Genomic DNA, 138813 nt, shown 5'->3' on the forward strand with positions numbered 1-138813 from the left:
TAGGCTACAGGCTTTATTTTAATTCATTCAGAAAATACTTATTGGGTACTACTCTGTGTCAGGCTGTGTTCCAGGCACTGGGGATTCAGCAGTGAACAAGGCACATAAATTTCCCACCCTTGGGAGCTAAGTTTTGACTTAGATCCTCTCTCAGCACAGGTGAGAGTTTATAGGTTGGGAGCACACATTGTTCAGGAGACAGACGGCTGGGGTCCAAATCAGGGCTTTCCCATTTCCTAGGTGTGGGGCCATGGACAAATTCTTATCTCTGATTCTTTTTGAGAGGAAGGGAGATGGAGAGACAGACTCCTGCATGTCCCCTGACCAGGATCTACCCAGCAACCCCTGTCTGGGGCCCATGCTCGAATCAACCAAGCTATCCTCAGTACCCAGGGCCAACCCTCGAACTAATCAAGCTGCTGGCTTTGAGAGAGAAAGAGAGAGAGAAGGGGGAGACGGAAGGGAAGAGAAGCAGATGATCACTTCTCACGTGTGCCCTGACCAGGGATCGAACCCAGGACATCCTGTGCTCTATCCACTGAGCAAACAGGCCAGGGCCCTAAGGTTTTGGCCTTGTTGGTTCACAAACTGGCTTCTGTACACAGAGAGCATGGAGAGACCAAGAAAGAGGCAGCCCATACCAGATTGGCAGGAGGCAGATTTAATAAATAGGGAATTTTTGAGGTTTCTCTTTAGCTGCTGCAAGATGAGTAGATCTCGATACCTGCACGCCACATTTCTTTTTTGGTGAGAGGAGAGGAGGTAGTGAGGCAGACTCCCGCATGTACCCTGACTGGGATCCACCCAGCAATGCCATCTGGGGCCAATGCTCAAGTACCAAGCTATTTTTAGTGCATGAGGCTGACACACTCCCTCCAATGAGCTATCCTCAGCTCCCAGGGCCACGCTTCAACCACTCAAGCCACTGGCTTCAGGACGGGAAGAGTGAGAGAATGAAGAGAGGGAGAAAGGAGAAGCAGATGATCACTTCTCCTATGTGTCCTGACTGGGAATCAAACTGAAACATCCATATGCCAGGCCCACAGTCTATCCACTGAGCCTCTGATATTAAAAGTTTAGAGAGTCCTTTTCTAGGCTCAGTCACGTGTACCATCCAGGTGATTTCAACATCACCGTTCTCTCTCAAGGCTCTGTCCTTTGAACAGCTCCCACTGTGGGAACAACGGGCAGAAGTACATTCCAAGGATAGGGGAGGGGATGAGGAGCGTCTGATTGCCCAGGTCCAGCTCAAGGGTCAACTAGCAGTCACGTCCTCTTTTTTTTTTTTTAATTTTATTTATTTATTTTTTACAGAGACAGAGAGTGAGTCAGAGAGAGGGATAGACAGGGACAGACAGACAGGAACGGAGAGAGATGAGAAGCATCAATCATTAGTTTTTCATTGCGCGTTGCAACACCTTAGTTGTTCATTGATTGCTTTCTCACATGTGCCTTGACTGCAGGCCTTAGCAGGCCAAGCAACCCCTTGCTGGAGCCAGCGACCTTGGGTCCAAGCTGGTGAGCCTCGCTCAAACCAGATGAGCCCGCACTCAAGCTGGCGACCTCGGGGTCTCGAGCCTGGGTCCTCCACATCCCAGTCCACTGCGCCACCACCAGGTCAGGCCAGTCATGTCCTCTTTTTTTTTTTTTTTTTTGTATTTTTCTAAAGCTGGAAACAGGGAGAGACAGTCAGACAGACTCCCGCATGCGCCCGACCGGGATCCACCCGGCACGCCCACCAGGGGCGAGGCTCTGCCCACCAGGGGGCGATGCTCTGCCCCTCCGGGGCGTTGCTCTGCTGCAACCAGAGCCACTCTAGCGCCTGGGGCAGAGGCCAAGGGAGCCATCCCCAGCACCCGGGCCATCTTTGCTCCAATGGAGCCTCGGCTGCGGGAGGGGAAGAGAGAGACAGAGAGGAAGGAGGGGGGCGGGGTGGAGAAGCAAATGGGCGCTTCTCCTGTGTGCCCTGGCCGGGAATCGAACCCGGGTCCCCCGCACGCCAGGCCGACGCTCTACCGCTGAGCCAACCGGCCAGGGCCCAGTCATGTCCTCTTAATGACCTCCTCAAACCGGCATGCAAGCCACTAATCATTAGCTAGTATCCACTAGGGGAGCCAGAGAATAAAGAGTGGCCCATAGTGTTTGAATTTGCATTTTCTAATGATTAGTGATGTTTAGTATCTTTTTATATGACTGTTAGCCATTTGTTTATCTTCTTTAGAGAGATCTCTATTTGCCCATTTTTTAAAAAGTAAATGAGAGGTGGGGAGGCAGAGAGACAGACTCCTGCATGCACCCCGACTGGAATCCACTTGGCAAGCCCCTGACCCTGTGGTGCTCTGCTCATCTGAGGCCGCTGCTCCATTGCTCAGCAACCAAGCCATCTTAGTACCTGAGGTGAGGCCACGGAGCCATCCTCAGCACACAGGGCCAACTTTGCTCCACCCATTCCAGCTTCTAGGAGAAGAAGAGCAAGAGAGAAGGAAGAGAGGGAGGGATGGAGAAGAAGATGGTCGCTTCTTCTGTGTGCCCTGAGTAGGAATCGAACCGATTCACATACAGGGCCCACGCTCTACCGCTGAGCCAACTGGCCAGGGCCTATTTGCCCATTTTTAAATGAGTTGTTGTTTTTTTTGTTGTTGCTGAGTTTTAGGAATTCTATATGTACTTTGGCCTTTTTTTTTTTTTTTTTTTTTTTTTTTTTACTTTTCCATTGATTTGAGGGAGAAAAGGAGAGAGAGAGAGGAAGGGGAGAGAGAGAAGTATCAATTTGTTGTTTCACTTAGTTGTTCCATTCAGCTGTATACTCATTGTTTCTTGTACGCCCTGACCTGGCACCTAACTGCAACCTTTGGTGCACCAAGACGACACTTTATCCGCTGAACAGCCCGGCCAGGGCTGTATTTTGACTCTCTCTTTTTTTTTTTTTTTTTTCTAAATTTTTTATTTATTCATTTTAGAGAGGAGAGGGAGAGACAGAGAGAGAGAGAGAAGAGACAGAGAGATAGAAGGGGGGAGGAGCTGGAAGCATCAACTCCCATATGTGCCTTGACCAGGCAAGCCCAGGGTTTTGAACCAGCGACCTCAGCATTTCCAGGTCGATGCTTTATCCACTGCGCCACCACAGGTCAAGCATTGACTCTCAATACCTTATGATTTGGAAACATTTTCTCCCATCCCGTGGATTGTTTTTGTTCTGTTGTTTCTTTTGATGCACAGAAGTTTTAAATTTTGATGTATCCTAATTAATTATTTTCATTTGTTTCTGCTCTTTGGGTGTCATATCCAAGAAGTCATTGCAAAATTCAACATCACGAAGCTTTTCTCTTATGTTTTCTTCTGAGAGTGTTATAGTTTTAGTTTTTAAAAAAATATTTATTTATTTATTTATTGGGGGAGGGAGAATGACATTGATTTGTTGTTGCACTTATTTATGCATTCATTGGTTAATTTAAAATATTTTTATTTATTTATTTCAGAGAGAGAGGAAGGGAGAGAGAGAGAGAGAAACATCAATCTGTTTCTGTATGTGCCCTGACTGGGGATCCAGCTGGCAACCTTCATATATTGGGACAATGCTCTAACCAACTGAGCTATTCGGCCAGGGACACTGTTGATTCTTGTATGTGCCTTGACTAAGGGATTGAACCTGAAACCTTGGGATATCAGGATGACAGTCTAACCAAATGAGCTGCATGGCCAGGGCGTATGGTTTTAGTTGTTTTTTTTTGTTTTTTTTTTTTTTTTAATTTTTTTTTTCATTTTTCTGAAGCTGGAAACGGGGAGAGACAGTCAGACAGACTCCCGCATGCGCCCGACCGGGATCCACCCGGCACGCCCACCATGGGGCGACGCTCTGCCCACCAGGGGGCGATGCTCTGCCCATCCTGGGCGTCGCCATGTTGCGAACAGAGCCACTCTAGCGCCTGAGGCAGAGGCCACAGAGCCATCCCCAGCGCCCGGGCCATCTTTGCTCCAATGGAGCCCTGGCTGCGGGAGGGGAAGAGAGAGACAGAGAGGAAAGCGCGGCGGAGGGGTGGAGAAGCAAATGGGCGCTTCTCCTGTGTGCCCTGGCCGGGAATCGAACCCGGGTCCTCCGCACGCTAGGCCGACGCTCTACCGCTGAGCCAACCGGCCAGGGCTGGTTTTAGTTTTTATGTTGAGATCTTTGATCCATTTTAGGTTAATTTTTGTACATGGTGTTAGATAAGGGTCCGTCCTCATTCTTTTTATTTATTTATTTATTCATTTTATTTATTTATTATTATTTTTTTTTGTATTTTTCTGAAGCTGGAAACAGGGAGAGACAGTCAGACAGACTCCCGCATGCGCCTGACCGGGATCCACCCGGCACGCCCACCAGGGGCAACGCTCTGCCCACCAGGGGGCGATGCTCTGCCCCTCTGGGGCGTCTCTCTGCGGCGACCAGAGCCACTCTAGCACCTGTAGACCAAGGAGCCATCCCCAGCGCCTGGGCCATCTTTGCTCCAATGGAGCCTTGGATGCGGGAAGGGAAGAGAGAGACAGAGAGGAAGGAGGGGGGGGTGGAGAAGCAAATGGGTGCTTCTCCTATGTGCCCCGGCCGGGAATCGAACCCGGGTCCCCCGCACACCAGGCCAACGCTCTACCGCTGAGCCAACCGGCCAGGGCTATCCTCATTCTTTTGCATGTGGATATCTATCCAGTTTTCCCAATACCATTTACTGAGAAGACTGTCCTTTCCCCAGTGAATGATCTGGGCACCTTTGTCAAAAATCATTTGACCACATATGCAAGGGTTTAACTATAGAATTTGCATTTTTAACAAGTTGCTGCTGAAAATCACTGATATATAGTATCAGATTAAAAATAAAACAGGAAGCCTGACCAGGTGGTAGCACAGTGGGTAGAGCATCAGACTGGGACAGAGTGTAGCAGATTTGAAATCCCAAGGTTGCTGGCTTGAGCGCGGCTCATCTGACTTGAGCATGGTGTCACTGGCTTGAGCATGGAATAACAGACATGACCCTATGGTCTCTAGCTTGAGCCCAAAGGTCACTGGCTTGAAGCCCAAGGTTGCTGGCTTGAGCCCAAGGTTGCTGGCTTGAGCAAGGGGTCACTAGCTCAGCTGGAGCCTCTGGGTCAAGGCACATATGAGAAAGCAATCAATGAACAACTAAGGCGCCACAACAAAGAATTGATGCTTCTCATCTCTCTCCCTTTCTGTTGTTCTGTCTTTATCACAAATAAATAAATAAATAAAAATAAAACAGGAAGGGAGAGTGTACTTTTCAAGAAGTCATAGAAAGGGTGACACTTGAGCAAAACCCTGTAAAAGGCAAGGGAGTCAGACATGCTCGCATCTTGGTAAGATGTTTCAGGCATAGCAAAGCTAGGCAAAGACCTGAGGTGGGGAACAATAAGTCCCCGAGGCTGGAGCAGGTGAGTGGAGAGCCAGTGGAAGGAGATGATAATCCAGTATTTCCTGCGGGGCCTTGTGGGTCTCAAAAGCCTGAGGAAGGCCTCAGGCTTTCACTGTGAGATGGGGCCATGCGACTTGTAGCCTGGGAGAAGAGTGAAATTTGGGATTAGAAGAGGCCTCAAGATCAGCAAAGTGAGTTTTCTCTAGATAACTTGGGTAAACAGGCCCTATGATAAACCAGGGGGTGATGATGTTAAAAGGATTAAATTTGGCCTTGGCCGGTTAGCTCAGTCAGTTAAGAGCATAGTCTAGAAATGACAAGATTGCGAGTTCGAACCTTGGTAGGGCACACATGGAAAGCAAGCAATAAATGCATAACTGAGTGGGACAACAAATGAATGCTTCCCTTCCCCTCCCCTCTCTCTCCCTTCCTCTCTCTGTCTCTCTGTAAATCAATCAATCAATCAATAAAACAAATTAAGCCTTGGCCAGATGGTTCAGCTGGAATGTTGTCCTAGAGCCCAGAGGTTGCCAGTTCGATTCCCTGATCAGGGCACATATGGGAGCAGCTTGCTCTTCCTGTGTCTCTCTCCTTGCCTCTCTCTCTAAAAAAAAAGGGGGGGGGGATTAAATTTTCTTCCCATGTTAAAATGTTCTCCCACCAGAGTGGACAAGAGCTTAACTTAGATAACAAAAATAAAAAATGAAATTGCATTTGCATTTCTTACAAACCTAAATTCTGGCCTGAGAGGTGGACCTATGATCTATTTCTAAAAATTTCCTTCTGACTGTCACGTGGGCAGTATTGGAGGGGATCCCCAGGACTGGGAGGCAAAAAGTAGGGTAGTGTGGGGAGGCTGGGCCAGATTCAGATCGGGGCCATGGAAAGGGAAGATAGGGTGAGCAGCAGGGGAGAGGGAGGGATTCAGGATGAGGCCCAGGGATCTGGCCTAAGGACTGGGGAATTGTGAGGGACCAAGATGGGACTAGAAGGAGAAGCAGGCCCTGGCTGGTTGGCTCAGTGGTAGAGCGTCGGCCTGGCGTGCAAGGGGTCCCGGGTTCGATTCCCGGCCAGGGCACACAGGAGAAGCGCCCATCTGCTTCTCCACCCCTCCCCCTCTCCTTCCTCTCTGTCTCTCTCTTCCCCTCCCGCAGCCAAAGCTCCATTGGAGCAAAGATGGCCCGGGCGCTGGGGATGGCTCCTTGGCCTCTGCCCCAGGCGCTAGAGTGGCTCTGGTCGCGACAGAGCGATGCCCCAGAGGGGCAGAGCATCGCCCCCTGGTGGGCGTGCCGGGTGGATCCCGGTCGGGCGCATGAGGGAGTCTTTCTGACTGTCTCGCCCGTTTCCAGCTTCGGAAAAATACAAAAAAAAAAAAAAAAAAGAAAGAATAGAAGGAGAAGCATGTTTCTGGGAGATGCTGCAGCCAATTTGGGGTGCCACTGGAGTGAGAGCCTTAGAAGAGGCACACAGCACAGAGCCCAGGGCTCCAGCGTGAACAAGAGACCAAGTGTAACCCTAACGCCCTAACACCTGAGACCCCAAACATCTGCCATTTAAGTTTCACTTTCCCATACTTGCCACATATCCATGCATCACCTGTACACTTTGCTACTTAATAGTTTTCTTTAAATCAACTCACTTTTTAATTTTATTTAAATATTTTTTATTGATTGATTTGGGGGGCCTCAATTTGTTGTTCCACTTATTTATGACTTCATTGGTTGATTCTTGTATGTGCCCTGACTAGGGATTGAACCCACAACCTTGGTGTGTTGGGATGATGCTCATCTAACCAACAACTATCTGGCCAGGGCCAACTCACTCATTTTTAAAATTCAACATATTTATTTAAACAGGAGATGTCATTTTATTTCAGAAAGTGGAAAACCAGTGTCAACTGCCATAAACAGAATATAATAGTACAAATCAATGATTCAGCGAGGATCAAGAAGAGTTGCTGAAAACACTAGATGAGATTGCTGGGGACAGGTTAGTCACAGGGTCTCAAAGTACCATCCACAGGTGACATAATTCAAAGAGGTAAAGACACCTTTATGGGGAAGAGATCTGGTAGTCACTTCAGTTATGGGCAGAATTGTGTCTCCTCCCTAAATTCATATGTTGAAGTCCTCAGAATGTGACTGTATTTGGAATAGGTCCTTTAAAGAGGTAATTGAGATAAAATGATGTTATAGAATTGTACCCTTGAAACCTGTATAATTTTATTAAACAATATCATCCCACTAAATCCAACGTGAGCCTGACCAGTGGTGGTGCAGGGGATAGAGCATTGACCTAGGATGCTGCAGTCCCAGGTTTGAAACCTTGAGGTCACCAGCTTGAGCACAGGCTCGTCTGGCTTGAGCACAGGCTCACCAGCTTGAGTGCAGGATCGCTGGCTTGAGCAGGATCATCAACATGATCCCTTGGTCATTGGCTTGAGCAAATGATCAAAGATCACTGGCTTGAGCAAGAGGTCAGTGGCTTGGCTTAGGCATCCCAGTCAAGGCACATATGAGGAGCAATGAATGAACAACTAAGGTGCCGCAACTACAGTTGATGCTTCTCATCTCTCTCCCTTTCTTTTTCTCTAAAACCAATAAAATAAACATTTTGAAAAAGGCTGATGTCAGTAGGATCTCAGCCCATCTCTTTGCAGATGCCCCAATAACTTGTTTTATCCCCCCTCAAAGTTAATTCCACTTGTTTCTTTCTATATTTTAGTGAGGGGTGTGAGGGGTGGAGGGAAAGAGAGAGAAAGATCCCATGGTTACTGGCTTGAGCCAGCAACTTTGGGTTTTTTAACCTGGTGTCCCAGGTTGATGCTCTATCCACTGCACCACCATGGGTCAGTCAGCTACTAAAATATTTAGAATTACATATGTAATGCCTGATCTGTGGTGGCGCAGTGGATAAAGCGTTGACCTGGAATGCTGAGGTCAGCAGTTTGAAACCTTGGACTTGCCTGGTCAAGGCACATATGGGAGTTGATGCTTCCCACTTCTCCCCACAGCCCTCTCAAAATCAATTAAAAAAAAAGAATTACATGTATATCTTGCATCGTATTCCTATTGAACAGTGCTATTCTAAGGGGATAGAGAAGACTGTGGACAATTAACACAGTAAGTAAGTATATAGTGTGTTAGGAAGTGATAACTTCTATGGAAAAAACTGATCAGGGTAGGGAGTGTCTTAATTTCGTGTTACTGTTGTAACAAATTACCATTAGTGGCTTAAAAAACCCTACCAATTTATTATCTTTCAAGTCTGAAGGTCAGAAATTCAAAATAGATATTTGGAGTCTATAATCAAAGGCTGAGTTTCCGCTGGAGGTTCCAGGGGAAAATCTATTCCTTGTCATTTTTTCTTTTTTTAACAGAGAGAGAGAGAGAAAGGACAGACAGATAGGAATGGAGATAGATGAGAAGCATCAACTCATAGTTGTATCACTTTAGTTGTTCATTGATTGCTGTCTTATATGTGGCTTGACCGGAGGGCTCCAGCTGAGTCAATGACCATTTGCTCAAGCTAGTGACCTTGGGCTTAAGCCAGCGACCTTGGGCTTCAAAGCCAGCGACTTTTGGTCTCCAGCCAGCGACCATGGGGTCATGTCTATGGTTCCATGCTCAAGTTGATGACCCTGCACTTAAGCCAGATGAGCTTATGCAAGCTAGCAACCTCAAGGTTTCAACCTGGGTCCTCAGCGACCCAGGACAATGCTCTATCCACTGCGCCACCACCTGGTCAGGCCATTCCTTGTCTTTTCCAGCTTCTAGCAGGTGCCTGTATTCTTTTGCTCCTGGCCCTCACTCCAGCCTCTACTTGCACCATTACATCACTTCCTCTGACTCTGACCCTCCTTCCTCCCTCTTATACTAACCCTTGTGATTACATTAGGCCTACCAGAAACCAGGATAACCTCCCCATCTTAAAACCCATAATTTAATCACACTGGAGCTAGGGTGTATTATTCTGCTTTCCACAGGAAGGGTCAAGAGAGAGGAGTTACAGTTTTATACAGTTGTGTCTGAAAGAGGCTCACTGAGACTGTGAAATCTGCCTAGAATTCTGAAGGAAAGAGCAGTGTGAATATTAGGAAAGGGCATTGCAGGAAGCAGGAGCAGCCAATGCAAAGGCCCGGAGGTGGGCTGTTCCCTTTTCCTAGGACCTCCTCCTTTTTGCTGTTCCTAAACAACAGGTGCCTCTCTGTATCTTGCTTGAAGAATAGAAAGGTTTGAAACCCCTATTCATCACTGGTCTCTTGGCACAGTCTCTATTCCCCATGGTTTCTCAAAGGGCAGGTCAGCCTGTGGGGACAGGCAGGAGCCTGGGTGAGAAAGGCAACAGGACCAGCCCTTCCCTCTACCCTCAGCCCAACCAGTGGTCACCTGGGCTCCAGCGCAGCCCTGTCCGTGCAGCGTCCGCCTGCGGTGCCACTGGCGCAGAGAGGCACTGGCCTCAGAGCTGAGCCCCTGGGGGGCGCGTCCGGCTTCAGGCTGGTAGTGGGCAATGTGGTGCAGCGCCCCAAACCACGTGGTCAGGTAGTACCCAACTAGGGGCAAGAAGGAGAGGTTGGCAGAGCTCTCCCGGCTTCCCTCATGGCCCGAAGGCCCCTGCAGTTTGCCAACCTTTCCTCCTACTGCAGGGTGAGGCTGTTTTGGGGCACGCCCCTGTTGGGTCCTGACATTCTGGGGGTTAAGGGCTTACCTTCTCCCAGTAGCTCTTCAGGATCTAAGAGCTCCATAAGAAACTCCACGTCCAGCTGTGTCTCCCCAATGTCCGGACTCCAGATAAGCTCCTCCGTCAGCGCTGGGAGAAAGGCGTCGGCACCCAAGGCCTCTAGGGGAGCCAACGACAGGCTTTGAGATGGGTGAGGACATGCAGGTCCCTTCCACCCCATTCCCAGGATGGAGAGCGCTGGCTTCCCTCACCTTGCTTGGCGTGCAAACGCCTCTTATTTTATCTCCAGGCCTAAGTAGATGCCTACCATAGAACATGCCACCCTCGCCCCTCCTGCGCACAGGTGCCTCCTACCTGGCTCCCACAACCCTCAAGGCCCACCCACATCCAGGTAGACGCAGAGTTCTCCTTTACCATGGTTCTCGCTCAAAGCCAGGCCCGCATAGACATCACTGCACACCGCCAGCAGCAATGCCACCTTCCGGCGTGGGGCGCAGGCGGCGTGGAGGTGCGCAAGGTGCGAGTGGATCTGGCCCCGCAGGGTGGGGGCGGGGCCTTGCCCCTCAGGTCCCGCCCCCTGAGCTCCCGCAGGCCCCGCCCCCGCCCGCAGGGCTATTTGTCGCCGCCGCAGTCGCCGCAGTTCTGGAGCGCGGAACGTGCGGAGTCGTGCCCACAGGGTCGGCTTCAGCGGCGCCAGTACAGCCTGGCACAAGGCCGTCTCCACTGCGAGGCCTGCGAGGGGACAGTGTGGGTAAAGGAGGTGTCGCTGGGCTGACCATGCCCACGCGCTAGCAGCACTGTCCCATCCTGGCCAACCACACCTCCCTAGCTTCTGACCACCCACAGGTGTAGACATGTAGGACACGTGTGGAAGAGGGATCCTGGGTGTGAACACCTGCATGGGAGAGGGAATCATGGCTGTCACACCTGTGTGAGATGGCGCAGTGGTGTACAGAATGGGTGGTGTATGTGTAGGAAAGGGCGTGTGAGCGGAAAAGGAAGCAGGTGTGCACAGGGATAGAGAGGAAGAATTTGAGTGTGAACACATATGTAGGGCCAAGTGGTGGCAAATGTGAACAGTGCGGGTTCAGGGAGTGGCCCTAATTCCCTCCCTGTCCTCCTCATTACCGAGATCCTCATTCTTCTGGGAGACCCCAGGACTTCTGCTCCCAAAGACAGCCCTGACACTGGGGTCCTTTGCTAAGTGGTCCTGGAGATCAGTAAGGAGGTGCCGCACATCCTGAAGAAGCTCTGTGGCCGGGTCCCCAGGCCTGTGGGGGCCTCCAGCATCTGCGGTGAGGCGCGCCTGAAGGGCTCGGAACTGCCCGGCCACATAGCTGCTCCGGGCCCTGGCTAGAGCCCGGATGTGACTGGTAAGCACTTCCTCTCCATCTTTGCAGTTGTCATCCTCTTCCTTGTCCAGGCTGGCCAGAGCTGGCCCAGGCTGGTGTACTTCTGGGTTGAGCGGGCCTTCCACCCAAGAGACCTGGTGAGGGGCAGGATTCCTGGGGGCTGGATGTGAGGAGAGGGTTGGTCTAATGGAACAGCAGCAGCAGCTCCCTCATGGGCCCAGGACCATGCCCAACTAACCTGGATCATTTTTCTTGGCAGTCTCTGGAGCTATCTTCGAGGAAGTCCGCTCCATCCCCTGCTCTCTGTGGGTTTCCAGGTAGAGCTTGTTCACCACAGAGAGTACCCTGCCTGAGGTGTTGAGTTGAACACTGCCAGTCTGCAGAGGACCTGAGGGCCAGAAGAAGTGAGGTGTTCCAGATGTCCAAGGGGCCAACTCTGGTTCCTTTAGGGCACCAAGAGACTTTGTTCCCAGCCTCATTACTGGAGGAACTATAGCTTGGCCCCTGGTTCATCCTTACTCAAGCCCAGGAGTCACCCCTGCCCCACCCAGCTCTCTTAGATCCCCTTCCTTACCCTCCTTCAAACCTCGTAGTCTGGCCCCCCAAGTGCCATCTTCCTGGACCAAGTAGGCAGAAAGCTGGTCTCTCCCTCCCTTAGAGAAATATGCCTTACCGAGGGTGGGAGGGGGCAAGAGCAGTGTTCTGGGCAAAATATCCCTGAGAAAAGACAAGTGGAGCCATAGTGTGGGTAAGGTATCTTAGGGAACAACCCCTCTTAGCCCTTTTGGTAGGTAGCCTGTACCTGCTGGCTGATAGGAAAGCTAGGAGATGGGGCAGGTCCAGCATGTAGAGGTTAGAGGATTCCAGAGCAACGCCTGGGGGAGGGGCAAGGAAGGACAAGTTAGAAAACATGGAGGGTGGCAGTCTCCTCTTTCCTGGGACTCTCTCTCCCCAAGTCCTATCCCAGGGGTCCCCAAACTTTTTACACAGGGGCCAGTTCACTGTCCCTCAGACCGTTGGAGGGCTGGACTATAAAAAAAACTATGAACAAATTCCTATGCACACTGCACATATCTTATTTTAAAGTAAAAAAACAAAACGGGAACAAATACAATATTTAAAATAAAGAACAAGTAAATTTAAATCAACAAACTGACCAATATTTCAATGGGAACTATGCTCCTCTCACTGACCACCAATGAAAGAGGTGCCCTTCCAGAAGTGCGGCGGGGGCGGATAAATGGCCTCAGGGGGCCTCATGTGGCCCGCGGGCTGTAGTTTGGGACCCCTGTCCTATCCCCTCCCCCAAGAACCTTCAAACCTTCTGAATAGGAAAATTTCTACTCCTTGGAAGTCCCCATCTTCTCCTGTGTCTTTATGTTTGCATCCCACTTATGCCACCAAATATTTGTTCATTAGACAAGTATTTATTTAGCTCCTTTTCATTCTGAGATATTGGGGATACAAATGTCAAAAGGCAGACAAAATTACTGCTTTCCTATAGCTTACCTTTTAGTGGAGTAGAAAAATAAAACTATATTGTATTGAGTACTATGAAAAAAAATGGAGTGATTAAAAATACCGAGGGAGCCTGACCAGGCGGTGGCGCAGTGGATAGAGCGTCGGACTGGGATGCGGAAGGACCCCGGTTTGAGACCCCAGGGTTGCCAGCTTAAGTGCAGGCTCATCTGGCTTGAGCAAAAGCTCACTAGCATGGACCCAAGGTCACTAACTCGAGCGGGGGATTACTCAGTCTGCTGTAGGCCCGCGGTCAAGGCACATATGAGAAAGCAATCAATGAACAACTAAGGTGTCACAACGAAAAACTGATGATTGATGCTTCTCATCTCTCTCCATTCCTGTCTGTCTGTCCCTATCTATCCCTCTATCTGACTCTCTCTGTGTCCCTGTAAAAACAAAAAAACAAACAAACAAACAAACAAAAAGAGGGATATCATTACTGTGGTAGTCAAGGAAGGTTACTTTTCCACAGAGGGCTGAAGGATAGAGACTAAACCAATCATTCAAGGAAGAGCATTAATTCGGGGTGAACAAATGCAAAAGCCCTGAGGCTGGGACTCATTTAGTGTGCTCGAGGAACAGCGAAGTGTTGCTGGTACAGACTGAATGAGGGGCAACAGGTGGAGAGGTGGGCGGGTTGACTACTGAAACACCTTATAAGCCATGATGAGTTTACATTTTTATCTAAGAATGTTGCATATCATTTGCAAGGTTTAATGCAGAAATGTTAACATCGGATTGAAAATACCACTCTGGCTACTGTGCTTAGAACAGATCGCAGGGAGGAAAGGCGGGAGCAGGGATACCAGAGAGGAGGCTACTGAGCTTGTTGGGAAAGAGGTGATGGTGGCTTGGACTAGGGAAATGGAAGCAGAGAGGGTGGGGAAGATTGGGGAGATACTTTGGAAATAAAGTAGACTGTTCTCTTTTTTTCTCTTATGGAACGTTTCACAAATTTGCATGTCATCCTTTGTATAGGGGTCATACTAATCTTCTCTGTATCATTCCGACTTTAGTATATGTGCTGTTGAAGTGAGCACAAGCTGACTTCTTAATGATAATTTCGTTGTTGACTGGAAAACTCAAAGGTAGGCTCCTCACCTCCAGGAAACTTGTGGATCTGGTAGGTGTTGACTTTCCCTGGTGAAGGTTCTGTCCTCAATACCAGGACCTGGCTGGTGTCATGTCCTATGACCAGGAAACTCTGTGGGTTGGACAAATGTCAGCATGAAGAGGATTTGCGCAGATGTGTTACTTTTGCCTGCCTAGCATCCATTTCCCTTATTTGGGGCTTCATACCCCAAATTTCCTTTAGAGTACCACACTCCTTCTCAGTCCCTGTGTCCACGAGTCTTGAAAGAGGGTCCATCACATGACCTAGCCAATAGGATGACAGTGCTCTCTGACCATTATGATTGGTTCAGAGATGGGCATGTGAACCAAGCTGAGCCAATGGGAATTTTCCTGGAGCTCTTTGGGAAGAGGCCTCTTTTTATACTGGGGCTGCTAAACTGGTGAGATCTCTGCCACCATAAGGAGAGACCGCCCCTGACACACACACACACACACAAGGAGGAAGCTATGGTAGACCCATTAATTGTCTGACCCAAATCTTTCCCCTGTTCCTTGCAGAACCCCAGGTTTGTGCAGGGTATTAATATGCACAGCCATAGAATATGAATAATAGTGCTTCACATCTCTGGCTGTATAACTCCTAAGTGAGCTTTTAAAAAATACTGCGGCCCTGTCTGGTGCCTCAGTGGATAGAGTGTCGTCCTGGAGCACTGAAGTCATGGGTTTGATCCTTGGTCAGGGCATGTATGAGAAACAATGAGTGCACAACTACATGGAACAAATAAGCAGAACAATGAGTTGATGCTTCTATCTCTCCCTCTCTCTCTCTCTTTCTCTCTCTCTCTCTTTTGTGAGAGAGACAGAGACAGGAAGGGAGAGAGATGAGAAGCATCAATTCATAGTTGCATCACTTTAGTTGTTCACTAATTGCTTCTCATATGTGCCTTGGCCGAGGGGCTCCAGCCAAGCCAGCGACCCCTTGCTCAAACCAGCACCCTTGGGCTCAAGCCAGCAACCTTTGGCTTCAAGCCAGTGACCTTTGGGCTCAAGCCAGTGACCATGGGATCATGTCTATGATCCCACACTCAAGACAGTGACCCTGCACTCAAGCCAGATGAGCTTGTGCAAGCTGGCAACCTCAGGGTTTCAAACATGGGTCGTCAGTGTCCCAGGCCGATGCTCTATCCACCGTGCCACCACCGGTCAGGCTGTGCTTCTCTCTCTCTTTCTCTCAAATCAATGGAAAAAATTAAAAAATATATTGCTACAGGGCCCTGGCTGGGTGCTCAGTTGTTTAGAGTGTCATCTCGATATGCCAAGGTTGTGGGTTCAATCCTCAGTCAGGACACATGCAAGAACTAACCAATGAATTCATAAATAAGTGGAACAACAAATCAATGTCTCTCTCTCACTTCTCTCAAAATGATTTAAAAAAATTAAAAATATTGCTGCTGGACCCAATACATATATTCCAAATCAAATGTAAAAGCCATTGCTTTTGCTGCTAAAATAAACAGGTACAACTGGTGCTTCCTTTCTTCCCTTCCTCCTGCCTGGAACACACACATGTGCTTGGACCTGGGGTAGCCACTGGGAAACCAGGAGGCAAGTCCGAGAGAAATGCAGAGACACTGCTCTTGATGTCACCCAACTGCTGACCTACAGCCAGCAGCTGCCTTTCTGGTTATGTTAGAAAGAAAATGCCTATTTGTTAAAACTACTATAGAGTGAGTGTTTGTTACTTACAGCCCAGAATGTTCAGAAGCAAAGCCAAGCCTGACCAGGCGGTGGCGCAGTGGATAGAGCATTGGACTGGGATGCGGAGGACCCAGGTTTGAGACCCCGAGGTCGCCAGCTTGAGCACGGGCTCATCTGGTTTGAGCAAAGCTAACCAGCTTGGACCCAAGGTCGCTGGCTCTAGCAAGGGGTTACTGGTCTGCTGAGGGCCCACGATCAAGGCACACATGAGAAAGCAATCAATGAACAACTAAGGTGTCACAACGAAAAACTGATGATTGATGCTTCTCATCTCTCTCCGTTCCTGTCTGTCCCTGTCTATCCCTCTCTCTGAATCTCTCTCTGGCTCTGTAAAAAATAAAAAATAAAAATAAAAATAAATAAAGCAAAGCCAAGAAATAGGACAAAGAGAAATTTGTAAGTAATCTGATGCTCAGGACCCAGGCATTCCCGAAATTACCGTGTTTCCCCATGTATAAGATGCTCCCATGTATAAGATGCACCTTAATTTTGGGGCCCCCCAATTTTTCTTTTTCTTCTTCTTTTTTTTTTGCACTTTTCTGAAGCTGGAAACCGGGAGGCAGTCAGACAGACTCCCGCATGCGCCCGAACGGGATCCACCCAGCATGCCCACCAGGGGGCGATGCTCTGCCCCTCTGGGGCGTCACTCTGTTGCATCCAGAGCCACTCTAGCGCCTGAGGCAGAGGCCACAGAGCCATCCTCAGTGCCCGGGCCATCCCCGCTCCAATGGAGCGTCGGCTGCGGGAGGGGAAGAGAGAGACAGAGAGGAAGGAGAGGGGGAGGGGTGGAGAAGCAGATGGGCGCTTCTCCTGTGTGCCCTGGCTGGGAATCGAACCCAGGACTCCTGCACGCCAGGCTGACGCTCTACCACTGAGCCAACAGACCAGGGCTGGGGCCCAAAATTTGAAAAAAAATATGTACTACATAAAGTTATTACAGTTGTTTTATTCATCATAAAATTCATACAACTTCTCATCACTCTCAAAACTCCCATCCATTAGCTTGTCCTCATTTGTGTCTGATGTTGAATAACTGTCTTCAACAATGAGCACAAAAACAAGCACAAAAAGGTGGGAAATGCAAGCAAAAGAATCTACAACCATTGTAGAAGATGCAGCCAGTTTTTAGACCCCAAACTTTTAGGAAAAGGGTGCGTCTTATACATGGGGAAATACGGTACTTCAGAGTTTTTCAGTCATTTGAATCAATAAGTAGCCTTTTTGGTTTGGCCTATTTGTGTTGTTTGTTACTAGCAACTGGGGAGTCCTGAGTGATCCAGGGTGTTGTGGGAGGGTCAGAAAGGGTCCCCAGCTGTGAGTACTCACCCCCGGTGGCCACAGCTCCAGAAGGGCTTCTGCACTCTGGACATCCAGTTCTGGGATCTGCCACACCCCCCATGTCCTCTGCAGCCGGAGAAGTGGCTCTGGGGCCCCAAGGTCCCCTAAGCAGTTCTCACCTGCTCCGTTCTGTGATGTGACCAGTCTGTGACATGCAGGGTCCAGGAAACCAAGGGTCAGAGGTGGACAGTTGGACAGTGAGGCGGGGTCAGAGGTACAGGAAGGGGAAGCCCAGGGGTGAAGGGTCAGAGACCGGGTTCAGAGTCCTATGGGGGGGGGGCATTGGATGGCAGGGGTTTCTGAATCCAGGGGCAGAAGATGGAGACACTAGCCCCAGCAGCCCTCACCTCTCCCCGTTGGTGGGGCCTGCCAAGGCCTGGTCCTCTGGCTGGGCCATCCTCAGGATGTATGAGGCCAGCAAGCCATGGTCTGGCCTTTGGCAGGGAGGAAGATAGGGCTCAAGGTTGCTCCAGTTCAGGGGAAATGTTCAACGTATTTACAGCCAATATGGCAGAGACCCTGCCAATCAGAATGGCTCTGAGGCTCCTTGCTGTGCCAGGCATTAATCCTTTCATCACCGGATGGTGGAGTGCTCTGGGGATCACAGGAGGGAGGCCAGTGTGTCTTGTGGTTGGGGGAGAGGGAGAGGACTCAAATAACAAGTATTTACCAAGTGGTAGGGAAGGAGTTTAGTTTTTAACACCGAGCGCAGCTGTGTGAATGTGGACCCGCTAAGTAACAAGCCTACCCAATACCAGCACCTGGAAAAGGGCTCCCCTAGTAGGCTCCATGAATGAGACAAATGTTACACAATATCCCCTCCTCCTCCTTTCCCACACCACGGAGGGGCCTCGCATATTTCCCTCTGACATTTTCTAATGAAAAATTCAAACATTCAGAAAAATGGGAAGAATTTTACAGGGAACATCCATACACCCACTTCCTAGATGCTACCATTATTTTACTATTTGCTTTCACACTCAGCCATCCCTTTACAGAGTCCTATAGAGGGTTACCAGTTGAGACCCATTTGTGAATATTTCCCCTGTAGCACTCCTAAGAGTAGGGAACCTGGGTCCCTGCATCCATGCATCCCACAAATATTTACTGCATACAGGCCCAGAATTAGGTACTAGAGTTCTGGGGATAGAATAGGCCTTGCTCTCAGGGGCATCCATTCTTTTTGCGGTGGGTAGAGAAGGTGGATAATAAACAGCTAAGCTAATCAACCAGCCTGCTGACCCAGGGTATTAGGAAGGGGGGACCGGCACAGGTGCACCGTGCAGGAAGGAGCAGACAGGAGGGGTGGAGGAGGGAGGCAGATACTCACCTGGGTCCCCTGAGAGGGGGAGGAGTAGGTGGGTAGTGCTGAGCAGGGTAGGGGAGCTGCCTAATACCAAGAGAGGCAGTGGGGGGTAATAACGCCAGCGGCTCGGTCCCTAGGGGCCCCTACCTGTTCTCGGAGGGGAGGCCTGGAGGAGCAGGAAGTGAAAGTGTGCCTCAGAGAGGAAGCTGAGCAGCCAGTGGGGGAAAGAGGCGGGGCTAGGGGTATCTGAAATTGACCTTCCTTCTGCTTTCTGGGGGCCAGGCCTCAGGTGACAGGGCTTTGGAGGAAGGGACCCTGGCAAACTGGAAGTGCAGGGTAAGAGCTATGAGGCTCCCACCTGCCCTGGAGTCCCATCTCAGCACCCCTCGCTCTGTTTCTTACAGAGCCTTTGGATGTCCTGGTTTCCTTAGTGGCCAGCGATCTCACCCCCTCCCTCCAGCTGCTTTCCTGTGTGCCCACGGAAAGGAACAGAAGGCCAGACAGCTGATTGTTAGTTTTTTGTTTTTAATGTGTCTCCAATAAGCAACATCATCTGCCCATCCCCACATGGGAAATGGGTCATGAGTGAAGGTGGCCAACAACCAGTTGGGAGTTGGAGGCAGAGAGGTGGGACGCCTGCAGGCTCAAACCCCCACATTGGATGTTATGTTTGGAGGGCCCCGCCCCCACCCAGGGTAGGTTAGATTTTGTCTACATGGCCACAGGCCCCTGAAAACAGTAGAGAGTATTGCGGCCCTGGGGCCCTGTCTTAGGACAGTTAGAAATTTGGAGGCTTGCCAGCCCCCGGGAGCAGTTAGAAATCAGGGGAGGTCGATCCTTGCCCCTGGTGGTTAGAAGCTCCAGGCTGTTAGAGGTGGGCTGCCTATGCCTCAGCCCCCAGATGTTAGAGATCTGCCAGGGTCAGGGGGACTGGAACCCCTGTTTGGAAGGAAGTAGTTATGAGATTGAGGGAATGCTCTGAGCTTCCCAGACAAGAACTGCAAGTTAGGGAGGACCAGGGCTGTTTGGGACTGTCCCAGAGGAGCTGGGTGTCCTGCCTGGGTGATGCCGCTGTCACTGCGGTTTCTCTGTCTTCGTAGTCCTGGCTTCCTCCTTGGCAGAAGGTGGGGACCTCTGGGGGGAAGCTGAAGTGGTGGGGTTGGGGCTCCTTGGCTCTGACTGAGCATCTATGCCGGCATGCTCCTTCTGGATGAGGTCCTCCAGCTCCTTCTGCGGGGACAATGTTTCCAGCAGTCAGAGGTCACCATGCCTCGGGGGTCAGAGCACCCAAGGGGCAGGGGTTCGGGAACTGGGTTCAGGGTGGGCGGGGGTGGCCCAGACTCCTCACCTTCCATCCGAGGAGGTCGGCTAAAGCCAGACAGCCCTGATCACAGTCACCCAGCCAGGCCACATCCCTGCGGGTGAGTGAGAGAGTCTGATGCCCCAGACTTGTCCCAGGCCCCTGCCAGCTCTACCTGTCCTTCATGCCTTCCCTCCTACCTTGGACCTGTCCCTTGTAGGCCCCACCCCCCAAAGAGGACTCAGGCCTCACCTGTAGGCCTTCTTGGAGTCAAAGTCCATGCCCCCTCCGAGGCCCATCATCATTCCCAGGAAGGGGTCAGTCTGTAGGGAAGAGGAGAGTGGGGGAGATGAGTGCCCAGACCCTTGAGCCAGGTGGCTAGGCCTGTATCCCAGCTCTGTGACTTGACTCAAGTGACCTCGCTCTCCCAATCTAAGTTTCCTTATCTGTAGAGCGGATGATCACTGAACCCACTCCCAGGGTTGTGCTGCCAGTGGGTTAACACAGGGAATATGCTTCCCACAGCATCTGGCTCCTGGTATGTTCTCGCCTGTCCGAGCAAACATTGCTCCCAGAAGGGAGCTCAGCACTGGTGACCTGATGGATGCCCTGCTGAAGGCCCTGGCTCCAGCCAGCCTGACTCTTCAGTCCCAGGAAGTACAATATCCCTATTTTGGCTTCAGGTGCTTAGAGTTCAGGTTACATCACTTATTTAAAAGGGTCCTGAATGACCCGGAGGCCTGTGGAATTTTAGAGTCAGGGTAGCCTAGGACTTGATCCTTCCAGATTCTGGAATCCCTGGTCCTGAGCTGAGGGGTCTGAACTACTGGGTTTTCCTAGAGACCCGTCCCCTCATTCCAAGGAAGCCAGCGAGAGGGAATGGGGCCCACGTGAGGAGCAGGCAGGGAAGAAGGAGGGGGTGTGAATAAAAACAGACTCACCTGGCCGGTTTTTTCCTTGTTGATGAGCAGGCGTGGTGTAGAGAGAGGTGCCCTGGGGGGGATGGGGAGCTGAGTGCTGAGGACCTGTCCTGGCTTCCCCAGCCCCCAGCCCTGACCAGAAACCTACTTGCCAATGAGGGATGCAAAGGGCTGCACCTGCAGGGAAGTGCCCATGATGATGAGCAGGTCCACCTTGAGGAAGTCCTGTGAAGGGGGAGTGGCCATGAGGCTCTGGGACCCTCAGCTGAGGCTGAGCCGCCATCCCCTGCCCCCAGCATAGGCCCACATACAGCTAGTAGGGAAGTGAACCTCCCCAGGGCAGGCTGTCCCCACAGGGGCTGAGCACAGGGTGGTGATGGAAATACTCACTGACTGAATGCAGGAGAAGAAACGTGCTGGGAGGTTCTCACCAAAGAATATGATATCTGAGGTGGAAACAGACAGACAGACAGACAACACAGAACAGAGACAGTGAACAGGGAGAGGCAGAGACAGGAAGAGAGATGAGAACGGGCAGGAGCAGAAGGCAGACCTGAGGGCTGGGTGAGAGGGCAGACTGACCAAGGTACGGAACCCTCTCCTTGGAGAGAGCGTATCCAGAGGTGGGGTAGATGGCAAACGTGGCCTTCTGGGGAAGGGGTTGGTGCGGGGGGTTCCCAGTCCAAATCTCCCTCGGTTGGTCCCCGCCCCAAGGCTCACCAGGCTTCACCACGCTCTGACACTTCTCACACTTGGGAGTCACCTCGGAGAAGATCTTCTCTGGGTATGGGGAAGGGGAGAAGGAGGTGAGAGGCTCTGGGCTGGGGGCTGCAGCCTGCCCTGCCCACTCCCCGTGGCCTTCCTTCACTGTCCACACACATACCTCAGTCACCGTGGAACCTCCTGGGGTATCTGCCCTGCTCAGAAAGGACCCCCCTTCTCGGAGAACTGCCCCCAGCTTCCCCCATGCCCCAGGAATTCAGGGGTGGCTACTGAATGAAAGAATAAACAAATGAGCAGCCAACCCCTGACCTGGGGAACCCTGAGCTGGGAGTGAAGGTCTGCCTGCGGGTCTCTGAGGACAGCCCTACTTCTCCCTGGACCAGGGAGATCTGGTGGTCTCAGGCCTGGTGGCAGAATAAGAGGGAAGGGGACGTGGATGACCCTGGGTGGGGAGAAGTCTTTAGGCACAGCTGCTTCCCACTCTTGGGTTCTGTGACTGACCCCCTGACCCCCACACACCATCCTATGATAATCATGCTCCTTATTGCTTATTAAGGAAACTTAAAAAGCCTTCTGTCACTTGCAACCCACAGAATCCTAGTTCATTCATTCAACCATTCATTTCTTCAACAAATATGTAAAACACTGTTTTCATGGCTGTCATTTACTTTAAAACATTTCTGCATTGACAGTATGCTATTCTGTGGGAGCTGCATGTGCTATTGCTGTAAGTGAACAGAGTGGGGTAATGTTAATTGTGTGCTGCCCACAGCTGCAGGTGCCTGGGCTTTGCAGGCCTCCTCACCCCTGGCATGGTCAGCTGGTGCTTGATCAGAAAGGCCACACTCCAGAGGCCCTACTACAAGTGCTGTCCTTATCTCCCATGGACACCAGAGGCTTTGTGAAGTCAGCATAAAGAATGTCAGAAATGGGTTTCTATGGGTGAAATAAGTGACTTCTTAATCAGCACAATAGATGTCAGAAATAGGCTCTTGCTGGCATTCAAGAAATGTGGATTGGCTGGAGTTTTCCCCTTTGTTTGGACACTCTTGCCCTTACATGAGTAGGGACAGTGACTTTAACAAGCCCTGCAGCCTGCACCCCTATGGGAAGCCCCAGCCTTCAGCCCTAACCAGGCCTGTGTCCGGCTTCACATGCCATAGATTCTGTTTGTCTGAATTGGCATGGGCGAATTGAGTCCTCTGCTTCTTGTACAAGTGCTGTCCAATGTGGTTGTCATAGCAGATATGGCTTTTTACGTTTAAATAATAAAATTGAACATTCAGTTCCTTGGTCCCACAGTGCTCACAAGCCACATGTAGCAAGCGGCTGCCACGTTGGACAGTGCAGGTATAACGGCTTTCCCTCATCTCAGAAAGTCCTGTTGGACAATTCTGCTCTTCTTAGAGTTCAGTTCCACTTGCCTTGATGAGCACTTCCTGTATGATAGGGTCAGAGACCTCAAAGGACAAAGAGCTAGGGTTTCATGACCTCATAGAACAGGCTGTGTGACCATTTGGGGCTTCTCTCTGCTAACGTGTGTCCGTGTATGTGTGTGGCTAAACTGGGTCTGCAGCTTGTATCATCAGAACCTGGCTGTGAGGTGGTGTTGGAAGCAATGGACCGCACTGTCACCTCAAATCTTTGGAGGCTGCTGTTATCTAATAAAAAGAGCCACAGCTGTGCAGGACAGAAGAGGTGTCCGCTGGGTGGAGGCCCCGCCCCTGGTGCTGAGGAGAGGACAGTGGGCGGGAAGCCTGCCCTGGGATGACCTCCAGCTCTCACCTTTCATCCAGCTGAGCGTGTACTCCTGCCGGCAGAGGGGGCTCATGCAGTGTGACGTGTGGAAGGTGCCATGGGCCTCCACTAGGTCCTCGGGCTCTAGCCCTGCCACTCGCTCGAGGGTGTCTATGTTCTGGAGGGCGAGATGGAGGGAAGTGGGTCAGGAGTGAACCACACCCCTCAGGGGCAGAAGGCAGAGCAGGGAGTTGTAGCCAAGAGAAACCAGTGGGACAGAAAGAGAAGGAAAGGAAAAGCAAGGGGCAGGTATATCTGAAAACTTCTGTTTATTCTGATGGTGCCACTAAAAGGGAAAAAGTCATGGATGCTTACAGATGAGTATGAGCCCAGGCCCACAGCCACCACCAGTCCATATGCCATTTTTCTGTAAATTCAGGCCACTTTGCTTCCATTTTTCGGATAATTTGCTTTGTCAGAACCATACACTTTTGTGCCACCTACCAGAATCTGTGGAAATAATGCATAAATCTGCAATGTCCCCATTGTAAATGAAGGCCCTCAGCGTCCTTGTGCAGTGCCCAGCCAGCACAGCTATATGTGGCAGCCCTGGCCAAGCATGAACAGAAATAAAAAGCTCAGGAGGGACTATTTGGTTTAATCACAGTTCTCCTATTTGGCAGTCAGGTTTCTGACTGATCTGTTTCATAGATGGCATCTTAACCTGTATCCCTCTAAGACAGAGATCCTTTCCTTACTGACCAAACAAGAATATTCTCTTCCACACAGACATTTGTGCTCTGTCACTTTTCTCTAAACACTCAGCCCCTCTGGAGCAGCTTTGGTTTGCCCAGGAGGCAGGTGCTGACAGAGGACACCAGCAGACGTTACAAAGATGGCCCATCACGTGCGGCCCACAGCTGAACTGAGAAGGTTTCCTGGAGATTCCACGAACAAGTAAAAGGTTCCCTTTCAAGGGTAGATGGCACCAACTGTCTTCTCTGCTCCCTGCCAGCAATCGGATTGCCCCCAAAACATGTAGACAAGAGTCACTGCTCCCAGACTCTCTGCTGCTTCCCTCCCCCTCTACTAGAAATCTTAGTTTTGCCTTTGTTACTTGATTCCGCCTACTCCTGACTCCCTTGTGTGTACGCAGTGTGCGTGCAAATAAGTCAACAGCATGTAGGACTGCCTAAATGCCTCTTCCTGCTTCTTTGACACCATGTGTAATCAAGAAACCACAAACAAAAACAAAGAATGAGGCCAACCTGTGTGTACTGATATGAAGTGATGTCGCCAAGACGTTAAAAGGCACAAAAGCACAAAGGCAGTGTGTACAGAATGTAAAAAAGAAAAAATTGAGTGTGTGTCTCTGCTTGCCTCTGTATAGAATATCTTCAAAGGAGACACATGAAGGAATCAACAGCAGTGACTGCAGGGAGCGAGGCTGAGGGCGGGGCGGGACGTTCAAGGAAGTTCTGCACTACAGGACAGGCGCTGAACTCGAGATGACCCACAGTGAATGCCAGGTGGCCCTGGTGCCTGGCAGGAAACAGGCATGGAGAGGAGGTGGGCCCTGGGCAAGGCTGGGCAGTTCCAGTGGCTACTCAACTGCAGCCAACCATTCTCTCTGGAAAAGCCACCCAGGGTGCAACTCTTCCCAATTTTCAGCCAAAGACTAAAGTCTGGATTTTCACCTGAAATCTCCTGATTTTTTTTTTTTTTTTTTTTTCATTTTTCTGAAGCTGGAAACAGGGAGAGACAGTCAGACAGACTCCCGCATGCGCCCGACCGGGATCCACCCGGCACGCCCACCATGGGGCGACGCTCTGCCCACCAGGGGGGCGATGCTCTGCCCATCCTGGGCGTCGCCATATTGCGACCAGAGCCACTCTAGCGCCTGAGGCAGAGGCCACAGAGCCATGCCCAGCGCCTGGGCCATCTTTGCTCCAATGGAGCCTTGGCTGCGGGAGGGGAAGAGAGAGACAGAGAGGAAAGCGCAGCGGAGGGGTGGAGAAGCAAATGGGCGCTTCTCCTATGTGCCCTGGCCGGGAATCGAACCCGGGTCCTCTGCACGCTAGGCCGACGCTCTACCGCTGAGCCAACCGGCCAGGGCTGAAATCTCCTGATTTTTAAGCCTTGGCTCCCTTTCTGTTTCAAAACATTGTGTCCCTGGTTGACACATCACCAATAACAGCTTCTTTATATATATATACATACACACACACACACACACACACACACACACACACACACACACGGGGAGGCAGTCAGACAGACTACCGCATGTGTCTGACCAGGATCCACTCGCACGCCCACCAGGGGGTGATGCTCTGCCCATCTGGGGCGTCGCTCTGTCGCAACCAGAGCCATTCCAGCGCCTGAGGCAGAGGCCACAGAGCCATCCTCAGCGCCTGGGCAAACTTTGCTCCAATGGAGCCTTGGCTGCGGGAGGGGTAGAGAGAGACAGAGAGGAAGGAGAGGGGGAGGGGTGGAGAAGCAGATGGGCGCTTCTCCATTTGCCCTGGCCGGGAATTGAACCCGGGACTCCTGCATGCCAGGCCGATGCTCTACCACTGAGCCAACCGGCCAGGGCCACCAATAACAGCTTTTAAAAAGCATGAAGTTGCCTGGCTTATGGTGGCGCAGTGGATAGAGTGTTGACTTGAAATGCTGAGGTCACCAGTGTGAAACCCTGGGCTTGCCTGGTCAGGGCACATACCAGAAGCAACTACCACAAGAAGCAACTACAATGAGTTGATGCTTCCTGCTCCTGCCCCCACCTCTCTCTCCCCTCTCTCTAAAATCAATTTCAAAATCTTAAAAAAAAAATCATGAAGTTATTATGTGGATGTGGATATGGAAGGGTCTTCCAGATAACGGGTCAGATGAAAGAAAGCCAAGTAAAGGAAGTATCTGAGATACTTCCTCAGCATATATCATCTAGTGATATTGCTCCTCAGCATATATCATCTAGTTTGGCTCAAATAAACACTTATAATTATAATAATAATAAATATGGCTGCATGTTACCAAAAGGCAAACTGAGGTTGGAAGACCAATGAATTTGCGGTAACAAAGGATTGCTTTCCATTAGCTGCCCAAGATTCAAGTGTAAGAGAAATAAAAAGAGGCAAACAAACTGTTAAAAAAAGAAAAAGAAAGGCAAGTCCAAACCCTATGTAGAGTGCAAATGCCATATATATTTAAAAGAATGTTTTGCTGTGGCAATCACAGTGACTTGAGTGAACAGGACAACTGTTCTCACCTTTGAGTGATACTTGTGCTTTGAGATAAAAATAGCATGACACACATTGCTTCAGAACTGCTGCGTCGTCACAATTCAGAAAGAAGACAACGTGTCCCAGAAAACTGGGTCAGTGACTCAAACAGTGGCTGAGGGTGTCAAGTTTGAAAAAAATGGTTTCATGAAATGTGAGGGTGGAAAGATTTTTTTCCCCACCTTTATGTATTTTAGGTAGCATGTCATTGTGAATATTATGTGGACTTAAATTTCATGCATGAACTGTTGCAACTGGAGAGGGGAATGCCTGCACTTTGACCCCAGAATGTATTCATGTTGGTTCTCATGTAAAAATAGCAGACAGATGGTGTGCTTTCATGGACAAGAGCAGGGGTTTTGGCCTCTGCAGAGCTGGGAAGTGAGCCCACAGAGCAGCCCTGATGGGTCACTTTGTCCTGGGTCTGGGCTTCTGATGCTGGAACCCTGTGATCTCATCTTGTCTGGTGAGTTTAAACATTGTGTATATGCTGCCCTTTGGCACAAGTCTAGACTCCTGTGTCCAACCATCTGTCCAAATCTCCATGTGAGCATTTCAACCTCAACAGGCCTCAAAACAAACTCCTCCTCTGCTCGCATTCCCCCAACCTCCCACCATCTCAGTAAAAACCAGTCATTCCTGTCTCCTCTCTTTCATGAATCATTTCACATCCAATTCATCAGCAAGTCCTGTTGGTTTCACCTTTATAATGAATTCATAACCCGCCCCTTCTCCTCCTCGATGGCCCCACCTCCAATCTCTCCTGCCCTATTTATCACAGCAGCCTCTTCCTTGGGCTCTGTAACCCCCTCCCCACTTGGTACACAGCTTAGCCTCTACAGGCAGCCAGCGGGACACGTGGTCTCATCCCTGCCCTGCTCAGAGCCCTTCTATGGCATCATCTCACTAAGGGTAAAGGACAAAGCCCTTCTGAGGCCCCACATGGTCTGCCCCTGTCATCACCCTGACCTTGTCTCCTCCATTCTTGTCTCCACTTACTGTCCTCCTTCCTTACTTGGATCCAGCTTCTTCAACACGCCAAATACAGTCTCTCTCAGGACCTCTGCATTGGCTGTTCCCTTTGCCTGGAACATACTTCCCGAAGAAAATCTCATAATTCCCTTCCTCCTCTCTTTCAGGTCTTTGTCTAAATGCCCCCTTCTCAGTGAGGTCTTCCTGATACCTTGTTCACAGCAACACTACCCGCCCCTCACCCCGAGCTTCAGACTCACCTTTCCTGTTTAATCCTACTCCACAGAACTCTCACCATCTGCCATACTAGATAAGCTACTTATGTATCTTGTCCACTGTGTCTCCCACATTAGAGTGTCAACTTCAGGAGGGCAGTGACATCTGTTCTGTTTGCTGCCAGCAGGGCCTGACTGAGTTGACACTCAGTAGACATTTGTGACAGAAGCTGACAGACAAGGATGCCATCAGGGCCCAGGTAAGGAGTCCATGAAATCATGCATGGAGGGCACCTGGCTTCAGGTGAGCTGTTTGTACCATATCTGAACCACATCCAGTGGATCAAGCTGACCCTCTGGGAAGAAAGGTCAGGTTTATCCCAAGCCTGGGCTCCTCCTAGGAGGTGACGGTCCCCTTCCCCAACACACCACCAGCTCTAGGGGGAGACACCTGCCCCCATTTGTGAAATCTGGACCTACAAAGAATTCATCCTCCCTCTGGTGGCAGCTTCTGTGGCTGCAGGCTCAAAACTGCAAGGTGCAGGAAGGAAGTAATAGAGCATCTGTTTATATTCATGTGTTCTCTCTCTAGGTTATAATTTTGGGTTCTAAGGTATAATTCATAGCATGCATGACATCATGTAATTTCAATACAGAATCATAAAGCAAAGGTAGAGGCACAAACCTTTTTTACTGTTAGGGGGGTGAGATTCCAGGAGTCAACAAGGTGAGCTATCCTAGCCTGAGTGCCACAGGGTGAGGCCCGTGGCTCAGCACCATGCACATCTGAGGCTTTTATGCACATTAGAGAAGATGTTCCTTTCCTTTTTTTTTTTTTTTTTTTTGTATTTTTTGTATTTTTCTGAAGCTGGAAACGGGGAGGCAGTCAGACAGACTCCCGCATCCGCCCGACCGGGATCCACCCGGCATGCCCACCAGGGGGCGATGCTCTGCCCCTCCGGGGCATTGCTCTGTTGAGACCAGAGCCACTCTAGCGCCTGAGGCAGAGGCCATGGAGCCATCCCCAGCGCCTGGGGCCATCTTTGCTCCAATGGAGCCTTGGCTGCGGGAGGGGAAGAGAGAGACAGAGAGGAAGGAGAGGGGGAGGGGTGGAGAAGCAAATGGGCGCTTCTCCTGTGTGCCCTGGTCGGGAATTGAACCCAGGACTTCCGCATGCCAGGCCGACGCTCTACCACTGAGCCAACCGGCCAGGGCCAGATGTTCCTTTCTTAAGACACTATGTTCATCCCTTAGGGTACTGTCGTGGTGTTCAGATTTTGTTAGATTGAGTCACGCTAGTATCATCTGCTGGGAAATCCTAATATATCTGAAATCTATGGTGCAAACAGTGTTCCCTCCGCTAGACATGAAGTCCTTTCTCAGTGCACATGGGACGGCTTCCCCCGAGAGGAGCTTATGGCCGCGTTACCACACACCTGAGAAGCTGTTCTGGCCTCTGCTTTATAGAAGGGCAAACTGAGGCGGAGAGAGGAGAAATGACTCACTTTTGGTCACATGACAAAGAAGCAGTGGCCTGAGCTCTTAGCACTGAGGCGCCAGGCCGCACCCCGCCCGCACTCTGCCTCCCAGACTGCCCGCCGTCCGCCTACCTGCGTGTAGCAGCGCAGCAGCAGCCCTTTCTCCTTCAACAGGCGGATGAAGTAGTGACACAGGGTTGGCTGAGGGAGCAATCAGAACAATGCTGGGATGACAGAGACGATCTCCCCGCATCGCACGTGCCGCCCACTGTTCTAGGCACTGTGTCTGTCTCACCTCACAGAGCACCTCATCGAGGTTGTGAGGCAGAAACCCCCATTAAACCATCTCACAGATGAGGAGACGGAAGCAGGGAAGCTGACCGGCCTGCCAAAGCTGCACAGCTGCCAAGTTGTACAGTTGGGGTTCGTACAAATGTAGCCTGGCTCCAGAGCCTGGGCTTGTATACGTATTGTTAACTCAAGCTTCACAAAAACCCTTTTCATATAATATTATGAGCTTCATTTTCTAGATGGGAAAACTGAGGCTCAAGATCCAAAGAGGGATCAGAAGTCAGACCCAGGCAGCCTGGGCCCAGAGCCCATGTACTTAATGACCATATGATATTTGTTCAAGTGGCCCTTCCCATGCCTGCTGTCCACCAACCTTTCCTGTTTCCCCCAGAAAAAAAGAGCTCACCTTGAATTGCCCAGGATAGAGTTCCTTGGCAAGGGCAAAGAAGGGCTCTGGATGTTTCTGTGGGAGAGAGAGCAAAGTGTAGGTAGGCACCCAGATGCCCCTGGTAAGGGGCGGCTGACCCCACCCCCTCCCGCCATCATTGCAGACATTCCTCCTGCACATACCTTGAAGTAGCCAATTTCAAAGATGGCCTCCGGGTAGGGAAGATGGTATTTCTGCAGGTTGGCATAGAGGCCCGTGGATGGGGAGCGGAAGTCAGGGATGCCCGCGGCTGGGGGAGGTGGGGCAGGAAGCAATCCATCAGGTACCAGGGTCCCATCTATACCACAGTGCCCCTCCCAAGTGAGGCCTAGACATGACTCTCCCCAGACCTTGGAAGGGGCTCGCCCACCAGGGGGCCGCTACTGAGGAAAGGGGCACTTACATGTGGAGATTCCAGCTCCCACCAAACAGATGACCCTGCGACCTGGAAGAGAGGAGTGTGTGCATCCTGTGACATGTCAGCCCCAAAATAACACCACCGATCATAGCCCCTGACACTGTTTACTTGGTGTCAGATCCTGGGGCAAACATTTAAGAAGCATGAATGATCCTCCCAACCATCTTCAGGAAGGTGATATTAACATCCCCATTTTACAGATAAGGAAACCAAGGCTCAGGGAGGGGAGGCAGTCACACAGTTGGCTGGTGGAAGAGCCATGGTGGAGACAAAGACAGTACTGTTTAAAATTATACCAACTTAGATAGTTGAGAAAAGGCCACTGGAGAGAAGTTTCTGCCCCTAACTGGATCTAGACAAAAACACACGAGATCTTGCTGAACCTGTGGCGGCGCAGTGGATAAAGTGTGGACCTGGAGTTTGAGGTCATCAGTTTGAATCCCGGGTCTTGCCTGGTCAAGGCGCATACAAGAAGCAAATAAGAGTTGATGCTTCCCACTCCTTCCCTGACCCTGCCTTTTTCTCTCTCTAAAATCAGCAAATAAGGCCTGACCTGTGGTGGTACAGTGGATAAATTGTCGACCGGGAATGCTGAGGTTGCCGGTTCGAAACCCTGGGCTTGCCTGGTCAAAACACATATGGGAGTTGATACTTCCTGCTCCTCCCCCCCTTCTCTCTCTCTCTCCTTTCTAAAATGATAAATTTAAAAAATCTAAAATCAATAAATAAAACTCTAAAAAACTTTCATGGAGATGATCCCACCCCCATCCTGGCAGTTGAAAATCCATGTAATAACTTTTTTTTTTTTTTGTATTTTTCTGAAACTGGAAACGGGGAGAGACAGTCAGACAGACTCCCGCATGCGCCCGACCGGGATCCACCCGGCACGATGCTCTGCCCACCAGGGGGCGATGCTCTGCCCCTCCGGGGGGTCGCTCTGCTGCGACCAGAGCCACTCTAGCACCTGGGGCAGAGGCCAAGGAGCCATCCCCAGCGCCTGGGCCATCTTTGCTCCAATGGAGCCTTGGCTGTGGGAGGGGAAGAGAGAGACAGAGAGGAAGGAGGGGGGTGGGGGTGGAGAAGCAAATGGGCGCTTTTCCTTATGTGCCCTGGCCGGGAATCGAACCCGGGTCCCCGCACGCCAGGCCGACGCTCTACCGCTGAGCCAACCGGCCAGGGCCAATAAGTTTTTTTTTTTTTTTTGTATTTCTCTGAAGCTGGAAACGGGGAGGCAGTCAGACAGACTCCCGCATGCGCCCGACCGGGATCCACATGAGATCTTAATGAGGAGGCTGGGTCTGGGGGTTCCCCCAGAAGAGCTATAGGTTATTGTAGAACTCTCTGGCAGCACCTTTTCTTTTGGACACAATCCTGAATGACCATCTATTTCTAGCATATTATACACATTCCTTTCCCAACACACATTAGTCACCTGAGATCTGGTAATTTTCAGGTGAAGACCAAAGATTTGCTACTCTCAGACCTAATGAACAAGAGAGTGGATAAGGGCTTCAAATCTTAGCTCTCCTGTTCATCTGCAAGGAGTCTCAGTTCAAATCACCACTCTGACTTCAGCTTCCTGCTCTGTTAAATGGGTATCATTACAGTACTGACCTTGCAGGGCTATTGAGACAATGAATTTATTTATGTAAAGCCTAGATCTGTGCCCAGCACTGAGAAAAACGCTATACAGTTAACCCTTGAACAACATGGGGCTTTCATGGAGATGATCCCACCCCCATCCTGGCAGTTGAAAATCCATGTAATAACTTTTTTTTTTTTTGTATTTCTCTGAAGCTGGAAACGGGGAGGCAGTCAGACAGACTCCCGCATGCGCCCAACCGGGATCCACCCAGCATGCCAGCTGGGGGGGGGGTGCTCTGCCCATCCGGGGCGTCGCTCTGTCGCGACCAGAGCCACTCTAGCGCCTGGGGCAGAGGCCAAGGAGCCATCCCCAGCGCCCGGGCCATCTTTGCTCCAATGGAGCCTCAGCTGTGGGAGGGGAAGAGAGAGACAGAGAGGAAGGAGAGGGGGAGGGGTGGAGAAGCAGATGGGCGCTTCTCCTGTGTGCCCTGGCCGGGAATCGAACCCGGGACTTCCACACGCCAGGCCGACGCTCTACCACTGAGCCAACCGGCCAGGGCAAAAAATCCATGTAATAACTTTTGATTCCCCTAAAACTTAACTACTAATAGGCCCTGGCTGGTCAGCTCAGTTGGTTAAGAGCGTCGTCCCTAAATGATAAGGTTGCGGGTTCAATCCTTGGTCAGGGCACACATGGGAAGTAAACAAAAGATGCATGACTGAGTGGAACAAAAATGAAAGCTTCCCTTCCCCCTTCTCTCTCTTTTCCTTCCTCTCTGTTTCTTTAAAAAAAATTAAGCCCTGGTCGGATAGCCTGGTTGGTTGGAGTGCCATTCCAGAGCATAACGGTTGCCAGTTCGATTCCCCAGTCAGGGCACATACAGGAGCAGCTCAATGTTCCTGTGTCTCTCTCCCCCCGCCTCTTTCTCAAAACAAACCAACAAACAAACAAACAAAAAACCCAAAACTTAACTACTAATAGCTTACTGTTGACTAGAATCCTTACATGTAATATAGTCAATTAATACATATTTGAACCTTTTTTTTTTTTTTTACAGAGACAGAGAGAGAGCCAGTGAGAGGGATAGACAGGGACAGACAGACAGGAACAGAGAGATGAGAGGCATCAATCATTAGTTTTTCGTTGCGCATTGCAAAACCTTAGTTGTTCATTGATTGCTTTCTCATATGTGCCTTGACCGCGGGCCTTCAGGTGACCCAGAAACCCCTTGCTCGAGCCAGCGACCTTGGGTTCAAGTTGGTGAGCTTTTGCTCAAACCAGATGAGGCCACGCTCAAGCTGGTGAACTCGGGGTCTCGAACCTGGGTCCTCTGCATCCCAGTCCAACGCTCTATCCACTGCGCCACTGCCTGGTCAGGCTGTAAGCAAATTGTATTATACATTGTATTATTACAATAAAGTAAGCTTGAGAAAAGAATATTATTAAGAAAATCGTTGGCCCTGGCCGGTTGGCTCAGTGGTAGAGCGTCGGCCTGGTGTGCGGAAGTCCCGGGTTCGATTCCCGGCCAGGGCACACAGAAGAGGCACCCATCTGCTTCTCCACCCCTCCCCCTCTCCTTCCTCTCTGTCTCTCTCTTCCCCTCCCACAGCCGAAGCTCCATTGGAGCAAAGATGGCCCGGGTGCTGGGGATGGCTCCTTGGCCTCTGCCCCAGGCGCTAGAGTGGCTCTGGTCGCGGCAGAGCGACACCCCCCCCCCCCGGAGGGGCAGAGCATTGCCCCCTGGTGGGCGTGCCGGGTGGATCCTGGTCGGGCGGATGCGGGAGTCTGTCTGACTGCCTCCCCGTTTCCAGCTTCAGAAAAATACAAAAAAAAAAAAATCGTTATGCCTGACCAGGTGGTAGCGCAGTGGATAGAGCGTTAGACTGGGATGCGGAGGACCCAGGTTCGAGACCCCGAGGTCACCAGCTTGAGCGTGGCCTCATCTGGTTTGAGCAAAAGCTCACCAGCTTGGACCCAAGGTCGCTGGCTCGAGCAAGGGGTTTCTGGGTCTCCCGAAGGCCCGCGGTCAAGGCACATATGAGAAAGCAATCAATGAACAACTAAGGTTTTGCAATGCGCAACGAAAAACTAATGATTGATGCTTCTCATCTCTCCGTTCCTGTCTGTCTGTCCCTGTTTATCCCTCTCTCTGGCTCTGTAAAAAAAAAAAATTGTTATATAGGAAACCCCAAAGACTCCACTACAAAACTATTAGAAACAATAAACAAATACAGTAAAGTCTCAGAATACAAAATCAATATACAGAAGTCTACTGCTTTCCTATATGCCAATAATGAAACTTCAGAAAATGAATTTAAAAAATTATTTTTACAATTGCAACAACAACAACAAAATACCTAGGAATAAATTTAACAAAGGATGTGAAGGACCTATTACTGAAAACTACAAAGTTTTATGGAAAAAAAGTGAAAGACACAATGAAATAGAAAAATATTTTCTGTTCATGGATTTGAAGAATCAATATAGTTAAAATGGCCATATTACTCAAAGCAATATACAAATTTAATACAATCCCCATTAAAATTCCAATGTCATTTTTTAAAGAAATAGAACAAAAAAATCACCAGGTACTAAACTTATGAATCCTGAATAATCAAAGCAATCCTGAGAAGAATGAAGCTGGAGGTATCACATTACCTGACTTCAGATTATACTACATAGCCATGATAATAAAAACAGCATGATATTTGCCTGATCAGTGGTGGTATAGTGGATAGAGTGTCAAACTGGGATGCTGAGGTCCCAGGTTTGGAACCCTGAGTTCACCAGCTTGAGTGAAGGCTCATCTGCTTGAGCACAGGGTCGCCAGCTTGAGCATGGGATCACTGACAAGATCCCATGGTCACTGGCTTGAATCCAAAGGTCACTGACTTGAATCCAAGGTCACTGGTTTGAAGACCAAGGTAGCTGGCTTGAGCCCAAGGTTGCTAGCTTGAGTAGGAGTCACGGGCTCAGCAGAGCCCCTTGGTTAAGGCGTGTATGAGAAGCAATTAATGAACAACTAAAGTGCTGCAACTACAACTTGGTCCTTCTCATCTGTCTCCCTTCCTATCTATCTCTCTCTCCCTTTCTCTCAAAACAAAACAAAACAGCATGGTATTGGCAGAAAAACAGGCATACAGACCAATGGAACAGAATCAAGAGCCCAGAAATAAAACCATATATATAAGGTCAAATAATCTTCAACAAAGGAGCCAAAAACAGAAAGTGGAGAAAAGAAAGCCTCTTCAATAAATGGTGCTGGGAAAATTGGAAAGCCACATGCAAAAGCATAAAACTTGACTATACCTTGTCCCATGCAAAAAATTTAATTCAGAATGGATCAAAGATCTAAATATAAGATCTGAAACAACAAATTACATAGAAGATAACATAGGTACTAAACTTATGAACCTTGGCTATAATGAATATTTTATGAATTTGACCCCAAGGGAAGGGACATAAAGGCAAAAATAAATGAATAGGGACTATGTTAAACTAAAAAGGTTCTGTACAGCAAAAGAAACCAACACAAAACAGAAAGGCAGTCACAAATGGGAGATGACATTCACAAACAGCAGCTCCAATAAGGGGTTAATATTCAAAATATATAAAGAACTCACAGCCTGACCTGTGGTGGCGCAGTGGATAAAGCGTTGACCTGGAAATGCTGAGGTCGCCGGTTCAAAACCCTGGGCTTGCCTGGTCAAGGCACATATGGGAGTTGATGCTTCCAGCTCCTCCCCCCTTCTCTCTCTCTGTCTCTCTCTCCTCTCTCTCCCTCTCTCTCTCCTCTTTAAAATGAATAAAATAAAATAAAAAAAAGAACTCACAAAGCTCAACAACAAACAAGCAAACAATCCAATTAAAAAATGAGGAGAGGACCTGAATAGACATTTCTCCCATGAAGACATACAAACAACAAGTAGATATATGAAAAGATGCTCATCTTGGCTAGCTGTTAGAGAAATACAAATCAAGACTACAATGAGATACCACCTCACATCTCTTAGATTGGCTTTTATCAACAAGACAGGAGTTGGAGAGATTGTGGAGAAAAAGGAATGCTCATTCACTGCTGGTGGGAATGTAGACTGGAAGACAGTATGGTGGTTCCTCAAAAAATTAAGAATAGAGCTACCATATGACCCAGCAATCCCTCTACTGAGTAACTACACAAAAACTCAACAACACAGGTACACAAAGATACATGCACCCCATGTTCATTGCAGTATTATTCACGATGGCCAAGACACAGAAACAACCAAAGTGTCACTCAATAGAGGACTGGATAAATTAGATGTCGTACATATATACAATGGAATACTACTCAGCCATAAGAAATGATGACATGTTGCCATTTATGACAACATGGATGGACCTTGAGAATGTTATATTGAGTGAAATAAGTAAATCAGAAAAAGCTAAGAACTATATGATTTCACAATAGGTGCGATATAAAACTGAGACTCATGGACACAGATAAAAGTGAAGTGGTTACCAGGAAGAGGGGGGTGGAATGGGGTAAAGAGGAACAAATATACGGTGAAGGAAAATGATTTGATTTTGGGTGATGGGCACACAACAGTTCAAATGTTATAGAAATGTTCACTTGAAACCTATGTACTCTTATTGATCACTGCCACCCTATTAAATTTAATTTCTAAATAAATTAAAAATTATAAATACTGAAAAAAAAATCATAAGAGGTAATATATTCACAGTATTTATTGAGAAAAATATGCATATAAGTGGCCCATGCAATTCAAACCCATGTTGCTCAAGGGTCAACTGTATATATATTTGCTATTATTCTTTGAGTCAACTGTACTAAACTTCTTGAGACCCATGATTTGTATACCTGTAAGCACTCTGTTCCCTCATTTTTGCTAGATTTCCAAAAAGAGGATGGCAAGATGTGGCAGGGGTCGAATCATTTCACAAGGGCACAGTTGCCTCTTCAGCTGCTGGCTGGCAGGTGGCCCTGCCACGCAGTGCCCTGGCATCTGCCCGTCAGCTGATGGACAGACACAAGTGAAGCCCTGTGAACCAGGCGCCTCTGGGGTGTCCTGTCCAAAGGAGGACAGCAAGGGTGACAAAGGCTAAGGCCTGCCCCAGCCACAGGCCTTAGCTTCAGCCTCAGGGTTACCAACAGATCAGGCCTGGCCAGACCCAGGCGGGGGCTACAGGGGGGGGGGAGCACGTGCTCTGGATTCAGTGGGCCTGGGCTGGAGTCTTTTTTTGTTTGAGAGAGAGAGTGAGAGAGAGACAGGAAGGGGGAGAAAAAGATGAGAAGTTGCTTTCACTTTAGTTGTTCGTTGATTGCTCCTCCTATGTCCCTTGACTAGGGCCAAGACAGTGTCCTCTTGTTCAAGCCAGTGACCCTGGTCTTTCTTTCTTTTTTTTTTTTCATTTTTCCAAAGCTGGAAACGGGGAGGCAGTCAGACAGACTCCCGCATGCGCCTGACCAGATCCACCCGGCATGCCCACCAGGGGGCGATGTTCTGCCCCTCTGGGGCGTTGCTCTGTTGCATCCAGAGCCATTCTAGCACCTGAGGCAGAGGCCACAGAGCCATCCCCAGCGCCCGGGCCATCTTTGCTCCAATGGAGCCTTGGCTGCGGGAGGGGAAGAGAGAGACAGAGAGGAAGGAGAGGGGGAGGGGTGGAGAAGCAGATGGGCGCTTCTCCTGTGTGCCCTGGCCAGGAATCGAACCCGGGACTCCTGCACGCCAGGCCAACACTCTACCACTGAGCCAACCGGCCAGGGCCCTGGTCTTTCTTTTTTAGAAAAAAAAAAATTTATTCATTTTAGAGAAAAGAGAGAGAGAGAGAGAGAGAGAGGAGAGAAAGAGGGGAGTAACAGGAAGCATCAACTCCCATATGTGTATGTGCCTTGATTAGGCAAGCCCAGGGTTTCAAACCGGCGACCTCAGTGTTCCAGGTCAATGCTTTATCCACTGCGCCACCACAGCTCAGGCTGACCCTGGTCTTTTCACGCCAGCGACCTCTGAGCTCAAGCTGACAAGCTTTGGGATCACGTGGACGATTCCCCCACTCAAGCAAGTGATCCTGTGCTGATGAGCCCATGCTCAGAGCTGGTGACCTCGGGGCTTTGAACCAGTGACACTCGTGTTCCGGGTTGATGCTTTACCCCCTGCGCTACCACCAGTCAGGCATGGGATTGAATCTTGACTCTGCCTCTAACCAGCTGTGTGACCCTGCACCAAGTCACAGCCTCTCTCTTTGTACTTCAGTTACCTCCTCTATCCAGATCACCCCTATAATGACTTCATAGGTATAATGTAAAGATTAAATGACAGGCGGCCTGTCAAGTGCTTGGCCCAGTGTTTGGCAAACAGTGAGGGGTGAATTAACTTTTATTATTTATTATTATTCCCCCATAGGCCCTCTTGTGAACCAATTATATAATCCAGGTACAGGAGGATGGAAGGAACTGAAGGTTTGTAGCCACTGCTTGTGTCCTCTGGGGCCCACCAATGCCAGAAGCTGGCTGCAGACAGCTGCCCAGCCTGCCCAGGAGAGGGAGGCTCGAGGCGGCGGACTGGGCTGCCTGAGGAGGGAGCCAGTGGCAGCTGGAGGACAGGGAAACCGGAGAAGACGTCCTCAACAAAGGGCTGCTCAGCAAGCTAAAAGGATCATTGTTGTAGTCGAGGACTACCAAGGGCTTGGTTTCTCAGACCCTGGTGACCTCAACTTGCAGCAAGAAATATAAACTACATGGTGACCAAATAAAGAGGCAGCTACACACCACACTTGAAAGAAGCTTCCTGTAATAATTAATAATCCTAGGGAACACTTACATAGCTCTTGCTATGTTCCAGGTCCTGTCCCAGGCATTGACATCTTTATTAAATGTTTTAACCACTAATAACTCTATGAGGCAAATACTATTATTATCATCTTCATTCTAACAAACAGGCCTGGCCAATCAGAGCACTGTCATTAGTTCAACAATGGAGATGTGATCCAGGTCTGGCCAATCAGAGACATTGTTGTTGGTTTGTGGTAAGAATATGACCCAACCTGGGCCAACTGAAGCCAATTTCTGCTCTTGCTTAAAACACTGGGAGAAAGATGCTCTCTGCAGTGGGAGATGTGAGGCTGGTGGAACTAGCATTTGTTGCTGCCAGGAGCTACCTTTACCCCTACCCAGAAGAAAGCAGTGCCAGAGAGGGTTATGATTTTTGACAACGTGGAAGCCCCTGGACCCAGCCACACTTCAAGCTGGACTTTAGTTAAAGGGTCAATGGACTCCTTTTTTGGCATAAACCAGTCTGAATTGGGTTTCTTGTTACTTGCAGACAAAAGTGAATGGTTCCAGTGAGAAGTCACTTGGGGTCAGGAGAAGAGAAGTGACCCAATGCAGGTGGGGGGGGGGGGAGACTTACAGCGCTCACTCAGCATGTAGTGGGCCACCCCTTCTAGGGTTAAGTTGTCCAATAGACGCTCCTTCTGGGTGCCCAGGCCCAGTGTCTGGGAGAAGAAATTCCGCAGGAAGTCCACTGGCCAAAAAGAAGAAAGACAATGGTGGATACTCAGCCCAGGAGTACAGAGACCCAGAGCAGCCCTGTCCCAGTCCAGGGACCCCCTGCCTTTCCACAACTCAAGGCTCAATGCCTGACCCAGACAGGGACCTCCAGGCATTGGCACTGTACCCATTATTACATACGTAAATGTCACTCCTAATGGAGGTGAGGGGGTATCACCAAGACCCCTGCCCTCAACTGCTCCACCCTCTACTCCTCCACAGAACTGGGCTCCTAAAGATACTCACTCTCTGCTTCTCCGCCAGCCGCTCCGTCCTCAGTGTCTGAATCTGAGTCCTGGAAGAGGTGGGGTGGGTGGCCAGGCCCAAGAAGTGGAGTTAGGGAGTGGGGGGGGATGGAGTGACACCTCGCTTTGAGGAAAAGGCTCTGGCTGGGAAGTGGGCCCAAGGAAGTGAGTGGCAGTGGAGGGACAGCTCTGGTGCCAGTGTATAAACTCTGGGACAGGGTGTCTGTGTTGGGGACCTGGCCTGACACTCCCAAGGAGCCTATTATCATGTGAGTGACTATGTTTTTTTGAGTCTCAGAGCTCCTCCTCTTGGAAATGGAGCTCAGAGGGCACCCACCCTCAGGGGGCTATTGTGAGATGAGATGAAATGAGTTTACCTGTGTGAGGTGCCCAGACTGCACCTGGCAGGGTAAGTGCTCAGGAACGACTGGCTACTGCTATTTCATGTGCCACGTTCACATCCTCCCCTTGCGTCCCCTCTTGCCCCCTGCAGTGTGTGCCTGCTGTCCCCTCGCAGGCCCCCTGCAGCCGCACTCACCAAAGTCACTCCATAACAACGGAATAATGCCAGTGAAAACACTTCAGTCTTTACCCTATGGCCACGAGCCCTCAAGCTGGAAGCTCCAGATATTGCCTTTCCAAGCCCTCCGTCTCCTTTAGCAACTCCTCCCCTTGGCCAGGCTCTCACAAGGCAGGTCTTGGGACTCTGTCCTGGGCCCTCCCTGCTTCCTCTCTCCTCCTCCCCTGGGGCAGCTCCCTCATCCATGCCGAGGGACTTGGCCCAGTCACTGATGATGCCACCTCTCTGACCCAAGGTTCCCATGGCTTCCTGGATGCCTGTCTTTAAGAGACCCCAATGGGCCCTGGTCAGTTAGCTCAGTTGGTTAAGAGCATCATCCTGAAACAACAGGTTGCGGGTTCGATCCCCAGTCAGGGCACAAACAGAAGCAACCAAAAAACTGCATGACTGAGTAGAACAACAAATGCTCCCCCCCCCCCCGCCTTTCTAAAAATCAATTAAAATTAAGCCCTGGCTGGATAACTCAGTTGGTTGGAGTGCTGGCACAGAATGTGGAGGTTGCCGGTTTGATTCCCTAGTCAGGGCACATACAGGAGCAGCTTGGTGTTCCTGTCTCTCTCCCTGCTTCTCTCTCTCAAAAAAGGGGGGGACCTCAGTGTCCCAAACTGACCTCAGCATCTCCCACAAACTTGCTCCTCCTCCTGGGCCCCATCTCAGTGTGGTCTCCATCTCCCAGTCAGCCAGACTCCTCCAGCCTTCCTACCCTGCCCTCCGGCCACAATGTGGTCCCTCCTCAGGGCTCCACCTGGTCCAGCCTGTTCTTGGGGACCCTGTCCCAGCCTCCTACCTAGGCTCCCAGTTTCACTGTCCATCTCGATTATCCTCCTACCCTCCATGGGATGGCCTGTCTGGGCTGGCCCACTCCCCTCCACTTCACAGGCTCTTCTCTGGTGTCTTCAGTCTACCCATCTCATTATGAACATCTTCAAGGTCTACCATGATGTAAGCTCCATGAAGACAGGGGTTTTTCGTGTTCGCCACTGGATGCCCAGCGCCAACAACAGGGTCTGGCACCTGGCAGGAATGCCAGAACTACCCACCACTGAACGAATGAATTACCTGTGTGCTAGACCAGGGCTGGGCCCTGAAATGGCTCTGGTAAAACAATTCTGACCAAATCACACTCCTGCTTAAAACCTCTCCAATAACCCCTCTCCCATCACTCACTATCTGGTTCCAAGTCTTTTTAAATAGGAACCTCCCTCCCAAACATATTTATATTTTTAATTGCTTTTTAGATTGTATAAGCTTTGTAAAATGTCTGACTTTTAGACAAGGTATAGCTTGGGGCACTTGTTTCACAATTCTATCCCCTCCCCCTGAGATAACCACTGTTAACAGTACCATGGTAATTACTTCAGATTTTTCCTCTGAATATAAAACTCATTATTTTCCCAGCAAAGGGTAATACCGTAAGCACAATGCTGCATCTTGCATCTTTTACAGAACAAGATACTATAGACCCTCCTTATCCTTTTGAGCAGCTGCATAGTGTTGCATTGGAAGGAGGCCTTATAATTCATTTAACCCATCTACTGACAGCCACTTGGGCTGTTTCCAGTTTTGCCCTGTTATGGACAATGATGCAATTCACACCCTCGAATTTCTCTGTTTGGGACTGAGGATCCCTTTTAACATTAAACCTTTTTCTCTGACAGTGGCCCTGCTTTGGGAGCCAGGCGAGGGAGAAGCCCTGGCCTGACAGGAAGCTACTGTACCCTCTGCCATGCACTGGTGAGGTGCTTTAATCACAGCTTCTGCATTGCCTACATCCAAACCGCAATTTTGCTGCTGAGGGTGGGGGAATCGGGAATTTTTTCATACTGCAGACAGTGAGACTGTGGAAGGACTCAAGGGCCCTGCCCAGCATGTGGGAACAACTCGGCCTAAGTGGGAGCTGGGGGTGCTCACAGGGTCTTCAGGCCTCTGTAAAGCAGCCTGTTTTTCTCACCCCAAAGCATCTGGAAGGCAGTGTGCAGATGCCGTGGATTTCAAACCCTTCCCTGCTCTTCTAACTGAGGGACAGAGGACAGGATATTAACAACTCTGCCTCAAATTTCTCACCTGTAAAATGGCCACAATAGGCCTTGACCCCACAGGAATGGTGGGAAGATGAAATGAGATGATGCCCATAAATCACTTAGCAGAGGATCTGGCTGAAGGAAGTACTCCATAAATGCCAGCCGTGTATATAATTAATGGGCTGACCACCCCCAGCCATCGCTTACTGAACATATCACACTCTTCCATGCTCCCAAATCTTTACACCAGCTGTACCCTCTGCGTGGAACACGACTTCTCACCTTGCCTAAAAAAACTCTAAGTCTCTCTTCCCATACCACATGTATCTACTTCAATCTGACTCCTAGACCAGCCTGTGGATTCCTCCAGGGAAGGGACTAGCTGGAACCCAACTGAGACCCACTGGGCTCCCACAGTGCCCTGAGCTACTTTTATAATCACCCTGTAGGGTCATTTTTCAGCCACTTGTCCATGAGATATCCATGAGTTCAGGGACCAAGTTGGATGCCTTTCTCTTCCAGGACTGTAAATGAAGTTCAGAAGGGACTGGGGATGAGGCAAGGAAAGAGGCAAGTTCAGGAGGGCAGCCTGGGGTTGAGGCTGCGCAACCTTCTCTGAAAGTCCTCAGGCTCCACCATACCCCAGGAGGCTGAACTGGGCAGCGGGGGCGAGGGATTGGTGGCGAGAATGGGGCGGGAGGGGGTGTCTTGGATAATTTTCCCTTCTGTCACCTCCCCCCCAAGGAGAGTGGGGTGTGGGAACAAGTCCATCTCTCTCCTTCCCTCCACCCTTCCCCCATCTCACCTGAGCCTCCTGCACCTTCCCTGCCTGGGTCTCCAGAGGGTCGGAGGCTGGGGGAGGAGGGGGAGCAGATGTGGTTACAGTGGGGGGAATGGTTAAGGGGTTATAAGGGCTTCAAAGCAGGGGGGTCTGAGTCAAGAAGACCCATCAACCTAGTTATACTGGGGTATGGGGTGGTGGTAAAAATGCAGTAGAGGGAGGAAGGGGATGGGGGAAAAGCAAAGTGGAGAGTGCTTGGAGGAGATGTGGTTAGTGCGGGACAAAGGGGCTGAGACAGGAAGGTTTAGGAGAGGGAGGACAAAGTAAAGGATACAGGGCATGGAGGAAGTCTTAGGAGGAGTTAGGACAGATATAATAGAGTGTGAGTGTGCATGTGTGAGCGTGTGTGTGAGTGTAGGGTTAGGTTTACAAGCAGAGGTAAGTTTAGAAAGGAAGAGAAATGGTAAGAGATACCTGTACTGGAGTTGGGTGTGGGAGTGGTGGTGAGGGACGGATGGTATGTTTAGGAGAGGCACAAGAACTGGAGGGAAGAGATAGGAGAGGACACCAGGGGTCCCCTAGCTTCCTACAGCTCCCTTAACAACCAGGTACCCTTAGCAACTGGGACCACAGCAACTTAAGTCCTTAGCAATAAGGGTCCATGGCAACCAAGATGCGAGAAACACACGATCATTAGTAACTTGGGAGAAATAGAAAACGGACACTTAAAACCTCGCGACTCAGAAACCCACCAACCTAGGAGTATGGATCACTTAACAACGGCTCCCCCAACCCCACTCCTCCCGCTGCAATTCTATCTCCTGCTCTACCACGCCCGCCCTCGGGCCCCGGGGCCTGCAGCCCTCAGCCAGGCCCCGGCGCGGCCCGGCCCGACCCTCCCACCGAGGACTCCGACTCACGGTCCGGTTCGGCCATGGGCGTGGGGCGGGAGCCCTCGGGGCTGTCACCGATTTCTCTGTCCCGTGACGCCAACGGAAACAGTAAGGAGTAGAGCTAGGACAGAGAACTACAACTCCCAGCAGCCAGCGAGGCCCCACACTGGTTTGCACACAAGCTCTCATACAATCTTTGGCGCACGCCCTTCTTAGGTAAGGGAAAACAGAAGAGGCTTGGACTACGAGTCCCAAAGCGCACCGCGTCGGTAGCCATGTTGATAAAGGGCGCCCGGGAAATGTGGGAATGGGTAGAGAGGTTTATTTCATATGAATACTATGATTGGCCATGATGCAGTAAGAGGCAGAGCGTGAGCGATTTAGCCTACTCTGATTGGGTAGATCGGGGGGGCGTGTTGGGGAATTCCCCGCAGGGCGGAAGCGCCAGAGTTCCAGGCAGAGCCCAGCGAAAGGCGGGCGGCCGCGGGGGCCCCTGAGCCTTCGGGGGCTATGGCCGGGGTTGCATGCTTGGGGAAAGCTGCGGATGCGGACGAATGGTGCGACAGTGGCCTGGGCTCTCTGGGTCCAGACGCAGCGGCCCTCGGAGGACCGGTACTGGGCGCGGAGCTGGGCCCAGGGCTGTCGTGGGCTCCCCTTGTCTTCGGCTACGTCACTGAGGATGGGGACACGTGAGTGAAATTTAGCCTGCCAAACCGGGCCGTATGCTGCGACATCTGATTCCCTGCTAGTCTCTGATCCCGGCTTCCCAATCTCTCATCCTTAATCTGATGCTTGACTTCTTGATCTCTAACCCACAAATCCTAACCTTTCATAAAACCAATTTCCTACCCAACTTTGATCCTAGTCCAAACACTGGTTCTCAGTGTTCCACACGCCTTTCCATTGATCCCAGTCCTGAAAACTTTATTAGAATTGTAGCTCAGGTAGGCAACTCCTGACCTCTAACCTCCACAAATATGTATGGTTTTTGATCCTTCGTTCCTGATTTATGAGTATTAGACCTTGATTTCCGAAATTAATACTTGGTCTTTGACTCTTAGATGCCATCTTCTGAGAACTAATCTTCACATCTCACATTCAAAGAGAAAATTTGTAAGTGCCATTATAGCACGATTCTTCTATTAAGCAAACGTTTCAGGCCCTGTTTTAGGTGCTGCTGGTGATAAGGCAATGAAGAAAACAGACAAAAAGTTAGGGGTATGTAGACAGAAAGACTGACAGGAAGTGAGGAAGGGATTGAAAAAAAGAAAGGAAGAAAGAAAGAGAAGGAAAGAAAAAGACACAAAGTAAGAAAGAGAAAAGAGAAAAATGGCAAGAGAATAGTTAAGTTCTTTGGAGACAAATCAAGCAGGAAAATGAGACAAGTAGATTATTTGGGGAGAGCATTCTGGGTAAGAGGGTAAAAAGAACAACACTGGAAAGGCCCAAGTGAGGGATTGTACCTGGGGTTTTTGTGTTGTGTTTTCTGCTGTATCTTATCCTCAGTGGCTGAACAGCGCCTGACCAGTAGGTGGCACTCAATTAACATTGATCTCATAGAACCCAGTTGGCTTCATTAATTTTCTCTCTTTTTTGGCTTTCTATTTTATTGATCTTTGTTCTGACTTTACTTCCTTTCTTCTGCTTACTTTGGTTTAAATTCATTTTACTTTTTCTACTTTTTTAAGTTAGAAGCTGAGGTTATTGATTTGAGACCTTCTTCTCTATTATAGGTGTTGTATGCTATAAATTTCCTCAAGCGCTGCTTTAGCATCACAACTTCTCATGTATTGTGTTTTGACTTTTACTCAATTCAGTATACTTTCTAATTTCTTCTTTGGTCAATGGAGTAGTTGTTCATTGATTGCTTTTCCATATCATATGTGCCTTGGAGAGCTGGGGGGCACCAGCCGAGCTAGTGACCCCTTGGTTAAGCCAGTGACCTTTGGGCTCAAGCCAGTGACCGTGGGGTCCTGTCTATGATCCCAAGCTTAAGTCAGCGATCCTGTGCTCAAGCTGGTGAGCCGGTGCACAACCTCCATGAGCCTGCACTCAAGCCAGCAACCTTGGGGCTTCACATCTGGGTCCTCAGTGTCCCAGGCTGATGATCTATCCACTGTGCTACCGCCTGGTCAGGCCAGATACCTTTCTTTCATTGATTTTTAATTTAATTCCATGATAAACTGAGAACATACTTTGTATGACTTGAATCCTTTTAAATTTATTAAGATTTGTTTTATGGTCCAGAATATTGTATGCACTTGAAAAGAATGTGTATTCTGCTTTTGTTGAGTATAGTGTTCCATTCTACTGTGTCCTTGGTAATGATTGCTGTCTACTTGTTCTATTAATTATTGAGAGAGACATATTGAAATCTCCAATAAGAACTGTGGATTCATCTGTTTCTCCTTGTAGTTCTATCAGGTTTTGCTTGGTGTAATTTGACTCTGTTATTAAGGGAACAAATGTTTAGAATTATACCCTCTTGCTTCATTGACCCTTTTCTCATTATGAAATAACCTTCTTGGCCCTGGCCGGTTGGCTCAGTGGTAGAGCGTTGGCCTGGCATGCAGAAGTCCCGGGTTCGATTCCCGGCCAGGGCACACAGGAGAAGCGCCCATCTGCTTCTCCACCCCTCCCCCTCTCCTTCCTCTCTGTCTCTCTCTTCCCCTCCTGCAGCCAAGGCTCCATTGGAGCAAAGATGGCCCGGGCGCTGGGGATGGCTCCTTGGCCTCTGCCCCAGGCGCTAGAGTGGCTCTGGTTGCAACAGAGCGACGCCCCAGAGGGGCAGAGCATCGCCCCCTGGTGGGCAGAGCGTCGCCCCCTGGTGGGCGTGCCGGGTGGATCCTGGTCGGGCGCATGCGGGAGTCTGTCTGACTGTCTCTCCCCGTTTCCAGCTTCAGAAAAATACCAAAAAAAAAAGAAATAACTTTCTTTATCCCTGATAATATTCTTTGCTCTGAAGTCTACTTTGATATTAAAATACTGCCACCTGGCCTGACCAGGCAGTGGCGAAGTGGCAGGGGACCCCAAACTACAGCCCGCGGGCCTGCGCACTTCTGGAAGGGGCACCTCTTTCATTGGTGGTCCGTGAGAGGAGCATAGTTCCCATTGAAGTACTGGTCAGTTTGTTGATTTAAATTTACTTGTTCTTTATTTTAAATACTGCATTTGTTCTTACTTTGTTTTTTTACTTTAAAATAAGATATGTGCAGTGTGCATAGGGATTTGTTCATAGTTTTTTTTATAGTCTGGCCCTCCAACAGTCTGAGGGACAGTGAACTGGCCCCTGTAAAAAGTTTGGGGACCCCTGAGATAGAGCGTCAGACTGGGATGCGGAAGACCCAGGTTCAAGACCCCGAGGTCGCCAGCTTGAGCGAGGGCTCATCTGGTTTGAGCAAAAGCTCACCAGCTTGGACCCAAGGTCGCTGGTTTGAGCAAGGGGTTACTTGGTCTACTGAAGGCCCTCGGTCAAGGCACATATGAGAAAGCAATCAATGAACAACTAAGGTGTTGCAATGCGCAACGAAAAACTAATGATTGATGCTTCTCATTTCTCTCCATTCCTGTCTGTCTGTCCCTATCTATCCCTCTCTCTGACTCACTCTCTGTCTCTGTAAAAAAATAAAATAAAATAAAATAAAATAAAATACTCCCACCTGCTTTCTTTTGACTGACGTGTTAGCATGATACACCATATTCCACCCTTTTATTTTTAACATATTTAAATATAAGAGTTTTTTGTAGGCAGCATATAGTTGGTTTTTTCTTTTTCAGTCAGTGTGACAATGTCTGCTTTTTAGAGTGTTTAGACCACTTATATTTAACTTAATTATTGATGTAATTATGTTTAAATTTATTATATTAATTGGTTTTATACTTGTCTCTTTTTTTTTTTTCAGGGACAGAGAGAGAGAGTCAGAGAGAGGGATATAGGGACAGACAGACAGGAACGGAGAGAGATGAGAAGCATCAATCATCAGTTTTTCATTGTGGCACCTTAGTTGTTCATTGATTGCTTTCTCATATGTGCCTTGACCGTGGGCCTTCAGCAGACCAAGTAACCCCTTGCTCAAGCCAGCAACCTTGGGTCCAAGCTGGTGAGCTTTTTGCACAAGCCAGATGAGCCTGCACTCAAGCTGGCGACCTCGGGGTCTCGAACCTGGGTCCTCCGCATCCCAGTCCGACGCTCTATCCACTGCGCCACCGCCTGGTCAGGCACTTGTCTCTTCTTTGTTTCCCTGTTCCTCTTTATCTTTCTTTTCTTAGTATGAGTACATTTTGTTCCACTGTATTTCTGTGTGTGTGTGTGTATGTGTGTGTGTGTGTGTGTGTGTGTGTGACAGAGAGAGAGACAGAGAGAGGGACAGACAGGAAGGGAGAGAGATGAGAAGCATCAATTCTTTGTTGCAGCTCCTTAGTTGTTCATTGATTGCTTTCTCATATGTGCCTTGACCAGGGGGTTACAGCAGACCGAGTGACCCCCTGCCCAAGCCAGTGACGTTGGGCTCAAGCTGGTGAGCCTTGCTCAAACCAGATGAGCCCACGCTCAAGCCCCAACCTCAGGGTTTCGAACCTGGGTCTGTGCGAACCTGAATCCTCTGCATTCCAGTCCAGCGCTCTATCTACTGTGCCACTGCCTGGGCAGGCCCACTGTATTTCTTTGTTGGCTTTTTAGCTTTAACTCTCTGTTTTGTTATTTTAGTGGTTGCTGTGGAAGAGCTCTGGCGGCCTCCGGCCTCTGGGAAGAATCCGGCCAGCCACCTGCTTTTGTGTGGCTTTGAGCTAGGAATAGTTTTTACATTTTTAAATGGTTGACAAAAATAAAAATAAAAATATTTTATTACCAGTGAAAAGCATATGAAATTCTAATTTCAGGCTCCAAAAATAAACTTCTGTTGGCATATAGCCCTACTCATCCATCTCCATATTGACAGTGGCGGCTTTGGCATCACCCCAACAAAGTAGAGTAGGTAAAATAGAGAGCACATGATTTACAAAGCCTAAAATATTTATCTGGCCCTTTACAGAAAATGTTTGCTGATCTTACTTTACAGTTTATAGTGAACAATTATTTTTAAAGACTTTACTTATTGATTTTCTTTTTAATTTTATTTATTCATTAAAATTTTTTTTATTTATTTATTGAATTTTAGAGAGAGGGGAGAGAGAGAGAGAGAGAGAGGGAGAAGGGGGAGGAGCAGGAAGCATCAACTCCCATATGTGCCTTGACCAGGCAAGCCCAAGGTTTCGAACCGGCAACCTCAGTGTTCCAGGTCGACGCTTTATCCCATTATGCCACCACAGGTCAGACTTACTGATTTTCTTAATGAGAGGTGAGAGAAGGGGGGGTGCAGAAGCATCAACTTGTAGTAGTTGCTTTCGTATGTGCTTTGACTGGGCAAGCACCAGGTTTCAAACTGGCGACCTCAGCATTCCAGGTCAATGCTTTAGCCATTGTGCCACAGGTCAGGCTGTTGTGAACAACTTTAATCTCTGAGTGATAGTATGCCGCTTCCCATGGAATAGAAGAGCCTTAGGTATTATATTTCCATTTTTTCCCTCTTGGCCTTTCTGCTATTGTGGGCATAGGTGTTATAAATTCTACCATACGTTGTTATTATTTTTGCTTAAACAGTCAATTATTTTTTAAAACAATCTTGAAAGAGACTTACATAAAAAGGAAGAAATTTTATCTGTTGATCCATACCATTACTATTTTCAGTGTTCTTCAGTCCTTTGTATGGATCATTTTGCATTTGATATCATTTTCCTTTGCTTGCAGATTTCCTTTAACATTTCTTGTCTGCTGGTGATAAGTTCCTGTGGCTTTTATGTATCTGAAAACATCTGTATTTTGTCTTCTTTTTTTTTTCTATTAGGTTAGAGGCAGGGAGGCAAAAACAGACTCCTGCATGGGTCCAACTGGGATCCACTCAGCAAACCCCTACCATGCAGTGCTCTGCCTGGCTGGGCTGTAGCTTCGTTGCTCAGCAACTGAGCTATTTTAGCGCCTGAGGCTGAGGCCATGAGCCATCCTTAGTGCCCGGGGCCAACTTTGCTCCAATGGAGCCATGGCTGCTGGAGGAGAAGCGAGAGAGAGAGAGAGAGAGAGAGAGAGAGAGAGAGAGAGGGAGAGAGAGAGATAAGAGAGGGGGGAAAGGGTGGAGAAGCAGATGGTCACTTCTCCTGTGTGCTCTGACCAGGAATCGAACCTGGACTTCCATATGCCAGGCTGACGCTCTACCGCTGAGCCAACCAGCTAGGACCTTGTCTTCATTTTTGAAAGCTATTTTTGCTGGGTTAACAAATTCTGGTTGGTCTGACCTGGGGTGGTGCAGTGGATGGGGTGTTGAGGTTGCCAACACCTGGAATGCTGAGGTTGCCAATTCAAAGCTCTGGGTTTTGAAGTCAAGGCACATACAACAAGCAAGCAATGAACAACTAAAGTAAGCAACTATGAGTTGATACTTCTCGCTCTCCCCCTTGTAAAATCAATAAAATAAAATCTTTAAAAACATTTTAAAAAGTTAAAAAGATTTTTTTATATGTTGATTTTAGAGAGGGGGAGAAACAGTAATGTGTTGTTTCAGTTATTTATGCATTTATTGGTTGATTCCTTTTTTTTTTTTTTTTTTTTTTAGTGAGAGAGACAGGGATAGACAGACATGAAGAGGGAGAGATGAGAAACATCAACTCATAGTTGTGGAACTTTAGTTGTTCATCGATTGCTTTCTCATATCTGCCTTGACTGGGGCTCCAGCCAAGCCACTGACCCCTTGCTCAAGCCAGCAACCTTGGGCTTCAAGCCAGCAACCATGGGGTCATGTCTATGATCCTGTGCTCAAGCTAGTGAGCTCACACTTAAGCCAGGTAAACCCATGCTCAAGCCCATGACCTTGGGGTTTTGAACCTGGGTCCTCAGTGTCTCAGGCTGATGCTCTATCTACTACACCACTGCCTGGTCAAGCTCAGTGGTTGATTCTTTTTTTTTTTTTTGGCAGAGACAGAGAGAGTCAGAGAGAGGGACAGATAGGGACAGACAGACAGAAAGGGAGAGAGATGAGAAACATCAATTCTTCGTTGTGGTTCCTTAGTTGTTCACTGATTGCTTTCGCATATGTGCCTTGACAGGGGGCTACAGCAGACTGAGTAACCCCTAGCTCGAGCCAGTGACCTTGGGTCCAAGCTGGTGAGCCTTGCTCAAACCTGATAAGCCCACGCTCAAGCTAGCGACCTCTGGGTCTCGAACCTGGGTCCTCCGTGTCCCCGTCTGACGCTCTATCCACTGCGCCACCGCCTGGTCAGGCAGTGGTTGATTCTTGTATGTGCTCTGACCAGGGATCAAACTGCAACCTTGGCATATGGGGTTGACACTTTAACCAACTGAGTTACCTGGCGAGGGCTGTTATTTTTTATTTTTATTTTTTTAAAGTGAGAGACAGAGAGAGAGAGAAAGAGAAACAGGAAGGGAGAGAGATGAGAAGCATCAACTCATAGTTGTGTCACTTTAGCTGTTCATTGACTGCTTCTCATACATGCCTTGCCCGGGGGGACTCAAGCCAAACCAGTGACCTTTGCTCAAGCCAGAGATCTTGGGCTCAAGCCAGTGACCATGGGATCATGTCAGTAATCCCATACTCAAGCAGGTGATCCCACACTCAAACTGGCAAGCTTATGTTCAGCCTGATGAAACTGTGCTCAAGCCAGTGACCTTGGGGTTTTGAACCTGGGACCTCGGTCAGGCTGGCCACTGGTCAGGCTGGCCAGGGTTGCTTTAATATTCTTCTTTTTTTTTTTATTTTAGAAAATTAAATTCAAAAGGGTGACATTAATCAATAAGAGTATATAGGTTTTAGGTAAATATTTCTATAGCATTTGAAGTTTTGATTTTGTTATATACTGATCACCCAAAGTAAAATCATTTTCTGTTACCTTATTTGTCCCTCTTTACACCCTTCCCCCTACCCCTCCCATGCTTTAATATTCTTGTTTATAATTCTAATATCTAGATCATTTCTGGATCAACTTCGTTGGTTGATTATTCTAATTGTGGGTCATGTGCTCCTGCTTCTTTGTATGCCTGATAATCTTTGCTTAGATGCCAGACATTGTGGATTTTACCTTGTTAGGCTGGTTAGTTTTGTGTTCTTGTAAATACTCTTATTATTCTGGGATACAGCTAAATTACTTGGAAGTAGATAGCTTCTTTTGGGGTTTGCTTTTATGGTTAGGTGGGTCCTGTATAGTGTTCCATGTGCTGCTCATTATTCCCCACTACTGGGGTAATACCTTCTGAGATATTTTATTCAATGTCCTATGAATATGGGTTTTTCCTAGTCTGGCTGGTGGGAACAGGCACTATTCCTGGTCTCATGTGAGCGTATTTCTCTAATCCTTTTGGATGATATTCTCCTGGACTGGGTGGGGTAGTTTCCTCACACCCATGCCCTGATCATTATCTTCCGAAACACTCAGGAGGCCCCTCTGGAGATGTCTGGGGTCTCTCCTTGTGCAGCTCTCCTCTCGGGTTCTGTCTTGACTCCAGCCTCCTGGCTGCCCCAGACTCAGCTCCATCTCCTCTCCTCATGCAGTTTGCCAGCCCTGCCTGGGTTCCCTCTCCCTGCAGGGTGGCTTGGGAATTCTCAAGAAAGTAAGCTGTGGTAGCCAATCAAAGGGCTCACCTCGTTTTTTTTCCTGTCTCTCACTATCATTCATTGCATGACATCCAGTATCTTGAAAATTGTTTTGTAGCCCTGGCCGGTTGGCTCAGCGGTAGAGCATCAGCCTGGCGTGCAGAGGACCCGGGTTCGATTCCCGGCCAGGGCACACAGGAGAAGCGCCCATTTGCTTCTCCACCCCTCCGCCGCGCTTTCCTCTCTGTCTCTCTCTTCCCCTCCCACAGCCAAGGCTCCATTGGAGCAAAGATGGCCCGGGTGCTGGGGATGGCTCTGTGGCCTCTGCCTCAGGTGCTAGAGTGGCTCTGGTCGTAACATGGCGACGCCCAGGATGGGCAGAGCATCGCCCCCTGGTGGGCAGAGCGTCGCCCCATGGTGGGCATGCAGGGTGGATCCCGGTCAGGCGCATGCGGGAGTCTGTCTGACTGTCTCTCCCTGTTTCCAGCTTCAGAAAAATGAAAAAAAAAAAAAAAAAATTGTTTTGTGTACTACGTTTTGTCTGATTTGTTGGTTGATTCAGATGGGAGGAAATCTGGTCCATGTTCGAGAGATGGTAGAAGTCCTACATTGATTAAACTAATTTTCTGAATTACGTATGACCATTCAGATTCCTGAAAGCTGGTTCCAGAACTGTGGTCACAATGGCTAGCACACAGTAGGTGCTCCATGTTTGTTGAATGAGTGAATACAAGAGTACTTGACCTCTGCCTTCTTCCCTGTCCTTGTCCTCAGGGCACTGCACTTGGCAGTGATTCATCAGCACGAGCCCTTCCTGGATTTCCTTCTAGGCTTTGCAGCTGGCACTGAGTACCTGGACCTACAGAATGACCTGGGCCAGGTGAGCTACTACACAACAGTGTAGGGCTTGGGGCCATGATTCTTGGTGCCTCCTAACCCTTGCACTCTGCTCTTGCAGACAGCCCTGCACCTGGCAGCCATCCTGGGGGAGGCATCCACAGTGGAGAAGTTGTATACGGCAGGCTCCGGATTGTACATAGCAGAGCGTGGGGGCCACACGGCGCTGCACCTGGCTTGTCGCGTGGGGGCACACTCCTGCGCTCGAGTGCTGCTCCAGCCCCGACCCCAGGGCCCCAGGGGAGCCAACACCTACCTCACTCAGGGCCCTGACCATGCCCCTGACACCTGCCACACCCCTGTTGCCTTGTCTCCCGAACCTGACTTGGAGAAGGAAGAGGATGAGAGTGAGAACTGGAAGCTGCAGCTGGAGGCTGAGAACTATGAGGGTGAGGGTCCACCGTCACTGAGAACTATGAGGGTGAGGGTCCACAGTCACTGAGAACTATGAGGGTGAGGGTCCACAGTCACTGAGAACTATGAGGGTGAGGGCCCACAGTCACTGAGAACTATGAGGGTGAGGGTCCACAGTCACTGAGAACTATGAGGGTGAGGGTCCACCGTCACTGAGAACAGCCAGGAACAGCGCCTGGCTCTGGGCTCAGCTCTCCTGACTCAGTACACAGCCCCTTGAGAAATAAGAGGCTTCAGGGGCCTAGGCATTGGGACCTAAGACTCCTGCTCAGGCCCCAGATTATTGAGAATCAGCTGTGTGGGACCCAAGACCCCCACCCAGAGGCGCCAGATCACTTGAGACCCACAGGCCTAGAGCTACTAGGCCAAATCCAGTTGTTGGGCCCATTCTCCCTAATTGGAAAGCACAGCTCACCTCTGACACCCCCTCACTCCCAGCCATGGGTTCCAGCACACCCAGGATGAGGGAACTCAAGGCCCAGGCCCTCTGTGAAACTCCGGAAGCCCAGGTCTCAGAGTTGACATCAGAGTTCAGAGACAGCCTCTCCAGCCAGTCCTCGTGGGGAAAAAGACCGTCTACCCAGGGCCCTGGTGTCTGAATCTCAACTCTCTCATCTCTGAGCCCAACAACCTGGGACCAGGCCCTTTGACAAAGGGACTGAGGTCACCAGGTCCCTTTCAGTCGTTCAGGGCCCATCTCAGCCCCCCAAGTTCACAGGCCCTTCAATCACTCAGGACCCTGGAATTTCAGTTCCAGGTTCTTTGTGAAGTAAGAGCAGGGACTCGGGTCTCCTGGCCCCAAGATCTAGGCCTCCTGTCCGTAGTCCCAGACTCTTCAGCCATATGTCCCAGACATCCCACCACCTCGGCATCAGCACCGCCGGCCAGCGTAAGCCCACCTGAGACTTATGCATTTGTGATGCAGGTGCCTCTTTGACATACCTAGGAATTCAGGAGCCAGACCCCAAATTCTAGTCACCCTCAGGCCACAAAGCCCTCCCCCAGGATTGTGGCATTGGGTAGGAGTCCAGGCCCCTCATCCCCTTTGTTTGACATCAGTCACTCTTTCCCCAGGCCACACGCCACTCCATGTGGCTGTCATCCACAAAGACGCAGAGATGGTCCAACTCCTCCAGGAAGCCGGAGCTGACCTCAACAAACCAGTGAGCTGCCCCCGGGAGAAGGTGTGGCAGGATGGGGGTTGTCCCCAGAGCGGGGCAGGCCCTCCTCTGACCTCTCTGCTATACCCTGTAGGAGCCCACGTGCGGCCGGAGCCCCCTTCACTTGGCAGTGGAGGCCCAAGCAGCTGATGTGCTCGAGCTTCTCCTGAAGGCGGGTGCTGACCCTGCCGCCCGCATGTATGGTGGCCGCACTCCGCTGGGCAGCGCCATGCTCCGGCCCAACCCCATCCTCGCCCGCCTTCTTCGTGCACATGGAGCCCCTGAGCCTGAGGATGAGGACAAGCCCGGTCTCTGCAGCAGCAGTAGTGACAGCGACAGCGGGGATGAGGGCGTGAGTCAGGAGGAAAGACTGGGTGGCCCAGCTGGGAGCCAGGGTAGACAGGCAGGTGGGAAGGGGGACAAGAGCACTAGGCAGTGCATTGAGATTGACCATGGGCTGCTGCGATTAGAGGACGCGGGGAGGAGTGCAAGCAGTGCAGGTGACCTGGACAGGTGTGGCGGGGAGGACTTGGGCTGTGGTGGTTGAGAAAGTAAGGTGATGGCAGAGGGAGAGAAAAGACCTTGGTTGTAGTGATTGGTAGGTAAATAGGCAGCAGTATTTACTGTGGGGGTGATTTTGTGGAGAGGGTTGGAGAACTCAGGCTGTGGGAAGATGCTCTTGGGCAGCAGTGGGGAAAAACCTTAGCCAGCAGGGAGGGTATTCCTTTGGAGAGTCCAGGCAGCTGCGTTGGGCAGGGGATGATGTTGCAGGTGGGGGCTGAGGAGTCTGAGTGAAGGCAGAGGGAAGAGACGGAAGAGGGAGATCTCCGCGGCTGTGGCTGCTGCAGAGCTGGAGAAACCACCAGGTGGCGCTCCAGCAGCAGTGGTGGGAGAACACAGCTGACCTTGTGAACGGTGGTGGACGAAGAGCAGGGAAGTTGAACGGCAGGCAGGGGTTTCAAGGCAAGACCCAGTTTTTCAGGTGGGTGGGAGAAACTGAGCAGCGGGCAAGGTGGCAGCCATCTGAACCCCTCTGCCTGGCCTCCTCTGCCCCCAGGATGAATACGACGACATCGTGGTACACAGTGTCCAGAGTCCAAACCGGCTACCTCCTACCCCAGCTTTAAAACCTCTCCCTGATGACCCCATCTGACTTAATTGTTAAAAGAATTTCCAATTTAATAAAATCCCAGTTCTGACAACCAGGGACTAGATTGACTGTTGCCTTCCCAGTCCTCCAGTTTCCTCCTGGGCTCCGTTCCTCCAAAACTGAGTGCTACACAGTGAGGCGTGGTGGTTTTCTTGTGCTTTATTCACTCAGAAGGGTTGGAGTAGGTTTCATGGGTGGTAGAGTGTTTCCTGAGTCAGTCTGAGCCCAGCCCCTCACCCAGCTCAGACTTGGACCCCAGGACTGGTTCCGAGGCACACCCTTCTCCCAGTCCTGCAGGCTGGGGAGTGGAGTGGGACACCAGGTGAGGCGGGGGCTTTGGGGTTAACAGTCCATGGGGTCAGGAGTCAGCCCGCCCTCCTGAGCTCCTCCCCCAGCATCGCAGTCACCTTCTTCAGCTCCTCTCTCATGTGCTCCAGTCGCTCCACATCCTGCGCCTAGTAGGATCAGAAATCGAGTGGTCAGTGCCCATCTTCAAAGGCAGGTCACCTCGGTTGCCCATTGATGTGGGCTATGTCAGCTTGCACAATGGCAGCCAGCAGTGGTCATCCTGGTCATCCTGGACTGTGATGGTGACCCCAGTGGATGCCATAACCCTAGAAGAGTAATGTTGACCAACATGAGCAGTGGTCAGATCTATGGCGACTATCAGCCAACAGCTACAGACACAGGACTGGCAAAGGTGCCCAACTTGGATGCCATGACCTATTTGGGAGGTGATGGCCATTTTGGTTCCTGCCATCAATCGTGGAGACATCTCTTTCCTGACCCAGCAGTAGTATCCATCTATAGTTCAGCGAACCAGACACAGCAGCCTTTTCAGGTGGCCAGTTTGCTTGTCAGGGACTAGCAATGGTGGCTAACTCAGGCGCTTCTGTGCTGTAATGGGGCCATCAGGGTTATTGGAGTCAGAATGGAAACCATCCTGGTCAAGCAGAGGCCCTGCATGGACGTTGCTCCCTGTTCCTGGTGTCAGTCCTGGTCACTCATGGTGAATCTTGCTGTTTATGGCCCAACACCGGTAGCTGTTTGGTAGGAACTCCACTGACGTTTGGTTTACCCTGTGCCCATTGCCTCCTCCACTTACCTCCTTCTCTGAAGCCTCTTCCTTCTCCTCTTGCTTGGTCTCAGTTTCTGGCTGCTGGTGGTGGTGGTGGTGGTGGTGCAGCGAGTTCTTGTGCCCCTCTCTTCCGCCCTGGGCCCCCTGCCACAGGCTGTGGCCACCACCCAGCACCTGCACGCCCTTCTCCTCGGCAGCCTCAAACCGGGCCGTCTCCTCATCACTGGCCTGCTCTGCCACCCGCTTCTGGAGGCCCCCTCCATCCTCGAGCCGCTGCTTCCACAGGCCCTCAAAGGTTTCTATGGGCCCCCTCTTCTTTTCCTCCTCTTCCTCCTCCTCCTCATGGTCCTCCTCCTGATGGAGCCGGCTGTGGAGCTGCTGGTGGATGGCCTGTTCCCGCACCTCGGACTTGTGGGTCCTCTGTGCTGCCTCCTCCTTTCCCTCATCCCTCACTTCCTGGCTGGACCTCATCTTTCCAGCCTCCTGCTTCTTGAAATCTCCAACCAGCAGGCCTTTCTCCTCAGTGGACACAGAGCGGTGGGGTTCTGCCTCACACATCTCTGGCAGAAAGAGAAAGGGCGCTCTGAGCAGCCAGTTGGGAAACAGATCTAGAGGAGTCCTGGGGCTGCCTGAAGTCCCACAGAGGGACTGTCCGGACTGGGAGAGGAGGTCAGGTGCCAGGGACGCTCTCTGCCCCTCTCCTGTACCTCTGCCGGCAGCCCCAGGGGCGGGCTGTGGGCCAGGCTGGACATGCTGGGAGAAGCGAGGGGCACGTGGACTCGCTGCACCACCACCAGCAGCCAGAAACGGAGCCCATGCAAGAGAAGGAGAGGCATCTGAGAGGGAGGTGAGTAGAGGAGGCAAGGGAAGCTCTGGGACAAGAGAACACGCTGCAGGCAGCCCTGGGCAGGACCCCGAGTGGGCTGGGGCTCCCAGAGGAACAGGAGCCTGGGCCTCCTTACCTCTGTGGAGGAGAGCCGTGCAGGGGCCTCGCTGGGCCTGACCCAGCGTCAGCATGTCTGTGACCACCTCTGCCAGACAGCGGGTCAGCTGGAGGTGAAGGGTCAGACAGGAGGTTGTGGGTGGGCAGATCGGGGTAAGGAGAGCAGTTGGAGGGGAGATGATTGTGGAGGAGGCTGGGCAGGGGCGGGCAGAGCCCCAGGGAGATGAGGTAGGGCAAGGGATCCACACTCCTTACCTCCTCCTTGGAGGGTCTGGGCACCAAAGGAGCAGCAGAGGCTGTGGAGGGAGACGGGAACCAGGCTCAGGACCCCGGCGCTGTCCCCAGTGCTGATCCCATCTCCAAGGGCATCCTGGTACCCAGTCTCCTCCGCAGCCCACCCGCTGGACTGGCCACCAGGGTGCCCTCTCCCGTTTCGGGTACTCACACTCCCCCAGTAGCAGCACGAGCAGCAGGGCCAGCGGCAGCAGCAGCAGCACAGAGGGCCCGCGGTGCTGCATGGTGGTGCTTCCCGACCGGGGTCCTTAGCACTGTGCAGACCGGGGCAGCAGTTCCTTATAACCCGAGCCCGGGGCCGACAAGGGAGAAATGATGTCCGGCACCCCCACCCCGCCCGCGGCACGATGACAGCTGTGTGCTGCTGACCTGCCTGAGACCCTCAATTATTCATGGGGACCCACGTTCTGCAGCTGCTCCCCTCCCGCTTCTGGCGTCTCAGCACCAGCCTGGGGACAGAGAGGTCTCCCCAAAGAAACAAGGTCTGACAAGCTTATGGTCTCCCTGGTAGGTGGGCCTAGGTTTGAATCCAGAAGCAGCCACTTCCTGACTGACCTCAGATAACTTTTACCCTTCCTTGGCCCAGCTCCACAGCTACCAGCTCTGCAGCCCTGGGACAATTGCTTAACCTCTCCTGAGACCTGTTTCTTCATTTGAAAAATAGGGTCCATGACAATCTACTCCACGGGTGAGGCTTGACGGTGAGAATTAAATACAGGAATGTGTGTCTAAACTAACGTAGGCAGTTCTGGCCACTGGAAACTGCTCAGGTCGGAGCACCTCCCGGCTGTATTTTTACTGAGCACCACCCTCTTCTAGATCCTGAGGCTGCTGTAGTGAAGGAACCGGGCCCTGCCCTGCCCTCCTGGAGCAGACATTTGAGAAGGGGGTGACAGACAATACTCAAATAATCACACGTTATGCGAGGGAGGAGGGGACTGGTGCATCATGTGCATGTGGGTGTAGATACTGGATACTTTGTGGCCAGGTCAGGGAAGTCCTCTGAGGTGACACCTGGGCAACAGCCTGAGTGATACAATGGAAGCAATCACACAAGATCTAGGGGAAGGGGAGCCCGGGAGGGGACGAGCAAGCCCAAAGGCCTGGGTTTGGGATGGCCAGAGCGTGACACAGACAGGGAGGGTTGAAGAAGGAGGCAGGGAGCAGATCGTGTGGGGCCTCGTGGACCACAGTGATGACGGTCCTATCCTGAGTGAGCCGGAGCCACAGGAGGGCTGTGAGCAGAGCGGACACGCCCTGATGTCGGTGTCACAGAGTCCCTCTGGCTGTGTGTGGGGGACAGGAGCAGGGAGACGGCAAAGAGGCTGCACGACTTTCCACCTGGGAGAGTGGTGGACAGGACCAGGAGGAGCTGGGGACGAGAGAGGGCAGGTCTGGAAATATCTGAAGGTGGAGCTGCCTGGGTCTGCAGAGACTGGAAGAGGAAACGAAGACCTGCGGGCTGTGGCCTGCGGAGCTGGGAAGGTGGCTCCATGTGCTGTGATGGGCACACCTAGGGAAAGAGCAAGTCTGGGTTTTGCCTTTCATGCTGCCTATTGGCCCCCTACCTGGAGATGGGGACCGAGGGGTGAGGTTGAAATGGGTCAGTGCAAGGTGCCACTGTCCCAAAGAGGGAGGCCTTGGCATCCTCAGTTCTCCGGTGGTCTCCAAGCTACCATCCATGTGCCCGGGGAGCTGCTGGGTACTTCCAGCCATGGCCCCTTTGATGAGTTAGCACTTCTGAGCAATTGCCCAGCACCCACTGCATGTCGGCCAGGACCCTTACTCAAAGATCCACAAAGGACATTGTTCTGACCATTTATTGGGGACCTTCTGCTATGCACTGAGGGAAGAAGGAAGGAGGCATGGAAGCCTCTCTCCTCCCCCCATCCCTAAAGCCTTCAAGTCTTTAGATATCCTGCTTCCCAATACAGGTTGGGACCCCCAACGACAACAGGGTCACTGACTGATTCTGAGGAAACAAGGAAGGAGGAGAGGTGGACCCTGGAGTCCACAGGCCCAAGGATGAAGCTGACACAGGGAATACAGATGTCAGGACAGGCTCAGGACAACAGGTCCCAGGGGTTGAAGGTCCCGAGCTCCAAGTAGTGACAACCCTGATGGCCAATGAGGATGAGTCCTCAGCTCAAGGCAGGTTGGCCTGGGAGCTTGGGCTTCTGGCGCTGGTTGGGCCCGATGTACTGGAGAGGCACATGGGTGGGGGCTGTGATCCGATCGGTGCCAAGGTAGGGCTGGAGGGCAGGGGGCACGAAGACCGAGCCATCCTGGGGACAGAGCAGGCCTCAGGATGCTGTCACTGCACTAGCCCTCTGCCCCTCTGAGTGTGACCCTTCGGCCCCCTCACCTTTTGCTGATTGCTCTCCAGGAGGGCGATGAGGAGGCGGGGGACAGCACAGGCTGTGGCATTCACCTGGGAGAGAGGCATACTCAGACCGAGGCCTGTGCAGCTGGCCCTGGGGAGGGGCTGAGGTCTGTGGCGTGGGAGTGTGGGCGCTCACGGTGTGGGCAAACTGCAGCTCCCCAGCCTCCGTCTGGAACATGATGTGGAGGCGGCGGCTCTGGAAGTCCGTGCAGTTGGAAGCACTCGTGACCTGGAGGGGGGGGTGGGTGGGCCGAGAGCATCAGCTGTGGGAGCCAGTGTTGTCCTCCTTTGACCCTGTGTCCCCACTGGGGCAGGGGCTCACCTCGCCAAAGCGGCCCCGGCCTGGCATCCAGACCTCAATGTCAAACTTGCGGTAGGCAGGGAGGCCCAGTTCCTCGGTGGGCATGTCCAGGACCCTGGAGCCCCGGAGAGAGACAAGGCGAAGGCCAGGGTGGGAGGAAGAGGAGAGAGAAAAAATGGAGGTGACAGAAGGTAGCTAAAACTGTGGGCAATGGAAGTAAAAAAGGAGATAGTGGCAAAGGGGACACCTCCTTGAGGCAGGAGGTAGTGATGGGGAAGGTCCCGGAGGAGCAAGGAGGTGATGGGAGAGGAAGCCAGGGAGGAGGAAGAGTACGTGGCTGTGTTTCCAGGCTGCTCACCAGGCCAGTCCCCCCATCTGTAATAATGGCATCCCAAAGTTCTCTAATGGGTCACCCAGAAAGTCCACATTTCTCAGCGTCTTTTGAAAGCTTCATGTGACTGATGGTGAGAGGGGAAATAGGTTTCCAACATCCAGGCATCCCCTTAAAGGGAAGGGGTGTGTCCGTGTCCTCCCTTCTCCCTGGGTGGTGAGAAACTGGCTGGGACCACAGGAGAGCCAGCACTCCAGGGATGGGAAGCAATAGGAAGGATGGGGCCTGCGTTTCAACCTTGGGCACCCTGCGCTCCTCACGCTGCAGTTATAGTCTCATGCCCCTAGTCAGGACTTCAGAGATCGCTAGGCAGACAGATAGCCTATGGATAGTCCTAATGCAGCAAAAAGGGGGCAAGGGGAAAAGTGGGGAAGATGTTCAAAACAGGGGAGCACCAGCCCAGCATCTACCTCCTCTCTCCCCTCACCCTCTGCGTCAGCCCCCTTCCCCAATCCGCACCGGAAGTGCAAGCCCAGCTCTGTCAAGATCTCCATCTGTAGGGACAGAAACTCCTCCAGCAGCTGTGAGCTCTGTTCCAGTCCAGGGCCTGTCACCCCAAACATCTCCACCTGGGGCAGGGCAGGGGGCACAGGAGTCAGGAGACCTGGGCTGTCGGGGTGCCTCCCCCGAGTCCCTGCTCTGCCCACCTTGGTGAAGTGGTGGACTCGATACAGCCCCCAGGGCTCCTTCCCCGTGTCTGTTTCTGCCCGGTAGCAGGTACTGGAACAAACCATCCTGGGGAAACGGGCGATGAGGTCAAGGGAGGGGGAGACAGTGTCACAGGTAGGGATAAGGGCTACAGGAACTGGGCATCATCACCTGATTGGCAGGTCCCTGAAGGCCACAGAGTGGTCCATGAAGTAGCCTGGGAGGAGAGGGGGAGGATGGGTCAGCCAGGGCCGCCCTTCATCCGTAGGAAACTTTTGTGAAGATTAGGAACGTCATCCCCTCTGGCAGACACAACTTCATGTCAGAGCATGTGGCTGGATGCTCAGCGTGCAGCTGTGCAGTAAACGACCTGCACAGCTGTATGTGCTGGCCCTGGGGTTGCTGAGATATCCCGGGCAGGCAATCGCCACCCCTCAGGATGCTCCAAGTTGTCCCCTACAATTCCTGCTCTGAGGACACTGGCAGTGTCCTCACCACCCACCTGACCCTAGGCAGGTGCTCACCTGCAAGCCCCACCTCTGCTGTCCCGGCCAGGTTGAGGTCTTCAAAGCGGGAGGGGTCAATATTATAAATTTGAGATGGGTTGGCATTTGGTGTCATCCCACAGCCTTCCTGAGGAGGCCAAGATACAGAAGTCAGGGGACAGGTAACCACAGCCTCCTCCATTTTGCAGTCACAACCCCTGCTCCTCCCCCAGAAGCATGTGGAATCGCCCTGGCCTCCTTATTCCATCCTGTCACCTCAAGCCAGCCCCAGGGCAGCCTCCTGAGAAGCAGACTGGTCTCCCTGTCTGGGGCCCGCCAGAGCGAAGCCTGGCACACAGCTTGGCACAGAAAACAGAGCCCTCACTCACAAACACAGCTCCTCGGAGAAGGTCTGGCACCGTCATGGGGGTGAAGCCCTGTGCGGGGAAGGGAAGGGGTGAGCACAGCCAGGACCCCGCCAGCCCTTCAGCTCAGGCCTGAAGGGACACTGTAGCTGGGCCAATAATACCTCCTTGTCACTTCACAGTCCATTCCGGTTCAGAGGAAATTGAGGGAGGCCTGAGCAGCGGGGCCTGGAGCTGGCCCCAGGCCCTGGTGTCCCTGTCACGGGGACCCTCTTCATGGTTTCCACACTCAGATCATACCACAGTGGGCAGCCAGAGGTGTCATTCAATCACGTCCCCCACCCCCTGCTTCAAACCTTCCATTGCTCTGCAGGTAATGTCCAAGACCCTCACCATGGCTAGTGTCCTGGGTACTCAGCCCCTGAGGACCCCTCTAGTTTCAATGGGTGCCATGTTTTCCCAACGCTCCCTTTATGTGGCAGGCAAGCAGTGAATGCGGTGGTTACAAGTACAGGCTCTAGCCTGGAGCCCACACTCGCTGTGAGGCCTTGAGCTACTTATTCCCCTCTCCAGGCCTTAATTTCTCCATTGCTAAAGTGGGGATAATACTAGCACCCACCTTATTAAGTTGCCATAGAATAAAATGTGTCAGTGATACCTATAAAGTTCTGAAAACAGTGACTGGAACAGAGGTCACATCTCCTTCTCATTGCCTTGAGTCTTCTGAGCTCAGCTTCAATGTCACCCCCTCCGGCAGCCCCCCGACCCTTGGTCCATACCCGGTGGATGAGCTTGTTAAGTGTGAAGTTGACCAGGCCATGTTGCAGGAGGGCTCCAGCCCCACGCAGGTAATAGGAGCGGTGGCCAGACACATGGGATAGGCGCCTGCGAGACAGATGGGCAGACCAGCAGGGACACGTGGGCCAGAGCTGGGAGGGGGGCACAGAGGGACTCATGCACCCTGGGGCAGAGGCCCAGCTGCCAAACGGTACTAGGCATCAAACATTCAAGTGGGGCGTGGCCCTGGTGGTTCTATATCCCACGCTGGGCCGGGGGAGGCAGAGCCAGCAGCCAGCTGCTGGGGAGGGAAAGACTGAGCGGGAGGGGCAGAGAGGGAACTCACTTCTGACGGATGATGTCGAGCTTCTCAGCAATTTCCAGGTGGCCCCGGGGTTGGAAGGAGAAAGCTGGATGTGATGAAAAGCAATAGGGTAAAGGGGGAGGTTGGGACAGAGAGAAAGAGGATCAGAGAGACAGCGGGAAGGAAAGGCAGTGAGAGAGGAAGAATGAGAAAAGAGAGAAAGAGACACACACAGAGAAACAAAGAGAAAGAGAGGGAATAAGATGAAGAGAGAGGTGGGAGCCATAAAGAGATGGAAGGCAGAAGCAGAAAAGGAAGAGAGAGAAAGAGAAGGAGACACTAGGTGGAAGGGAGAGGGCATCAGAGAGAGGGAGACACACAGAAAGCCAAGGAGAAAAAGCCTATGAGAGATGCGGCCAAAGAGAGACAGACGGACAGACAGATACACGCAGGGGCACACACAGACACAGGGTGAGAGCGCCTGCTGAGGTGGGGGAGAGAGAATGAAAATAGCACAGCCCACCGAGAAAGCCTCAGCGGGAGCCCAGAGAGGCCGAACAATGGAGCCACCTCCCGCAGTCCCTGGGCTCCTACAGATGTCTGCACAGCCCCAGACCCAAGACGCCCTGCCCCAGCCTGGGGACCCCGGGCCTGAATGTGGCCTACCTGGCTTGTCTCCGACTGTGTGCAGCACTCGGGCCTGGCTCTCGTCCCCGACAGGCTGCGGGGAGACAGAGGCATTACCAGGGATGTGGTACTAGGCAGGCCGCTGGCCTCCCACTGCCCAGCATGAAGCTTACCACATCTGGGTGGGTCTGGTTGGGCAGCCTCAGCGCCCGCAGGTAGAAATGCTCCTCAAGCAGGGCCTCCTTGGGGTACAGGAGCATGAGCTGCTTCCGGAGCTCCCGGCCATGTGTCCGCAAACTCTGATAGTGGGGATCCTGGGGGTAGGATGAGCAGGGTCAGTCCAAGACAGTGCAGGGAGTCCCTCACCCAGTCTGACCTGGATACTTGCTGGCAGAACCTTTGTGGTAGACATTTGTTGTCTCCTCTTCTGGCTCAATATCCTTAATTTCTTTTAGGAAACCTACCTTCTTCCCTCGCCTTCACATGGCATGTCCATGGGGACAGGACTCAGGCCTAGATTACTGGAATATTCCATTGCCTTGGCCACAGTGATTGGCTCAAAGACAGGCACACGACACAAGCCAAACTTATAAGAATCCGCCCCAGGACTATTGCTGGAGCAAAGTGGTTTTCTTTGTACCTGACCCTGCCTCCCTTCGCCCAAGGGGGAAAGCTAGTCTGGGAATAAGAGGGAAACAGAACCAAATATTGAGCCAGGACCTGGATGCAACTGTACCTGAAACTCAATTTTCAGTTTCACGAATCAATAGAGCCTGGTTTTGTCTTCTCCTTAATCCTGTCTGAGTAGTCACATACAATGGAGGAATCATGACTGATATGACCTGCTGCCCACCGCCCACCAGGGATAGGACATCAACTCCGAGTAGTACCTGCTGCACTTGATTGTTGTCCTGGCTTACCTGGACAGAAGAGACAGACAGGGTGATTAGGCTGACAAAGTTTGGGGCGGGGAGGAGGAAGGTTAAAAGGTCAAACAGGGCCAGGGGATCTGAGTTCCTTGCTTTGCCAATGCCTGGCTGGGCCCCTCCTGGACTAATGCCTCAGTTTCTGCCAGTAAAGCGGGAGTTTTGTGCCTGGCTCCATGCAGAGGGCTCTCACACAATCCTATTTCTACATAAACTACTCCACAAGGTTGGCACCAATGTGACCCCATTCTGTAGATGAGAAAACTGAGGCTCGGAAAGGTAGTCTGTGAGCATGTATTTGGAGGTCTGTGACCAAGTGCCACTACAGGTCAGGCTCTGATGATACTCTGATACTCTATGATGCTGAGCAGCAGAAGGAATCAGACACACCTGGGTCTGAATGCTGGGTGATGACCAGCTGTGTGCCTTTGCGCAAATTTCTTCCCCTCTCTGAGCCTTGATATCTGCATCTGTGAAATGGGAATGACAACAGGACCTCCCCAGCAGTCTGTTGCATGGCTTCCCTCAGAAGATGCACTGGCACTCACTGACCACTGAGATCACCTGTGCTGCCTCCATGGGCTGCCCCTGTGATGCATGTGGCCCAGGTCCTGGCACACATACAGCAGTAGGTCCCTGGGAGATGTAATCGGTGTTGTGAGAGACCTTCATGCAGACTGGTGAAAAGCAAACCCAATGCCTGCATGCAAATCCTGCCTCTCCCACTTCCTCGCTCCTGAGGCCTCCGTCTCCACAGCTGCAGAATTGGGTTTGTACTGTCCCTGTCCCAGAATTGTTCTGAGAATGGAGAATGAGGGAAGCACCCAGAACAGTGCCTGGCACAGGGATTGGTATATAAATGTCTGCTATTACTTTTATGACTATTTTTGAGTCCTCTGGACAAATACTGCTGGCTGTCTAATTCAAACTCACCTGCCCTCTTTCCTCTTTCCATAGGACCTTGACTCAGTTTGCCCTCCCAGTTAGCCTGGAGCTCAGGGAATGTGGGCGGCTGAGGCTGCCTCTGGCTGCCGGCTGGGGTGGGGGGGGTGGGGCTGGGGCTTCTGGGCCCGCGAGAAGTGGACTCTGCTGGAGGCTCCAGAACGGGTCTCCCTGCTCTTGGAAAAGGCACGCAAGCCAGAGAAGTCCCATTTTCTGCCTCTAGCAGAGCCACTGTACTGTGGCAGCCATCTTGGAAGTGTGAGAGGAGAAAACTGAGGGTAATTCACTACAGTGAAGTCATGAATGGAGAGAGAAAGAAAGAACCCGGGTTGGGGATGCTGGGGAGCCACTGATTTATCAACTGGGCCCTGGACAGTTTTTTTTTTAATTTTTTAAATTGATTTTATCAAGAGAGGATGGAAGGGGGGGTGGAGAGAGAGGGGGAAGCAGAAAGAGAGAGAAAGAGAGAGGAACATAGATCTGTTCCTATATGTGCCCTGACCCCGTATCAAACCAGCAACTTCTGTGCTTTGGGACCACACTCCAACCAACTGAGCTATCCAGCCAGGTCCCGGACAGCTTGTTATGTGAGGTCATGAATGTCCACATCCTTCAAGTTCCTTAAGTTGGGTTTCTCATTAAAAGCAGTCAGAAAAAAAAAAAGGGGCAGCCAGAGACCCCCCCCCCACACACACACACACACCTAGGACCCCTGTCCTCACCAGCAGGGCTCGCACGGCCTCAGCCACGGCCTCCTTCTCCTCCTCCAGCCTCCGGATCTGCTCCTGCAGCTGCCTCAGCTCCTGCCACGTCGCGATCTTAGGGTGGACACAGCAGGTAAAGATGTGATGCAGCCACTGTTCTCTGCCCCCTCTGGCTGGAGCCTCACCCCACTGGCCACCTGGACCAGAGGTGGGGTGACCCTCACTGCCTCCGGAAGCCATTCTTGCCTCCTTCCCTTCAGTCCTAGGACATCTGATGTTCTCCTTCTCAGACCCCTTGGATTGGATGATGGACCCTAAGGAGAGCTGAACAGGACAACATCCTAGGGACACAGAGCAAGGAGATGAAAGGACCTGGAGCTGAGGGACATGGAGCTGAGGCCCCTGCCAGCACTCAACTCTTGACTCCCGAGTGAGAGCAAAAGAGCATCTCTCCTAGGGGCTGCCATAGCAGCGAGCCCTGCACTCTCCAACGTGGGGTCAGGAGGGGTGAGAGACCACGCCCAGCTCTCATTTCTTGGTCACTGTACATACTGCCATACAGGCCCTCTGGGAGCAGTTTCCCTTCAACAAAATAGTATTGACACTGTCCTGTCCTGGGGCTGGAAACCTGAAGGGGAGGGTGAGCCACAGGTCGCTACTCATTTGGTAGCTCCTCCTGGATGTTCCCTGGACACTTCACGTTCACCATGAAGGGTTACTCCAGGTAAAACATCTCCCCCAAATCTGCTTCTCCTCCTTAGGGACAGCTCACCAACTCCTGTCCCCCACCCCAAAGCCCTGGACCTCCTCCTGGAAGCTAGCCCAGCCATGAGGCCAGACACCATGTCTTGTCCTTTCTGCCTTGTGAACATCCATCAAACCTGTCCTCCCCGACTCCCTCCCCTTCTCCTGGTCACCCCAGATCCTGTCATTTCCCACAGGGATCCCTGTGCGAGCCTCCCGGCCTTCAGGCTCACCCCCCTCCAATCCAACCGGAGTTCTTACACAATTCCTCTCCCACCTGAAAGCACCCACAGCTCCAGGGTCCCCAGGAACAAATCACATGCCTTGCTATTGCCTGTAAAACCACATGCCATATTCCTCTTTACACTTTATGCCCTAAAGAAGTGTTTTTCAAGCTTTGGGATATGATTCACTAGTGAGTAATAAAATTATTTTAGGATTGCTAAATCAGCACTTCAAAATATTATGGTAAATAGCCTGACCTGTGGTGGCGCAGTGGATAAAGCATCAACCTGGAAATGCTGAGGTCGCCAGTTCGAAACCCTGGGCTTGCCTGGTCAAGGCACATATGGGAGTTGATGCTTCCAGCTCCTCCCCCTTCTCTCTCTCTGTCTCTCTCTCCTCTCTGTCTCTGTCTCTCTCTCTCCCTCTCTCTCTCTCCTCTCTAAAAAAAAAAATGAATAAATAAAAATTAAAAATATTATGGTAAAAATATATCAAATTTACCATTTTGGTCACTGGGGTTTTCGGGGTTTTTTTTTTTTTTTTTGCATTTTTCTAAAGTGAGAAGTGGGGAGGTAAAGAGACTCCCGCATGTGCCTGACAGGGATCCACCCAGCATGCCCACTAGGGGGTGATGCTCTGCCCATCTGGGGCGTTGCTCTGTTGCAACTGGAGTCATTCCAGCTCCTGAGGCAGAGGCCATGGAGCCATCCTCAGCAGCTGAGCCAACTTTGCTCCAATGGAGCCTTGGCTGCGGGAGGGGAAGAGAGAGAGAGAAAGGAGAGGGGGAGGGGTAGAGAAGCTTCTCCTGTGTGCCCTGGCCGGAAATCGAACCCGGGACTTCCACACACCGGCTGACGCTCTACCACTGAGCCAACTGGCCAGGGCCAGAAGTCCCTTCCTTTTTAAGGTTGAACAATATTCCATTGTGTGTGTGTGTGTACAACACATTTTGTTTATCCATTCATCTGTTGATGGACATTTGGGTTAGTTCCAAGTTTTGGCTGTTGTGAATAATGCTGCCATCAAAACGAGAGTAGAAATATCTGTTCAAGTCCCTGCTTTCAATTTTTTGGGTATATCCAGAAGTGGAATTGCTGGATCACATAGTAAATCTATGTTAATTTATTTACTTTATGTGTTTTTAAATTATTGATTTGAGAGAGAGAAGGGAGAGAGGGAGAGAAAGAAACATCGATTTGTTATTCCACTCATTCACATATTCATTGGTTGATTCTTGTATGTGCCCAGACTAGGGATTGAACCTGCAACCCTGGCATATCAGGATGACGCCTTAACCAACTAGCTACCTGGCCAGGGCAGTAACTCTATGTTTAAGTTTTGAAGGAATTGCCAGACTGTTTTTCCATAGTGGCTGTAACATTTTACATTCCTGCCAACAATGCAGAGGGTTCCAATTCCCTTTATCCTTGCTAACACTTGTTATTTTCTGGTTTTTTGATAATGGGTGTCAAAGCCAGCACTTTTAAAATTAAATAGAATATAACAAAACATAAGAATGCATCACATCTAGTAAGTACAAGAATTGTTAATAAACCATTGCTGGTCCCTCTACTTGGGACACTCTTCTCCCGTTCCCCTCACTAACCTCACTCATCCCAGATGTTTGCCTAATGCCACCTCCTCTGAGAAGCCTTTCCAGTACTGTGTTCTCTACTCTGTCTTCACAGCACTTACCAGGGATTAATTTTATATATATTTTTTTTTTTATTTATTGATTTTTTAGAGAGAGAGGAGTGAGGGAGAGAGAGACAGAGAGAGAGAGAAGGGGGAGGAGCAGGAAGCATCAACTCCCATATGTGCCTTGACCAGGCAAGCCCAAGGTTTCAAACCGGCGACCTCAGTGTTCCAGGTCGACGCTTTATCCCATATATATATTTTTTAATTCAGCGAGAGGAGGGGAGGCAGAGAGACTCCTGCATGTGCCTGGACCGGGATCCACATGGCAAGCCCACTAGGGGGCAATGCTCTGCCCATCTGGGGTGTTGGCTCCCTTGCTCAGCAACTGAGCTCTTCTTGGCACCCAGGGCCAACTTGCTCCAATCAAGCCATGGCTGTAGGAGGGGAAAAGAGAAAGAAAGAGAGAAAGAAAGAGAGAGAGCAAGAGAGAAGCGAGAGGGGGAAGGGGTGGAGAAGCAGATGGGAGCTTCTCCTGTGTGCCCTGACCAGGAATTGAACCTGGGACGTCCACACACCGCCAACGCTCTACCACTGAGCCAACTGGCCAGGGCCTATATGTTTTTAATTGTATGTTAAATATCTCTCTTTCACTAGACTATGAACTCAGATTGTCTTGATCATGAGTAAGCATAGTGAGGTAGTTCAGACTGGCTTCTGGAGCCAAATTCTCATGTCACTTACCAGTTACATGATTTGGGGCAAATTCATTAACTTCTCTGAAACTTAGTTTCCCCTCTGATAAAATGGGGAATATAATGGCACATACTTCACAGGGTTGTTGAAAAAGCTAAATGAGGTTAATATGTATAAAGCACTTAGAACAAAATGGTAGGGGAGTCCAAGAGACAGCTGCAAGGATTTGGGTTCCCCGCCCTCCTCAGCACCTCAGCAGGGCCTAGAAGTATGATGACTCTGGTTCTTGTTCCCCCAAAAGTATTACATGAGTGCTAAGTATTTTATTGTTATTTACCACCTATTCTCAACACCAGGAACATGTATAGGTGCTCCTTAAATATCTGTTCATTAATTAAATAACCCTATTTAACTGCCCGCTCTGCGTGGGGCAGATGCAGGGCTCCACCTCTTCAAAGGCAAGAACCACTCCCACTCTCCCACTTTAGTCAGATTCACATCCCTGTCCCCTCTTTGCCATTGGATTTGGCCTTAGGATAAGCCTGGCAGGAAGTTGAAGCACAGAGAACACTGGCACCAAGTTCCGAGCGCAGAGGAGATACCCAGCAGGCTTAACGAAATAGGACTATAATAGGGCTTTAGCACTCCGTGGACAACTGGCACATCCGTGAGAGTCAAACACAATACTGGCTATACTTGGGAAAGAACTAACCCTCCTGCAATAAGACCGTCCGGTGCTCGAGTGCTTTGCAAACCCATTCGTCCGTAAAGCGAACAGCCCCAAGACCGCTGACCCGCGCAAGCGCACTCACGATAGCCGGCAGATCGTCCGGCCGCAGCTCCCCCTTGCGGTGCTCTAGGGTGCGCGCGGCCTCTTCCGGGCATGCGCACAGCGGTTCCATGTCAAGTTGAGGGAGTGCGCTGTAGCCCTCGCGCGCGTGCTCGTACAGGAGGTTCCGGTCTCGTCTCTCGGTTGTGAAACTTCTTCTTGGGCTCTGGATGCATACGCAACCTCGCTTGGGCTGGAGCCCTCGGCAGGGCACCAAAGACCACAAACGCCGCGCTATGGACGCAGCCATCTTGGTCGGGGTGGGGATTAGGAGACACACACCCTTCGTCCCGCCACTCCAGCGTTTAGACCAATAGCAAAGCGTTCGCCCTCCTTGGGAGGAGCCACTCAGACCCCTGGAAGAGGTGAACCGTCCCGTATCTCAAAAAACGGTTCAATGAGGAAAGTTGGCCAAGATTGACTGTGTCGTTGCCCAATCGTAGTCTGTTCCACGCCCCTGTGGTGTACGTAAGAGGCAGAACCAGCCAGTCCCTGCCGGCTAACCCCCGGAAGTGGTAGAGGGAGGACCCTGCGTGTCTGCAGACCCTGTGGGGTCGGTAAGTTCGACCTGGGGTCCTTCAAACGCCTCTGGTCCTCTCTTCAGTTCCCTTTACTCCAGTATGTAGGCGGGGGCGGTTGGGCGCAGAGCAAAGCGTCAGAGGAAATTTTTTAGATTTAACCTGAAGGTCCCGAGAGCGGGAAAGGGAGAATTTGGATCCTTGCCTGACTACGGCCACTTTTCCCTCCTTCTTTTTAAGTTTCTTATCCCCCTAACACAGGGACACCCTAGGCTGCAGGATGTCCTGGTCTGGCCTTCTCCGTGGCCTGAACACGTCCATAAGTTATGGTAAGTGGGGGTCTTGGGCCGCAGAGATGGGGCTGGATGAGGGTTATCTCCTCTGGGACTTGTTTGCCTCTGCCACAGACCCGAGGGAATTAGGGTTTTAAATCAAGGATGGGTGCACGATGGGTTTTGGTGGAGCTTGGAGTGGAAAAGCAAGATGTGAGAAGTAGTTGCATTGAGGGCTGTTACTTAATGCTTCAGGAACTGCTGTATTGGCTAAATACCTGCCGTGGTTTAGACATCCAAGCAAGGCTTTTATCTCGTTTATTCAGTTGGTATTTTTCAACAACCTTGTATGTGCCAGGCATTGAGAGGACACTTTATTTATGAACTTACTCCCTTAACAAATAGTAAATGGTTCTTATAGCCATGCCTGTTGTGAGGTATTTCATTCACTTATTCACTATGCAAACTTTGATTAAGCACCTTCTATTTGCCATTCACCAAGGATTACAAGGCTGGCCAAGATAGGCCTGCATCCTGCCTGGGAAATCTGGGATACTTGACCTGCAGGTTTCTCTTTTTTTTTTCTTTCTGAAGCTGGAAACGGGGAGAGACAGTCAGACAGACTCCCGCATGCGCCTGACCGGGATCCACCCGGCACGCCCACCAGGGGCGATGCTCTGCCCCTCCGGGGCGTCTCTCTGCTGCGACCAGAGCTACTCTAGCGCCTGGGGCAGAGGCCAAGGAGCCATCCCCAGCGCCCGGGCCATCTTTGCTCCAATGGAGCCTTGGCTGCGGGAGGGGAAGAGAGAGACAGAGAGGAAGGAGGGGGTGGGGGGTGGAGAAGCAATTGGGCGCTTCTCCTATGTGCCCTGGCCGGGAATCGAACCCTGGTCCCCTGCACACCAGACCGACGCTCTACTGCTGAGCCAACCGGCCAGGGCCTCTCTTTTCTTTTTTAAAGTGAAAGGAAGTTTATTAGTGAAGCAGTGGCTACTACACAGACAGAGCAGCTGACATGTGGGTTTTATGGTAGCCTCTCACACATGGTGCTCAGCAGGGAGCTGTGCTTATTTATGAAGGACACTGAAACACAAACATGAAGAGTCTTGCTAAAGGGCACAGCACTAAGAAGAGATTTCTAGGAATGTCTCTTCCCCTTTAAGGACTCTGCTGTAACTTGAGACAAAAGAGATGGGGAAATGGACAGTATGGCCAGGACCTGCCCTGGATATAGAGGGGAGAGTGAAGTTTGGTGTCCTATACTAGTGACAAGAAAGGATGGACCTGAAAGCCTAAACTGGGAACTTTTTAGAGGGCATGGTCCAGGGCTGTCTCAGTCACCACCGTGTCTCCATTATTGGGGCCAATATGCAACAGGTGCTGCTCAGTGAATGGTTGTTGAAGAGATCCAGTTATCTTTTTTTTTATTTATTTTTATTTATTTTTTATTTTTTATTTTTTTTAGCAAGAGAGAGAGAAGCATCAACTCATTGTTCAACTTTAGTTGTGCTCCCATTGATTGCTTCTCATACCTGCCCTGACTGGGACTCAAACCTGTGCCCTCGGGGTCGAGCTGTCACTGTTGGGATTGAGCCTTGACTGGACCCAATTGGTGACCTTGAGTCAATCCAGCGCCCCTCGGGATCTGCTGGGGTTAAACTGGTGATCTCGGTGCTCCAGGATGATGCTCTATCTGCTGCCACTGGCCAGGTCAAAACCCATTTATCTTTGAGTCTTCCTGCGTCCTACATCTATCGATGAGCAAATCCTGTGGGTCTGCCTTGGAAATATATTCCCTCCCCCACCTGCCTTTCCTCTTACTACAGTGCAGCCACACTAGTCTCCTTTCTATTGGTGTGTTTGGGGACACAAGCAGCAGGTGGGTGAGCAAGGGGGCGAGTAGGGAGACAAGGTCAAGAAAGTACCGGAGTCAGACCATGTGGGGCCTCCTGGGAGGACTTTGACTCTTACCCTGAGTGAGCTGGCCCCACAAGAGGGCTCTGAGTAGGGGAAGGATGTGATCTGATCTTGGTGTCCACAGGGTCCCGTTGGCTGCATGTTGGAGCAGATAGGAGTGGGAAAGCCTGGGAGGAGGACACAGGTGAAGAGGTTGGACAGGACCAGAGTGGGTGCAGTGCAGGAGAGAGAAAAGATGTATTTGAAAGTTCAGCTAACAGAATCTGCTCACAGGGTGTGAAAGAGGGTGTGGTGGGAGGAGGAGGAGTAACACCTCCCTAGAATACCCAGTGAAGTTGCTGTGGAGATAGCATGAGTTAATTTGGTGTGATACACTGTGGTATGTGAATGTTTTGAGCCTGTTTCCTCTTTTTTTTCTTAAGTGAGAGGAGGGGAGATAGACAAGTCAGGATCCATCCAGCAACCCTGTTTAGGGCCAGTGCTTGAATCAGCTGAGCTATTCTCAGTGCCTGAGGCTAACACTTGAACCAGCTGAGCCACTGGTTTCGAGGGAGGAGGGGACAGGGAGGGAAAGAGTAGCAGATGGTTGCTTCTCGTGTGTGCCCTGACCAGGGATTGAACCTGGGATGTTTGCATGCTGGGCCAATGCTCTATCCACTGAGCCAACTGGCAAGGCTGTTTTATTATTTTGTTTAAACAGCACTAAAATTAGTACCTTCTTTGCAGAATAAAGTCAGGTAATTCATGTAAAATGCTTAAACTAGAACCTGACACATGGTGGTTGCTCAATAAAGGTTGTTTATCCTGTTATCTATTAGTTCCCCAAGATGTAAACAGGTAGCTTATAAAGTGCTTGGAACAGTGTCTAGAAGACCAGAATTGAGTCTAATATTGTTATCTGTTCATTGGGATAACACCCATTCTGTCCTACTGGTTGTGTCTCTCCAGGCCTACCCCTGACACCTCGGCTCTGGGCCACTCGCCCCATGGCCACCCTGAATCAGATGCACCGCCGGGGGCCTCTGAAGCAGCCACCTCCAACTGTGGGCCCCACAGAAGGCCGGCCACAGCTGAAGGGCGTGGTTCTGCGCACATTCATTCGTAAACCCAAGAAGCCCAACTCGGCTAACCGCAAGTGCTGCCGTGTGCGGCTCAGCACAGGCCGCGAGGCCGTCTGCTTCATCCCGGGAGAGGGCCACAGCCTGCAGGAACACCATGTTGTGCTTGTGCAGGGTGGCCGCACCCAGGACCTGCCTGGTGTGAAGCTCAAGGTTGTGCGTGGCAAGTATGACTGTGGCCATGTGCAGAAGAAGAAGTGACCACCAGGGGCACAGTGTGCTGGGGTTTACACAGAACAAGAACCTTTGTCTCTGGGTTCCTGCAGTATCCTCCGGAAGCAAGGCCAGCTCTAGAAACAGCTGGTCTTCATTCAAATTCTGGGCCCACCTCTCCCATCAGGACCACCAGTGGCCCATAGGGATCCTGGCTGTGAATTAGAGAAAGGTGCCCCTTGGTGTCCATTTGTAGAAAATTGGTACAAGAGGCTGCTTCTGCTGGGATAGTGCACTGCACTGCCACCTGATGGGAAGGGGTTACAATAAACACAGAGCCTGTGGTTATGATGTGTACACCTCAGTTGGTATTCACCGTCTGTGTGGTCTTGGCAACTGACTTGCCCTCTGGGCCTCTGTTTCCTTCTGTACTCACAGCATCCCTTTTGTTAGGTTTGGGGAAGATTAGATACTCCATGAACACGTGGATGGCTAGTCTGTTTTAAGGTTTGGAGTGCAGCGGCAGCACCGAGACCTGGCTCCCCTTCCTGTAGGTCTGCGTGCCTGCGCAAGGAAAGCCCAGCTCTCAAGCTTCCTCCTGAAAATGGCAGTAATTATAGTGGTGGCGATGAGGGGCGTTGAGGAAGGGTTGAATGTGGGGTGCTCCTGCCTCTTAAGTTGTGCTGTGACTTTGAGTTTGTTACCCCCTAATGGGCCAGTTTCATCTCATGGAAAATGGTCCTGAAAGTAATACTACCCTCACCTGATCATATGCGTGGTGATGTCAGATTTTTTGTGTGTGTGTGTGTGTGGCAGAGACAGAGTCAGAGAGAGGGACAGACAGGAACAGGAAGGGAGGGAGATGAGAGAAACATCAATTCTTCGTTGTGGTTCCTTAGTTGTTCATTGATTGACTTCTCATATGTGCCTTGACCAGGGGACTACAGCAGACTGAGTGACCCCTTGCTCGAGCCAGCGACCTTGGGTCCAAGCTGGCGAGCTTGGGGTCTCGAACCTGGGTCCTCCGCACCCCAGTCTGACGCTCTATCCACTGCACGCACCACAGCCCAGTCAGGCAGTGATGTCAGATTTTAAGATTAGGAGCTGTGCTTATATCATATCTTGGGCTCTGGAGCCTGACTCAGGTACAAGTCCTGCCTTCCCTATTTACTGGCCAGGTAACATTAGGCAGGTTATTAAACTTTGAGCCTGTTTCCTCCTGGACTAAATGGCACTGGAAATGGTGTCTGCCTGAGAGCTGTAGGGACAACGCTGAGAACTGGCATCAGAGCTGCCCAGTGTGGCCTTGTAGCCCACCTTCATTTCCAGTGCAGTGCTTAACACGCCTCCTAAATTCTCTAAATTCTCACAATTGAAAACATCCCACAAAGCTTTAGGATCAGAGTTGGAGCCAAATAGGTGCATTGATTACAGACAAGTCCCCTATCATCTCATGTTTAGCACCAGTTTTATTAAGCTAGTTTGGTGGCTGTGCCCACCTGAGGAAAGAGCAGGAGACATGAGGGGAGTCGGGACAGGAGAGCTTTCCTTCACAGCACGCATTGCTCCTGGAGTTTGTATGCAAGCGGGCTCCAGTGGAGAAGAGGGTGTTGCCCTATAGTAGGCAAGCTGCCCCTGAGGCAAAGGCAGGAGGTGTGGGTGGAGGGCACAGCACAAACCTGGTCTCAGATTCTGCAAGAAACACTGCCAGTTGGCCCAGTGGGGGGGTGCTGATGGGGCATTGTGCTGGAGGATGTCACATGGGCCCCACAGCTAAATCCCAGAGACTCCCCCAAAGAACAAAGGGTTCCCTTGGGTGCCCCTGTTGGTCCCCTTAAGGGCAGGCTTTTCCGACTGGCCTCTGCTCCCTGGCAGCAGTCAGCTTAACCTGGAAACATTCCAGTAAGAGTCCCTGTCCCAGGTTGTCGGCAGCTTCCCCATGAACAATCCTGTTTTGGCCTTTGTTTTTTGACTCAATGTACCAGCTGACATCCACACACGAGAAAACAATTCGCAGGCAAAGTAAAAGTCTCAGTTATTCCTTGAACCCTCCTGGTTCAAGAAGCTGTGAACAGCCTGGTTGGATCCCTGGTTTCTTGAACAGCATGTGGGCCACCAGGTTGAATCAGAAGCCACAAGTTTGCTGGAGGCTGGCTGGAAACAAGCCGGACGGGATGTCCAGTGCCCCAGGCATCCTCTGGCTTCTGGCTACAAAGCTGCGCTTGATTACCAATGATGTCTGGCAGGTGGTAGTAGGTCCTGAAAGGCCTGATCAGGCTGCTGGGCTAGGACAGGCGGATCCTGACCCTCACGCTGGAGTGGGTAACCAGGGCGCCGTAGTGCCCCACCCAGGAGCGTGTGTCTCTCCCATACTGCTCAAAAGACACATATCGGATGCCCTTGCCAAAGTTGGTGAAGACGTGGGAGACCTGCATGGGGAAGGACAGTGAGAGGGTGAGGACCTGGGGGCTCTTCTTCCTCCACCAGCTGGACAGATACAGTACTCCAAAAAAGATGCCGGTCCTGCTCTAGGGGCGGGATACAGCAGTGAGGAAAGCAACACAAAGCCCTGCCCTGGTGGAGCTGACCCTCTCGTAGGGGACCCAGATACTGGAGAGAGAGGGGAGAGGGGCAGCGGGAATTCTGTAGGAGGGCGGGGTTGGGAAGTGAGTGAGCAAAGGCCCCGCTGAGGTGACATTTGAACACACAGCATGTAGGGGAGAACGCCATGTAAGGATCTGGAGGAGGAGTGTTCCGGGCGGAGGCCCTGAGGTGGAAGTGACAGCACAGTGAGGGGAGGACATAGGGTCAAGGAGGGACCGTGCTTTTCGCTCCATAAGACACACCTGACCATAAGGCGCACCTAGGGTTTTATGGAGGAAAAAAAAAATTCTGAACCAAATGGTGTGTTAAAATATTTAATAAAATACAGTATTTTTCGCTCCATAAAACACATGGGCACTTTCCCCTCCACTTTTGGGGAGGAAAAAAGTGCGTCTTACAGAGCGAAAAATACGGTAATCAGCAGATGGTGTGGGGCCTTTGGGCCACAGAAGGACTTTGGCTTGTTTTTTAATCTCTTGTGCTTTTTCTTTTTAATTGACCTACAACTCACCTAACATAAAATGAGCCATTTAAAACTATAATTCAGTGGTTTTTAGTACATTCACAATGTGACACAAACATCACCACTATCTAATTCTGGAACATTCCATCACCCCAGGGGGAAAAAAATTAGCCATTACTCTCAATTCCTCCCACCCCCTAGCTCCTGGGAACCACTAATCTACCTGTTTTCTGTCTCTATGGCTTTGCTTATTCTAGACATTTACTATAAATGCAGTCATACCATATGTGACCTTTTGTGCCTGGCCCCTTATTTAATAAACTGTTTCCAAAGTTGATCCATGTTGTAGCATGGATCCGTACTTCATCTACTTTTATAGCAGCGTGATAAGACTTTGACTTTTACTCTGAGATGTAGCCGTGGGAGGGTTACAAGCAGGGGAGACTGGTGATCTGACTCACTTTGTAATGGGATCTTTCTGGGTGGTGAGTCTGTGTTGGATGGTGGGAGAGCAGGAGTGGACACACAAGATCACCTGAAAGGTTACTTTGATAACTGAGGTGTGATGATTTTGACAGCACAGGCTTGAGTGCCATCCTGGGCTTGAATCAGACCCTGCACACTTTAGTGTGACTTTGGGTCAGTCACGTGACCTCCTGTGCCTCAGTTCCCTCACCTCTAGAATAGGAATAGAGTAAGGACTTTGGTTCATCACTGCATTTCGAGCACCTAGAGCACTGCCCAGCACATAGTAGGTGCTCGATAAATGTATGTTTATTGAATGAACAACTAGGTTGTTGTACTAATGAAATGAATTAATAGGGAAAGGTTGGAACAGGGCCTCCCTGGGATGTAATAAGGACTCAAGGATTGTTAGCTGTTACTGTTATAGATACCCAGTGGTGAGGCAGGTTGGGAAGGGAATTTGAGCAGAGTGAGAGGTTAGGTGTGCCTAGACCCACCTGTCGGCAGCCTCTCTCAGTCCACTGAAGGACCGGATTGGGCGAGGCTGAGAACTTGACAACTTCATTTTCGTACACGTCCAGAAGGCGGACCCGGAGCCGGTAGATGCAGCCGCAGTTCTCTCGGGCACCCCACCTGCCAGGTGGGGGTGATCCTTGATGCCCCCACCACCCATCCAATCTCTGGGTTGGGAGGAGGGAAGCTGAGGGCTAGGCTTCCCTGCACTCCGATCAGGACTGCACACACCCACACCCCACAGGAGAGGTGTCGGGGATTCTAGGGGGAAGAGACTGGAGGAGGAGGAGCCTGGGCACTCCTGGGGTGGGTTCTGGAGACTGCGGTGTATGTAGGGGGGAGGGGCAAATAAGGTGCCCTGGGGAGAAGCCACAGCCTGGGGGAGGAGGAACCTGGTATTTCCAGAGAGGAACCTAAGGGAGTAGGAACCTGGATGCTCTAGGGAGGAGTCAGAACACCAGGGAAGAAACTGGATTTTCTGTGGAGGAGCAAGAGCTGGAGGGAAGAGGAGTCAGTGCTTTGTGAAGGAGGCTGGCCGTTCTGGAGAGGAGCTCATCATAGACCCACAAGCTCTGAAGCCAGCCAGTGCCTATGGCCCACCTCTGCCCCTTCAGAGCCTCAGTTCTCAGGGCACAATGCTCCCAACCTTTCTCAGGCTTTAGGGTCAGGGCAGAGTTGAAGGTGATGGGAATGGAGTAGGTGAAGTGAGGTACCTTGTTTCAGATCAGGCCAAGCCAATCCGTGGCCCCCTTGTCAACAACCCCCTGGCCTGCGGGGAAGAAGGTGGGGAGGAGTGCAGGGCAGAGGGTGTTGTGGGATCACCGAGGCTCTGCCCCTCCCTGGCTCTGCAACTACGGGAGCATCACTTCTCTCAGTCTCACTATGAAGGGGACACAGTAACAGTGGCCAGCCCATGGCATCGATGGGGGCATGAAATGAGCCCCTTATACAGAACTGCTGCCACTACGCTTGGTTCTGGGGGTGGGTTGCCATTCTTCACTCACCAGTCAGCCACACAGATCTCGATCTGGGCGCTGTCCAGCAGCTCCTGCCACACCCCCTCCATCACCAAGTCCACAAGCTGCCTCTTGAAGCACCATCTGGAAAGAGGAGATGGTGGGGAGGGATGCGTAGCAGCCAGTCACAGCCTGGAAATCACCTCCTACCAGAAGCCTCTTCCAATAACCCCGAAAAAGCAGCCTGTCAGGGTTTGCTCTTAGACAAGATTTATGATGGGCTGGGCATCTCACATCCTTCCATCATTTTCCACCCTGCCCTGGGCTCCAGGTGGCTGCCGGGATTCAAGCCTGCTTCAAATATTTGTGGAGACCTGGACATGAGTACAAATGGAGGCCCACATTGAGTAGGGAATTCTGGGGCCTCCTAAAATGTGGGTGCCCTCGGTCTGAGGTTGTATTGCCTGCATTGATTAGTTTCTCTTACCCTCTCTTTCTTGTTGGGTTAGTCAATGGGAAACTCCAGCAGAAGATGGAAGCGAAAGAAGAGTAAAATGACGCTATTTATCCTCCTAGATCCCTCCTAAGCGATCACCTGGGACTGCTGTGTCTGTTAACAAAAGGGCACAGATCCACAGTGCCCTCTCCTCACAGGCTTCTGTTTCAGTGACTCCGTCCTTCCTTTACCCGTCAGGCCTAGGAGTGGTAATACTCCCTCCCCCCCCGCCCCCGTGCACTGTCACTAGCCTGCGGGTCATGCGATATCCCTTGTGATCTGTCTACACTTTTGTAAACAGCCCTTCTCCTGTCATTTGAATATGCCATAATCTAGAAGTAGCGTGATACTGGTGGAAGAACTGATAAGTTGCCCAGTGGACAGAACACGGTGCTCAGAGACCAGACCTAGGTATGTCTGGTGTGTACGTGAACTTCATAAATGATCGAGGCGGCATTGCCATTCCATGGGGAAAGGATGGGTTCTTTAGTAGACGGTGTTGGAAAAATGGGCTCGGTATATGGAGGTGAGGGTGACTGGATCCTTAGCTAATACCACATTCAAAAGTGGATTGAAGATCTAAATGTGAAAGATAAAACTATGAGTTTACTAGAAGAGATTATAAGAGAATATTGTTAGAATCTAAAGCTAGAAAAAGATTTTTAAAAATCTTGAAAAAAATTTATTGATTGATTTTAGAGAGATAGGAAGGTAGAAAAAAAAGAGAGAGAGAGAGAAACATTGATCTGTTCCTACAGGTGCCCTGACCGGGGATTGAACCTGCAACCTTTGCCTATCAGGATGATGTGCCAACCAACTGAGCTATCCGGCCAGGGCAGAAAAGGATTTTTAAAACAAAATTTCAAAAACAAATTCTAAAGCAAAAGAGGGAGAGATGAATTTGATCATATGAAAATAACAAAGAATGCCATGGACACAGTTAATACAGATGGTAGAGTGGGAGATTTTTGCAATTCCTGGATGGACAAGGGACAGACATCTAGAACATACAAGGAATTCTTGTATATCAATAAGAATAAGACATCAGCCCTAATTATAAAGTATGAACAGCCATTTTACAAAAGAAGGAATCCAAAAAGCTAACAATCTTATGAAGAGATGCTTAGTAAATTGAAACATGCAAATTAAAATTAAAAGTACAGGCTGACCTGTGGTGGCACAGTGGATAAAGCTTCAACCTGGGACACTGAGGTTGCTGGTTTGAAACCCTGGGCTTGCCTGGTCAAGGCATATATGGGAGTTGATGCCTCCCGCTCCTCACCCCCTTCTCTCTCTCTGTCTCTCCTCTCTAAAATGAAAAAATTAAAATTAAGATAAAAAAATTAAAGAACAATGAGATAGGCCCTGTCAGTGTGGCTCAGTCAGTTAGAGCAGTGGTCGGCAAACCGTGGCCCACGAGCCACATGTGGCTCTTTGGCCCCTTGAGTGTGGCTCTTCCACAAAATACCACATGTGTGGGTGCTACCTCCATAAGGAATATGCCTACCTATATAGTTTACGTTTAAAAAATTTGGTTCTCGGCCCTGGCCGGTTGGCTCAGCGGTGGAGCTTCGGTCTGGCGTGCGGGGGACCTGGGTTCGGTTCCCGGCCAGGGCACACAGGAGAGGCACCCATTGGCTTCTCCACCCCCCCCTTCCTTCCTCTCTGTCTCTCTCTTCCCCTCCCGCAGCCAAGGCTCCATTGGAGCAAAGATGGCCCGGGCGCTGAGGATGGCTCCTTGGCCTCTGCCTCAGGCGCTGGAGTGGCTCTGGTCGCGGCAGGGTGACGCCCCGGAGGAGCAGAGTATCGCCCCCTGGTGGGCAGAGCATCGCCCAAGGTGGGCGTGCCGGGTGGATCCCGGTCGGGCGCATGCGGGAGTCTGTCTGGCTGTCTCTCCCCGTTTCCAGCTTCAGAAAAATACAAAAAAAAAAAAATTTTGGCTCTCAAAAGAAATTTCAGTCATTGTACTGTTGATATTTGGCTCTGTTGACTAATGAGTTTGCCAACCACTGGGTTAGAGCATCTTCCTGAAACATCAAAGTTGTGGGTTCGATCCCTGGTCTGAGCACATATAGGAAACAACCAATGAAGCGCAACTAAATGTAACAACAAATTAATGCTTCTTTCTCTCTCTCTCTCTAAAACAATAATAAAAAAAAACAGCAATGAGATATTACTTCACCCTGATACACTGGCAAGTACTAGAAAGCTGGAAAATGCCTTGCGAGAATGGTTGACCATGGGGGCAGGGAACAAGGAAATGGGTATGGGGTATGAAGATAAACAGAACCAGTTAATCAGACTGTTCTGATGTCTTCATAGCGTTTATCACAATCAGAAACTCTGGAGCCAGATTATCTGGGTTCAAATCCTAGCTCCACCATTTACTAGATGTTGGTTATTCTCTGTGCCTCAGTTTCCCATTATAAAGTGGAGATAACGATAGTAGTTTGTCACAGGTTTGTTGCCAGGATTAAAAATTATGTGTGTAACATCTGTCAGAGAGTAAGTACTCTAAATATTTGTTGTGTTCTATTCATTTTACTGTTTATGTGTTTAATGTCTCCCCCTACTTTACAACTAAAATGCTAATGGGAAAAAAAAAGCGGGTTCTTAATCTTTCTGAATTTTCCTTGTATCTTGACACACACTGCTCACAAAAATTAGGAGACCAGGGAACATGCAGATACTCCAGTACTTTCAGCCTTTTCTATAGTGCATTTTCACCAGTGAAATAAAAGTTGGTTTTGCATCTAATGTGCATAATTGAACAACTTTCTTTGACTTGTTGTTTGCTTTTCTGATATTCTTGTTTAATAATAAAAAAATTCAAATGCTTTTTTAATCGATTCATATTCATTTTGAAATATCCCCTAATTTTTGTGAGTATAAAACAGTACCTGGTACATAGCAGGCCCTCCACAAATATTTGTTGATTGACAGAATAAACGAGGGAAGGGTGAGAATGAGAGCAGTGGGATAGGGTTCCTATCCTCCTTGAAGCCCTTGCCTCAAGGTGGGCCACTCACTCGAAAGAAGTCACGAAACAGGTCTGGGAAGGAGCCCCCGGCACCAGTGTTAGGTTCTTTTCCACGGCCCAGCCATTGCCGCCATGTTCCACCTCCCAGCCTCTGAAGCCCTCTGTGGGATACAATGGGGCTGAAGACAAGGGATTCTCCTGCCAAGCAGTCCAGGAAAGAGCCCGCCACCACTCAACTTGACCCCGCCCACCAGCTTCTCTTTCCCGCGCGGGATTCGTGGCCCCGCCCACGGCCGAGTCATTCAGCTCTACCTACTCGGCATCTCGGTCCCTCTCCCCGCTATCACGCAGTTGTCTACCTTCCTTCTTTACTCCGCTTCTCCCTGGCCCCACCCCTGCCTCCTCAGTCTGGGCCACGCCCACTCAGCGGCCACACCTGGGCCGCACCTCACTTACCCCTCGCGCCTACCGGCCCCGCCCCCCGATTTCGGCCCCGCCCCCGGTACCCACGCTCTCCGCAGGAGTTGAAGATGAGGTTGCGGCGGAGGGGCGCTCTTACGCAGTAGCGCGCCAGGGCGCAGAGCGGGAACTCCTCTTCGTCCTCGCTCTTGGGCGGGCAGCGCTGGGCTACCGCGTAGAGTGCGCGGCCTTCGGCGCTGCGGTCGCGAGCCAGCTGTAGCAGCCACACTGTAGGCCCGTCCACAACGTCGCGCCACGCGCGGCACACTGAGCGGCAGCATGTCACTAACGCGCGCGGCGGTACGTGGCTCAGCACCTGCACCAGCAGCTCTGGAGGCAGAGCGTCCAAGGCGATGGGCGGATCCGGGGGCAGCCGCCGCCGCGAGGGCCGGGCACCCATCTGCGGCGGCTGGAATCCTGCAGGTTGAGAGGGGTTGGAGGGTCAGGGCAGTTTGGCCTCCCTCCACTTCTCCCTGGATGGTAAGGCCTCTGCGGCTTGATTCGTGATCCCACCGGCTTTAATGGACAACAGGGTGACTGCAACAGCCGCGAAAACCGGGCACCTAGTTCCTAACATCTGGCTCGGTCTGGAGGGAGATAGGGGGCTAAGCGTTGTTCCTGTTGGGCAAAAAGAACGTTGGCCAGATCAAGACTCCATAGAGACTGCTAAGCACGGCTTCCATGTCTGGCCTGAGCACTTGTATGTGGGTGTGTGTGTGGGTGTGTGCACACACATATACACACACTTTATATATGTGACTGTAAGCATACTGAAGACAGACAAGAAATACCACCTAGGAGGAAACCATTTTCACCTCATCCCACAACCTGTGCCAACTTCTCAGCCTTTGAAATTCATGAACTGTTTGTCTCTTCACTGACCATTCTTGTCAACTTCTTGCTCTAACCAGAACCCAGCTCCCCTGTGGCCCTTCCAAGTGGCCAAACCTCCTTGCTCTTTGGTGCTGCTTCCAGACAACTCTCCATCCTTCTCCAAGGTCCCCAGCTATGAATCTTGTCATCAGAGTAGATGGTACCAACCACTGGTGAGATTCAGCTTGTTTGCACTTGTTCGGCACAACCAATACCTAATTTTTTGTTGAGTTTGACAAACTAGTTGTTAAAATGGCACTTGTAATCAGGGTTCTCTTTAAGGTGGGCACCTGGGCAGCCATCCAATGTGGAAATCACAAATTTACATTCCTTACTCTTTTTTAAGGTTCATCTGCACAATAGTGTATTCTAAGCGCCTGTAGTAATGTTCAGTCCATCCATAGGTGAAAAAAATTGCAAGTGAGGATGCCAATCAAGAAGCAATATGGAGGCCTGACCTGTGGTGGCGCAGTGGATAAAGCGTTGACCTGGAAATGCTGAGGTCGCCAGTTCGAAACCCTGGGCTTGCCTGGTCAAGGCACATATGGGAGTTGATGCTTCCAGCTCCTCCCCCCTTCTCTCTCTCTCTGTCCTCTCTCTCTCTCTTTCTCTCCCTCTCCTCTCTAAAATGAATTAAAAAAAAATTAAAAAAAAAAAAGCAATATGGAAATATTTTGTTTTTGTTTTTTTACAGAGACAGAGAGGGAGTCAGAGAGAGGAATAGATAGGGACAGGCAGACAGGAACGCAGAGAGATGAGAAGCATCAATCATTAGTTTTTCGTTGCGCATTGTGACACCTTAGTTGTTCATTGATTGCTTTCTCATATGTGCCTTGACCGTGGGGCTGCAGCCCCAAGTCAAGTAACCCCTTGCTCGAGCCAGCGACCTTGGGTCCAAGCTGGTGAGATTTGCTCAAACCAGATGAGCCCTCGCTCAAGCTGGCAACCTCAGGGTCTCGAACCTGGGTCCTCTGCATCCCATTCTGACGCTGTATCCACTGTACCACCTCCTGGTCAGGCTGGAAATACCTTAAATAACAGTTTTATTTATTTTTTTGTCAGGTATTATTTAGTATTTTTCATTAATATTTTGAAACTTATAACATCTAGTTTTGTGTACCTCTTTTATTGTTCTTATTTAAGTATTAAGTGCATGAAATAATAAAGTACTTTTCGGTATATCTTTTTTTATACTTAAGATGGTCATTACGGCAGGCAACCAGATGTTAAATTATTTGATTCCCACCACTGGTACCCATCTTGTGAACCATCTGCTGGCCCAGATCACTGCACCTCACTTCTCCATGATTTTAGCTCCAGGCTCACTGCCACACCTCCTGCCACATCATCATTCTTGGTGAATTCCATATCCAGACAAATGATCCCTCTGCCATCCCTGCATCTCTTGGGTCCCCACTCCACATATCCTTGACCTGCTCTCCTCTCAGCCCCTCCCTCTCATGGTTACTCTGAAATCTTGTCTCAGTATCAGGCATTTCAATATCAGGCATCTTCCTCCACCCCTTACCTCTTCCCAACTTTCTCCCTCCAGTGTCCCAAATCCCCTCAATCCTTCCAAACCACTGGGATCTCCCATTGTAGATGCCTATCTCCTATTCACTTCCCCTCGTTTTTTAATGTTAGGCTTAAATCGGCTTTTTTATGTAATTCCACCACCCCTGTAAAACTCAAATTCCCCTCACCCAACTTCTCACCTGGGCTCAAAAGGGAACATTCTTATCTCCCACTGTGAAGCTATAGTTAATTGGCTTGCTATTCTCTCCCTCTTAATGCCTTTCTGTTCTTCACTTTGAAATGTAGCAAAAAGTTTACCTTCCCAGGAATGTCAGGGAAAGCTTGCATTGGGGAGGGATCTGACCATTAGAGTTGAAATCAAAATAGTTTTTTGTGAAAGACTAGCCATAGGCTCAGAGACGCCATGTCTCAGCTATTTCTGGGAGATTTCTGACCTCTTGGCTGTCTTCAGAATTTACCAAGGACACCAGAAAGAAAAAGAACTTGTATTTCTGCACCAGAATTCCCCTCCACCCCCCATGCCCAGGTGCAGACAACCACATGCCACAAATGCCTGCAGCAACCACTATATCTAACGCTCCCTCCCGCAACTCAGGGCTGACACCCTTTGCTGGTCGTAGCCCACTTGCACCCAAGTGCTTTTAAAATAAACTTTCCTTAGCCCTGGCCAGTTGGGTCAGTGATAGAGCGCTGGCCCAGCGTGTAGATGTCCCAGGTTTGATTCCCAGCCAGGGCACACAGGAGAAGCGCCTATCTGCTTCTCCACTCTTCCCCCTTTCCTTTCTCTATCTCTCTGTCCCTTCCACAGCCAAGGCTTCATTGGAGCAAAGTTGGCCCAGGCGCTGAGGATGGCTCCATGACTTCCACCTCAGGTGCTAGAGTGACTCTGATTGCAACCAAGCAACGCCCCAGAGGGGCAAAGCATCGCCTCCTAGTGGGCATGCCCGGTGGATCCCAGTCAGGTGCATGCGAGAGTCTGTCTCTGCCTCCTTGCTTCTCACTTCAGAAAATAAATAAGTAAATAAGTAAATAAATAAACTTTCCTTTTGGAACACACTAGCCTTGTGTTTTCGGTTCATCCAGTGGTTTCTACCTTTCACTCAAATCCTCATTTCTTCCTATCATTTACATTCTTTGAACAATCTTTAAAAACATTACTTGCATACACCCTGCCTCCTCTGGTTTCCTACTCCATGTGACCCTGGTTAAATTCAGCCCTCTACCCACCTGTCCTGTGCCTGCACCCACACAGTTTAAAGTGGCTGAAGAACAGCACACAACTCCACTGGCTGGTCTCACTTCAGATTTGTGAACTTGACCCTCAACCCCCTACAGCTGCCCAGCAATTGAATTATGTTTCTCTTATCCATTCACTCTTCCTTTCTATAGATCACTATTTCATATTTTCTCTTCACTCTGGGATTCAAATAATTTAACAACTGGTTCTCTGCCCTAATGACCATGTTAAGTATAAAAAAAGATATATTAAAAGGTACTTTATTATCTCATGCACTTAATACTTAAGAACAATTAAGGTACACAAAATCGATTGAGTTTTTAAATATTAATGAAAAAATATTAAATAATACCTGACAAAAAGAACTATAAAACTATTATTTAAGATATTTCCAATGATAGCTTGTCACCCCCCAGTTATTTGGCACTTTTTCTTTTACATTATATGTTTGTTTACTGAAGTAACAAACATGAGGGAATGAAAATGTAGTATTTCATCAAAGGTATAATGAGTTTTATGAAATGAATAAAATATTACAAGCATAGTTCTGTCAAAAATTTTTTTACCTATGGACAGAGTGAACATTACTACGGGTGCTTAGAAAATACGCTGTTGCGCAAATGAACGTTAAAAAAGAGTAAGGAATGTAAATTCGTGATTTCCACATAGTGTGGCTGCCCAGGTGCCCACCTTAGAGAGAACCCTGGTTACAAGTGCCATTTTAACAAACGGTTTGCCGACCTGATCAAGTGGTGGTGCAGTAGATAGAGCAGCAGCCTGGGACGCAGAGGACCCAGGTTTGAAACTCCGAGGTCTGGCTTGAGCGCAGGCTCACCAGCTTAAACGCAGGGTTGCTGGCTTGAGTGTGAGATCATAGACATGACCCTGTGGTTGCTGGCTTGAGGCCAAGGTTGCTGGATTGAGCAAGGGGTCAGTGGCTCAGATGGAGACCCCCCCCCCCGGTCAAAGCACATACAAGAAAGCAATCAATGAACAACTAATCTGCCACAACGAACTGATGCTTCTCATCTTTCTCCCTTCCTGTCTGTCCATTCCTGTCTGTCTCTCTCACTAAAGAAAACAAAAACAAAAACAACCAGTTCATCAAACTCAACAAAAAATTAGGTATCAGTGCACCGCTGAATCCCACCACTGCTTCTCCCCTTTCCCATCACACTTCCTTCTCCTTCTTCACTCTCCCCTTGTCTCTTATTTAATTTATTTATTTTTTACAGAGACAGAGAGTGAGTCAGAGAGAGGGATAGACAGGGACAGACAGACAGGAACGGAGAGAGATGAGAAGCATCAATCATTAGTTTTTCATTGCGCATTGCAACACCTTAGTTGTTCATTGATTGCTTTCTCACATGTGCCTTGACCGCGGGCCTTCAGCAGACCGAGCAACCCCTTGCTGGAGCCAGCGACCTTGGGTCCAAACTGGTGAGCCTCGCTCAAACCAGATGAGCCCGCACTCAAGCTGGTGACCTCGGGGTCTCGAACCTGGGTCCTTCCGCATCCCAGTCCGACGCTCTATCCACTGCACCACCACCAGGTCAGGCTCCCCTTGTCTCTTATTTTTCAGAAAAAATACAATTAATGAGAAGCTTCCACAGGCCCCCACTTCCCTATCTATCACCTATCTGCCCTAGGCCCACACATGTCTGCCCTTGTCATCTCCACCCATCCCCTCCTGCCCACGCCAAGCCACGGTCTCACAGTTGTCCCCTTTCACTGCACCTTCAGTCCCCCTCTGCCCTGGGCCATTCTTGTCATCACACACAGTGTCATCTCTCTCATCTAAAAACAAACCCTCTCCTGAACCCATCTCCCTCTCCAGCGATGGTCCCATTTCTTTGCTCCTCTTTATAATAAAATTTCTAAAAAACATCTATACTTGCTGTCTCCATATTTTCTACTTTTCTCTCTTAAACCTTCCTTAATCAGGCTTTGCTCCTCCCCACTGAAACGCAGAAAAGGCAGACTCTTAGCATAAGTAACTTTTAGCAGAACTTACTTTCTCTAAAACAAAGAGACTTTCAGCAGAACTTACTTTTTCTAAAAGACACCCTACCCCTGGCCTTGAGGCTAGTTTCCCAGCCTTGGGATAGTTCTGCAAGGTTGCAGATGTTCTCATAATGTTTCTTCCTGAATTAATCTTACAGCTAAACATTGTAAAAGAGCTTGTTTCACCGCTTCATTTTACTGCAACGGTCCCCTCCTCCCTATTCCCCAATCAGTGTGTAATTTTGTCTTTAAAAGCTAACTTCAAACTGCGTTCCAGGCCGCATGATTTGAATGACTTAGGTCTCTGTGCGGTCAGTCGCAGGCTTTAAAATAAAGACTCCTTAATTTGGCTACTTAATTGTGTGGTAAAACATCTGTTTCTTGCTGTTCGGATACAACATCCACCACCCTGAAATGTCAAGGTCACCAATGACCCTGGTGCTGAGCCAATAGTACTGTTCAGTCCTCTGGACACAATGAGGTTATTCCCCCTACACTTGGCTCCAGGCCACCACACCCCTTCCATCTGCATGGTGGTTTCTAGTCAGCCTCTTTGGCTGTTTGCCCTTCTTCCTCTAAAAGTCAGGGTTCAGCCTTCGAATCTCTGTTCTCCAGCGACACTCACTCCCTCGGGATTGCATCTATTCTACTCACCTCTCTCACCTGAACCATCTCTCTCCCTGCTTCTTTCCCCAAATGTCTGTTCCTCACAAGCAGCCAGGTCAGGCACGAACACCTACCTTTAGAAACTAGGGTGTGCTTTGCCTCAGGCAGTTATTAGCTGCATTAAAAATCAGCTGCACCTGACCAGATGGTGGCGCAATGGATAGAGTGTTGACCTGGGACGCTGAGGTCCCAGGTTTGAAATCCAGAGGTTGTTGGCTTGAGCATGGGCTCATCAGTTTGAGCACAGGGTTGTCGACTTGAGCATGGGATCATCGAGATGACCCCATGGTCCCTGGCTTGAGCCCAAAGGTTGCTGGCTTGAGCCGAAGATCACGGCGGATATGAGAAAGCAATCAATGAACAACTAAAAGTGCCACAACTATAAATAAATAAATAAAATAAAATAAATAAATAAATAAAAGTGCCGCAACTATGAGTTGATTCTTCTCATTTCTCTCCTTTTCTGTCTGTTGGTCTCTCTTGTAAAAATAATAATAATAATAATAATAATAATAATAAAAATTAGCTGCAATTTACAAGCAAGTTCACCATTTGCCTGGCCTGGATGTGAAATTCCCCTGGTTGGGCGCTTTTTAGGTCACTGACGAAGGGGAATTCCAGAGCTGGGTGTGGCCCCTGACAGGAGGGCAGTGACACTTCACCCAGGAGCAAGGACCCTTAAGTGATGTATCCTATGAGCTCTGGGTATATAAAATGCTCGTTTGGGATACTCTGTTGAGAGACACAAGGTGCCTTGTAGCCACTATGTTCATACGGCTGAATGCCCACTGGCTGGGTCATAGGGACATGTAGGGCACAGCACTGTCTGCTGCCTGGCGTTTGGGAGCATCTTTAGGAAGGTTATTTTATTGGTTGTCACAGCTATTCAGTTTCCAGGGACCCATGACACTATTATGGTAGACCATTATCTTTCCCAAAAGGCTATAATAACATATCCTATCTGACATGCTCTTCCTGGACTTGACCACTCTCCATTAAGAAGTGAAGTCCACATCTCTCCCCTTGACATGGGCAGGCCTTGTGACCGCAGAAATGACATTGTTGAAGGGATTTCCCATGCTCTAACAAAACATACTGCCTGTGCCTGACTCTCTTAGGGCACGTGCCTCGGGAGCCCTGAGTTCCGTGATATGCTGGTAAGTCGTTAACTACTGGCTCTCCAGCGAGGGAAAGAAGTCTAGGTTTGTAAGTTTGTGATTTCTGTGGCATAAACAGACTGACCACTGCTGACTGCAAGCTTCTGACATGAAGTCCTTGAATGGGGAAGATGCGAGTGGGTGGAGTGGAGTTAGAAAAAGTCTACAATCCATTTGAGCCCATGCAAGCCACTCCAGGACACCACTGCCTGGGTCACCACTTAAGTTTGGCTGCCCTGAAGTCACCATACTGGAGAGACCCCATGAAGAGAGAAAGAAGGGCCTGGAGAGCCCCAGCTATCTGACTTCCAACCCAGGTGCTAGATACAGGACTGAGTAAGTTTTCAGATGACCCAGTTTCAACCACTGCCTGATGGCAACTGCCCCTGAGAACTGCTTAGCAGAGCCAAGTCACTGCCCGTAAAAAATAATAATAAAGGTTATTGTTTAAGTCACTATGCTTTGAGTGGTCTGTTATGGAGCACTAGCTAAATTGCATGATGCTCAAGGACTTATACAGTATGGGACCAGTACCCCACAAAGAACTGGCCTGTTCCCAATGCCAAGAGCCCCAAATAAGAAACAGTTGGTGCTGCGTTTGTAGACACACCAAACTGGGTTCAAATCCTTGCTCTACCCACTTCCTATCTGTGTTATTTGGGGCAAAGAAAACAAAACGAGACAAAAAAAACTTGGCCCTGGTTGGTTTGCTCAGTGGATAAGAGCATCAGCCAGGCGTGCGGACATCCCGGGTTCAATCCCCGGTCAGGGCACACATGAGACATGACCATCTGTTTCTCTTTCCCTCCATCTCCCTGTCTCTCTCTCTTCTCCACTCGCAGCCAGTAGCTTGACTGGTTCAAGCGTCAGCCCCAGGCGCTGATGATAGCTTGGTCGATTTGAACATTGGCCTCAGACGGGGGTGGGGTGGGGGGTTTTGCCTTGTGGATCCAGAAGTGGGATTCAGCCGGTTCATACTGTTTGGCAGAACCGATACCTAATTTTTTGTTGAGTTTGGCAATCGGTTGTTAAAATGGCACTTGTAATCAGGGTTCTCTTTAAGGTAGGCGCCTGAACAGCCACTCAATATGAAATCACAAATTTACATTCCTTATTCTGCACAACAGCATATTCTAAGCACCCGTAGTAATGTTCAATCCGTCCATAGGTGAAAAAAATTGACAGAACTATGCTTGTAATATTTATTCATTTCAAAAAACTCATTATATCTTTGATGAAATGCTACATTCTAATTCCCTCAAGTTTGTTACTTCAGTAAACAAACATATAACGTAAAGAGAAAAAGTGCCAAACAACCAGGGGGTGACAACTTGTATTTTTTGTCAGGTATTATTTAATATTTTTTCATTAATATTTTTAAACTCTTTTTTATAACATAACCTAGTTTTGTGTACCTTTTATTGTTCTTATTTAAGTATTAAATGCATGAAATAATAAACTACCTTTCAGTATATCTTTTTTTTATACTTAAAATGGTCAGTAGGGCAGAGAACCAGTTGTTAAAGTATTCGAATCCCACCACTGGGTGTATCCAGCTGGGCCGCAGGTGGGAGAGTTTGTCTCTCTCCCTCCCCTCCTCTCGCTTTAAAAAAAAACACCTCTTTTGAGTCTAGTAAATGTAATTCAGGAATAGCACATTTTGTGGTTTGTTTGTTTTTTAAAGATGTTTTAGCCCAACTGGTGGCAGCACAGTGGACAGAGCGTTGACCTGGGATGCTGAGGTTCCAAGTTTGAAACCCCAAGGTTGCCGGCTCGAGCACAGGCTCTCCATCTTGACTCACCATCTTGAGCATGGGATCAATGACACGATCCCATCATCAGTGGCTTGACACCAAAGGTCCCTGGCTTTAAACCCACGGTCATTGACTTGAGCGCAAGGTCGCTGGCTTGAGCAAGGGGCCACTGGCTTGACTGGATCCCCTGATCAAGGCACGTATGAGAAGCATCAGTGAACTAAGGTGCTACAACTACGAGTTGATGCTTCTTATCTCTCTTCCTGTCTCTGCAAAAAAAATGTTTTAAAGTACTGACTACTGTTTTTTTTTTATTTGATTGCTTTTTAAATTTTTTTTTAATTTTTTTTTTTGTATTTTTCTGAAGTTGGAAACGGGGAGGCAGTCAGACAGACTCCCGCATGCGCCCGGCCGGGATCCACCCAGCACGCCCACTAGGGGGTGATGCTCTGCCCATCTGGGGCGTCGCTCTGTTGCAACCAGAGCCATTCTAGTACCTGAGGCAGAGGCCACAGAGCCATCCTCAGTGCCCGGGCCAACTTTGCTCCAATGGAGCCTTGGCTGCGGGAGGGGAAGAGAGAGACAGAGAGGAAGGAGAGGGGGAGGGGTGGAGAAACAGATGGACGCTTCTCCTGTGTGCCCTGGCCGGGAATCGAACCTGGGACTCCTGCACGCCAGGCCAACGCTCGCCACTGAGCCAACCGGCCAGGGCCTCTTTGATTGCTTTTTACAATCAGAAATCTTTTTTATTATTTTTTACTTGTTGCCTGTTTCATGGGGCTAATTCTTTTTTTCCTCTGCTTCAAAAATTGTGAAAAATAGCCTGACCTGTGGTGGCGCAGTGGATAAAGTGTTGACCTGGAAACGCTGAGGTCGCTGGTTCAAAACCCTGGGCTTGCCTGGTCAAGGCACATATGGGAGTTGATGCTTCCTGCTCCTCCCTCCCCCTTCTCTCTCTCTCTCTCTCACTCTCTCTCCTCTCTAAAAATTAATTAAAAATAAAAATTGTGGCTAAGTTCTCATAACATAAAATTTACCATCTTGACCATCTTTAAGTGTACAGTGCAATGGTATTAAATATATTTATAATGTGTGCTACCTTCACCACCATCCATCTCCAGAACTCTTCTCATCTTTTGAAACAACAATTCTCCATTACCGCTTCTCCTCTGCCCCCAGTAACCACTTGTTCTTTACCTCTAGTTTTGACTAATTCATGTCAGATGAATTATACAGTATTTATCCTTTTGTCACTGGCTTATTTCATTTAGCATGTCCTCAGGGTCCACCCATGTTGTAGCATGTGTTAGATCTCCTTCCTTTTTAAGGCTGAATAATACCCCATTGTATGTATACCCTATTTTGCTATCTACTTACCTGCTGAAAGACAAGGGTTGTTTCCATGTTTTAGCAATTATGACTACTGGTATTTTCGTTGGTGTATCTCTTTATATCAATTTATTTAAAGCTCTAGAATCTTTTGCATCTTGATATTGTGATGACTTAATGATTCATCTCATGATGAATATATATATATATATGCTGAGCACCAACAAGCACTTCTCTGCTAAAAGAATTTCAGGCAGCATTCAGACTTCAAACTTGGGCAGCGGTATACTCTTTTAGAGGGTGGCTCTGTGTGCACTCATTCATGAAAATTCATTGGACTATACATTTGTGCACTTTCTGTAAAAGGTTTACCAAGAACAATACAATAAAAATGAGATGAGAGTCCATGGAAAGGAACAAAAGATGTCTAAAAACCTCTCCTCAAAGTTATCAAACAAAAGACTATTTTAAAATGAAGAAACCCATAGAAAGTATTTAGTTTCCTTATCTCTCTTCTCAGCAGTTCCTCAAATTGCATAGGGTCAGAGACCTTTTAATGGTGACTGAAAGTCACACGCAAAAATGCGACCATGACTCAGTGAAGACACCATTGACACGGTTTGTTTGTTGGACGTGGTACTTACAATAACCATTATTTTTTTTATGGCTCTGGGGATTGATAGATAACTCAGATATTTATATTTATCAATGTGTTTTTACTTGGTGTGATATTTATACAGTTTAGTGCTTGAAATGTTATTTCACCACCTTTTTATTTTCTTGTATGAATTTGGAAGACTGAACAAACTGTTACTATGGAAAGTAATATGTCACTATTAGGCTAAAAAATACTCATGGGCATTATCATTGTCTCCCCATCTTAGGAGTGTTTCTTCACTGTACAGTACTTCAACTTTCAGTATGCTTGACAATTTTCATAATAAAGTCATAATAAAGTCTTGGTAAAAAGATCCAAATGGCAAAGATTCAATGTCCATAAGCCCTATTAAGGACGCTTCTGCAGAGGGCAAGCAGCATCTGAGGGCTCCCAGGACCTGGGCTACTGCTCCCAGCAGAATGCATGGTGGTCAGGAGCTCACACTATGACCGGAGATGATCTGGGTTCAATTCCTAGTTCTGCCTCTTCTTGGATAGGACGTCTTTCAGGTATGTTGTTGACCCCCAAGTCTTAGTTTTCTTGTCTGTAATATGGGGTTACTTAATGTTCTACCTCAAAGGATTGATAGGAGAATTGAAGGACAAATATCTCTAAGCCTGTCCAGGATTCAATAAAACCCAATCATAATAAAACAATGGATAGGTTTTAGCTGCTAGAATGAGGATTTGATTATCCAGAAGAATTAGTAACTACCTAACCAGGTGGTGGTACAGTGGATAGAGCATGGCTGGGGAGCTGAGGACCCAGTTTCAAAACCCTGAGGTCGCCAGCTTGAGCGCAGGATCATCCGGCTCAAGTGTGGGGTCACCAGTTTGAGCATGGGATCATAGACACAACCTCATGGTCGCTGGCTGAAGCCCAAGGTTGCTGGCTTGAGCAATGGGTCACTGGCTTGGCTGGAACCCCTTGACACATATGACACTCATATGTCAAAGCACATATGAGAAAGCAATAAATGAACAACTAAGGTCCCGCAACTATGAGTTGATGGTTCTCTCATGTCTCTCCCTCCTATCTGTCCCTGTCTTTCTCTCTCTAAAAAAAAAAAATAAATAAGAAGAAAAAAAGAATTAGTAACCTACGGTGACATGCCCTTTGTGGATTCACCATGGGGAGAGGGAAAGCAGGAGAGGGGAGTGGGTACCTACCCCCTATGCACAGCATTCATGTTGAACTTGAACTCCTTAGGGAAAATAAGTGAGCAAGCCACCAAGTCAATGTCCAACAACACCCCCCGGGTACATATTCACCACAGTAAGCAGGGGTATCTCGGGGGTGGGATTCAGGGCGGCATTTCTGGTCTGTGCGTGCGCACATGCATGTCTTTCCATTTATATTTGCACGGGAGTCCTCAAAAAATAACTTACCGCCTGACCTGTGGTGGCGCAGTGGGATAAAGCGTCGACCTGGAAATGCTGAGGTCGCCGTTTCGAAACCCTGGCTTGCCTGGTCAAGGCACGTATGGGAGTTGATGCTTCCAGCTCCTTCCCCCTTCTCTCTCTCCCTCTCCTCTCTAAAATGAATAAAGTAAAAAAAAAATAAAAAAAAAATAATAACTTACCTTAAAAAATAAATTACCTTTATTGATGTGTAATTTACATCAATAAAATGCACATTTCCGTGTATACTTTGAGTTTTAACAACTGTATACGAGCATGTGATCATCATCGCCAAGGTACAGGCACATTTCTGTCACTCCAAAAGGTTTACAACCCTTCGCCATCAACGCTAACCCCCACCCCATGACAACAACTAATATGCTTTCTGTCACTATAAATTCGATTTTCTTTGCTAGAATTTCAAATAAATAGAATCATATGGTGTGCCAGTATTGATTTACTACCTCACAGCGGCCAGTTGCTAAACTGGAGTTTGGCCCTTTCAATCTTCTTCCTTTGCAGGCTGATGTGATGTTAACTATTTCCAGTAGAGGGAGCCAGAGAGACGTGGCTGGAAGGAAGGGTTTTGCTTCCGTCTGGAAGACTTAGGGCTCCCCAGGGCAAGCAGCTTCTCCCGCCCAATCCTGCCCTGTGCATGCATTTTCAGTGGCTGCCATCAGCAGCACCCTGCCCGCAGCCAGCACCTTCCCTTAGCACTCATCTCAGGTGGTTTCCTAGTCAAGTGCCTCTGATGAGACACTTCCTAGTGAACTGCTTTTTTCTAGCACCCTAGAAAATTGACTTCTGGCAAGTTCCAGAGGGTGGATTTCCAGGAGCTTCCACATGTGCAGCACCATAGGGACTCTTCTGCCCTTTAATGAGTCAAGGCCAAGTGTTTTCCAATGAGATCAGGGTCCCTGGGACTGTCAAGGACAGCATGGGGCTGTCATCATTTTTGAGATCCTAGGGTTAGTGGCAGCTCCTTTTATCTGCTATTTCTATATTCTTTAGCATTCTCTTTATTTCTTAGTAGCCAAGCCCTCTTACTCCGATCCACTGCTCTAATTCATAATTCTGTATATTAAGCACTCTCTCTTCAAATGACTGTGTGGGTTCAGTCTCCTGACTGGACTGTGACATGAATATAGTATATGTTCCCTGTGTCTTCTTTCCTTCAGCATAATGTCTGCATGATTCAGTCAGCAGTCCATTCCTCCTTTATCCTTTTATTTATTAATTTTTAGAGAGAAAGAAGAGAGAGAGAGAGAAAGAAAGAGAAGTGGGGGAGGAGCAGGAAGCATCAACTTCCATATGTGCCTTGACCAGGCAAGCGCGGGGTTTCAAACTGGCGACCTCAGCATTCCAGGTTGATGCTTTATCCACTGCGCCACCACAGGTCAGGCTTGGCCAATTCCTTCTTATTGCTGAGGAATATTCCATTGAACACATGAACCACAGTTTGTTTATCCACCCATTGTGGTAGACATTTGGTCTGTTTCCAGTTTGGGGTGATTACAAATAAAGCTGCTATGAACATTCATGTACAACTGTTTATGAGGACATATGTTTTCATTTCTCATGAGAAAATGCCTGGGAGTGGAATTCTTGGATCACAAGGTGTGTATTTCACTTTACAAAAGAAAACTCCAATAGTGTTTCCAGCCTGACTGTGCCATTTGCGTTCTCATCAACAATGTATGAGAGTTGCCATTGTCAACACCTGGCATTGTCAATCTTTTTAATTTGAGACAGAATGGCTCCCTTTCCATGCCTTTGGGAGGTTTTCCTCTACCTGACATTCTCCCTTATCACTTTAACTCTTTGCTCTTGAACTGTATAGTGCCTGTATTGTTTCTAACCTGCAACAAATGGTTATATAAAAATCATCAATACGATGAAAACCTTTTGCTCTTTAGAATTATTTGCATGTTCAAAGAGTCAATGCGTCTTCCCCTCAAGAAGGCAGAAAGAGCTACTGATAATCAGGGCTTGCACTGGCCTACATGAACCTTTGGGTAGATTTTTTTAAAAGGCAGCCCTTCTGAGTGAATGCAACCCTGGGATCCCAGGGCCTAGCGGTCAGAGCAAGGCCTGGATGATCTGAGCCTCCCCTTCAATGGCCAGCCCTGGCTAGTCTTGTAATAATAATAGCTCCTAAGTGTTTGGTCCTGTGCTGGATGCTCTTAAAACAGTATCCCAGAAATCCCAAGTTCAATTGCCTACAAGAGATAGCGGTATTTTTAAAATATAATATATAATGAAAGAAAGACAGACAGGAAGGGAAAGAGATAAGAAACATAAATTCTTTGTTGTGGCTCCTTAGTTGTTCATTGATTGCTTTCTCATATGTGCCTTGACCAGGGGGCTCCAGCTGAGCCAGTGACCGCTTGCTCAAGCCAGCGACCTTGGGATTCAAGCGACCTTTGGGCTCAAGTCAGCGACACTGCACTTGAGCTGGTGACCCTGCACTTAAGCTGGTGAGCCCACGCTCAAGCCAGATGAGCCCATGCTCCAAAGACCTTGGAGTTTCTAACCTGGGTCCTCAGTGTCCCAGGCCCATGCTCTATCCACTGCACACCACTTGGTCAGGTAAGATAGGCAGTATTCTAAATGAGGCCGACTAGTGGGAGGAACAGGGAGTGCTAGAGACTCTGGCAATAGAGAGAGAAGAGCCCACCTGGAGGCTGTGCCAATGCTCATTCCGCCTGATTTACTGCCAGGTACAAAGGAGGGCCCAGTTTGGCCACATCTTCCAGTTTTTCAAAAGAAACTGGAAATCCCAGATTTTACATAAAATCACTCAATTTTTATTTACTTATTTTTAATGTTTATTTTATTGATCTTAGAGAGTGGAAAGGAGAGAGTAGGAAAGAGACAGGAACATCTGTTTGTGTATGTGCCCTGACCGGGGATCAAACCAGCAATCTCTGGGCTTTGGGGACAATGCTCCAACCAACCAAGCTATCCGGCCAGGGCCACTCGATTTTTAAATGTTAGTGATGCATTAAAAAAATTAAACCATTAGCCTGACCTGTGGTGGTGCAGTGATGGGATGTCGAGCTGGAATGCTGAGGTCACAGGTTCAAAGTCCAACGATTGGCCAGTCAGAGCACATGTGAGAAGCAACTACTGTGAGTTGATGCTTCCCACTCCTCCCTCCCCTCTCTCTAAAATAAATAAATAAATCTTTAAAAATAAAACAAAAAAATTAAAGGACAATATGGGCCACATAAGGCATCTGTAGGCCTAGGAATGGACTCAAGTGGTTGTTTTGTGACTTCTGGATTATCCCAGTTAATCTTCCCACCAGGAAGAAACAGAGGCCCAGAGAGCTGAAACAACTCACATAAGGTCACACAGCAGGAAGAAGTGGAGTAGGGCTTGGATCTGGGCAGTCTGCTCTCCCTCTCAAACAGCATTCTCCCTATGCACAGCTAAGAAATTAAAAAGCAAAGGAAACTGGAGGGAGAACCATAAAAAAAAAAGATGTTGATATATTTTTGAAAGACAGAAAGCAGACAGAAGTGTGGGGGCTACAAAAGAAACTCAAGGGGGGGCATCAATGAAGCCTCGGGGATTCCCAGTGGCTCTGGATCTAGAGCCAAGGGTTCAAGGAGCACTGGCTAGGGTAGGGGTGCAGGTGAGAACAGGGCAAAGTGAGAACAGAGGTTAGTCCACCTTTGAAAAAAACTGCTTATTGGCTCCCTGATTCTTCTCCTTCCTCCCTCATGCTTGGCCACACAGATGTTGGGCTGCTAAACATTCACACACAGAAAAAAATTAAAAAAGCAAAACTAGATGATTGCTGTCTAGAGAAATTGCATGAAGCATCCCAGCAAAGACTGATTCCCTCTGTGCTAACAAGCACTGTCTCCAAACTGTTTTAGTCATCCCTTCAACTGGAGCAAGACACCAGTGCGAAAGCAGGACTGTATTTAAAACAACCCCAAATTTTCTAGCAGTGACTTTAAAAATGCCATCCAACCTGAAAAGGCATAATGATTCTATTTATCTGACTTTATTATTATTATTTTTAGAGAGAGAGGGGAAGGGAAAGAAATGAGAAGCATCAACTCATAGTTGTGGTACTTTTAGTTGTTCATTGATTGCTTCTTATATGTTCCTTGATGGGGGGCTCCAGCCAAGTCAGTGACCCTTGCTCAAACCAGCAACCTTGGGTTTCAAGCCAGCGACATTTGGTCTCAAGCCAACGACCATGGGATCATGTTAATGATCCTACGCTCAAGCCAGCAACCCCACACTCAAGCTGGATAAGCCCATGCTCAAGCCAGTGACCTTGGGATTTGGAACCTGGGTCCTCAGCGTCCCAGGTTGACACTCTATCCACTGTGCCACCACTGGTTAGGCTACCTGACATTTTAGAAGAGACAAATTATAGGGATGGAGAACAGATTGATAGTTGCAAGATGTGAGGGGTGAGTGTAATTATAAAAAGAACTTTTTTTGGAGTGATGGCATATTTATATATCCTGATTGTGGCTACATAAAAAATGAGTTAAATTTCATAGAACTAAAAAAAAAATTATACAACTGTATCACTGCACCCAAGAAGTCAATTTTACTGTATGATAATTTAAAAAATAATATACACTTTTTAAAATTAAAAAAATGTCACCCAGCTCCTTGTTTGAAAATGTGTTTGGACAAGCAAGGATCACCAGATATTTGAAGAAAACTAGCAGCCTGAAAGAGAAATACTAAGGTAAACAGGCAAAGCAAAAGCAAACTGACCCAGAGGAAACAGACAGAGGGCTGAAAGAACTTAAGGGAAAAGGAAAACCCCTAATTAGTACACTCAAGGCCAGCTTCAGGCGTCACGGGCATAGGAGCAGAGCAGTCACACATAACTCCCTCACCTGAAAGGGCTCCAAGATGGTTTTAATATTTTGATGCTACCAACTTGAAATTCTTAATCTTTTTTTTTTTTTTTAATTTATTCATTTTAGAAAGGGGGGTGGAGAGAGAGAGAGGAGAGAGAGAAGGGGGGGAGGAGCAGGAAGCATCAACTCCCATATGTGCCTTGACCAGGCAAGCCCAGGGTTTCGAACCGGTGACCTCAGCATTTCCAGGTCAATGCTTTATCCACTGCGCCACCACAGGTCAGGCTCTTAATCATTTTTGAACAAGGGGCTCACCTTCCTTCTCAATTTGCATTGGGCCCTGCAGGTTATGGATCTGTCCAGGGTACATTTAGATTTGAGAAGATACTCAAAACAAGAACAGGATACTAGAAAAAGAAGAAGAAAAATTCCAAGAAATAGATTGGATACATTAGAAGCAGAAAAATGTTTCTCTTAAAAGGAAAACATTAAAGCTATGAGAAACTGCAGGAAAAACAAAAAACTGTTTAAGAAATCATAGTCCAAATATGATACAATGTATACACTAACCTGTATCCCTGTCCTGTCAGCTTGACAAAGTGAGACAGAAAGAAATCCTCTTGACATGGAGGCTAAGGACATTCTCCTTATAGTAGTCCTAGTTATTACTTTTTATGGGGAAAAGATTGTCTTTTATACACACACACACATATATATATATGTGTGTGTGTGTGTGTGTGTGTGTGTGAGTGTGTGTGTGTGTAATTGACATATAACACTGTATAAATTCAAGGTATATGTGTGATTTGATGCATTAATATTTTGCAATATGATTACTACTATAGCATTAGCTAACATCAATATCCAGTTACATCATTATCATTTCTTTTTTATGGTGACAACATACATGATGTGGTCTTTTCTTTTTTTTTTTACAGAGACAGAGAGAGGGATAGATAGGGACAGAGAGACAGGAATGGAGAGATAGAAGCATCAATCATCAGTTTTTTATTGTGACACCTTAGTTGTTCATTGATTGCTTTCTCATATGTGCCTTGACCGTGGGACTTTAGCAGACTGAGTAACCCCTTGCTCAAGCCAGCGACCTTGGGTCCAAGCTGGCAAGCTTTTACTCAAAGCAGATGAGCCGACGCTCAAGCTGGCGACCTCGGGGTCTGGAACCTGGGTCTTGAACCTGGGTCCTCCAGCATCCCAGTGTTACACTCTATCCACTGCACAACCGCCTGGTCAGGCTATGATTTGATCTTTTCAACAAATGGTACTAGGAAGTCTATATGCCAAAGGGTGAATTTAGGCCTTTACCTCATACCATCCATAAATATTAGTTCAAAATCAATCACAGACCTAAATATAAGGGTTAAAACTCTTTAAAATATTTTAGAAGAGACCAGGAGAAAAAAAAATCTCATGATTTTAGGTTAGGCAAAAGTATATAATTTGTAAAAGAAAAACATGAATTAAACATCATCAAAATGGAAAACTTTTGCACTTCAAAAAATAAGAAAATGAAAAGAAACTATAGATTGGCAGAAAATATTTGTAAATCATATATCTGATAAAGGTCTTGTACCTAGAATATAAAAAGAACACTTAAAATTCAATAATAAGACAAACAAACCAATTAAAAATGGACAAGGATTTGAACAGACATTTCACCAAAGATATACAGATGACTAATAAGCACATGAAAAGATGCTCCACATCATTAGTCATTAAAGAAATGCAAATTAAAATAAAAATGAAACACCAATTCACGTCCACTTAGCATGGCTAATGTTCAAAAGATTGGTGAGGCCCTGGCATGGTAGCTTAATTGGTTAGAGCATCACCCTGATATGCCAAGGTTGCAGGTTCGATCCCCGGTCAGGGCACATACAAAAATCAACCAATGAATGCATAAATAAGTGAAGCAACAAATCAGTGTTTCTCTCTTTCTCTTTTTCTTCTTCTCTCTCTAAAATCAATTAAAAAAAAAAAGATTGGTGAGGACAGTTAAAACTAAAACCCTCACACATTGCTGGCAGGAATGTAAAATGGATATAACCACAGCCACTTTGGAAAACAAGCAGTTATTTTAAAAGTTGAACATTGACCCTGGCTGGTTAGCTCAGTCAGTTGAGAACGTTCGCAAAACAACAAGGTTGCGGGGTTTGATTCCCAGTCAGGGCACACATGGGAAGCAACCAATGAATGCACAACTGAGTGGAACAACAAATGAATGCTTCCCATCCCTCTTCCCTCTCTCTGCCTCCCTTTCTCAGAGGTCCATCCCCACATGAAGTTGCCCTTCCGATTCCCAGGTCAGGGCACATACAGGAGCAGCTCAATGTTCCTGTCTCTCTCCCTGCCTCCCTAAAAAAAAAAGTTGAACATTAAAAAAAACCGTTAAACATAAACTTACCTTAAAACCCAGCAATTCTACTACCAAAAAGAAATGAAAACTTATGTCCACACACACTTGACTGCAAATGTTCATAGCATAATAAATTTGAAAAAACCTACCACGTGTCCGTCAATGGATAAATAAAATACAGTCTAGCCATAAAATGGAATACTATTGTTCAATCATATAAGAAGTAAAGTACTGGTACATATTATAATATAAATGAACTCGCAAACAGTATACACGCTAAGGTAAAGAAGCCACATTCTGTATGATGTACTTATATGAACTACCGGGAAAGGACATATCTAAAGATACAGGAAGTAGATTAGTAGTTGCCTGGGGCTGAGCATGGAACACAGAGTGACAACAAATAGGCAAGAGCGATATTTGGGAGGTGACAGAAATGCTCCCAAACTGTGGTGATGGCAGCACAACTCTGTAAATTCATTAAAAATCACTGAATTGTACAATTAAAAGGGCTGAATTTCATTGTATGTAAATTATACCCCAATAAAGCTGTTCAAAAAACCCTCAGCGCCTGACCAGGCGGTGGCGCAGTGGATAGAGCGTCGGACTGGGATGCAGAGGACCCAGGTTCAAGACCCCGAGGTCACCAGCTTGAGTGCGGGCTCATCTGGTTTGAGCAAAAGCCCACCAGTTTGAACTCAAGGCTGCTGGCTCCAGCAAGGGGCTTCTCGGTCTGCTGAAGGCTCGCGGTCAAGGCACATATGAGAAAGCAATCAATGAACAACTAAGGTGTTGCAACACGCAATGAAAAACTAATGATTGATGCTTCTCATCTCTCTCCGTTCCTGTCTGTCTGTCCTTGTCTATCCCTCTCTCTGACTCACTCCTGTCTCTGTAAAAAATAAATAGAAAAAAAAATTCATTAAAAAAAACAACCCTCAGCAAGTTTTACAGTTAAAGCATGGAAGACTGACATATAGTACCAGAACAGACTGTAGATGTTACCAACCTTGACAGGGTGCAAATAACTGCACAATTGACAAAAGACCGGAAATGAAAGGTGGGGAAGGGGGAGAGAAGCCAAGATGCTGAGCTCACCTACTTTATATCATCATGGGAATCAAAAGCTGCCAGTAAGTAGAAGTGAAACAAAATATTTTTTTTTTTTTTTGTATTTTTTTGTATTTTTCTGAAGCTGGAAATGGGGAGAGACAGTCAGACAGACTCCCGCATGCGCCCGACCTGGATCTACCCGGCACACCCACCAGGGGGCGATGCTCTGCCCACCAGGGGGCAATGCTCTGCCCCTCCGGGGCGTCGCTTTGCCGGGACCAGAGCCACTCTAGCGCCTGGGGCAGAGGCCAAGGAGCCATCCCCAGCGCCCGAGGAAGGAGGGGGGGGGTGGAGAAGCAAATGGGCGCTTCTCCTATGTGCCCTGGCTGGGAATCGAACCCGGGTCCCCCGCACACCAGGCCGACGCTCTACCGCTGAGCCAACCGGCCAGGGCTGAAACATAAAATTTAAAGTTATAAAGTTAAATAAAGAAATGATCTAAAAAATGTACAATTATTAAAAATTGGTTAGTGATGAAGCAGGGAAAGAGGCAGTGGGCTAAACACCATCTTTCATAACAGACAGTAATGGAGGATTTGAAATTTCTGTTTTTCTGTCATTTCCGTCACCACCGTCTCATTACCTGCTGCCCTCTGAGTCACAGTGTGGGTGAAGAGGAGGCAAAGTTACTTTGGCTTTTTTGGTATATTCTAATTTAAGTGTAATGAACATCATGTGTAATGAAGATCAAGGCCTGCCCTGGACAAATGTTAGTTGCCATTGTGACACTGTTACTATGATTAGCAGTTAAGGGCCAGCTATGGGGTTGGAGTCCCTGCGGGCACTTCCATGTGTGGGATCATGCTGCTGCTGGAACCTTGACTAGAGCAATGCGGGCTAAGGGGAGAAGCGCTTAGGAAGTAACGGGCTGAGACAGTGCAAAACACAAAACTGCACCAGTGGCAAGACAGAGCCATCAGAGGAATTTTGAAAAGCACATGCCAAGTCCAAAATCCATGTCTAAAAAAAAAACAAGTAGAAGGAAGCATGCTACAGTAGTTAGGATAGTAACAAGCAGTTATTCTCAGGTGAACACATTGAGGTAAAGAAAATTCCTCCACAAAATATGAACAGCTGTTAACTGCACACTGACTCTGCTCAAGGCACATGGGAAGTGCTTAAAAGAATCTCACAGAAGCCACACAAACCACCCCAAGAGGGGAAACTGAGGCTTGGAAGAGGGACTCAGCAGACCCCAGGTCACCAGACAAGGAAGTGGCAGAATCAGGATTTGAACCTTGATGTGGAGGACTGGGTTTGTGCCACTGTGCACATATCTTCATCTCTTTCTTCGTTGCTAAATTCTTTATTTTCCCAATTTATTTCCCATAAACATTTCACATAGAGAAGCTGAAAGAATATGAAAATGAACATCCATTTTGCCATATTTGCTTTCTCTCTTTCTTTTGATGACCTTTGAAATACTTCCATGTGCATCTTCTACAAAAAAATAAGGGCATTCTACAGGTCTGCACTGTGACCCCACCTAACAGCACTAACGGAAATACATTCTGCCTCCTCATACCCAGCCTATGAACCATTTTTTCTCCACTGTCCCAAGGTTTTTGCTTCTTCCTAACAAGGTCCAGGCCTCACAGAGAATTGGGATGGTTTCATCCCCTTAATTCCTTCTAATCTAAAACACTGCCCTGCCAGCTCAGGCCAGGTAGTTCAGTTGGTTGCAGTGGTAGTCAACCTGGTCCCTACCGCCCACTAGTGGGCGTTCCAGCTTTCATGGTGGGCGGTAGAGGAGCAAACAAAGTATAAATAAAAAGATAGATTTAACTATAGTAAGTTGTTTTATAAAGATTTACTCTGCCAAACTTAGCGAAAATCCGACATAAAGTACTTGGTAAGTAATTATTATTATATGCTTTAACTTGCTGTAACTCTGCTTTATAAATTTTATAAAGTAAAGTTACTTCCCTACTTTATAAATCACCATTACTGTGGAACCGGAGGGTGGTTAGAAAATTTTACTACTAACAGAGATACAAAAGTGGGCGGTAGGTATAAAAAGGTTGACTACTCCTGGGTTAGAGCACTATCCAGATACACTAAGACTGAGGGTTTGATCCTGGGTCAGGGTACAAAATAATCAATCAATCAATGCATAAATAAGTGGAATAACAAATCAATGTTTCTCTCTCCCTCTCTAAAATCAATCAATAAATAAAAAAATGTTAAAAATAAAATTAAACACTGCCCTGCCTTTTCCATTTTCCTCTTAAAGAGATTAAATTATTTTTACCAGCAAAAAAGTCAGACTTACTTCTATTTGACTTGTTAACCATACGTCTAAGTTGACTGGATAAAAGAGTATTTAAATAAATATACAATTTTTATTTGAAAAATATTTTTTAAGCAGACTCCTCAGTCAGGCCTCAAAAAAAATGGGAGTCAATAGATCCTATATATATATATATTTAATAGAACAAGACATACCAGTTTAAAAATTATTTTGTTACAAAAATAGCCAATAGAGAAACTAAGTAATGCTGTGATTATACAGGGGGGTGGGCGTGGGGGTTGGGGGAGGGGATTGTGCAGGAGTGAATGCTGTTCCCATCTGTTTTTAGCAAGGGATTAGTAAACATTGCCTAAAAGCAGATAAACTAAGAAATAATCCAAGAATTTGCTTTAGAGATTTGGAAATAACTACCAGAGGAATAAAAAGCTGAGAAAGGTTTAAAGTGATGCACGATGGATCACAAGCTACTTTTGCCAGTTTTGAAAAGTAATTTAATTACAAAAAATTTTAATTGGTTGAGAGGGTGGGGGAGCGGTAAACGGTTTAAAGGGCTGTTAATTTTTCATGCAAAGCTTTGTCCTATTTGTCCTTTGTTCTTGTGTGTTACTGGGACATAAATATATATATATATTTATTTTAAAAGTAAATTCGTAATTTGGCAGTCTTTCAACCAGGGAGTAAATCAATGTTGTCTAAAGTGGATATAAAAAAATGTGGGGTGTGAAAAAATATGACTGAACGACGAAAGTTAACTTAGAAAAACAAAATTTAGTTTGGGAGGAGCGGCCGCAGCTAAAAACACACTGTGCCCAAGTTGCTGAATCAAGACAGCGCTCCAAGGCTTGGGACTCCCAGATTTTGCGAAGGTCTACCAGGCAGAAGAAACGAAAACCAGAGTTGGTAAAAAGTGATCAGCGTTTCAGTGGCTGCGGTGAACACTGGTGGGCTGGTCGTTTGGGACCGGGATTTCTTTAATGGTGGCCTCCGAGGACGCGGCGGGTGGAGGCGTGGGCTCTAGGACCCGTTTAAAAAACAAAGCGATCCGGGGCTTTCAAACGTGCATTGTGTAACTCCGGACTCAAAGGGACACAAGTTGGCTGCGACAGCCTAGGACGCAGAGGGACGGGGAAGGGGCGCTGAGTACACAACCCCTCGAACCCCGCCCCTCCCGGCAGGGCCTGCGGCGGAAATCCTTCCCGGGGCGCCCGGTCCGAGCGTGGGGACCGGGTACGGGTCCCTACCTGTCCGGCGCTCACGTGGCAGCCCGCTCGGAGGCGGCAGCGGGCTAAGATTCCCTTCCCCACCCAGCTCTGGGAGGCAGCAGGGGGGTTCCCCCGGGTCGGCCCCGCCCAGGGAGCCCCGGGACCGCGGGGTGGGCAGTCGGTCCTCTCCGGGAGTTGGTGGCTGAAGTCGGGCGCTAGGGGCCGCGGGAGCGACGGAGGGGCGGGATCCCGGAGCGCAGCTGGCGTCGGGGGAGGGCCCAGCTGCCGTGGGGCTGGCGGGCAGAGGACCTAGTCCCAGCGCTCCCGGATCTGGAGGCCTGCCTCTTAGGGAGGCTACACGTTCCACATGTGGTCACCTGCTGCCCGGGTACCCAGCCACCTGAGACCTGGCTGTTCCGCGCACAACCCAGGAACCTCCTCTGCTTCAGTTCCATCTTCCCCGGAACCCCCGCCGTGGGAGTGGTCCTGCCGCCCCTCCCCCCAAATCCTTTTCTTTCCAGCTTACCGCCTACAGCCGCCTACGCCATTCAAACACAACTATCCCACCGTCTGTCTGCTGCTGGTAACTAGCCTGGCTGTGACTGCGATCCTGGGCGGGATTGAAACACCTGGATGAAAGTTCCCATCCACAGTGTGTCCCTAGCGTACAGTTTCAGTTGCCCGGGCACCCAAAGGAGAACTCTGAACCTTCCTCTTTGGCTGTGCTAATAGAAGAGAAAAGCAATGTGGAAATCGAAGGATCAGTTATTTGAGGGTTGCAATATTAAACCACTAGCTTTGAAAAATGTTTTTTTTTTATTTTTATTTTTTATTTATTCATTTTTAGAGAAGACAGAGAGAGGGAGAGAGAGAGACAGAGAGAGAGAGAGAAGGGGGGAGGAGTTGGAAGCATCAACTCCCATATGTGCCTTGACCAGGCAGGCCCAGGGTTTTGAACTGGCGACCTCAGCATTTCCAGGTCGACACTTTATCCACTGCGCCACCACAAGTCAGGCCCATAGTTTCATCCTGTGATATAATTATCTAAGAGAAATAAAAAAAATTTTAATTTATTCATTGATTTTGGAGGGATAAAAGAGAGAGATCTATATTGTTTTCCATTTATTTATGCATTCACTGGTTGATTATTGTATGTGCCCCGACGGGGGATGGAACCTGCAACCTTGGCAAATGGGACCATGCTCTAAACCAGGGGTCTCAAACTCAACTCAGCATGTGGGCCGCAGAGCAAGATCACAGCCGTTCCGCGGGCCGCACTAGGTCTACAAAAGGCAACTGTTACGCAACACTTTTCTCACTGCAGTTGAAAACAAAAAAAAATCAGTACAACAAGCACAATCGTACATGCAGTTTACTCAGTGTCACAAAACGACCAGAAACTGTAGTTTGCGTCACAACTGCTGTTAACTAAGCTAATATCTAGCTAGGATGCTAGAGAAATGAAAAATACAAGTAGGCCCCTAGGCTTACTTAATTTTATCCAAAATATTTTGAACTTCGTGGATTAGTCTGCGGGCCGCACAAAATTGTTCGGCGGACCGCATGTTTGAGACCCCTGCTCTAACTGAACTACCCAGTGTTGCAGTAATTTAAGGTTATAGTAATTAAATATATAGAAATATATAAAAATAATCAAGATATAATATTAAAAGCAATTAAGGAAATTAAAGTTATGCTGTCTGGATAGGAATTAATATAGTGGGTACAGATATGATAAACAGATTCTGCCTTTCGCACAGGGCCCAGTTAGTGCGTGTGTGAAGTTATATATAGATAAGAAGTGGCTTGATGTCATAACTCTGTAGGTTAATGTAAACAAGAAGTTTCCCTAGGAACAACTTGAAAGTGGCTTGATGTAACATTTCAGTAGATTAACATAAAAAGGGCTTCCTGCGAAGAACTCCCAAAAAGGTGGTTTGAGGTGATAATCCTGTAGACACCTGTTAGAAGGCCTTGGCCAGAAACGGTACTAAGTAAGCTAAGGGGCCTCCCTGCTGCAGTAGTTGCCCAGACTCAAACGTTAACGTGGACTGTCTCCACGCTGCTCTGACCAAAGACAGCCCAGAGGAGCACAGCGACGGGCCCGCTTAAGCTGTACCCAGGCACGCCATAGGATTTGTGAGTAATAAACTGCCTGTGTGATTCTTACAACTAAATTGTGTGTCCGTCGTCTTTCCTCTAGTGGCAGTTGGTCTTGGCACTAAGTGAAATCCTCATAGCCACCTCAAGAGTAGTCTAGAAGAGGCTGCCAGCCCTGCTGTTAAGCAGGAGTGTCCTACTGCACGGGGAAGTCGAATCTGGGACCCCTGATTGACGTAGAGCTCGGGCTCTCCTGGGAGACCCAGCCAGGGCCAGAAATCAAATCTTTATCAGTGATTTCCAAGTATTCCACAGAAGCCCAGAATTCTAATATGAGTTTCCCTTTTTAGAAATCAATCCTTGAAAACCATTTACAATATGCCCACTGTGATATTATGATATATAATTAAAAATATATATTTAGTATTCATCCTTATTCCTGACACAAAGCTCCTAAAATCCTTGGAATTTCCTAAGTGATGATAGCAATAAAAGTCCCTTTAATTTTTTTAAAAAATTATTCATTTTGGGGGGGAGGGAGAGGGGCAGGAAGCATCAACTCCCTTATGAGCCTTGACCAGGCAAGCCCAGGGTTTCGAACTGGTGACCTTTATTCACTGTGCCACCACAGGTCAGGCAATCAAGGTCTTTAAAAAAAAAGGTTTTGTTGTGTAATGACATGACACTTGGAAAGACCCTATGTAACCTAAGTTTGGGGGCTGGTTGCCTGGGGATCAAGTAAGTGATTAGAGGGTTGAAACTTTCAGTCCCACCCACTCCCCACCTTAACCTCAGAGGAGGGAAGAGGGGCTGGAGGTGAAACAATGAGCAGTGATTTAATTAGTCATGGTTATTTAAGAAAGCCTCCATGAAAACCCCAAAGAACAGGTTTTGGAGAGCTTCTGGATTGGTGGACACACACAGATTTGAGGAGAGTGTAATGCTTAGGTAACGGAAGTTCTGAGCCCTTCGCCATTCTTTGCCCTATGCATCTGGCTATTATGAAGTTATTTTTTTTAATATTTATTTTTGAGAGAGAGAGACAGGAAGGGAGAAAGAGATCAACTCATAGTTGCGTCACTTTTGTATTTTTCTGAAGCTGGAAACGGGGAGAGACAGTCAGACAGACTCCCGCATGTGCCCGACAGGGATCCACCCGGCACGCCCACCAGGGGGCGATGCTCTGCCCACCATGGGCGACGCTCTGCCCCTCTGGGGCGTCGCTTTGCTGCAACCAGAGCCACTCTAGCGCCTGGGGCAGAGGCCAAGGAGCCATCCCCAGCGCCCGGGCCATCTTTGCTCCAATGGAGCCTTGGCTGCGGGAGGAGAAGAGAGAGACAGAGAGGAAGGAGGGGGGGGGGGTGGAGAAGCAAATGGGCACTTCTCCTGTGTGCCCTGGCTGGGAATCGAACCCGGGTCCCCCGCACGCCAGGCCGACGCTCTACCACTGAGCCAACCGGCCAGGGCCAGTTGCGTCACTTTAGTTGTTCATTGATTACTCCTCATAGGTGCCTTGGTGAGGAGGCAGGGGGGCTCAAGCCAGCAACCATGGGATCATGTCAGTGATCTCATGCTCAAGCTGGGGACCCCGCTCAAGCTGGTGAGCCTGCACTCAAGCCAGCAACCTCAGGGTTTTGAACCTAGGACCTCAGCCTCTCAGGTCAACACTCTATCCATTGCACCACTACTGGTCATATATGAGATATATCCTTTTATAATAAACCAGTAATATGATGTTGGGCAAACAAGTGTGTTAGACTTGCTTGCTTGTACTTTGCCTGATTGGTGCATGAGCATGGGGCAGCACCTCATGTGTACAGTCTATGTAAGGCTGCAGGTGCTTGCCCTCAGGGTGGCAGATGGTAGATTACAGAGTGTCTGCCACCATTTGGAGGGGCCTTTTTTTTTTCTTGTATTTTTCTGAAGCTGGAAACGGGGAGAGATAGTCAGACAGACTCCCGCATGTGCCCGACTGGGATCTACCCGGCATGCCCACCAGGGGGTGACGCTCTGCCCGCCAGGGGGCGATGCTCTGCCCCTCCGGGGCGTCGCTCTGCTGCAACCAGAGCCACTCTAGCGCCTGGGGCAGAGACCAAGGAGCCATCCCCAGCGCCCAGGCCATCTTTGCTCCAATGGAGCCTCGCTGCGGGAGGGGAAGAGAGAGACAGAGAGGAAGGAGAGGGGGAGGGGTGGAGAAGCAGATGGGCGCTTCTCCTGTGTGCCCTGGCCGGGAATCGAACCCGGGACCCCTGCACGCCAGGCCGACGCTCTACCACTGAAGCCAACCGGCCAGGGCCGAGGGGCCATTTTTGCTATTATTTGCTGGATAAAGGTTTTTTCCCCTAGCCTGTTTGTTTGTCACCCCTGAGAGAACGAAGTGGTATTCCCTGTCTGCTTGCTCATCTGCCTGTGAGACTCTAATAAACAAAATGGCCTACCACTTTCCTGCTCCACAGTTCCTTTATCGTCTGCCTGAATCCAGTGTAATCCTGCCTGGCCATGGCCACCGGCCTTACCTCTGGCGCAGCTGGCAGGGTTCAGATCAGATTGGTATGGAGCTGCAACACCCCTGAAAGGTGGAATAGAGGAGCGACTATTCCTGGTGGCTCTCCTGTTGGGGGCCATGGGCTGGGTATTTTTTTTTTTTTTTAATTATGTTTTTTTTTTTTTTCATTTTTCTGAAGCTGGAAACAGGGAGAGACAGTCAGACAGACTCCCGCATGCGCCCGACCGGGATCCACCCGGCACGCCCACCAGGGGCGACGCTCTGCCCACCAGGGGGCGATGCTCTGCCCATCCTGGGCATCGCCATGTTGCGACCAGAGCCACTCGAGCGCCTGAGGCAGAGGCCACAGAGCCATCCCCAGCTCCCGGGCCATCTTTGCTCCAATGGAGCCTTGGCTGCGGGAGGGGAAGAGAGAGACAGAGAGGAAAGCGCGGCGGAGGGGTGGAGAAGCAAATGGGCGCTTCTCCTGTGTGCCCTGGCCGGGAATCAAACCCGGGTCCTCCGCACGCTAGGCCGACGCTCTACCGCTGAGCCAACCGGCCAGGGCTGGGTATTTTTTTTATTTATTTATTTATTTATTTATTTATTCATTTTAGAGTGGAGAGGGAGAGACAGAGCGAGAGAGAGAGAGAGAGAGAGAGAGAGAGAGAGAGAGAGGAGAGACAGAGAGAGAGAAGGGGGAGGAGCTGGAAGCATCAACTCCCGTATGTGCCTTGACCAGGCAAGCCCAGGGTTTTGAACCGGCGACCTCAGCATTTCCAGGTCGACGCTTTATCCACTGCGCCACCACAGGTCAGGCTGGGCTGGGTATTTTTTACAGCCCTTCGAGAAGAGACCAAGAGCTCTGTATGAGAGGCTGCCTGAAGTTGAAAGCTCCAGGATGAGCTGCAGACCGAGTGGCAACAATGGCATGAGCTGGAATGGTCACTGGAGAAAAAGCTGCAGGTCAGGCTACAGGGTGAGAATTAGCAATGGCTTGAACTGGAGTGAGCGCTGAAGAAGGAGGCTGACCACTTTTGAGAGTTGCAGTGTGAGATGCAGGCTGAGCACCAATGCACCTGGAACTGGAGCGATCTCTGGAGAAGGAGTTACAGGTTCATGAACTCCAGTTTTCCCTGGAAGCACAATGTTGGCACTGACAGAGGAGAAACAACTGCAGGTTCAAGAACTGGAATCTCAGCTGCAGGCTGAGAGCTAGCAGCCACATGAGCCGAAATAGGCGCTGAAGACAGAGCTGCACCCGAGCCAGTGGAGTGGTTCTGAGTCAGTGGGAGCAGATGTTTCCAACTCTTCTCAGGGGGAGGTTCAGGCTGAGCTGCCATCCTTAGACTCAGAGCGCAGTCAGTGGTTTCCCGGAAGGTAAAAACCCAGCAGCCAAGAATCCCTCAGGGGCAGGTACAACCTCCCACAGGTGGTGGAGTACTCTGTGGTCTGTCCTTACTCCCAAGCAGAGCTGATGGAGTTGGGGGCGCAATTTAGGCAGAAATCTACCGAGCCCCTGGTAGATATAGGGGGGATGGATAGCATCATGCTCTCTGGAATAGAGATGGAGAAATTGGCTGCCATTATCATGCATTCCTCCTTAAGGCAGCATCTTCAGAACTGCCATGACAACCCAGGAAACCATACCCTATTAGAATGGGTGATGGCCACCATTTGTACAGTCTGGCAGAATGCTGGAGACTTGCTAGGAGCAGTGAGTAGGTGGCATTGCTATAGTGAGCTAGCTAACATTCTTTAGGAACTAGGTATGAAGAATGCTGCTTTCAACCCAAGATCCCGTGGGCCAGATGAGGATGTATTTATGACAGGGATGAGGGATCTTATTTTCTGCAATGCCCTATTAGCCCTTTGTGGGTCACTAGTGGCTATTTTGGGCCCCTTTGTGGGGCAGCCCATCAACATGGTTACACAAATGGTAGCAGATTTGGGGAAGTTGCAGGCAGCTTGGGATCATAAAGAAGTGGAAGCTGCTGCCTGTGCTGCCCCTCCCCCGACTAACAAGGGAAATGGGCCTGTGAAGGTTACCCAAACACAGATGTGGGTAGATTTGATCGCGGCTGGGGCAGATAGGGATAAATTTGGATGGCAGGTATAATAAAGTCTTTTTAGAGCTTTGGTGGCAGCTTGAACAGGAACAGAAGTTCTAGCCACTGAAAAAGTGAGCAGTCCCGGCAGCTGCCAAGAAGATGGCTGGCATTCAGGTTGCACGGTTGCAGCATTACTTATTGGAGACCACTAAGGTTTAGGAGGACCCTCTCCAAGACCCATTGTTCCAGTTTGAATACAGGGAAGGCTGAGAGACCACCTAACAGGGATGGGTGGGGAGGCCTGAGGCTGCATGTGAAATTGACAATCCATTGATCACCTTCTAATGTGCAGCAGGTGTTGCCATTAGAAGACAATAGGTGCTTTGATTTTCCCCCAGCAGCAGCAACAGATAAGAAAACTATCAAGGTGGCACAGGCCTAGGATGTGTTTGATTCTACTAAGCCCTGTAAGCTTGCTGAGGGGTCTGGAAGGGGCTTGTGGCTATGGACAGAGCACTTATGGAAAGATGCTGAGGTCTGTTAATGAAGAGCTGTATGCCCAGGTGCCTGTAATGGACCTTTACCTTGGCGATTTGCACAGACAGGTAGGCTGTCTATCGTGGACTGATCATTGAGCGGTGTAATAGACTCTTGGATTGCTACCAGAGGGGATCACCAGCTCCCTTGTTGAATGGACATGCTGCTTTGGACAATATGAGAGACCCTGAAGGCAGGGGGCAGCTCTGGAGGAGGCCTTCCTGCACCAGGAAGCTGCTGTCATCCAGTTGCAGAGATGCACCAAGGACACTTTATGGTTTCCATAGACACAACCCTGGACTATACAGGCCCTCCAACCTACTATAGGGTGTAGTGTAGGGGGCTAGAGATGGGCCTCCAGTTAGCACCTTGGGCAGAGTGCTCAGGAAGGCATTGTGAAGGGCACCTTTGTAATTATTGTAATTGTATAACTTGTGCTGTTGCTGTAGTCTGTTTGTTTATGTAATGTACCTCACTCCTTGCACAGGGACCATCACAGAAGATACCTGTCATGTAGACTGCGAAGCGAGCAACCCTAAAGGGGTGAAATGTTGGGCAAACAAGTGTGTTAGGCTTGCTCGCTTGCACTTTGCCTGATTGGTGCATTAGCACGGGGCAGCACCATGTGTGTACAGTCTATGCAAGGCTGCAGGTGATTGCCCTCAGGGTGGCAGATTGCTGCCATTGGAAGGGGCTGTTTTTACTATTGTTTGCTGGACAAGGGATTTCCCCCCAGCTTGTTTGCTTGCTGGTCCAACTGCGAGACTCTAACAAACAAAATGCCCCGCCATCTTCCGGCTCCAGTTTCTTTACCATCTGCCTGAATCCAATGTGGACCCTTATTGCCAAGGCCACCAGTCTTACATATGGTTCTGCTGAAAAAAAGAAAAGAAAAGAAAAAAAGCTCTGTCCTGGTTTCAAATAGAAACTTTCTACCGTATATCCTACTTTAAAATTTTCCTCACCTGACCAGGTGGTGGCGCAGTGGATAAAGCGTTGGACTGGGATGCAGAGGACCTGGGTCCGAAGTCCTGAGGTTGCCGGCTTGAGCACAGGTTCATCAGCTTGAGCACAGGTTCATCAGCTTGAGCACAGGGTTGCTGACTTGAGTGTGGCATTGTCGACATGACCCCATGGTCGCTGGCTTGAGCAAGGGGTCACTTGCTCTGCTTTAGACCTCCAACAAGGCATATATGAGAAAGTAATCAATGAACAACTAAAGTGCCACAATGAAGAGTTGATGCTTCTTATCTCTCTCCCTTCCTGTCTGTCTGTCCCTATCTGTCCCTTTCTCTATCTCTGTCTCTGTAAGAAAACTCCCCCCCACCAAAACAACAACAAAAAATCTTTCTCCTAAATTGTAGACAATGGAATAAATCCGAAGGTTCAATACCAGTAAAACTGGGGCCCCGATCCGTTTCTCCCTTGACCTCTGTCCTTGAGCCTTCAAAGTTCCTCCTGATTGCCCAAGGGAACTCAAGTGACTGATCTTAGACATCCCAGAGCCAGGCCTCCCACACCTGGTAAGTTGCTCGCTCATATCAGGCACTGTGCTAAACTCTTATATGCATGAGTCCACCGACAGATGCCTCTCCTGGGAAACTGAGGCCTAGAGATACTTGCTTTATGCACGCAGTGCAAGTCGCTTGCTTTGGGGGTCTCAATGAAAGAGAGGATTTGAGCATAAGGTTCCCAGGTTCCCTTAGTTAAAACCCTAAGGAAGGCACCACATCGCCACCGTGAGGACGGTGTGAGATTGTGCGCTTGCCAAGTAAAGGGTACCTCTCATTATTTGTACCAACTGCCTTTTGAAACATTTTCTACTGTGGGTTGTGAAATTATTATATTAGTGCTCGCGTTTTTAGTGCAGATCCCCACACAGTCCCTTATCTGAAAGGCTTAGGGAGAGATGGTTTGATTCTGAATTTTCGTATTTTTTCTAAATTTTAGAACACTTCAATATTTCCAGCATAGTCAGCAGCACTTCATTATCGCATGATCCTTCTGCTTCAAGGTGTTAGTGTAGAGAGGAAAACATGCTTAGTCATAAATAATCTGAGATCTGTTCAGTCAGGTCTTACTGCTTATAGGGTTTGGGGTTCTAATTTATGACGAAACGTTATGTTTGTGGATAAGAGATTGTAACCTTGCTAATGCAATGATTAAAAAAAATTGATACTATTTCTTAATAAGCACCTGCTCTGAACCAAATTACTGCATAGAATATGTAGGTTCATAGGCACTAAACAATTTTTTTAATTGGATCTTTTAGTGAGGACCTTGGATACCCCCCCCCCCCAGCACTAAACAATTTATTTCAACAAATAATACCTGTGTATTACAGATAAGTCAAGAAAAACACAGGAATCTTCTATAAAATAAATAACTGGATCATCAAAGGAATAAGTGGTAGAAGGTTGCTGGGGAACAGTCCAGAATGAACACTCAACAGATGACTTATTCAGACAAAGGGAAAGAATGTGCCTGCTGAGTGTGTGTGAGGGGATACTTTCAGGCAGACACTCTTTTCTTCAAGTTTTGGGATGATGCTTTAACCAACCAAGCTATCCAGCGAGGGCAGACACCGTCTTCTTAACTAAATGATCAAACAGTATACCCAATACTGGGACAACCTGATATCGAGTGTATTATAATGTGACACTATAAGAAGTACACAAAATAGCCTATGCCAGTGGTTGGCAAACTGTGGCTCACGAGCCACATTGCGGCTCTTTGGCCCCTTGAGTGTGGCTCTTCCACAAAATACCATGTGCGGGCGCTACCTCGATAAGGAGTGTACCTACCTATATAGTTTAAGTTTAAAAAATTTGGCTCTCAAAAGAAATTTCAATTGTTGTACTGTTGATATTTGGCTCTGTTGATTAATGAGTTTGCTGACTACTGGCTATGCAGAATTCTCTCTCTCTTTTTTTTTTTTTTTGTATTTTTCTGAAGCTGGAAACGGGGAGGCAGTCAGACAGACTCCCACATGCGCCTGACCAGGATCCACCCGGCACGCCCACCAGGGGGCGATGCTCTGCCCATCCGGGGGCGTCGCTCTGTTGCAACCAGGGCCAGTCTAGTGCCTGAGGCAGAGGCCATGGAGCCATCCTCAGTGCCCGGACCAACTTTGCTCCAATGGAGCCTTGGCTGCGGGAGGGGAAGAGAGAGACAGGGAGGAAGGAGAGGGGGAGGGGTGGAGCAGATGGGCGCTTCTCCTGTGTGCCCTAGCCGGGAATTGAACCCAGGACTTCCGCACGCCAGGCCGACGCTCCACCACTGAGCCAACCGGCCAGGGCCCTCAGAATTTTTTTCTTTTTTTGAAAAATTTAAATCTCTATTTAATAATGAGGAAGCAATGAGATTTTGAAAATGGGGGATATACCCAAAATAATGGGCCAAGACTTCTCAGAAAAAGTCAACATATGAAAAACAAAAAGAGACCTAAGAGACATAACCAAATATAGTTCTTGCACCTTGATTGGGTCCTGAATTGACCATTTACTTCGGACGTGTGCTCGGTCGTTGCTCAGTGCTGATTTTCTTTTCCTGTCTGGTATTGCTTGCTTGTTTCTTGCCATTCTCAAGTGAGGGACAAGACTGGTCTGTAAGTGATGGGGGTGTGGTTCCTGTTATGAATGTTGGGCTGTTTTGCCTCCAGGCCTCTGCCCTGAGTTGGAGCATGAATGGGAGCTTTGTGCCTGGGTGTGGGGTTTGCCCACAGACTGGCTTCACGTATGGGTGTGTAAGAGGCCAGGATCCCCGCTTCTGGCTGCCCTTTCCCTTCCTCCACAGTGCCAGAATAAGACGGGTGTTTTTCAGAAGCCAGAACACACGTTAGGTTCTGAGGACCCATCTCAGGCTGTCAGAGAGCTGGATCTCTTTAGGGAACTGCCTTTCAGTCCTTGTTTTCCTCTATGTGAATGCTGGGTGGCCTGGGCCCTGGGGGACAGGATAAGGGTGCAGGAAGCATGGACATTCATCCCAACCTGTCTTGGTTATCTTTTCTCACTTCTGCCTACTCCCTACAACTCAGGTGGTGCTGGGCTCCCTGTTCCCTGTAGTCCTCTTCTAAATCCCATGACTTCCTCTGATTCATGTCCCCAAGCCTCTACCTGATTTGCTCACCAGAACTGTGTTAGGAGTCTGTCCAGTGTGGATAGTCTCTAGGACAGGGGTCCCCAAACTTTTTACACAGGGGACCAGTTCACTGTCCCTCAGACTGTTGGAGGGCCGGACTATAAAAAAAAACTATGAACAAATCCCTATGCACACTGCACATATCTTATTTTAAAGAAAACAAAATGGGAACAAATACAATATTTAAAATAAAGAACAAGTAAATTTAAATAAACAAACTGACCAGTATTTCAATGGGAACTATGCTCCTCTCACTGACCACCAATGAAAGAGGTTCCCCTTCCGGAGGTGCAGCGGGGGCCGGATAAATGGCCTCAGGGGGCCGCATGCGTCCCACGGGCCATAGTTTGGGGACCCCTGCTCTAGGAGGTTGAATAATTACCCCCCAAAGAGATCCATGCCCTAATCCTTGGAGCCTGTGAATGTGACCTTACAGGGCTAAAGGGACTTTGCAGATGTGATTGAGTTAAGAATCTTTTTTTGTGTGTGACAGAGACAAAGAGACAGACAGAGAAAGGGACAGATAGGGACAGACAGACAGGAAGGGAGAGAGATGAGAAGCATCAATCATTAGTTTTTCATTGCAACACCTTAGTTGTTCATTGATTGCTTTCTCATATGTGCTTTTACCGGGGGGCTACAGCAAAGCAAGTGACCCCTTGCTCAAGCCAGCGACCGTGCGGTCATGTCTATGATCCCACTCTAAAGCCAGCAGCTCCACGCTCAAGCTAGTGAGCCCATGCTCAAGCCAGCGACCTCAGGGTTTTGAACCTGGGTCCTCTGATCCCAGTCCAACACTCTATTCACTGTGCCACCACCTGGTCAGACCTTATTTTTTCCCCTTAAATGAGAAGTGAAGAAGCAGAGAGACAGACTCCTGCATACGCCCCAACCAGGGTCCACCAGGCAAGCTTCCTATGGGGTGATGCTCTGCTCATCTGGGGCTATTGCTCTGTTGTTCAGCAACCGAGCTATTTTAATGTCTGAGGCAAGGCCATGGTGGCATCCTCAGTGCCCAGGGCCAACTTGCTTCAACAAAATCATAGCTGCAGGAGGAGAAGAGAGAGCTAGAAAAAGAGAGAAGGGAGAGAGGGAGGGTTGGAGAAGCAGATGGTTGCTTCTCCTGTGTACCTGACTAGAAATTGAACCTGGGACATCCACATGCCAGGCTGATGCTCTACCGCTGAGCCAACTGGCCAGGGCCTGGGTTAAGAATCTTGAAATGAGGAGATTGTAATGTATTATCTGAGTGGGCCCTGAACATAATCACATGGTTCTTTAAAGGGAGACCAACGGAGTCAGTGAGGAAGATGGCAATGTGATGACAGAAGCAGAGATTAGAGTGATACACTTTGAAGATGGAAGAACGGGCCACAGCCCAGTAATACAGGTGGCCACTAGAAGCTGAAAAAAGCCAGGACTCAGATTCTCTACTTAGCAAATCTGCCAACACCTTGACATTAGCTCAGTGAAACTGATTTTGGACTGCAGAAACTTTTTTGTTGTTGTTTTAAGCCATTAAGTTTATGGTAATTTGTTACAGCAACAACAGGAAACTAAGACTGTCTCCTTCCCAATTTCTTTGCATTGTCATCTGATTGCCTTCTTGATTCCATTACGTTATACAAATGAGAGTGTGTATGTGTTCTCTAAGGTGATAAGAGGTGGCTCTGGGTTCAGACTTTATCTCTTGGTGACACCTTTGTTTACTGAGTGACCTGAGATAAGCCACTTTGTTGTCTGCCTGTGATGTTCCTTATGGAATGAGGGTCAGATTGGATAATGCAGAAGTCAGTCAGGGCCTGGCAGCCTCCAATTTATATCACAGATATATTGTTTAGCTCTCAATGTTTAAAGGTATCTATTTGTATTAGTTTTTTTTTGTTTTGTTTTTTCATTTTTCCGAAGCTGGAAACAGGGAGGCAGTCAGACAGACTCCTGCATGCGCCCGACTGGGATCCACCCGGCATGCCCACCAGGGGGCGATGCCTTGCCCCTCTGGGGTGTTGCTCTGTTGCGTCCAGAGCCATTCTAGCGCCTGAGGCAGAGGCCACAGAGCCATCCCCAGTGCCCGGGCCATCTTTGCTCCAATGGAGCCTCGCTGCGGGAGGGGAAGAGAGAGACAGAGAGGAAGGAGAGGGGGAGGGGTGGAGAAGAAAATGGGCGCCTCTCCTGTGTGCCCTGGCCGGGAATCGAACCTGGGACTCCCGCACGCCAGGCCGACGCTCTGCCGCTGAGCCAACCAGCCAGGGCCTACTTGTATTAGTTTTTAATCAGATAATATATATGGTCTACAGGAAAGTTCTGTCTGTTTCTATCACAAGTTTCGACATGTAAGCACATGTTTATTTGGCGCATGTGTGCCTCTCTATTTTTATCACTTAATGTATATATATTGATGTAGCAAATTAACTAAAACAAAATTGATTCACGTTAGTCTTATGTGTGAAGAGATAGTGTACCCATGGCTACTGATAAAGTTCATTTACGCCACTAATTTTTTATTTATTTATTTATTTTTTATTTTTTTTTTGTATTTTTTGTATTTTTCTGAAGCTGGAAACGGGGAGAGACAGTCAGACAGACTCCCGCATGCGCTCGACCGGGATCCACCCGGCACGCCCACCAGGGGCAAAGCTCTTCCCACCAGGGGGCGATGCTCTGCCCCTCCGGGGTGTCGCTTTGCCGCAACCAGAGCCACTCTAGCACCTGGGGCAGAGGCCAAGGAGCCATCCCCAGCGCCCGGGCCATCTTTGCTCCAATGGAGCCTTGGCTGCGGGAGGGGAAGAGAGAGACAGAGAGGAAGGAGGGGGTGGGGGTGGAGAAGCAAATGGGCGCTTCTCCTATGTGCCCTGGCCGGGAATCGAACCCGGGTCCCCCATACTCCAGGCCAATGCTCTACCGCTGAGCCAACCGGCCAGGGCTACGCCACTAATTTTTACAAATTTCAACAAGGAAGAAATGCTACAGAGCATGTCTGTCGCATCCACCATATTTCCCAGACTTAGCACCCTCCAACTCACTTGTTTTTGTCCTTACAAAATTTTTTGAAGGGCAAAAAATTCAAAAATGAAGAAGATATCAAACAAGCACTGGTTCAATTTTTCGCATCAAAAGATAAAACATTTTTGGCCCTGGCTGGTTGGCTCAGCGGTAGAGCGTCGGCCTGGCGTGTGGGGGACCCAGGTTCGATTCCCGGCCAGGGCACATAGGAGAAGTGCCCATTTGCTTCTCCACCCCCCCTCCTTCCTCTCTGTCTCTCTCTTCCCCTCCCGCAGCCAAGCCTCCATTGGAGCAAAGATGGCCCGGGCGCTGGGGATGGCTCCTTGGCCTCTGCCTCAGGCGCTAGAGTGGCTCTGGTCTTGGCACAGCGACCCCCCGGAGGGGCAGAGCATCGCCCCCTGGTGGGCAGAGCATCGCCCCTGGTGGGCGTGCCAGGTGGATCCTGGTCGGGCAGATCCCGGTCGGGCGCATGCGGGAGTCTGTCTGACTGTCTCTCCCCATTTCCAGCTTCAGAAAAATACAAAAAAAAAAAAAAGATAAAACATTTTTCAAAAATGGGATATACAAATTGCCCTCACGCTGTCAAGAAATCATTAATAATAATGGCAATTATATTATTTAATAAAGTTTATTGACGGTAAGAAAAATTTGTATTTTGTTTTATTCCAAAAACTGGCAGAACTTTCCAGTAGACCTTATATTTTCATTGCATAAAATTTTAATCGTGGGCCCTGGCTGGGTAGCTCAGTTGGTTAGAACATCGTCCTGATACACTAAAGTTGAGGGTTCAATCCCCTGTCAGGACACATATAAGAAGCAATCAATGATTGCACAACTAAGTGGAAAAACAAATTGATGTTTCTCTCTCCCTCTTTCTCTCTCCATTCCTCCCACAAACACTCTCTCTCTCATAAATAAATAACATTTTAAAAGTATGTAAACGGTGTCCAGGGTTAATCTCTCTTCTACCACTACCCCAGTTTTTATCTCCATTCTGAAATGTTCTTGCAGAGGTTTTTATACATAGTTAAGGAATTTAACACACACACACACACACACACACACACACACACACACACACACACTTCAAGTGAACAATAACATACCATACATTCCATGTTTGACACTTTACTTTCAACATTTAATATATTTTGCTAATCTTTCCATATCACTGTGTAAACCTTTCTTATTTTTCCTTAGCAGTCACACAGCTGTCTATTGTATGAATGTGCCTGGTGGTTTCTTCTTGTTCCTACTGATGGAAATATAGCGTATGACTTATATATTATATATATTATAAACAGTACTGCAATATACAGCGTGTGCCATTAGAGTAGACCTTTCTAGAAGTGAAACTGCTTGGTCAAAAGTTAGGTGTATGGCTATAATTTTTAAAAGGCACCATAGCTAGCTTAACCTGTGGTGGTGCAGTAGATAAAGAGTTGACCTGGAATGGTGAGATTGCTGGTTCAAATCCCTGGGCTTGCCTGGTCAAGGCACATACAGGAAGCAACTACTATGTGTTGATGCTTCCTGCTTCTCCCCCCCCACTCCATTCTCTCTAAAAATCAATCAATAAAATTAAAATAAATAAATAAATAAAAGGAACCATAGATAGTATTGTTGAGGGTATAGAGACTTTGGAACGCTCCCACACTGCGTGGGAAAGTGCAGCTGCTTTGGAAATCAGTCTGGCAGTTCCTCAAAAAATTGAACTTAAGAGTTACCATATGACCCACAATTCTACTCCTAGGTATATACTTCAAAATTTTCCCCCCATTGATTTGAGAGAGAGGGAGAGAGAGAGAAAGGAAGAGAAAGAAAGAAGAATCAACTCATTGTTTCACATAGTTGTTCCATTTAGTAGTGCACTAATTAGTTGTTCCTTGTAATTGCTCAGACTGGGGATTGAACCCTTGACCTCAGTGCACCAGGACAGCACTCTATCCACTGAGCCACCTGGTCAGGGTCTCCTAGGTATATAGTACTGAAGAGAAATGAAAACATGTTTACACAAGAACTGGTGCACAAATGTTCATAACAGTATTATTCATAGTAGCTAAAAGTTGAAAACAATCAAAATGTGGCATATCCATACAATGAAATTATTCAGCTAAAAAAAGGAATAAAATATATAGGTCCACCATACAACACTGATGAACCTTGAAAACAGTATAAGTTAAATAATACAAAAGGCCAGATCATGTACTGATTTCATTTATATGGAATGACTAGAAGAGGCAAATTTATAGAGACCGAAATTAGATTTGTGGTTGCCAGGGGCTGGGGGAACTACAGAGAATGGGGTGATGAGAATGTTCTGGAATTAAATAGTGGTGATGCCTGTACAACATTGTAAATATACTAGAAACTAGACCAGGTGTGGCCAACAGTTTTTTCCCCCGGGGCCAGATTAGAAAATGTTAAATACAAAAACAATTTGTTTAAGTAAATAAAATTTTATTATGTAATTTATTTATGAATAAATATGAGTGAAAAAAATTTAATATACAATATTATTTTAAAATATATTTTAATAAAAATATAATTACATACCATATAAATATCCAAACTGTATCGCAATCAACTGAAACAATATTTAATTAATAGAATGAGCTTGAAGGGGTTATATCACAAATAAAACAATTATTTTGTTTTACAAACAGCCTGGACAAGTTTTCAGTTATCAACTGCAGCTATTGTCTATGCTACAATGCCACTTGATTCAGCACACTTGACCACAAAAATAACGAGCTGTTTGACCTTGGGTGCGCACTGGCAAACTCCACATAAAGGAATGTGGGTTTCACATTGCCGCTAAACGTCAAACAGTTCATATCGAGTATAGACGAGTACAAAAGTTGTAAATCTTTATAATGGAATTTTTTAAAAAAAATAAAGAGGTATCACGAATCCATTCGACCAATTATTGGAAGTTAACCCTAGGTTACTCACACGCGGAATTCTTTTCCGCATATCACTATCTTCTTAAATATCTCAATTTCCCATAATCAAAGACACTTCTGCTTCTGAGTAGCTGAGATTTTAAAGTAGCGGAGAATATTAAAAATTTAATCGCAGGCCACATAAACTCATTACATGGGCTGGATTTGGCCTGCAGGCTGTATGTTGGCCATGCCTGAACTAGACCCTGGCCACTTGGCTCAGTAGTAGAGTGTCAACCTGGCATGTGGATGTCCTGGGTTTGCTTACCCATCAGGGCACATAGGAGAAGTGACCATCTGCTTCTCCACTCCTCCCCCTCCAGTTCTCTCTCTCCCTCTCCTGAAGCTATGGCTTGATTTATTCTAGCGAGTAGGCCTTGGGCACTGAGGATGGCTCTCTGGCCTCCACCTCAGGCGCTAAAAAAATGGCTCCATTCCTGAGCAATGGAGCAAGGGCCCCAGATAGGCAGAGCATTGCCCCCTAGTGGGCTTCCCGGGTGCATCCCGTGGATGCACCATTCTACTTGCTGGGGAACATGTGGAAGTCTGTCTCTCTGCCACCCCTCCTCTCACTAAAATTAAAAAAAAAAAAAAAGTAAAGCCTGACCAGGTGGTGACGCAGTGGATAGAATGTTGAACTGAGATGCAGAGGACCCAGGTTCAAAACCCTGAGGTCGCCGGCTTGAGCACAGGCTCACCAGCTTGAGCTTGGGGTTGCTGGCTTGAGCGAGATCACAGACATGACCCCATGGTTGCTGGCTTGAACCCAAGGTTGCTGGCTTGAGCAAGGGGTCTGTCTAACACAGCCCCCCCACATGATCACTTGCTCTGCTGTAGCCCTCCCCCTGCCCTGTCAAGGCACATATGAGAAAGCGATCAATGAGCAAAAAGTGCTGCAACGAAGACTTGATGCTTCTACTCTCTCTCCTTCCCTGTCTGTCCCTCTTTGTCTCTGTCACAAAAATAAATAAATCAGTAAAAAAAAATACTAGAAACCACTGAGCTGTATGCTTTTTTTTTTTTTAAGTGAGAGGAGGGGAGATAATGAGACAGACTCCCACATGTGACCGGACTAGATTTACCTGGCAACCCCCGTCTCCTGCCAACACTGGAACCAATCAAGCCACTGACTGCTGGAGGGGAAGAGGGAGGGAAGGTGGAGAGGGAGGGGGTGAGAAGCAGATGGTTGTGTGCCTTGACCGGGAAGTGAACCCAGGATGACCATACGCTGGGCCAAGTGGTCAGGGCCAGAGTCATAGACCTTAACATGATTAAAAATTTTATGTGACTTATATCTCAATAAAAAAGTGATACTTTAGAAAAGTATATGCATAAAATTTTCTTAGCTATTGCAAAATTACCCATTACTCACCAGAAATGTATGCAAGCAGCCATTTTTCCACATGGCTAAACTCTATGGGGCTTCTGTATGCACAGGAATATTAACTAATCTGTATTCTTTAACAAAATCATTAACAGTGATTTTTTTTCTTTTTTACAGAGACAGAGAGAGAGAGAGAGTTAGACAGACGAACGGAGAGAGATGAGAAGCATCAATTATCAGTTTTTCATTGTGACACCTTAGTTGTTCATTGATTGCTTTCTCATATGTGCCTTGACTGTAGGCCTTCAGCAGACCAAGTAACCTCTTGCTCAAGCCAGCGACCTTGGGTCCAAGCTGGCGAGCCTTTGCTCAAACCAGATGAGCCCGTGCTCAAGCTGGCGACCTCGGGGTCTCGAACCTGGGTCCTCCGCATCCCAGTCCAACACTCTACCTCTGCACCACCGCCTGGTCAGAAAACAGTGATTCTTTTAAATTAGATTTCTGTAACTACTTAAACACTCATTCCAAAGGCAATCACTTAAATCCTTCACGAATCTAATAGCAGATGCTTGCAAACATTGTAATAACCTTAACAAATACACAAAACAGTCATATGATATAATGATGATAAAACTAATTACTTTTAATGACATATGTCATAAATGTGCTGACACCATGGATTTGAATATGTATCTTTATTATTGCTATTTCAATTTGTATTCTTTCCTGCTGTGAGCATGATTTTACTCGCCCAATATGGAGAGAATCAGGCTTACTGCCTCAGATATCTGAGGTTTCAGGTGTAGATGGTGAGACCCATGATGAGGCTGGGAGGTGTGAAATAGTTGTTACTCAGAAACTGTCTTTGAGATGGGCTCGAAACCAGTGGATAGGTTTTGTTGATGGCTGTGTGTGCCCGCAGGGTCACATGTGTTCTCAGCATCTTCTCATGCTGGCCTTCCTACTCTGAGATCTTTGTTCTGAGCAGGACTGGACCTGTTTCTACCCAGTTAAATCCAAAGCCTTTTATCAGTGTGTCTTTTTTTTTTTTTTTTTTTACAGAGAGAGTCAGAGAGAGGGATAGACAGACAGGAACGGAGAGAGATGAGAAGCATCAATCATTAGTTTTTTGTTGCGACACCTTAGTTCAGGGGTTGGGAACCTTTTTAGCTGAGAGAGCCATGAACGCCACATATTTTAATGTTATTCCGCGAGAGCCATACAACGACCCGTGTATGTTACACATTATCCAATAAAAATATGGTGTTGTCCCGGAGGACAGCTGTGATTGGCTCCAGCCACCTGCAACCATGAACATGAGCAGTAGGAAATGAATGGATTGTAATACATGAGAATATTTTATATTTTTAGCTTTATTATTTTTTTAATTAAAGATTTGTCTGCGAGCCAGATGTAGCCATCAAAAGAGTCACATCTGGCTCGCGAGCCATAGGTTCCTGACCCCTGCCTTAGTTGTTCATTGATTTCTTTCTCATATGTGCCTTGACCGTGGGCCTTCAGCAGACTGAGTAACCCCTTGCTCGAGCCAGCGACCTTGGGTCCAAGCTGGTGAGCTTTGCTCAAACCAGATGAGCCCGTGCTCAAGCTGGTGACCTCGGAGTCTCGAACCTGGGTACTCTGCATCCCAGTCCGATGCTCTATCCACCGTGCCACTGCTTGGTCAGGCTCAGTGTGTCTTAATAAAGCCCTAACTTTTCTTTTTCCTTTTTTTTTTTTTTTTTTTTTTTTTTGTGTGTGTGTGTGTGTGAGAGAGAGAGAGAGAGAGAAAGGGAGAGAGATGAGAAGCATCAAGTCGTACTTGCATCACTTTAATTGTTTATTGATGGCTTCTCTTATGTGCCTTAACCGGAAGGTGGGGCATTCAGGCTGAGCCAGTGACCCCTTGCTCAAGACAGTGACCTTGGATTTCAAGCCAGCAACCTTTAGGCCCAAGCCAGCGACCATGGTATCTATCATGTTGATGATCCCATGTTTAAGCCGGCGACCCTGCACTCAAGTTGATGAACCTGTGCTCAAGCCAGCGACCTCGGGATTTCAAACCTGGTACTTAAGCATCCCAGATCAATGCTATATCCACTGTACCACCACCTGTCAGGCCTAACTTTTCTTTATTGTGGTAAAATAGATACAACACATTTACCAACTTAGCCCTATTTATTTATTTATTTATTTATTTATTTATTTATTTATTTATTTATTTTTGTGACAGAGACAAAGTCAGAGAGTGAGGGACAGATAGGGACAGACAGACAGGAAGGGAGAGAGATGAGAAGCATCAATTCTTTGTTGTGGCACCTTAGTTGTTCATTGATTGCTTTCTCATATGTGCCTTGACCCAGGGGCTGTAGCAGAGCGAGTAACCCCTTGCTCGAGCCAGCAACCTTGGGCTCAAGCTGTTGAGCTTTGCTCAAACCAGATGAGCCTGTGTTGAAGCTGGCAACCTCGGGGTCTCGAACCTGGGTCCTCTGCGTCCCAGTCCAACGCTCTATCCACTACGCCACCACCTAGTCAGGTCTAATTTAGTCCTTTTTAAGTGTCATAGCATTAGTTGCATTCATAATGCTTTGTAACCACCACCATTCTGTTCCATTTTTTTTCATTACTTCAAACAGAAACTCTGTACCATTTAGTAATAGTTCCCCATTTCCTTCTCCCCCAATTCCAGCCTTTGGTAACCTCTAAACTACTTTCGGTCTCTACAAATTTGCCTATTCTAGATATTTCATACAAATAGAATCATACAATATTTGTTCTTTTGATTCTGCCTTATTTCACATAGGATAATGTTTCAAGGTTCATCCATGTGACAGTATGTATCAGTACTTTATTTCTTTTTAAAAAATTAATTTGAGAGAGAGAGAGAGGAAGGGAGAGAGAAGGAGAGAAACATTGATTTGCTGGTCCACTTAGTTGTGCATTCATTGGTTGACTCTTGTATGTGTCCTGACCGGGGACTGGACTCACAACTTTGGAATATCAGGACAACACTCTAACCAACTGAACTACTTAGGCCTCATTTACCCTTTTCATGGGTAAGTAATATTCCATGTAATAAATGTACCATATATTTTATATATCCATCCATCATCCATAGATAGATGTTTGGTTTGTGCCCATCTTTTGGCTACTGTGGACAGAGATGCTATAAACATTTACCCACAAAGATCTGCTTTGGCCCCTGTTTTCAGTTCTTCTGGGTGTATATACCCCTGAGAGTGGAACGGCTGGGTCATATGGTTATGCTAATTCTGTGTAATTGTTTATGGACCAACCAAACTTTTTTCAGCAGAGGCTGCTCTATTTTACACTCTTATCAGCAGTGTATGAGGGTTCTGATTTCTCTACATCCTTGCCACCCCTTATTTATTAATATTATTTAAAATTTTTTTCTTAAGTGAAAAGCGGGAGGCAGAGACACAGACTCCTGCATATGCCCTGACTGGGATCCACTGAACAAGGCACCTATAGAGCTATGCTCTGCCTGTCTGGGGCCGTTGCTCCCACTGCTCAGCAACTGAGCTATTTTAGTGCCTGAGGCAAGGCCATGGAGCCAATCTCAGCACCTGGTGCCAACTTGCTTCAATTGGGCCATGGCTGTGGGAGGAGAAAAGATACATATATATATATCGAGAGAGAGAGAGAGAGAGAGAGGAGATAGAAGGGAGAGGGAGAGGAGTGGAGAAGCAAATGGGCACTGAGGATAGCTCAGTTGATTCAAGCATCAGCCTCAGATGGGGGTTTCCGGGTAGATCCCAGTTGGGGCACGTGTGGGAGTCTGTCTCACTATTTCCCCTCCTCTCACTTCAAAAAAAACAAAACAAAAATCTGAAATATTGCCTGATCTGTGGTGGTTCAGTAGATAAAGTGTTGATTTGGAACACTGAGGTTGCCAGTTCAGAATCCTGGGCTTGCCCGCTCAAGGCATATATGGGAGTTGATGCTTCCTGCTCCTCCCCACCTCTTCTCTCTCTGTTCCTCTTTTTCTCTCTCCTCTCTAAAACTAATAAATAAATTCTTTAAAACAAACAAACAAAAATTGAAATATCAAATCCATACTCATTTGCTAATTCAGTGTATTACCAAATGTTTTTTTTTTTTAATTTTTCTGAAGCTGGAAACGGGGAGAGACAGTCAGACTCCCGCATGCGCCCGACCAGGATTCACCCGGCATGCCCACCAGGGGCGATGCTCTGCCCACCAGGGGGCGATGTTCTGCCCCTCTGGGGCGTCGCTCTGCCGCGACCAGAGCCACTCTAGCGCCTGGGGCAGAGGCCAAGGAGCCATCCCCAGTGCCCGGGCCATCTTTGCTACAATGGAGCCTTGGCTGCGGGAGGGGAAGAGAGAGACAGAGAGGAAGGAGGGGGGGTGGAGAAGCAAATGGGCACTTCTCCTATGTGCCCTGGCCGGGAATCGAACCTGGGTCCCCCGCACGCCAGGCCAACGCTCTACCGCTGAGCCGACTGGCCAGGGCTATTATTACCAAATGTTTTAACTCTTTGTCTGATTAGTAAAAAATGGTACCTTGCCATATTCTTTTTTTTTTTTTTTAATTTTTATTTATTTATTTATTTATTTCCTGAAGCTGGAAATGGGGAAGCAGTCAGACAGACTCCCGCATGCGCCCGACCGGGATCCACCAGGCATGCCCACCAGGGGGCGATGCTCTGCCCCTCTGGGGTGTCACTCTGTTGCATCCAGAGCCATTCTAGTGCCTGAGGCAGAGGCCACAGAGCCATCCTCAGCGCCCGGGCCATCCTTGCTCCAATGGAGCCTCGGCTGCGGGAGGGGAAGAGAGAGACAGAGAGGAGGAAGAGGGGGAGGGGTGGAGAAGCAGATGGGCGCTTCTCCTGTGTGCCCTGGCCGGGAATCGAACCCGGGACTCCTGCATGCCAGGCCGATGCTCTACCACTGAGCCAACCGGCCAGGGCCAATATTCTTACTTTGCATTTCTTTTATGGTGAGGAAGTTGATCATCTCTTCTTGTGTTTAAGAACCACTAGCATTTCTTTCCCATGGCTTGTCTGCTAATCAACCTTTGTCCACTTTTTTGCAGTTATTTGGTCACGTGTTGTATTTTTTAAATGGTGTATTAGTTGCAAACACTGAAAAACCACAGGTAGGATGCCATATAAAAACCTCATTGTTCAGCTTCTCTTGGAAATGGAAAGGCTTGGTAGTCCGGGCCTGCACTCAGCTGGGCAGGGAATGACTATAAGGGAGGACACGCTGTCTCCAGCTGTCACAGTCCCTACCCTGAGCTGTGCCATGCCTGGGCCTATCACATGTCACAATACCTGCCTGGCCCTTTGGGTATTTGTGGAGGAAGCTCTTTGAATAATCTTGTCAATGTACTTAGCCCAGAGCCTGGCCCTGCAAACACTATGTTGTGAGCCCTTGGAAAAGAAAGGAAGTCCCCTAACAGAGCTGGCCAGTCTCATTGTAGTGATGGTAGTAAGGGACCACTAAGGAATTAGAAACACGGTGACCATGTGCAGATTTGGAAGGCAGAGAGTTAAAATGAAAACGCATTTCAGATAGAGAAAAACCTAAATGAAAAAGGAAAATTGCAGGTGGTGGGGTCCATCCAGGGCACACAACCCCAAAATATGGTACCCTGGCATATTAAAGGAGTTTTTGAGAATATGGCAGAAACAGGAAGATCACTGAGTTCCCATCTTTGCTCTTTTTCTCTGTAGCAGGTCTTAAAATGCTCATGTGAGAGGTGCCCTCCCTGCACCCAGAAGAAAGGGAGCATTCGTGTCTCTGAAGACAAAGAGACAGTTTATGACAATTTCCAGACTCCTTAACCCACCCTATTCCTCCATAACTGCTCACGTGACATCAAACCCAGCACAGAAATACACTCGTCTGCTTTTGTTGGGGGCTTCTTTTCCTTATGAAGGATTCTGTGTTGCAGAACACTGTCTTGGTCAGTTTAATTTTCAGACCCAGCCAGGGAACCAAAGAGGGTCAAGAAAATCTTTTCCTCTTATACATAAGAAACCCATGTATGGCACAAAAATACAGATATAGGTATAGGAATAGATATACAGTCTTAAGAACAGACACACATACACACACACAGAGAACTGTAGTTATACACATGTAGAGTAAGCTCTAAGAAAATATTCTCAGTGCATGAGCCCTATTGGTGGGGCCTGGCTCGGTTTACTTCTTTGCTGTTAGAAGTGTTGGTACTAATGTCAGTACTGTGGGTAGTTGGCATTAGAGTTAGTGAGGTGAACAATGTACACGTGCCCACTTTCTCCCTCCCTCAGTCCCACCTAAGTCTCCCAACCGCATGTCCCTTTAGGATCATCTATGACTGCTGCAACAAATTGCCACAAAGTTACTGGTTTCAGACTACACATATTTATTCCCCTATAGTTCTGGAAGTCAGAAGTCCAAAATCAGCCCTGGCCGGTTGGCTCAGCGGTAGAGCGTCGGCCTGGAATGCGGGGACCCGGGTTCGATTCCCGGCCAGGGCACATAGGAGAAGCACCCATTTGCTTCTCCACCCCCCCCCCTTCCTCTCTGTCTCTCTCTTCCCCTCCCGCAGCCAAGGCTCCATTGGAGCAAAGATGGCCTGGGCGCTGGGGATGGCTCCTTGGCCTCTGCCCCAGGCGCTGGAGTGGCTCTGGATGCAACAGAGCGACGCCCCAGAGGGGCAGAGCATCGCCCCCTGGTGGGCAGAGCATCGCCCCTGGTGGGCGTGTCAGGTGGATCCCGGTCGGGCGCATGCGGGAGTCTGTCTGACTGTCTCTCCCTGTTTCCAGCTTCAGAAAAATACAAAAAAAAAAAAAAAAAGAAGTCCAAAATCAGTTTCACTGGGCTAGAGTCAAAGTGTAAGCAGGGCTGTGTTCCCTTTGGAGCCACTAGGGGGAGCTCTGTTCCTCACCCCTTTCAGCTGCTAGAGACCACTGAGACTTCCTGGCTTGTGGCCTCATCCATCACTTCAGTCTCAGCTTCCTTTATCACACTGCCTCCTCCTTTTCTGCAGTCAAATCTGTCCCTTTATAATGACACTTGTAATTACATTTAGGGCCTTTTGGATAATTCAGGATAATCATTCCCTCTTGGACCCTTGTAAAGTCCTTTATGCCATATAAAATAACATTTACAAACTTCAGGGATTAGGACCTAGAAAATTTGGAGGCCATTATTCAGCTTAAGACAGACCATAGTCCTTTTTTACTAATAGTCATCGCGTCATCCTAATTGTTATCTTACACTGATGTTCTATAATTGTTTGCTCTCAGATTTTATGTACCAGGTGCTGAGCCAAGGGCTCAAGGTACATTATACCCTCTAACTCTCCCAACAACTCTCTAAGGTAGGTTCCACCACTATCCCTAAGAAGCGGGGGAAGACAACACAGGACGGGGAGGAGCCCAAACCTGACCAGAATCCCACAGCCACCCTCTTGGGCTGACCCGTCTATGAGCATCGTAAGAACCCTGGTTGTCCTCAGATGCCCCTTTCCCTGGGCAGAGGTGTGCTAAGGCTTTGTGTAAGTCCAGTTTTAGAAACTGCTTTGTTGAGGTGTTGGCCCTCCATGAACTCCTCCTGCCATCATTTGTGAAGCTGGCCTGCCCTCGGAGGGGAGGCCGTGCTGCGTCAGACAACTCAGGACCGCGGGTTACCCATTGGTGCTGGCACATCGCAGGGACTCCCTGGAAACTGGGCTCCAGTCATGTCCACACAAATCAGCTTTCCAGGGGATGTTTGCCAAATATCAAATGTCTGTAACATGGTCTCCTTTGAAGATCCAGGCTTAGGGAAAAAACACAGTCAGTAGCTCTTTTTTTTCCAGTAGCTTTTGTCAAACTGGCCAGCTGAGGTACCAGGGGCCTAGGGGTTGCCAGACGGAGGCTCACTCCTGAGAATACAATGTGAAAAGACGTGTAAGAATCTAACCTTTATAAAGAATACTTCCCTGGGGCAAATAAGGAGGAGAGCAGTATTTCCACGACTGATGGCATGTGTGTTAGTGGTAGGCTGCTCTATGACATATAGGGGACAGTATTTATTAACCATTGTAATATGTTTTTTTTGGGAAAAACCCCTAAAAACATGTACTAAGCACCACCAAACTACAAGATTTTGGTTATCACTGATCAAGAGACTAATTTAAAAAAGAAGAGGGTACTGGTTAAAAAATTGACTAAATGATTATGTGGGGGGTTGGGTAAAGCTGAGACTTAGCTGTTCTGACAAAGAACCAAGTTCAAAGTTTATTCTGCTCTCCCTCTTTTTCTCCAGGCTGACAAAACGGCTCTGCTCCATGACAGTCAGGGACCTCAGTTCCTTCTAGGTGTTGGTCTTATCTGTGTCATCAAGTGGCTTGTCACCACTACCACCTACCCATGTGACCATGCCTGACTGCAAAGGAGTGTAGGAAATGTAGGTTTTCTTTCAGGGTTTGGACCTTATGTCTAATAAGAATGCATTACTATTGTGTTAGCTAGCTACTGCTATGTAACAAATTATCCTTTCTCTCCAAAAGAAACTTAAAACAACAAACACTTATTACCTTATATTTTCTGTCAGGAATCTGGCACCTGTGGCTGAGGATCTCGCCAAAACCATGAGCAAGGTTTTGGTGGGAGCTGCAGCCTCAATGAAGTGAGGGAAGATCCTTTTCCAGGCTTACAGGCTTGCTTGCTGACATGCTTGCTGGCAGCCTCAGGTCCTTGCTGGCCAGACCCTTTCAGGAGACCTACCACAGGGCAGGTCCCAGTCTGGTTTCCCTCTGAGCAAGAAAGTGAGAGAGATCAAGACAGAAGTCATAGTCCTTATGTCGCGTAGTCTCAGCAGCGACATAGCATCACTTTTGCCATTTTCTATTTGTTAGAAGCAAGCCGCTGGGTATAGCCTATACTACCGAGGAGGGGATTGTGGGCAGCATGAACACAAGCACGTGGGGCTCACTGGGCCACCTCAGAGGTGGCCTCCACAACTGTGGCCAAGGGGAGATGGTTTGGGGACAATTAACTGTGTTTAGCACCCCTTCTCAAAGGAAGTCAATAATTTACATTGATAAGGGGGTAGCTTCCAGATACCAGCTAAGGACAGTGTCTGAGTGTTCTGGTGTCAGTGGGGGAGACATTTGTGCATAGAAAAGACTGATTACTTTGCATTTTATTTTTTTATTTAGATTACTTTGTATTTTAAATTAACCTTCAATGTATTAAAACTACCAATTATAAACTGTCTTTCTTAAGCTCCAAAGTTCCTCTTTCAAATATTATTCTATTTAAAAATCTAGGAAATTTAAAGTCACTTTCGGGGAGGTATTTGATTAATGTTCAGCCAACCCCAGTTTCACCAGCTTCACATCCCATGTAGAGTCTTAGTTAATTAAATTCCCATAAATGTCCTGCTTTCACAAATTTAAACTGTTCAATTTTCTTCGGAAACTCAACAGAAGCTTCTAAGGAGTGAAACCTTCCCAAGTACTTAACTCTTATGATAAATTACAAGAGTTCCAAGATTATTTAAACATTCTGGGACCATCATTTAGAAAAATTCTCTTTTATGCTTCTGCAAAAAATTACAAGCCTAAAATAATGAATGACTCAATTGCATGCTTTATGTTGGAAGAGACTTACATTTTCTCCTATGTCAAATTCTCTTAAACATCACAAATACTTTAGATACCAATATTCCAGAGGCCTTGAACACAACACAAAAGTATTAATTCTGTGGGTTCAGTTGACTTTCTCTCTCTATTCAATTGTATGCCTTCCTTACAACTAAGCATTAAAAGGCACTCTTATGGAAAATTTTACTAGTGAGGTGAGGTTAATTCCTGGCCAGAGATTTGGGATTGGAAGGAGAGCTCTGACTTTCTAGTTATGAAAAAAGACCAAAACCTCTGAGCCCTTTTAAAATAGTTACCATGACAAAAAGGCTTCGTGGCTACCAAGTTTTCAGTTGTCTGATCTGCATCCCAGGTTGAGTGAAGCCTGTGTACTGAGTCAGCAGTCAGCAGTCAGAGGAAGTCTGGAGTGCTGGCCGGCTGGCTCGCAGCTGGCCTGGTGTCCGCGGGTGTGTCCACGGCTCGGCTCTATCCTGCAGTCTCACTGCCTGGCCTACCCAGAACCCCTGGAGACAGATAAATGACGTCTGGTGTGGTGATGGCACCTCTCATCTTCCCTTTGTCGTCCTCTGCTCCCGGCCAGTTGAAGACTAGGTTGTGACCCAGAGAGGAGCAGGGAGGTTTCGGAGGGCCCCTTGAGGCATCTGGGATCTGGAGATTATCCCTGGGATGGGTTGTGTCAGTGGAATTCGGGGAGGGTACAACCAGCCTGGGCAGCAGGGTGTGAGGCAGCTGGGCTCAACTTCTTTTTTTTTTTTTTTTAAATATTTTATTTATTGATTTTTTTAGAGAGAGACAGAGAGAGAGAGAAGGGGGAGGAGCAGGAAGCATCAACTCCCATATGTGCCTTGACCAGGCAAGCCCAAGGTTTCGAACCGGCGACCTCAGTGTTCCAGGTCGACGCTTTATCCCTCTGCGCCACCACAGGTCAGGCCGTGGGCTCAACTTCTTAAAAACCCCCGAGGCCCTGTGTCCTGGGGGAGGGGATGCAAGGGACCCACATTGGGGGGATCGGATAACTGGCTGGGCGACAACAGAAGGAAGCTGGCTAAAGGACTTCAAAGCCCAGGGCTGCCCCTCCCACGCTCACAGACCTGAGCCCAGGGAGATTTTTCCCAGAGAGGGTCAGCCCTACTGTATGCAGCACCAGGCACTCTTCCTTGGTCCTGATGTCATGGAGCTAAGTGTGTTGTAGCCCAGATGAGAGGGATTCCTGCCAGGAACCAGAGCCGGATGGTGGCAGAAGTGGGGTGGATTCTGCCTATATTTTGAAGGGAAGAAATAAGATTTGCTGTGAGCTTGGATGTGGTGTGTGTGTTTGAGGAGAGAGAGAGAGTATCAGAACAAGGCCAAGGTCCTAGATCTGAGTGACTGATTAAACAAAGGGGCTATTTCCTGAGGATGGCCTGAGGAGTAGGTTCAGAGGGCATGGCATAAGTTCATTCTGCGCATGTGCTGGGAACTTCAAGGCACGGTGTCTTTCTAAATGTTGTAGCCACAATCTGAGTGAACACCTTTTCCATAACGGTCCCCACCCATAGAGGCAGGAAGCAGTGGGGAGGGAGGACTCCCAGCAGCCCACCCTGCCCAGAACGGGTCACATGGCTCTCTTTTCTGCAATGGAGGCTGTGAAAGCAAGCATCCAACAAAAGGTGCAGGACTTCAGTTTAATTTCAGGAGGTTGGGCCATTGTTGCACTGAAAAAAAAAAATACTGAGGCTCTGTTAGCCAGAAGGGGGAATAGTTGATAAGTAACAGATCTGTCCCAGTAGGACTAATGGTGATATCACAGTCTTTAATAATGGCATTGTATGGCCGGGCCTAGTCATGACTGACACAGGCTGGGTCTCAGAAGCATCCTATGTGCCCCTTTGCGTATGTGGAGGTGAGGAAGTT

At 48.7% G+C, this 138813-nt stretch overlaps 7 protein-coding genes and 2 non-coding genes across 16 annotated transcripts; 3 read left to right on the top strand and 6 right to left on the bottom strand.

The window, feature by feature from the left end:
• Positions 1-4662: 4662 nt before the first annotated feature.
• On the bottom strand, positions 4663-18618 carry RINL (Ras and Rab interactor like). 4 transcript variants are annotated; one of them, XM_066349179.1, is made up of 12 exons: positions 18579-18618; positions 17473-17719; positions 17114-17270; positions 14057-14159; positions 12237-12309; positions 12108-12151; positions 11673-11822; positions 11211-11594; positions 10497-10814; positions 10110-10241; positions 9791-9954; positions 4664-5543 (listed from the first exon to the last, which is right to left on the bottom strand). In XM_066349179.1, the coding sequence occupies exons 2-12, from the start codon at positions 17520-17522 to the stop codon at positions 5484-5486; spliced, it is 1635 nt and encodes a 544-aa protein (XP_066205276.1). In that variant the 5' UTR covers positions 17523-17719; positions 18579-18618; the 3' UTR covers positions 4664-5483. The 4 variants fall into 4 exon arrangements, with proteins under 4 accessions (XP_066205278.1, XP_066205276.1, XP_066205274.1 ...); XM_066349177.1 differs by having other exon boundaries at positions 18456-18600; XM_066349180.1 differs by lacking the exon at positions 4664-5543 and adding an exon at positions 7269-9709 and having other exon boundaries at positions 17473-17717; positions 18456-18600.
• LOC136381614 (U6 spliceosomal RNA) lies at positions 13888-13995 on the bottom strand. The gene has a single exon (XR_010747106.1). It is a non-coding gene; the product is annotated as a U6 spliceosomal RNA (small nuclear RNA).
• Positions 18619-18936: 318 nt separating the features above from the next.
• On the bottom strand, positions 18937-44037 carry SIRT2 (sirtuin 2). Of its 2 annotated transcripts, XM_066348783.1 has the most exons (16): positions 43875-44014; positions 42979-43025; positions 39574-39622; positions 39188-39301; positions 30179-30220; positions 29919-30025; positions 29755-29811; positions 29190-29258; positions 23160-23289; positions 21372-21431; positions 21042-21097; positions 20800-20876; positions 20673-20724; positions 19984-20054; positions 19780-19846; positions 18937-19661 (listed from the first exon to the last, which is right to left on the bottom strand). In XM_066348783.1, the coding sequence occupies exons 1-16, from the start codon at positions 43888-43890 to the stop codon at positions 19506-19508; spliced, it is 1170 nt and encodes a 389-aa protein (XP_066204880.1). In that variant the 5' UTR covers positions 43891-44014; the 3' UTR covers positions 18937-19505. The 2 variants fall into 2 exon arrangements, with proteins under 2 accessions (XP_066204880.1, XP_066204879.1); XM_066348782.1 differs by lacking the exon at positions 42979-43025 and having other exon boundaries at positions 43875-44037.
• Positions 33236-33311, top strand: TRNAT-GGU (transfer RNA threonine (anticodon GGU)). Its single transcript has one exon. It is a non-coding gene; the product is annotated as a tRNA-Thr (tRNA).
• Positions 44038-44277: 240 nt separating the features above from the next.
• NFKBIB (NFKB inhibitor beta) lies at positions 44278-56156 on the top strand. The gene is made up of 6 exons (XM_066349322.1): positions 44278-44536; positions 53258-53363; positions 53442-53769; positions 54869-54957; positions 55049-55306; positions 56012-56156. Exons 1-6 carry the CDS (start codon positions 44358-44360, stop codon positions 56105-56107), a joined length of 1056 nt encoding a protein of 351 aa, XP_066205419.1. The 5' UTR covers positions 44278-44357; the 3' UTR covers positions 56108-56156.
• Positions 56157-56258: 102 nt separating this feature from the next.
• On the bottom strand, positions 56259-59413 carry CCER2 (coiled-coil glutamate rich protein 2). The gene is made up of 6 exons (XM_066348615.1): positions 59335-59413; positions 58571-58673; positions 58381-58421; positions 58145-58232; positions 57210-57742; positions 56259-56559 (listed from the first exon to the last, which is right to left on the bottom strand). The coding sequence occupies exons 2-6, from the start codon at positions 58641-58643 to the stop codon at positions 56470-56472; spliced, it is 825 nt and encodes a 274-aa protein (XP_066204712.1). The 5' UTR covers positions 58644-58673; positions 59335-59413; the 3' UTR covers positions 56259-56469.
• Positions 59414-59566: 153 nt separating this feature from the next.
• SARS2 (seryl-tRNA synthetase 2, mitochondrial) lies at positions 59567-71933 on the bottom strand. 2 transcript variants are annotated; one of them, XM_066348613.1, is made up of 16 exons: positions 71385-71933; positions 67291-67386; positions 65591-65620; positions 64874-65014; positions 64740-64794; positions 64116-64179; positions 63772-63877; positions 63017-63064; positions 62667-62775; positions 62314-62359; positions 62142-62229; positions 61954-62063; positions 61125-61218; positions 60939-61031; positions 60785-60850; positions 59567-59932 (listed from the first exon to the last, which is right to left on the bottom strand). In XM_066348613.1, the coding sequence occupies exons 1-16, from the start codon at positions 71649-71651 to the stop codon at positions 59624-59626; spliced, it is 1722 nt and encodes a 573-aa protein (XP_066204710.1). In that variant the 5' UTR covers positions 71652-71933; the 3' UTR covers positions 59567-59623. The 2 variants fall into 2 exon arrangements, with proteins under 2 accessions (XP_066204710.1, XP_066204711.1); XM_066348614.1 differs by lacking the exon at positions 59567-59932 and adding an exon at positions 59958-60704 and having other exon boundaries at positions 71385-71929.
• A 73-nt stretch (positions 71934-72006) lies between these two features.
• Positions 72007-75727, top strand: MRPS12 (mitochondrial ribosomal protein S12). The gene is made up of 2 exons (XM_066348616.1): positions 72007-72248; positions 75057-75727. The coding sequence occupies exons 1-2, from the start codon at positions 72200-72202 to the stop codon at positions 75425-75427; spliced, it is 420 nt and encodes a 139-aa protein (XP_066204713.1). The 5' UTR covers positions 72007-72199; the 3' UTR covers positions 75428-75727.
• Positions 75728-76830: 1103 nt separating this feature from the next.
• Positions 76831-109401, bottom strand: LOC136381052 (F-box only protein 17). Of its 3 annotated transcripts, none has more exons than XM_066349388.1 (6): positions 109278-109401; positions 84367-84732; positions 83906-84017; positions 80429-80524; positions 79409-79544; positions 76831-77808 (listed from the first exon to the last, which is right to left on the bottom strand). In XM_066349388.1, exons 2-6 carry the CDS (start codon positions 84713-84715, stop codon positions 77665-77667), a joined length of 837 nt encoding a protein of 278 aa, XP_066205485.1. In that variant the 5' UTR covers positions 84716-84732; positions 109278-109401; the 3' UTR covers positions 76831-77664. The 3 variants fall into 3 exon arrangements, with proteins under 3 accessions (XP_066205485.1, XP_066205484.1, XP_066205486.1); XM_066349387.1 differs by lacking the exon at positions 109278-109401 and adding an exon at positions 108750-108943; XM_066349389.1 differs by lacking the exons at positions 79409-79544; positions 109278-109401 and adding an exon at positions 108750-108948.
• Between the last annotated feature and the right edge of the window lie 29412 nt (positions 109402-138813).

The sequence above is a fragment of the Saccopteryx leptura genome, chromosome 9, assembly GCF_036850995.1.
Source record: "Saccopteryx leptura isolate mSacLep1 chromosome 9, mSacLep1_pri_phased_curated, whole genome shotgun sequence".
Lineage (NCBI taxonomy): Eukaryota > Metazoa > Chordata > Mammalia > Chiroptera > Emballonuridae > Saccopteryx > Saccopteryx leptura.

What these genes read in the sequence shown, in the direction of transcription:
- RINL (XM_066349179.1), bottom strand. Translation starts at nt 17,522, where the DNA reads ATGGCCCAGCCAGAGGACCAGGCCTTGGCAGGCCCCACCAACGGGGAG. An exon ending in GGCCCCACCAACGGGGAGAG is followed by an intron (nt 17,271 to 17,472) that starts GTGAGGGCTGCT and finishes TGCATGTCACAG; the next exon opens with ACTGGTCACATCACAGAACG. An exon ending in TGCCAAGAAAAATGATCCAG is followed by an intron (nt 11,595 to 11,672) that starts GTTAGTTGGGCA and finishes CCTCACATCCAG; the next exon opens with CCCCCAGGAATCCTGCCCCT.
- SIRT2 (XM_066348782.1), bottom strand. Translation starts at nt 44,036, where the DNA reads ATGAGAGCTTGTGTGCAAACCAGTGTGGGGCCTCGCTGGCTGCTGGGA. An exon ending in GCCCATGGCCGAACCGGACC is followed by an intron (nt 39,623 to 43,874) that starts GTGAGTCGGAGT and finishes CACCTCTTCCAG; the next exon opens with GACTCAGATTCAGACACTGA. An exon ending in GGCTGGCGGAGAAGCAGAGA is followed by an intron (nt 39,302 to 39,573) that starts GTGAGTATCTTT and finishes CTTTTTGGCCAG; the next exon opens with TGGACTTCCTGCGGAATTTC.
- NFKBIB (XM_066349322.1), top strand. Translation starts at nt 44,358, where the DNA reads ATGGCCGGGGTTGCATGCTTGGGGAAAGCTGCGGATGCGGACGAATGG. An exon ending in GTCACTGAGGATGGGGACAC is followed by an intron (nt 44,537 to 53,257) that starts GTGAGTGAAATT and finishes CCTTGTCCTCAG; the next exon opens with GGCACTGCACTTGGCAGTGA. An exon ending in GAGCTGACCTCAACAAACCA is followed by an intron (nt 54,958 to 55,048) that starts GTGAGCTGCCCC and finishes TATACCCTGTAG; the next exon opens with GAGCCCACGTGCGGCCGGAG.
- CCER2 (XM_066348615.1), bottom strand. Translation starts at nt 58,643, where the DNA reads ATGCAGCACCGCGGGCCCTCTGTGCTGCTGCTGCTGCCGCTGGCCCTG. An exon ending in CGTGCTGCTACTGGGGGAGT is followed by an intron (nt 58,422 to 58,570) that starts GTGAGTACCCGA and finishes CTCCCTCCACAG; the next exon opens with CCTCTGCTGCTCCTTTGGTG. An exon ending in CACGGCTCTCCTCCACAGAG is followed by an intron (nt 57,743 to 58,144) that starts GTAAGGAGGCCC and finishes TCTTTCTGCCAG; the next exon opens with AGATGTGTGAGGCAGAACCC.
- SARS2 (XM_066348613.1), bottom strand. Translation starts at nt 71,651, where the DNA reads ATGGCTGCGTCCATAGCGCGGCGTTTGTGGTCTTTGGTGCCCTGCCGA. An exon ending in GCCGGGGCCGCTTTGGCGAG is followed by an intron (nt 61,032 to 61,124) that starts GTGAGCCCCTGC and finishes CCCCCCCTCCAG; the next exon opens with GTCACGAGTGCTTCCAACTG. An exon ending in TGGAGAGCAATCAGCAAAAG is followed by an intron (nt 59,933 to 60,784) that starts GTGAGGGGGCCG and finishes CTCTTTCCCTAG; the next exon opens with GTGTGCCCATCACAGCACAT.
- MRPS12 (XM_066348616.1), top strand. Translation starts at nt 72,200, where the DNA reads ATGTCCTGGTCTGGCCTTCTCCGTGGCCTGAACACGTCCATAAGTTAT. An exon ending in GAACACGTCCATAAGTTATG is followed by an intron (nt 72,249 to 75,056) that starts GTAAGTGGGGGT and finishes GTGTCTCTCCAG; the next exon opens with GCCTACCCCTGACACCTCGG.
- LOC136381052 (XM_066349388.1), bottom strand. Translation starts at nt 84,715, where the DNA reads ATGGGTGCCCGGCCCTCGCGGCGGCGGCTGCCCCCGGATCCGCCCATC. An exon ending in TGTTTCGTGACTTCTTTCGA is followed by an intron (nt 80,525 to 83,905) that starts GTGAGTGGCCCA and finishes TCCTCTTTCCAG; the next exon opens with ATGGTGCTTCAAGAGGCAGC. An exon ending in GAGATCTGTGTGGCTGACTG is followed by an intron (nt 79,545 to 80,428) that starts GTGAGTGAAGAA and finishes CCCACCTGGCAG; the next exon opens with GTGGGGTGCCCGAGAGAACT.